Source organism: Salvelinus namaycush, chromosome 40 (genome assembly GCF_016432855.1).
Source record: "Salvelinus namaycush isolate Seneca chromosome 40, SaNama_1.0, whole genome shotgun sequence".
Lineage (NCBI taxonomy): Eukaryota > Metazoa > Chordata > Actinopteri > Salmoniformes > Salmonidae > Salvelinus > Salvelinus namaycush.
The window spans coordinates 12,090-133,985 of record NC_052346.1 but is presented as its reverse complement, the minus strand read 5'-3'; the positions used below and the strand labels follow the sequence as shown (position 1 = coordinate 133,985).

At 42.4% G+C, this 121,896-nt stretch overlaps 3 protein-coding genes across 7 annotated transcripts; 1 reads left to right on the top strand and 2 right to left on the bottom strand.

Moving 5' to 3' along the window:
• Window positions 1-4,855: 4,855 nt before the first annotated feature.
• LOC120033413 (cytochrome c) lies at window positions 4,856-8,762 on the bottom strand. Its single transcript, XM_038979766.1, has 3 exons — window positions 8,659-8,762; window positions 7,635-7,809; window positions 4,856-5,432 (listed from the first exon to the last, which is right to left on the bottom strand). The coding sequence occupies exons 2-3, from the start codon at window positions 7,801-7,803 to the stop codon at window positions 5,287-5,289; spliced, it is 315 nt and encodes a 104-aa protein (XP_038835694.1). The 5' UTR covers window positions 7,804-7,809; window positions 8,659-8,762; the 3' UTR covers window positions 4,856-5,286.
• Window positions 8,763-29,242: 20,480 nt separating this feature from the next.
• Window positions 29,243-62,752, top strand: LOC120033367 (RNA-binding protein 45-like). 5 transcript variants are annotated; one of them, XR_005473949.1, is made up of 12 exons: window positions 29,243-29,553; window positions 33,597-33,719; window positions 33,945-34,071; window positions 34,199-34,324; window positions 34,431-34,604; window positions 34,919-35,048; window positions 45,749-45,848; window positions 46,082-46,239; window positions 48,626-48,838; window positions 56,012-56,091; window positions 62,125-62,311; window positions 62,654-62,752. XR_005473949.1 is itself a non-coding variant. In XM_038979682.1 (10 exons), the coding sequence occupies exons 1-9, from the start codon at window positions 29,278-29,280 to the stop codon at window positions 48,825-48,827; spliced, it is 1,416 nt and encodes a 471-aa protein (XP_038835610.1). In that variant the 5' UTR covers window positions 29,243-29,277; the 3' UTR covers window positions 48,828-48,838; window positions 51,654-51,940. The 5 variants fall into 5 exon arrangements, 2 of the variants coding, with proteins under 2 accessions (XP_038835610.1, XP_038835609.1); XR_005473948.1 differs by having other exon boundaries at window positions 48,626-48,847; XR_005473950.1 differs by lacking the exon at window positions 56,012-56,091 and having other exon boundaries at window positions 48,626-48,847.
• Window positions 62,753-76,075: 13,323 nt separating this feature from the next.
• Window positions 76,076-101,409, bottom strand: LOC120033429 (zinc finger CCCH domain-containing protein 15-like). The gene is made up of 10 exons (XM_038979787.1): window positions 101,213-101,409; window positions 100,485-100,580; window positions 91,693-91,798; window positions 89,251-89,403; window positions 89,052-89,152; window positions 87,277-87,459; window positions 86,799-86,945; window positions 86,565-86,666; window positions 84,413-84,545; window positions 76,076-76,333 (listed from the first exon to the last, which is right to left on the bottom strand). The coding sequence occupies exons 1-10, from the start codon at window positions 101,288-101,290 to the stop codon at window positions 76,164-76,166; spliced, it is 1,269 nt and encodes a 422-aa protein (XP_038835715.1). The 5' UTR covers window positions 101,291-101,409; the 3' UTR covers window positions 76,076-76,163.
• Between the last annotated feature and the right edge of the window lie 20,487 nt (window positions 101,410-121,896).

Genomic DNA, 121,896 nt, shown 5'->3' with positions numbered 1-121,896 from the left:
CCAGTTGTCTATGAAGTTTTCATAGTTCCGAGTTAACAGTTGTTTTGTGTGCGGCACAAATCATGCTTCATTGACAGCATGGCCAATGTTGAACGTTTATCATTTTAAACTTGGAAAAGAGCCCCAGATTTGGGACCACACCCACTGTCACTGATTCCTTTCAAACTACTTGTTGAATTTGCGATTTCCAACTTGTGTAATGTTTATGTCCAATGGACGATTTTATCTATAATTTCTCTTCATTATTTCTCTTCCTATGACAAGGATTAAAAAAGATTTGCCAGAAGATTGTCCCCAAAAGTGACAGAACATTGAGCCAATCATGGCGCAACGCTCCGTATTTTCTGCTGGCTTGCCCCACCACCACAGAAAGCACTGAGCTAGGCTGAAATACCTGCATTTTGGAGCTGCCTTACTCAATAAAACAAAAACGAGACCATGTTTGTATGTGGCTTCATTAACTCAATGATATATTATTTTTAACATTGTTTGCAAACTGATATGTGACACGTATTAATGCCAAAATAACATGCAAAAAAGGCAAGCCCCAAGAAAATATAATAATGTAAAAAATATGGGGCTCTGCCCAACCTGCCCTGAATAACAGGTCACCACTGGAAGTAGGGCATCCTTCTAACAGTAAATCAACTTTGTTAGACCTCACCTTAATGGCCCTTATGCAACTAGGTGAGATATGTTTTCATTGTTTTGGGGCAGAATTATGTGAGGTGTTTTTGGAGGTGCATCTTGGTCAGTTTAGCTCGGAAAATGCCGCCCTCGTCTCACCCTCTGCCACCTAATAGCCGATTTAAACCGATTTATGCTTGATCCGAAAATGCGGCCAGAGGCGCAGTACGGAGGGTGTAACGCAATTGCGAAGCCTCTGGAGACTTGCGGAGGCCAAATCGAGCACTGTACGGCGATGCCGTGCGCCTCCTACATTCTGTAACAATGCGGAGGCTCCCGTATAGCTCCACATTAACATGATTGGTCGTAGATATATATCTTTTTTTCACCTTTATTTAACCAGGTAGGCCAGTTGAGAACAAGTTCTCATTTACAACTGCGACCTGGCCAAGATAAAGCAAAGCAGTGAGACAAAAACAACAGAGTTACACATGGGATAAACAAACGTACAGTCAATAACACAATAGAAAAATAATAAATAAATAGGCCAATAGTGGTGAAGTAATTACAATTTAGCGATATATGTGCAGATGAGGATGTGCAAGTAGATATACTGGTGTGCAAAAGAGCAGAAAAACAAAAACAAATATGGGGATGAGGTAGGTAGTTGGTTGGATGGGCTATTTACAGATGGGCTGTGTACAGCTGGTGTAACGATTGTCGTCGGGAGGAGAGGAGGACCAAAGTGCAGCGTGGTACGTATCCATAATATTTTTAATAAAGATGAACATGCGAACAAAAACAACAAAACGACCAACGAACAGTTCTGAAAGGTGCAACAAACACTAAACAGAAGATAACCACCCACCAACACAGGTGGGAACAGGCTACCTAAGTATGGTTCTCAATCAGAGACAACGACAGATAGCTGCCTCTGATTGGGAACCATACCAGGACAAACACATAGAAATACAAAACAAGGACAACATAGAAGACCAGACATAAATTGCCCACCCAAACTCACGCCCTGACCAACCAAAATAGAGACATAAAAAGGATCTCTACGGTCAGGGCATGACAGCTGGTAGTATGTGGTAGTGGAGTAGGGGCCTGAGGGCACACACTGAGGGCACACAGTGTGTTGTGAAATCGGTAATGAATGTATTGTAATGTTTTTAAAATTGTATAACTGTCTTAATTTTGCCGGACCCCAAGAAGAGTAGCTTCGGGGATCCATAATAAATAAATAAACGGGGATCCATAATAAATACAACTATTGGTTGACGGTAGGGGGCAACATTCTTCACAAGAGCTCTGTATAGTATCTTTCATGCAAAAAATACACCTTATATTGAATTTGAAAGATAATTTTTCTTAGTTTATGCATATGAGCACGCACCGTCTGATTAGAAAACGTGTTGCGCAACCCACTTTTCCCCCCACTCGGACGCACACAAGAACCATATTTGTCCTTGAGCGTGCACATTTTTTCACATATTTTTACTGTTGAACCAGGGTCGTTACACTATTATTACTCACCCAGTTTATTTTTATAAGTATGTCCATTGTCGCTAGTTTGCCTTACTTTGACATTAGCTTCATATTAAATTCTATAAACTAGTCTATCGATAATCTACATTGAGTTCATGACGATTGTGTGAAATCAAGCTGCAGTCCAGTGCACCATTCTGAACTGAAGTATTTTTGCTGAGGTCATATGAGGACAAAACCGGGTCTGATCTTTGAACACAAATTACATTAAGACTGACAATCAGGCTAATTTAACAGTGGTAATTTAGAGACTCTAAACTTTTACTTCCAGATTGGTTGTTAATCATTCACCCGACCCCTTGTAAGAAATGCATTTGTGGCAAAAGACCATAAAACATAAATTAAGGCAGCGAAGAAGAGGTGAAGCGAGGCTCTACTCCCGTCAAAAACTATCCACTCAAGAATACAGCGAAAGCAGACCAAGGGCTCTATTCAATCCGTATCGCTGAAGTCCACGTTGGAGCATGATTGAAATTAAGGCTGCATTCACGATAGATGCTGCATATGTCGGCTCAATCGGAAATGACCTTTACATTTCTCTCTCGCAGCGCTTTAGTGATACAGACTGAATAGAGCCCCAAGTGTGGATTTTTTTGTATTGGGGTCTGTGAGAGTGTGAGGGATTTTGTAAAAAAATGGTCTTGTATGAAATTTGAAATTAATTCTCCAATCGCGCATCATCAGGCAAATTATGTTTACAGGGTGGAATCCAAAATTGAATGTATAAAGTGATAAAACAAATGCAGGTAGTTGTGCAAGACATTTTGAGATAAAAAGATAAGTAGCATATCATTTTTAAATGTGTGCATGCTTTTCTCCTCCAACAATACAACAGCAGATTCAAAGGATGTGTGGTAGGCAGAAATCAAAACTCTTCCGCAGTAGGATGCACTTGTGTTTCCTTGCCAAAAGGATGCTATTGAGGAGGCGAGGACAGTCTTCCGCTTGCCTACTAACGAACTGACACACTCATTGGTTTCTGGGTCACGGAGGACGGAGGACAAACTTTTGACCAAATGAGAACTCCAATAACTCCCATTGTTAGGACGGAGACAACACCATCTCGTCATTATATTGAGCAGTGTTTCCCAACCCTGGTACTAGAGTACCCCCAACAGTACACATTTTCATTGCAGCCCTGGACAAGCACACCTGATTCAGACTGTAAACTAATCATCAAATGCTCAATTAGTTAAATGAGGTGTGATTGTCCAGGGCTACAACGAAAATGTATACTATTGGGGGTACTCGAGGACCAGGGTTGGGAAACACTGATATAGAGTACCTTTGATTAAGGACTATCTTGCTTAGCCATCTTTATATTGTATTTCCAGGTACAGACCTCAGGTACTAGAAGTATAATATATAAATAGATATAATACACTGAGCAAAAATATAAGCACAAACGTTTCATGAGCTAAAATAAAAAATCCCTGAAACGTTCCAGATGCACAAAAAGCTTATTTCTCTCAAATTGTGTGCACAAATTTGTTTGCATCCCTGTTAGTGAGCATTTCTCCTTTGTCAAGATAATCCATCCACCTGGCAGGTGTGTCATATAAAGAAACTGATTAAACAGCATGATCATTACACCTTGTGCTGGGGACAATAAAAGGTCATTTTAAAATGTGCAGGTTTGTCACACAACGCCACAGATGTCTCAAGTTGAGTGGGAGTGGGCAATTGCCATGCTGACTGCAGGAATGTCCACCAGAGCAGTTAACAGAAACTGTAATGTTCATTTCTCTACCATAAGCTGTCTCCAATGCCGTTTTAGAGAATTTGGCAATACGTCCAACCTGCCTCACAACCGCAGACCACGTGTAACCACGCCAGCCCAGGACCAACACATCCAGCTTTTTCACCTGCGGGGATCATCTGGGGGGAGGGGGGGGGGGGGGTATTTCTGTCTGTCTGTAATAAAGCCCTTTTGTGGAGACAAAAAGGGCTTTATTACACCCACAATTGGGTGGGCCTATGCCCTCCCAGGCCCTGCCCAGTCATGTGAAATCAATAGATTAGGTCCTAATGAATGTATTTAAATTCACTGATTTCCTTATATGAACTGTACCACAGTAAAATCTTTGACATTTTTGCATGTTGCATTTATATTTTTGTTCAGTGTCTTTAATCCCAAGTAATTGGTTGATCCATGAAAACTCAGGGCTAGCACTTAAATATGCCACTGAATCTGAACACAATTTTCTGTCTACATGCCAACATTCCATTTAAACAATGCAACCATACACTGTCTGAAATCAGTTGATAGGACTTAGACAAGCTGTAAATGCAACAAGTACTGATAATGTATCATATAATAATTTTGCCAAGAAAAAACATTTTAGAGGCTATTTATACAGAACATTGGTATAAGACCAATATAAACTATTTATATGATAATAATTCTATTACATAATTGCTGATATGTCTTATTTTCCTGCTGAAAGTATAATCAGGATTATACCTCTGCCATTCATTCCAATTAGACTGGTTTGGATTTCTCCCTGACCAATATGGCTGCCATTTTCAAACCATTCTGGAACTTAGAAATTTAATGACTTATCCTATTAAAATTAAAGGACCTCTCAATGTACCTAACCCTATTTCCTTGTTGAATATCAATCCTATGTTATTTATGCAAAGACAAAAATCCACACAAAAAATAAGCATTACATGCTCAAATTTCAGCACTTTATTGATCAATTCCTTCAGGTACATAACCATAGTGCATATAGCCACTTCACAATTACCAACAGCATTCTGGAATACTTATAACTTTCATTACAGTAAAATAACTTACACTTTCAACAGCTCCTGTGAAACCAGGGAATATATTGTCATTCCTTCAGGAGGGAGAGAAACCAGGGACCTTCAGTAACCACCAGCTGATCAACCATGACTGATATCTCAGCATTAAATCAAGTAATATTGGATTCTGTTCACAAGTAAGATGGGTCTGGCATAGGAAGTATTCCATGACAACACAAAGATTGATGAGTCCTGGCCATTAAATAGTGATTTTGTGTCATTGAAGTACAGATCAAAAAAGGGACAACAAACTCAGATTAAAAACACTTAACTTAAATATTTATCTTCAAATATAATGTTTTATGATGTCGCAGACTTCAAATATGCAACAAGGTCTTGGCGCTCGCCCTTCTTCTTGATGCCAGCAAAGATCATCTTTGTTCCTGGAATGTATTTCTTAGGGTTTTCCAAGTACTCCATCAGGGTGGCTTCACCCCAAGTAATGCCTACAAGAGAATAATACAATCCCTTAGCTAAGGCAAGGAACTCTGTACATCAAGACAATATTCAGTTAATTATCTGACATTTAATTCATGACCTGCAAGTTTGGGGACAGCTATACATTTCCTCACTTGACTAGAAATGTAAATTGACTCATGCAGCACTAACTAGTTCATGGCTAGAAGGGATCCAGCTTTTGTCAAATTGCGACTTTTTTCAGCAAACTAGGCACATGTCACACATCAGCACTTCACAGGAGTAATTTGAACCTAAATATTTATTCTTTACCAAAACACCTTTTTGGTGGCAGAAATGCCTTCTGGAACATGTGAACTTTCATTTGCCTTAATAACAAACTTGTATGCCATCTGTAAATACAAATTAAATTACGAGCCTAGCTGGTTTAGCCACGGAAAAAGTCAGGAACCTTCCCGCTAGGCATAATTTGCTGAGATAATGGATGGGCTGGAAATCCCGAGAGATGAATTTGACTTAGACTGCCATGTAGCATGCATCGGTCTATAACATGAGCTGCTCAGTATGTGTAGGTAATCCATTCTAACACAGCTTTTTTTGAAAGATGTCACAAACTGCAAAAGTGTTGCTAATGCTCTCCACTTTCTGGAGAACGATCGTGCCATGCTGACTGATTCATTTTCAGACGATGAGGAAATCCCTGATTTAGGTTAAAACATTTTAATTGAACCAGACATTGTAATCATCTGAAACGGCAATCAAGAGTGTTGTTGTCACAGAAGAAGTTGACAAGAGTTTTGAAATCAGTGAAATGCCTGGTGGAAGCAGAGTATGATACCTAAGAAAATTCTGCCGAAGGCTGTTGTATGAAATCACCTGCCTCCAGATTACATCTTCAAACTAAGGGCAATCATGGCATCCATGACAGAGGGAGAAGCGTTAATCCATGCATGTGTAAGAGTCTATCTAGCTAGCTACATTTTCAGATATTATACATTCATAATTTTGTTCGAAAGTTGCTTTAATTGCAAGTTAAAGCATACTGTTAGCTAGCTAACATTACATGTATGATCTGTACAGTAAAAATTGTTGCATCTCAGAAATCCATTTGCATCGCTAGTTATAGCCTAATGTTAGCTATCTAGCTAACACTGAAACCAGTTGGTTAGCTTTGGCTACCTGCAGAATCATGTATGGTAGTAACATGAGTTGGTATTATGGTGAATGGTTTAGCTAGCTAGCTACATGTCTAAACAAAAGACTCCACTATGCAGGTAACCATTTCATTATGCCATTTATACCTTCTGTATCCTGTACATGTGACAAATAAACTTAGATTTTTGATATAGTGTGTTTACCAGGTAGAATGCCCTTTTTTTATTCCGTCACACTCACAAACGTAAGCAATTTTCTGCAATTAGCTGTGTTGTGAGTTTATTAACCTGTAATATTTTTTTTTTAAATGTGCTAAAGTTCAATCAGTCAGCTATGATATGGTCATTAATTGAACTGGCTACTCAGCTAACTTAACGTTAGCTAGCTAACAAGTTAGAAATGAACCAAAACATTGTTTAGAAAGTTGCTTTTAGTTGCCTCGTTTGCTAAATTTAGATATACTAAATTCATTTTTTTAAACGGATGGGTTCATTGGTGTTAAAATATACCAGTTCTGCTATTTTGGAACACCAGGCTGCTGATGTCATGCAGCTTGTCATTTTTAGGTTTATACTTTTTCATAACGACAAGTTTGATGTCAGATGACAATAGAATGTTCATGATGTCACTGCGACAACTGTCTACAGACATGACAATAGACATAGTATAAACAAGTCTTTAGTCTTGGAATCTTTGGATGTTTAGCACATTACCATACTCACTCCATTTAGCACATGTAAATCCCTAAAGAGATGCGTGGGGCTAAGGTTTAAGAGGGTGTAAACAATGCTGAATGGGTGTAGACAATGAAGAGCTCTCTAGTAGGTGTACCAAAACATTCAAAGGGCCATTTTCTCAAAAGTGGGGTTACAAGTTGATCAACTTTCAAAGCCGAATTACTTTCCCCATTGTTCCTCAACTGTAGTGTATGATATACCATTTTCTAGCCCTGAGTCTCTACTCCGAATCGAGATGATTTGACTTTCGTAGCAGGTTAGGAAAATGTTGTTAATTTGACAATCTGGATCCCTTCTAGCCATTTCCCACTAACTAGGAGGACAGGTGAAAAGGCCTACCTTTGCTCTTGTTGGCATCCGTGTAGGAGTAGCCCTCAGCCTGACCAGTCTTACGTCCGAACAGACCCCAAAGGTTTGGACCCACTTTGTGCTTCCCACCGTCTTCGACAGTGTGGCACTGGGCGCATTTCTGAACGAAGGCCTTCTTTCCCTTCGCAATGTCACCCATAGTAACCTAGTGGAAGATACAGAACACGTTAGGTTAGCTACACTCTGGTTTATCACCTAACGTTATACAGGACTTGGTCTGGATTAGTCTGGGCAATATTCAGTTGACTAACAGCAAGCAACTGGGCCACCTCCCCGATGAAGGTGATTCTACCATCGAAAGGTCATTTGAGATGACGTGATCTAGCTACCAAATCAGCAACTTTTTGCTCAGAAAAATATAACTTCACGTGCCAAATTAGCCACACTGCCCTGAGTTAGTTCAGCCAGCTAAAGTTAGCTAACTAGCTAACCATCAATTGAGCATTGCAGCCGACATCGCGGGCTCGTAACTACAACAATCTGTCGATTTAGCGAACCAAAACGTAATTTAGTTAAAACAAAAACGAGTTAGCTAATTGTAATTGGGTTTCTTACTACGACAACACATTTTTCCATAGAAGAAAGCTGACAGGTGAGTTTGCTAGTCAGATGGGTAGTGCTGCTAGTTTGGCCAAGTTAGTAATTTGCCGCTATTATTGACAAGGAGCTGTCAGTGATGCTGAGTTAGCTAGCTATATATAGCAAGCTAAGAAGAGGTCAATGATCTGCAATATATATCTAACTACCTATAAAATCATACACTTTAATCAAATCCATTATAAATGAAAGACAATCTAAAAGGGCATGGATGGAGGGGCACAGCTTTAGTCAATTGTTTCCGAATTGCAGGTTAGGTTTACGCAATTCCTATTCTTCAAAGCCCAGGACACGCTGTCCTACTCACGTTAAATTTACCGGTATATCATAATTTTAGTAGAATACCAGCAGCAGTGATACGGTCACAAGGTAAAACAAAATGAGTCACGATTATTACCTTTGAATAATATCTTTTTAAACCTGCCAAGGAATTGTCATCTATCGGTTGCCTATGGAATGGTCCTACTGTGGAGGTCACATCATTTTAGAGGCGCCGGCATTTGACGTCACAATCAGGCAGTACTTCAGTCACGTGCTAGCTTTCGACGAATATGTAGTGGTACTGTCACCGGGCACGCTATTTTGTTTTGGTCCTTCCACACCAGACGCGATCAGGATAAGCAGGTTGAAATATCAAAACGGACTCTGAACCAACTATATTAATTTGGGGACAGGTCGAAACATACATTTAGCTAGTTAGTTTGCAGTTGCTAGCTAATTTGTCCTGGGGTGTAAACATCGGGTTGATGTTTTACCGGAAATGCACAAGGTCCTCTTTATCCTTGATCTTTGTAGAATTATGATCCATTTTGAGTCACACAAAATCCTGTGTTCTCTACTCCGACAATTAATCTACAGATAAAAGGGAAAACCTAGTTGGTTTCTAGTAATCTTGACTCTTTTGGTCTTCCTCTATGTTCTTTATTGGTTGGAATCCAACTTAAAGGTGCACTACCACCACCTGGACTGGAGTGTGGACCTCAGTTTAGCCACAGATAGACGAATGAGACAGATATTTCACTGGATGTATACATGTGAATCATCCGCTTGGCGTTTCCACTCACTACAATGCATGGTAGTGAGAGGAAGCCCAGTTGCCAGCAGTGGGAGAAGATGGATCTAGATGGATTTTGGCCTACATTCTGCTAATTTTCTCATCGATGAAACATTTGATCTATATACAATTTTCCGTTCCCAAAACTCATGTTACAAACAGAGTTGACTTTTGCAGACTTCACTAATTAAGTTTTTAAAAATGTAGTTGTTTAGGAGTGCAAAGGCATATTGAGTTATTGCACATACACACTTCACAATGTAGGCGTTCCCTAACGGCAAAATGCGCAGGCATGCTAGAACGCGCCAATAGATTCTCGCTAGCTCGTGCTTGGCTCTGCCCACCTTCATGCTTGTGCTGTTCACTATAACTAATTTGTTCCCATTTGAAACGACAGGCTGTGGTCTCTTGGTTTAGTTACAAAACGATTTGGTTCAGCATTCAGTTACCCACATGGGTAAATGCTCTTAAAAACCAATGAGGAGATGAGAGGCCGGACTTGCAGCTTGTTAAGCATACAAAAATATACGTTTTATTTTAGCGCCTGGCTACGCAGACGCTCATTGACGGGCGCAAACAGTTTGGATGAAATTATCGAATAACATGTACAGTAAATTTGGAAAGTGTTCAAACCCCTTGACTTTTTCCACTTTGTTACAGTACCGCCTTATTCTAAAATGGATTAAATAGTTTCCCCCCCACCAATCTACACACAATATCCCATAATGACAAAGCAAAAACAGAGACTTGTCCCGAAGCCACTCCGGCGTTGTCTTAGCTGTGTGCTTAGGGTCGTTGTCCTGTTGGAAGGTGAACCTTTGCCCCAGTCTGAGGGTTCTGGAGCAGGTTTTCATCAAGGATCTCTGTACTTTGCTCCGTTCATCTTTCCCTCGATCCTGACTAGTCTTCCAGTTCCTGCCGCTGAAAAACATCCCTACAACATGATGCTACCACCACCATGCTTCACCGTAGGGATGGTATTGGCCAGGTGATGGGCGGTGCCTGGTTTCCTCCAGACGTGACGCTTGGCATTCAGGCCAAAGAGTTCAATCTTGGTTTCATCAGACCAGATAATCTTGTTCCTCATGGTCTGAGAGTCCTTTTGGTGCCTTTTGACAAACTCCAAGCAGGCTGCCATGTGCATTTTACTGAGGAGTGGCTTCCGTCTGGTCACTCTACCATAAAGGCCTGAGTGCTGTAGAGATGGTTGTCCTTCTGGAAGGTTCTGACCAAGGCCCTTCTCCCCCGATTGTTCAGTTTGGCCAGGCGGCCAGCTCTAGGAAGAGTCTTGTTGGTTCCAAACTTATTCCATTTAAGAATGATGGAGGCTCCTGTGTTCTTGGGAACCTTCAATGCTGCAGACATTTTTTGGTACCATTCCCCAGATCTGTGCTTTGAGACAATCCTGTCTCGGAGCTCCACAGACAATTCCTTCGACCTCATGGCTGGGTTTTTGCTCTGACATGCACTGTCAACTGGGACAGGTGTGTGTGTGCCTTTCCAAATCATGTCCAATCAATAGAATTTACCACAGGTGGACTCCAATCAAGTTGTAGAAACATCTCAAGGATGATCAATGGAAACAGGATGCACCTGAGCTCAATTTCTAATAGCAAAGGGTTTGAATACCTATGTAAATAAGGCATTTCTGTTTTTTATTTTTAATACACTTGTAAAAAGTTTGCTTTGTCATTATGGGGTATTGTGTGTAGATTGATTAGGAAAACAATGAATTTAATACATTTTAGAATAAGGCTGTAACGTAACAAAATATGGAAAAAGTGAAGGGGTCTCTACGAATGCACTGTACAGTATGTGTAAATGTATTTTGCAACGCTCACGCGTTGACTAGAGCCCGTCGTTGTACAATGGATCAAACTTATCATAGTTGCCAGAACAAGCAAGGAAGTGGGCAGAGGCAAGCAAGAGCTAGTGAGATCCTATCTGTGCGTTCTAGCATTTATTTGCATATTTCTATTAGGGAACACCTAATCTAAAGTGCGCTTGTGCAATAACTCAATTTGCCCTTGCACTCCTAAGCAACGCAATTGTTTTGTAACTTTGGCAAAGGTAAAGTCTACAAAAACGCAGTCCACTCTGTTAGTTACAGATTGTACTTTTGCAAAAAGAAAACTATATAGATCAAATGTTTCATCTATGAGAAAATTAGCAGAATGTCGGCCAAAATCCACCTCACTCGATATTCTCCCACTGGGCTTCCTCACATCCCCATATTTGGTAGTGAGTGGAAACGCCAACCGGACGCTTCACATTTATACATCTGGTGAAATATCTGGCACATTGTTTTATCTGTGGCGGTATCACAGATTATATAGTGGCCGCCCTAACAATTAAAATAAATGTCTTAAAAAATGGAAGGCAGTCAGGTGGAGGCAAGATCAGGTGGGACGATTCTAGCCAATTAGAGGGGAGATGTGTGTGTGAACCAAGGGTCCAGGGTTCACACTAGAGCAGGGTTTCCCAAACTCAATCCTCGGGACCCCAATGGGTGCACGTTTTGTTTTTTGCCCTAGAACTACACAACTGATTAAAATAATCAACTGATCATCAAGCTTTGATCATTTGAATTAGCTGTGTAGTGTTAGGGCAAAAACCAAAACGTGCACCGAGTTTGGGAAACGCTGCGCTAGAGTTATTCACGGATCCGCCTGTTCCCAAATATCCGAGACCGGATCCAGAATTCTAAATAATGTCATGGGTCTGATCTGATATGATTATCACTGGTCACTGTATGTGTAATTTTAACTGACTTGTCCGGAAAGACCCGAACAGATCCAAATGCGACTACTACAGTAGAGAGAGAGAGACATTTTATAATTTATTCTGCTTCTCTTGCTTTTCACAAGAGTGGATTGTGGCACGTGGAGCTTGTTGTTGTTGACCAGTCATAAGTCATCAAAGCGACAATAAGCTACAGTCATAGAGCCTCCTCGTGTGGCAAAAGTTAGGATCAAATCAAGCTTTATTTATACAGATCAAATCAAATCAAGCTTTCTGTATACAGCGCTTTTCAGACATGGAATGCAACACAATGTGATTCACAGGGAAATAAAAATAACAATGAAAATAAATATTTACTACATAACAAACATAAGAGGATAAAAAAATAAAGAATAACAACAAAAACTGAATGACTAAAAGCACCCTAAGGAAAAGCAAAGATTAAAAAGGTGTGTTTTAAAATCTCTTTTAACAATGTCAACGGTTTCGGCCCCCCTTAGGTTCTTTGACAGTCTATTCCAGAGGCTGGGGGCATGGTAATTGACGGTTGCTTCTCCATGCCTCTTGGTCCTCGGCTTTGGGATAGTTAAAAGACCAATGCCAGAGGACATGAGGGACCTACTGGGTACATAACTTAAATGCATGTCTGACATGTATTGGGGTGCACAAACATGGATTGATTTAAAAACCAATAGAAGAATCTTCAAATGAATTCTAAAACTCACAGGCAGACAGTGCAGAGACCTTAAAACCGGTCTAATGTGTGCTCTCCGTCTTGTATTAGTCAGTACCCATCCTGCAGAATTCTGTATGTTTTGCAGTTGACCAATGGCTTTCTTGGGTAGACCAGACAGGAGAGCATTACAGTAGTCAAGCCTGCTTGTAATAAAAGCATGGATGAGTTTCTCTGTATAAGTCTGAGAGAGAAACGGACGCACCTTGGCAATGTTCCTCAGGTGGTAAAAAGCTATTTTGGTCACATTCCTAATGTGTGATTCGAAATTGAGTTGAGAATATAAATGTAACCTTTATTTAACTAGGCAAGTCAGTTAAGAACAAATTCTTATTTACAATGACAGCCTACCCCGGACGACGCTGGGACAATTGTGCGCCTCCCTATGGAACTCCCAATGACAGCCGGTTGTGATACAGCCTGGAATCAAACCAGGGTCTGTAGTGACACCTCTAGCACTGAGATGCATTGCCTTACACCGCTGCGCCACTCGGAAGCCTAAAACAACACCTAGGTTTTTTAACTGGTGTTTTATCTTTATTGCCCATGAATTAAAATGTGCTGCCAGATTCTCTCATTGTGCTGTGGCTCCAAAAGTAAGTACCTCAGTCTTGTCTTGATTTAGCTGGAGGAAGTTGTGAGCCATCCTAGTATATAAATCACTAATACAGTCTAATAATTTATCCACTGAGCTAAAATCCTCTGGTGACACAGAAATGTAAAGGTGTGCATCATCTGTGTAGCAGTGAAAATCAATGCTGTGCTTTCTGGTAACGCTGCCAAGGGGTAACATATATAAACTGAACAGTACCGGACCCAAAATGTATCCTTGTGGAATGCCACGTGTTATGTATTTTCTCTGAGTTATGTTCACCAAGGGTGCCAAAAAACTCTTGACCGTTTAAAAAGGTCCTAAACCAATTTAGAACTGGACAGGACAGACTACTCCAGCCTGTCCAGAAGGACATCATGGTCAACAGTGTCGAATGCAACACTTAAATCCGCGAGTACAAGAACAGAGAGATATTTGGCATCTGTGTTGGCTCTAAGATCATTTACAATTTTAACTAAGGCTGTCTCTGTGCTGTAGTGGGCCCGAAAACCAGATTGGAAAATAACATTGGCAATTAAAATATAATTTAGCTGTTTGAAAACCAATTTCTCCAGAATTTTGCTTAAGAATGGAAGGATGGAGATTGGCCGAAAATCGCTAAGAGCTGAAGAATCTAGATACATTTTCTTCAGAAGGGGTTTCACCATAGCAGTTTTTAGTGCAGTGGGGAAAGTGGCTGTGAACAGGGAGTGTTTAGCATTAGTTTGCACTTCTTCAGATATGCAATTAAGAACTGTTTTGAAAAAGGTGGTGGGGATAGGATTGAGAAGGCAGGTAGAAGGCTTAAGTTGGGATATAATTTTCCTGAGCATGTCTGTGTCAACCAGGGAAAATAAATTAATTGTTACTTTGCGTGGTAGGCTAGAGCACATATCAAACTTCTCATCAGATCTTTATTGACTGATACCCAGCTTTATCTCTGAAATATGCCGCAAATTCATCACATTTAGATGCAGAGGAAAATTTGCATGAGGTAGGTTTGAGGGGGTAGGATTTATCAGGCCATCAATGATCAAAAAGAGCACTCTCAAATTATTCTGATTATTAGTGATCAAGTTAGAAAAATGAGCCCGTCTGGCATTTCTATTTGCCTTGTTATATGCCAAGTTGCTCTCACAGAATATCAGAATGGACCTGCAACATTGACTTTCTCCGCTTCCGCTCTGCCTTTCTGCATTTCTCTTTAATTTATTAGTTTCCTCACTCATCCAAGGGGAGTACTCCGTTTGGATGTGGCCTTTTTCAACTTTACTGGAGCTATGGCATCAATGGTTGCCCTTAGTTTGCTATTAAAGTTATTAACTAAATCATCACAAGAGGAAGGCAGAATAGGTGATGGAGTATTGTTTATACAGAAAAAGTCCTTACAGCTGAGAGCATTTCTGAGTATGAAAAGCTGTAGTCTGGGGGAGGTTTCAATAAGAGCAGCACTACAGGCTGAAGACAGCCATGCTTCAGTGAGAAACATGCAATCAACAAGAAAAGTTACTAGTGTACTAGTGATTGCGCTAACATTTAAAAGTGCCATATCAATGTGTGTGCCACTCTGCCCCTGGGGCATCTGCGTAGAGGTAACCAATGAAGTAACAACCAAATGATTAATGTTACAACCAAGTTTTCTGACAGTCTCCAATCAAAAGGTAAAGGAGAATGATAGGCTACAACGACAAAGAGCTGCTACTGGCTACTTAATATTCTTAATGGAGTTTTTGTTATTTGTAACTGTGGGATGAGAAAGCATATGCACTGCAGCCTCAATTAGCCTGGCTAGCTAAATTTGGCTTATCTTCACTGTCCTTCTTTTTTTATATCATGTTATATATATATATATATATATATATATATATATATATATATATATATATATATTAGTATTGTGGCTTTGGCTATGGATATTCAAGATAATTTATTATTCACGCCTGCTCCCGCTCTTCCACCCTGGCACTCAAGGGCGCCAGGCTTCCCTGCATTACGCACTCCTGCCACCATCATTTACGCACACCTGCCTTCCCTCGTCACGCGCATCAGCGATATTGGACTCACCTGGACTCACTCAATCACCTGTTTATTACCTCCCCTATATTTGTCAGTTCCCCAGCTCTGTTCCCCGCTGCTGCATTGTTTGTCATCTGTCTTTGTGTTTCCCAGTTCTGACGCTGTTCCTGTCCTGTTGCATGTCCGTTCCTAATTAAATGTCAACTCCCTGTACCTGCTTCTAATCTCTAGCGTCATTCCTTACAGAATGCAGCAGCCTACATACAAAGCTTCGGGGAGTACTGGCGTTCCGGTTTGTAGTGACATCGGTCCTGGGTCGCCGCCGATGGAACCGGGGGTGCTTAGCCAGCTCGTCGGACTTCCACGCCCTAGCTGGCTCGAGAGGTTTCCTTGCCCCGGTTGGCTCGGAAGGCGCCCATCCCACGTCGGGCCTCAGCCGGATCGTCAGGTCTTGTTTGCCCAGCCGGCCAGGACTTTTCTTGTTTTGTTGGTGACGTCGGGCTTGGATTCCGCCGCCGATGGAACCGGGGGTGCCTAAGCCAGCTCGTCGGGCTTCCACGTCCTCCCTGTCTCGAGAGGTTTCCTTGCCTCGGTTGGCTCGGCAGGTTCCCATCCCACGTCATGCTCCACCGGATCATCGGGCTTCCACGCCGCAGCGGGATCGACAGGTGTTCATGCCTCAGCCGGCTCGCCAGGCTCCCACTCCTCTGCCGGTTCGTGAAGAGTTTACCCCAGCCGGCTTGCCCAGCGCCCATGTCTCGGCCGGCTCGCCCAGGTGGGACGCCGGGTGGCGCCCCTAGAGGGGGGGTACTGTCACACCTGCTCCCGCTCCCGCTCTCTCAGCCTGGCACTCAAGGGCGCCAGGCTGCCCTGCATTATTCACTCTTGCCACCATCATTTACACACAACTGCCTTCCCTCGTCATGTGCATCTGTGATATTGGACTCATCTGGACTCACTCAATCACCTGTTTATTACCTCCCCTTTATTTGTCAGTTCCCCAGCTCTGTTCCCCGCTGCTGCATTGTCTGTTTTTGTGTTTCCCATTTCTAACGCTGTTCCTATCCTGCTGCATGTCCGTTCCTAATTAACTCCCCGTACCTGCTTCTATACTACAGCGTCATTCCTTACACATATAGGCCTATGCGCTAGGCTACATGAGGTGTGAGACTATTATTGGAAAAAGTCACACAAAAAAAGGCATGCGCTGTTTCTTGCGTTACTGCACAAGCTGGGCATCATTCACAAGTGGCTTAAGTGCCAGCCAGGTAGGCTAAACTCCTATTGTAAAACAAAGCAATGTGCTTAATATTAGGAAAGTTGAGAAATAAATATAGTAGACTGTGAGTGATTTGCGTCAATTCAAATCTGGTATCAGGACAAAATGTGATTCAGAGTTACCGAATATACTTTAAGTATTTGAATTAAACTCAAGCGATAAATGGTAAATGCAATTTTCGTATATACGGGTTCACTGTATCACCGCGCAGGGTTGAACAGGGAACTGGCAGGAAGTAAGTAAACAGCTGTTCTTATACCGTGACAGACGTATTTCCAACCCGTCTGTTGGCCTATCACAGTAGAGGCTGAGCGTGGTTTAAACTTTGCTCAGCCTATCGCTGGCACTCAGACTGGTCCCAGTCTCTTGGTGCTCTCAGCTGTCCGCATCTGGTCGTTGGGTAGATTAGATCCGTCTTGTGCCTCACCCCAGATTCTACACTCAAACAGTTCCTTATATGGTATTGTCCAGTGTCCTACCCTCCCTGGTTGGCCTGGAGATATGCACCCCTCCCCTCTCCAGATTGACCACAGCTTTTGCATCAAGGCACTCTGTTGCTCAATCTTTACACACATACACACACACAAACAATGCAGATGTAACAAAACAATATTCATCTTCAAACAATATGATAGCGGGCCATAATGCATAAACATAAATCCTAACAAGACTTAGTCTATAGAAAGCTGATGGCCTTTAATAGAAGCCATCAAAACTCTCACGCGATTGCATCCTATAGAAATGTTGTGCAACATGAGCTCATGGGCTCTCATGAATTGTGTTTGATTTCATTTTCGATTACATTTGCATTGATGTCAGAGTGATTAGAGGGACAATAGAGTACTGAGTACCAGGTAGTTAGCAAGTTTGGTAGGCTACTAATGACCATCAGCAGTATCAGAGCTTGGAGAAGCCTAGTTACCGTTTGGGCTCCCGAGTGGCACAGTGGTCTAAGACACTGCATCTCAGTGCAAGAGGTGTCACTGCAGTACCTGGTTTGAATCCAAGCTGCATCACATCCGGCCGTGATTGGGAGTCCCATAGGGTGGCGCACAATTGGCCCAGCGTTGTCCGGATTTGGCCAGGGTAGGCTGTCATTGTAAATAATAATTTGTTCTTAACTGACTTGCCTAGTTAAATAAAGGTTAAATAAAACATGAAGTGGTTACCGTAACAGTCCTAATCATAGCATAATGCTGAAAAAACATTGATGTTATGGATTAACATGCTCTGTACAGTTATCATGCATGTACAGTTAGTTACCTATCCAATAGATCACAAAGGGTTGTCTTTGATGGAAGCCTCTCTAATGCAAATTCGGTTGTGTGGTGTACCACACTGTTTACTGTTTACTAACGACCTTCCACTGACCTTGAAAAAAGCCTGTCTAATTGACACCTTTAGCATAGAGCTCCAGTCAGTTTAATTTTGTGAAAACTAATGGGCAAATCTCAGGTTTATATCATATGAGCATGGCTATGCTGAATCCTTACAATCAAGTTGCTGAATATTGGCGGGAACTGGAACACGCTGTCGTACCCGTCGATCCAGAGCATCCCAAACATGCTCAATGGGTATCATAACTGTGAGTATGCAGGCAATGGAAGAGCTGGGCCATTTTCAGCTTCCAGGAATTGTGTACAGATCCTTGCAACATGGGGCCGTGCATTATCATGCTGAAACATGAGGTGCCTGCCCATACTATAACCCCACCATGGGGCACTCTGTTCACAACGTTGACATCAGCAAACCACTCACCCACACAATGTAATCTGCCCGGTACAGTTGAAACCGGGATTTATCCTCACTTTGAAGGTGAGTATTTTCCCACTGAAGTCGGTTATGACGCCGAACTGCAGTCAGGTCAAGACCCTGGTGAGGACAACGAGCATGCAGATGAGCTTCACTAAGATGGTTTCTGACAGTTTGTGCAGAAATTCTTCGGTTGTGCCAACCCACAGTTTCATCAGCTGTCCGGGTGGCTGGTCTCAGACGAGCCCGCATGTGAAGAAGCTGGATGTGAAGTTCCTGGGCTGGAGTGGTTACACATGGTCTGCGGTTGTGAGGCCAGTTGGACATACTGCCAAATTCTCTAAAATGACATTGGAGGCGGCTTAAGGTAGAGAAATGAACATTAAATTATCTGGTAAAAGCTCTGGTGGACATCCCTCAAAACTTGAGACATCTGTGGCATTGTGTTGTGTGACAAAACAGCAGAGTGGCCTTTTATTGTCCCCAGCACACGGTGCACCTGTGTATTATATTATGCCGTTTAATCAGCTTCTTGATATGCCACACCTATTAGGTGGATGGATTATCTTGGCTAAGAAGAAATACTCACTAACAGGGATGTGAACACATTTGTGCACGCTTTTTGTGCTTATGGAATATTTCTGGGATATTTTATTTCATGAAACATGGGACCAACACTTTACATGTTGCATTTATATTTTTGTTCAGTGTAGAAATTGACTATTGATTGAAACTACTGTTGATATAAGCATTAATGGTATAATGGTTAACAATTACTGATAAGAGTTCATTATAAGGGTCTCTATATAAAATCTCAATGGTGCCCCACCTTTGATTAAATTGGATAGGATAACCAAATGAATTACAATGAATTAGATCAAAGCGGGAGCAGGTGTGACAGTACCTCCGCCCCTCTAGGGGCGCCACTCGGCGTCCCACCTGGGCGAGCCCACCTGTCGATCCCGCTGCGACGTGGAAGCCCGATGATCCGACAGAGACGTGACAGAGCCGGCTGAGGCCCAACGGCGGAAAGGCGGCCTCATTTGGCCGCCTTTCCTTCCAGTTCTCTGCTGCCTGCGACTGGAACGAATTGCAAAAATCTCTGAAGTTGGAGACTTTTATCTCCCTCAACAACTTTAAACATCTGCTATCTGAGCAGCTAACCGATCGCTGCAGCTGTACATAGTCCATCGGTATATAGCCCACCCAATTTACCTACCTCATCCCCATACTGTTTTCATTTATTTACTTTTCTGCTCTTTTGCACACCAGTATCTCTATTTGCACATGATCATCTGATGATTTATCACCCCAGTGTTAATCTGCTAAATTGTAATTATTCGCTCCTACGGCCTATTTATTGCCTACCTCCTCATGCCTTTTGCACACATTGTATATAGATTCTCTTTTTTTTTCTTTTTTCCCCCTACTATGTTATTGACTTGTTTATTGTTTACTCCATGTGCAACTCTGTGTTGTTGTCTGTTCACACTGCTATGCTTTATCTTGGCCAGGTCGCAGTTGCAAATGAGAACTTGTTCTCAACTAGCCTACCTGGTTAAATAAAGGTGAAATAAAAAAATAAAAAACGTGAGATGGGCGCCTTCCAAGCCAACCTCTCGAGCAAGGGAACCTCTCGAGCCAGCTAGGGCGTGGAAGCCCGAGGAGCTGGCTAGGCGACCCAGAACCGACTTCCCCACCAACCGGAACACCAGTACTGGCTTTGGGATTCTGCAAGGACCTGACGCCGGAGATGAGAAGCAGGTACGGGAGTCAAACATTTATTCAGGAACAGACATAGACCACGACAGGAACAGCGTCAGCACACGGGAAAACAAGGACATATGACAAACAATCCCGAAGCAGGGAACAGAGCTAGGAAACAGACAGATATAGGGAAGGAAATTAAACAAGTAATTGAGTCCACGTGAGTCCAATGAGCACTGATACACGTGATGGGGAAAGGCAGGTGTGCGTACTGAAGGTGGCTTGATTGCGTAATGTTGGGGAGTCTGAGGGAGGAAGAGCAGGAGCAGGCGTGACAATTTGTTTTCATAAGGCTTTTATCACAACTGAAGTGGCCAAATATCTTCGTAAAATTAAGCACATTAATCCACTTTACAACCGGTGTAGAGCCTAACTGGCATACATTGGGCGGCGCGTGACTTTCAAGTTTCGTGAAGATAATTTTCACCATAAAAATGCACCTTTATAATAAAGTATTACATGCATAATCACATTCGTGGTCACTTTTGAGAACAGTGTTTTTCCACTAATTGATTGCATTTTGGAACATTCGTGGTTATAGCCTACTGCTGTGTGAATATTGCTGCGCTTATAATATGAAGAAATAGCTTAATTGTTTATCAACATTTGATAAACAAGAGGTCTGTTCTGTTGAATCAGCCTCTTTGCTTTTAAAAGTTTTTTTGATGCGAGTGGTTGTATTAATTTGGGATCTATCGCGTCCCACAACTGTCCCAGACTATGTTTGGAAAAAAAAAATGTCGCACAGAAACCCAAAATGTTTTACCAATAGAATAGGTCAACTTTTGTACTATGGGGGATAGTAGATTGACATAGTTTAGAGCATTTGCTGTTCGTTAGGCCTACTCATCTTTTTGGCTGATGAAAAGTAAATATGGACAGTTCTTTTACCATCTTCAATATGCACCTCAGCATTCGATAAGGACTCACGCAGTTGTGTCCCGATGTGTCGGTCTTCACTTGTAGCCTACTTTGGAGCTGAGATGCTTGTGAGAAGGTCATGATCAGTTAACTGCATTGGCTAATATGAATTGAGATCTGAGAGAGCTATGTGAGTGAGAGGTGCTTCGGGGCACGGCCGGGAGAAAGGAATTGTAATTATTATATTCAGCCCATGGGCACAATGGCCACTTTTGCCGCAAAAGGCATGGATTTTTTAGGGGGTATTAGGGCCACACAAGAGGGATGCCGTGGTGAAATTCGAGTGCTTGTCAAATTGTGAATGAAAGACTGATGAAGTGTGTGCAGCCTGCACAAGAAACAAAGCAGAGCTCATGCCTTTTGATGCAACTTTTTTCAAATCATCATTAGAGTCGCATCATGTAGCCTTAGAATGTATTAAAAATCTAAATGTATAGCCCAACGTTTGTATTACAACTAAAGTTGTGCAAATAACTCTAAATTAAGCATATAGGAGGACCTGTTTCTTTGTTAACCTTTGTTTCTTTGCTCAACACAGAAATAATATAAAATAATGTGCACTCCCTCGGAAATCGTTTGGAGAAAATATATTTTATATTTGTTTAATTGTATTCTTCATACTATAAAATAATGCCATGGAGTTCTAAGCAAATCTTGTTTACTAAATTAATTAGTGTAGCACACAGCCATATGGCGTTGCCAGATTAGGACCTAACATAATGACAACTCAGAGTATGTTATTTTGTTCTTCTGAAATAGACTACATTTTCTTCATATCATGTTTCTTTAGACCTGTCTAAATAAATCCTGGATTTATTGTGATAGTGTAGGCTATATTAAATGGATTTATTAGACTTTATAAAATGTAGATGTTCCAAAGGTCTGCATCAGTGGCTTGTAGGCTATGCGTGGAAGCAACTGTTAATTAACGTTCAATTACCGCGAGACAGGCAGTTATTTGCTTGACAATCGCCGGTTGACAAAATTTCATGACCGCCACAGCCCTAGTTATGATCAATGATATCAAAGGCTGAACTGGCTACACTGAAATCTTGTAGACTAGTGTAGCCCTTGTGACCTCGACAAGAGGTGTAATAGCTAAGGTGTTGGTTTGACAGTCTGGACCCGGGTTCATGTCCCAGGCCTACCCCAAAGTCTCTACAATGGTGTCAGAAATGGGATGGCGGCCATGAGGCCGTCAGAGAGGTATATACACGTAATTGGCTTGGCATAGAGAATTATGGGGACATGCTCTGCCGAAGGAAGGGCGTAGTGTAGTGACCTTAATCAAGAGTTAGCGACCTTGTCAAGAGTTTAGGATCTCTTGGCAAAATGGCTAAGGTGTTGACAGTCGCTGGACCCAGGTAAGTCCCGGTCAGGGCTACTCCTGAATATGCTTCAGTATTATGCTGCATGAAGAATCATGAAAGTCGGACGAATCCGAATGTCAGTGTTCTCAATAAGACAACAGCGGCAAATTCTTGTTTGAGACTAGTCCTAGGGACTAAAACTAAGTGATTTTGCAATGTTCGAGTCTAGCTAAGGAGTTGAGGTTCGAAGTGCTGTATTTATTCTGTTTGGAATTTTGGACTTTAGCTCGCATGTTTTTCAAACGAGCTGGCTCACAAGCTTTCATGCCAGAGTCTGAAATTCTTATGCAGCGTCAAACACTTACCGAACATTTTCTATTTTTTTATACCCTCAAACACGAAGTTTATCAAGGCAAAAGGCGAGACCCAGATGCAGATGCAGTTGGAGTCTTGCAATGTTTATTAATCCAAAGGGGTAGGCAAGAGAGTGGTCGTGGACAGGCAAAAAGGTCAAAGTCCAATAGGTACCGAAGGGCAGGCAGAATCAAGGTCAGGGCAGGCAGGATGATCAGGCAAGCAGGAAAGTAGTCCAAAGACAGGCAGGGGTCAGAACCGGGAGGAATATAAGAATAGAACAGGAAAGGAGTATGGGAAAAACACACTGGTTGACTTGTCTAAACATACAAGACGAACTGGCATCGAGAGACAGGAAACGCAGGGATAAATACACTGGGGAAAATAAGCGACACCTGGAGGGGGTGGAGACAATCACAGGAACACGTGAAACAGATCAGGGCGTGACAAAGTTAGGCATACCGAATCTTCACTGTCAATTGTAAATTATTGTTCTTCACGTTTTACTGGTGAAACTGGTATTTGATTGATCTCAACCAGTTGCATGGGAATATACTATACATTTCAATCTTCATTAATTACTTTTTGTGAGTGAATTAGAGCAGATGGAGTTAACGAGTTTCTTGTATTTTGTTTCAATCAAAGCATATCCTGCCTTGTGGCACGCTGTCACGCCCTGACCATAGTTTGCTTTGTATGTTTTATGTTTTGGTTGGTCAGGGTGTGATCTGTGTGGGCATTCTATGTTGTATGTCTGGTTTGTCTATTTCTATGTGTTTGGCCTGATATGGTTCTCAATCAGAGACAGGTGTTTTGCGTTGTCTCTGATTGGGAATCATATTTAGGTAGCCTGTTTTGTATTGTGGGTTGTGGGTTATTGTCTATGTGTAGTGTTTGTGTTAGCACTAGTTTTCATTAGCTTCACGTTCGTCGTTTATTGTTTTGTATTAGTTTGTCAAGTGTTCTTAATTTTCGTCTTCGTTTAATAAATCAAGTATGTATTCATTTCACGCTGCGCCTTGGTCCTCCTCTCTTCAACGTTATGACGAGCGTGACACACGCTCTGAGTTTTGGTGCATTTTTGGGTGACTATTCAGCTTCTGCTAACCATCCTGAAATCTCATAAGAAATGAGGCGGTGTTTTTGGTGTAACAGTAATGTCATAGGCCTACTATGCTATGTTATTTCTTTATATTTGGTTCTGTTATGTAAAATACAAATTCATCTATAATGTGATCTTGCAAGACATTGATTCAGCTTTGATTGAACTTTACCTCTTCTCACAATGGTGCTCATTTAGTAATCTTCTATTTGTAATAATAATAAGTGATGAGTAAGACTATTAGGCGTAGGCAACAGATCTTGATTGTAACGGCTATCGTCATATTCCTCCTCCTCGGACGAGGAGAGGCGAGAAGGATCGGACCAATACGCGGAGTGGTTAGTGTTCATGATGAATGATTTATTATAACGGAAAAACTGAACACCGAAAATACAAAACAAATAAACGAAGTGCAGAAAACAGATACAGTACCGTGTGGTGAAAAACACAAACACGGAAACAAACACCCACAAAACACACGTGAAACCCAGGCTGCCTAAGTATGATTCTCAATCAGGGACAACGATTGACAGCTGCCTCTGATTGAGAATCATACCAGGCCGAACACAAAAATCCCAACATGGAAAGTCAACCATAGACAAACCCACCCAACTCACGCCCTGACCAACTAAAATAAATACAAGACAAAGGAAAACAGGTCAGGAACGTGACATTGATGAGTGTTATTTTAAATGTTTGGAGTGCCCTTCATGGCTCTGAAAGGATAGCACCAGGATTGTGCAATGATGTTAAATAAGTTGAACCAACTTATGGTGCTGAATGATAGCTCTGCCATTTGGCCAGTTCAGGAAAAATAAATAATAATGTGCAGTACAGCCTAATAGGCGTACAACTATTTCGTATAGCTAGATGTAGGCTATAGCCTCATGTAAATACAAATACATATCGCTTAATTTCATTGCACTGTTTGTAGGAGAGCTTAAGTTGCGAGTAGGCATGTAATTGCATTGTGTAGCTTACACTACACTGTATCATAAATTAATATTGATTTCATTTGTTGAACGCATGGTTACAATATACCCTATTAGAGAATAAAAGAAAACAGAGGTGAACTATCAATTAATATAATTTATTTGCATAGATTGAAACATGCTATCAAATTTTTTATTTATTTATTTCACCTTTATTTAACCAGGTAGGCAAATTGAGAACACGTTCTCATTTACAATTGCGACCTGGCCAAGATAAAGCAAAGCAGTTCGACACATACAACAACACATAGTTACACATGGAGTAAAACAAACATACAGTCAATAATACAGTGAAAAATAAGTCTATATACAATATGAGCAAGTGAGGTGAGATAAGGGAGGTGAAGGCAAACAAAATATATATATAAATAAATAAAAATATAAAAAGGCCATGGTGGCGAAGTAAATACAATATAGCAAGTAAAAAAAAGAAAAAAAAGTAGAGATAGTAGAGATAGAAAAAAGTAGAGATAGAAATAATGGGGTGCAAAGGAGCAAAATAAATAAATAAATAAATACAGTAGGTAAAGAGGTAGTTGTTTGGGCTAAATTATAGATGGGCTATGTACAGGTGCAGTAATCTATGAGCTGCTCTGACAGCTGGTGCTTAAAGCTAGTGAGGGAGATAAGTGTTTCCAGTTGACCAAATCAATTGACCAAGTAGTTAACACATCCTTAATACATTTAATTGCAGGAAATATGCTTTAAAACAGCCATAAAATCTTTATTGTGGTGTATTCACGCATCTCAATAAACTATAACCTAAATGTATTATTACCTCCAATTCACATTTCCAATTTTCCACGCTGACATACCAAGCTAGAATGGGGCCCTGAGTCTCAACCAATTGCCAATATAGGCTAAATATCTCAAGCAGGGCTACAGCAACTTCCAGAGTGGGTCAGGCTCTTGGGCTTTGCGGTGGCCGTTCTGGTTTGGTTGTCCTCAGCAGAACGGTGTCGCCATAACAAAGATGTTACATATCGTTCTGGGTTCCACTGTGCAAGAGGGAGTCTGGAGTTTTATAAACATCAAGGCAGGCACAAGGTGCACACACATAGTTCTTCATCATTCTCACCACCACCAGAGAGAAGAAAGGCAAATTGTGGTTTCTTCTATTTGGTTTGTCAGTCTATCGTTTTTCATGCAATTTTTTGTAGTAATTAAATATAATTTATTTTTCCAGAAATAGTTTTACCAACTCTGTGTATTCTCAAATTGAAAAAGTGAGGCGCGCTGCTCCCCCGCGCTCCATCAGCACTACAACCCTGGTAAGCAGGTGGACTAATGCATGCAAAAGCTTTTGATAAAAACACTTTATCTGCCTTCACAATGAAAAGTTAATGAAAAATTCAACCATATATTTTATGCAAAAGATATGTATGTTTCTGAACAGGGATAATGCTACTTTGTTGACAACATAACAAGCTTTGCAGCACAGGAGGTTGGTGGCACCTTCATTGGGTTGGATGGACTTGTGGTAATGGTTGGAGCGGAATGGGTAGAAAAATATCAAATACATCAAACACATAGTTTGATGCCATTCCATTTGTTCCGTTCCATACATTATTGTGAGCCGTCCTCCCCTCAGCAGCCTCAACTGCTTTGCAGATTTCTGTTTGATTTGAGCAGGGTGCTCCTCACTCGAGGCTTCACTAGTCACGTTTAGGGCCATAGGCTGGTTCAACCCCAGCCAGCATAATACAACAGAATGACTGTGTAACTTGGATATCCGCTGTCACACTAAGGCCATCAGTGCAAGATGAGCTGTCATGGTGGGGGGAACAGTTACAGACTGACTGTCTCCACACGATCTCATGCAGGCTCAGTTAAAGGATGCAGCTGTATGGAGAATCTTGGAACTGAAAAGTCAAAGGACTAAGCCTAAACCAACAAGAATCATATAAAGTCAAAAAGTTACTGCAAGAGTGGGAAAGGCTCAATGTCTCACCAGATGGATTATTACAAAGGAAAACAGCAAAAAGGACACAAGTTGTGGTACCAAGTCTGTATAGTACACTGATTTACAAGTACTTACACACACGCTGAAATGGCCCATCTAGGAACAGAAAGAGTGTTGAACTTAGCATGAGAAGGCTTTTATTGGCCACGCATGCAACATGACATTGAACACTATCACTAAAGTGTGTAAGTGTATCAAACAAAAGAAACCCAGTGTAATAACTAGGGCCCCAATGCAACATGTACGAGCTACAGCTCCTTTCGAGATTATTTCAATTGACTGTGCATTTGGAGAAAAGCAGAGGGGGCTACGAGTATATTTTAGTTAGTTTAGATAACTACAAAATTTGCACAAGCCTACCCCACCAGAAATAAGTCAGAAAACTGCAGTAAAAAAAAGATTTAAGATTTTTTCCCCCCAAAGTTTGGCTTTGTCAAAAATTCATCATGATCAGAGAAGAGAGTTTGAAAATCAGTTATTCAGAGTCTTGCAGAACTGTACGGGAATAGCCAATTCCAGAACCTCTCCATATCATCCACAGGGGAATCCGGTGGAGAGATTTAACTGTACACTGTTATCAATGTTGCGCACACTAGATGAAGAGAAAAAGGCCAACTGGGGTGATTATCTGAACAAGGTCATTCATGCATATAACTGTACCACCAGTGATGCTACTGGGTTCTCATCATATTTCCTGCTATTTGGAAGGGCTTCACTGCTACCTGTTGACCTTGTCTTTGGGTTACAGGTAAAGGAACAGGAGAAATCATACCAGGATTATGCTAAGAAGTGGTAGCAACAGATGGCGGAAGCCTATGACATCGCCATTAGAAACATGGAGTAATCAACAGCAAAGGGAAACACCTACTACGATCAGAAGAAAATTAGTTTGGTTCTGGTCTCAGGGGATCGTGTACTGGTAAGGAACATGTCAGAACGTGGTTTGCCGGGAAAGCTAAGATCACACTGGGAGGACCAAGTACATGTGGTGGTACAGCCCTGTCTATGAGGTCAAACCCGAGAGGGGTACAGGCAGGGCCTGGGTTCTGCTTCGCAATATGCTTATGTCATGTAATTCCCTACCATTTGAGGAACCTGTTGAAACACCCAGTATAGGTCTGTGGAGAAGGGAACCACCCCTTCTCCACAAGGGGAAGCAGAAAAATGGGGAGCGTGCTGAGTCTGAGAGCTCAGATGAGGATTCTTATCCAGTTTTCATCAATAGGTCACATAGGGATGAAGAGAGCAGACAGAGTAGCACACAGCTAGTATCAGATAATAGTGAGGAACGGGGTCAGACTGATAAACTTCACTGTGAAGGAGTGCCAGCCAGTCCTCAGAGAGAGCAAGGAGAGGACAGGGGTAAATATGGAAACAACTGAGGGCTCAGACTCAATCATCTCATGATGAAGTGGACACTGATTCATTGGGGTCACCAATGACCTTGCCCTGCCGTTCAGCCCGGCAGAGGAGGCCCAGAGACATTCTAACCTATAACACTTTAGGGCTGCCCAGCTCTTATCAGGATACCAACTAGAGTGTGTGTGTATATATTTTCTTGTTTACCTTTCCTAATCACAGTGTGATAATGTTTGGTAGGGGTTGCGTCTTTGCCCATAAAGGTAGACTGGACATGTCTAGATAGTTATATGGCTGTTAGGCCAATTTTCTAATTTGTTCTCATGACCAGTAGTTACATCCTCTGTTTGTTTTGAGGCCAGTGAAATGTTTGGGACAACATTTCGTTTTTGCAGGGGGTGTTGTAAAGCTTAATACAGTTGTATTCCAGCCACTAGGGGGTACTCTGGTGAAGCCCATGGGAAATAAAGAAATATAGTTTAAGTGAATTGGGTAGAGGAAGAATAAGAAACAAAAAAAAGGGCTGTAAACTGCTAAACATGCTGACATGAAGTAAACCATACCTTTCGTGTTGTAGTTTATATTATAAGCTCATAGAAAAGGTAACACAAACAAACTCACAAATGATTGGTTGACAATAGAGCCTCCCACAATGCAGGATGAAGTTGGTGAAGAGGAACTGCAGAAATTTGCAGTCAAAGCTTAATGACCTTTGATCACAAAAGTTAATGCAGTCAACGAAAGTCTGTGTATTCTCATAATGAAAGGTGACAAAAGTTAAATGCTTTCAAGACTACGCTGAAACTGCAAGTAAAAATGTGCCTACATTTTTGCATAGATTCCTATTGATTTGTTCTGATACTGTACTTTCCAAGTGGAACACTCGGAGAAACGCTGTGGTCGCGTGCTACCTGAACGTAGCGAGTTAAAACGAACGTAGGTTATTTACGTAGAGATTCCTATTGGTTGATTCTGGTACTTTCAAATGGGAAACTCAGAGACCATGTTCCCGAGTTGACTTGAACAAAGCATCAAACATGTACTATGTGACGCACACAACGTCATTTCTTGATAACCAAAATGGAGGACTACTCATCCAAGCAATCAGTTGAAAATCTTGACAATCCTCCTAACAGTCGGTTGTTTCTCGTAACAAGTCGATCAGTTTCAGATGATGTTATTCGAGAGAAATTTTCTGTATTTGGAGAGGTCCAAGGTGTATGGGTCGTTAAGGACAAACAGACGAAAGAATCGAAGGGGATCTCCTATGTTAAATTCGCGAAGTCTTCGGAAGCATGCACCGCCATGGAGGACATGCATGGAAAATGCCTGTTAGACGGAACGAAGCCCATTAAGGTTTGCATGCACATACATCTAAACTTAATATATGACCTCATCCTACAAGTTTCTAACATTCACTATTTATTTCCTTAAGTATTTAAAAAAATGATTCCATGCTGGGCCCAGTTCACCGATAGCGATGGAATATAGTTTTACCCGTGTTTTAACAATGCACGTTTCCTGCAACTGCCCGAAACATCAAGCAGAGAAAATGGTCGCCACAGTGCTTCGTCGACGGTCAATACATATAGTATGGGAAGAAAGGGAGCGCTGTTCTCGGATCAGCTTTCTCCGTTCAAATCTTTCCTCGAAGGTGCATCATGCAGAAATCGCTCCGCCATTTCCTGGTTGCATCTAATAGTTCGCAAACAATGTATGTCTAGAGAATCCATTGTACCATCTAAACCGCTGTGACATATTTTCAATAACCAGGGCCGGATGCAATTCCACAATACTTACATGATAGACATTAACTGAATCTTTTTTTAATACCACAAATGACCGAAATGAGTGGCTAATCTGACACGGAGAAATTGAGATAAATCTGGTCTTGAATTCAAACAAACAATAGCTCAGGAAAATGACGCAACACAGATTGTACAATAGTAGGAAGGAAGGTTTGTGTGTGTGTGTGTGTACCAGTCAAAAGTTTGGACACCTACGCATTCTAGGGTAATTTTTAAAATATTTATTTTACTATTTTTTACATTGTAAAATAGGAGTGAAGACAACTGATATAACACATATGGAATATGTAGTAACCCAAAAACATTTACACAAATCAAAAGATATTTTATATTTGAAATTCTTCAAAGTTAACACTCTTTGCCTTCACAGCTTTGCACAGTCTTGGCATTCTCTCAACCAGCTTCATGAGGTAGTCACCTGGAATGCATTTCAATTAACAGCTGTGCCTTAAGTTCATTTGTGGAATTTCTTTCCTACTTAATACCTGCATGGAGGCGCTACCAGGAGACAGGCCAGTACATCAGGAGACGTGGAGGAGGCTGTAGGAGGGCAACAACCCAGCAGCAGGACCGCTACCTCCGCCTTTGTGCAAAGAGGAGCACTGCCAGAGCCCTGCAAAATGACCTTCAGCAGGCCACAAATGTGCATGTGTCTGCTCAAACGGTCAGAAACAGACACATGCACATTTGTGGCCTGCTGGAGGTCATTTTGCAGGGCTCTGGCAGTGCTCCTCCTTGCACAAAGGCGGAGGTAGCGGTCCTGCTGCTGGGTTGTTGACCTCCTACGGCCTCCTCCACGTCTCCTGATGTACTGGCCTGTCTCCTGGTAGCGCCTCCATGCTCTGGACACTACGCTGACAGACACAGCAAACCTTCTTGCCACAGCTCGCATTGATGTGCCATCCTGGATGAGCTGCACTACCTGAGCTACTTGTGTGGGTTGTAGACTCCGGCTCATGCTACCACTAGAGTGAAAGCACCGCCAGCATTCAAAAGTGACCAAAACATCAGCCAGGAAGCATAGGAACTGAGAAGTGGTCTGTGGTCACCACCTGCAGAACCACTCCTTTATTGGGGGTGTCTTGCGAATTGCCTATAATTTCCACCTGTTGTCTATTCCATTTGCACAACAGCATGTGAAATTTATTGTCAATCAGTGTTGCTTCCTAAGTGGACAGTTTGATTTCACAGAAGTGTGATTGACTTGGAGTTACATTGTGTTGTTTAAGTGTTCCCTTTATTTTTTTGAGCAGTGTATATATATATATATATATATATATATATACACACATATATATATATAATTTTTTTTAGATCCCCCCTCATTGTTAAAGGTGTTAGTTCACCCAAATAACAAAATTACATTGCTTACAGGGTAATGAAAGTCTATGGACATGGTATGACAGCAACCCATGCTTGGCCACTGTTTCAAATGCTAATATAGGTTCCATTGACATGCATTAGGTTTGTCCCACAAATGCTAAAAAAGTTTGCATTTAAATCAGTGGCCAGATAAACAAACATTGGTTCCTGTCGTACCTTGTCCATGGACTACATACAGGGTAAGGAAACCAATATATGTATTATGGATCCCCATTAGCTGCTGCCAAAGCAGCAGCTACTCTTCCTGGGGTCCAGCAAAATTAAGGCAGTTTATACAATTTTAAAACATTACAATACATTCACAGCTTTCACAACACACTGTGGGCCCTCAGGCCCCTACTCCACCACTACCACATATCTACATTACTAAATCCATGTGTATGTATGTTATCGTGTGTATGCATGTGTCTGTGCCAATGTTTGTTGCTTCAGTCTCCACTGTTCCATAAGGTGTTGTGTCAGTTACTTGGTGGAAAAGAGTTCCATGGTGTCATAGCTCTATGTAGTACTATGTGTCTCCCATAGTCTGTTCTGGACTTGGGACTGTGAAGAGATCTCTGGTGGTTTGTCTTGTGGGGTATGCATGGGTGTCTGAGCTGTGTGCCAGTAGTTTAGACAGACAGCTTGGGGCATTCACCGGGTGAGCTATACCTTTTTAAAGTAAAGATTCACCCATTTTGAATGTAATATTGTTTTTGTACATCTCTGAATGTCGTTCTATCGATTCCCTGGGTCACTTCATGTTTTTATCTATACCTTAGCTATTGCCATTCGAGCAGGCAGAAATTTGGCCAGTGTGACGTAGCATTGCAATAAATCCGCTCTCTCCACACTGGAAGTTAATAGGATTTATTTAAATGTGTAATAGTTAAAAAAAAAAATAATACATACCTTATTTACATAATTATTCAGACCCTTTGCTATGAGACTTGAAATTGAGCTCAGGTGCACCCTGTTTCCATTTATCATCCTTGAGATGTTTCTGCAACTTGATCGTGGTCCACCTGTTGATTTAGACATGATTTGGAAAGGCACACACCTGTCTATACAAGGTCTCACAGTTGCCAGTGCATGTCAGAGCAAAAACCAAGCCATGAGGTCGAAGGAATTGACCGTAGAGCACCAAGACAGGATTATGTCAAGGAACAGATCTGGGGAAGGATACAAATTCTGCAGCATTGAAGGTCCCCAAAAACACAGTTTGGAACTACCAAGACTCATCCTAGAGCTGGCAGAAATGATCAATCGAGGGAGAAGGGAGGTGACCAAGAACCCGATGGTCATTCTGACATAGCTGCTGATGGGAGAACCTTCCAGAAGGACAACCATCTCTGCAGCACTCCACCAATCTAATTGGGCCTTTATGGTAGAGTGGCCAGACGGAAGCCACTCCTCAGTAAAAGGCACAACAGGCCGCTTGGAGTTTGCCAAAAGGCACCTAAAGGACAATGACCATGAGAAACAAGATTCTATGGTCCGATGAAACCAAGATTGAATTCTTTGGCCTGAATGCCAAGCATCACATCTGGAGGAAAACTGGCACCATCCCTACGGTGATTCGTGGTGTTGGCAGCATCATGCTGTGGGGATGTTTTTCAGCAGCAAAGACTGGGAGATTAATCAGGATTGAGGCAACTGGCGCTAAGTTTAGAGAGCCTTGAAGAAAACCTGCTCTCTAGCGCTCAGGACCTCAGACTGGGGCGAAGGTTCACCTTCCAACAGGACAACGACCATAATCACACAGCCAACACAACGCAGAAGTGGCTTTGGGACAAGTCTCCGGCTTGAACCCGATCGAGCATCTCTAGAGAGTCCTGAAAATAGCTTTGCAGCGACACTCCCCATCCAACCTGACAGAGCTTGAGAAGATCTGCAGAGAAGAATGGGAGAAACTCCACTAATACAGGTGTGCAAAGCTTGTAGCGTCATACCCAAGAAGACATTAAGGCGGTAATCTCTGCCAAAGGTGCTTCAACAAAATACTGAGTAAAGGGTCTGAATATTTTTTCTAATATTGCAAAAATGTCAAACTGTTTTTGCTTTGTCATTATGGGGTGTTGTGTGTAGATTGAGGGGAAAAAACAATTGAATCCATTTTAGAGTAAGGCTGTAATGTAAGAAATTGTGGAAAAAGTCAAGGGGTCTGAATACTTCCAAATGCACTATATACAGGTTATGCATTTTGACTGAATATGACCACTGTTTCAGGTGTTCATTGCCCAGTCAAGGTCCTCCGGTAGACACAGAGATGTGGAGGATGAAGAGCTCACCAGAATATTTGTAAAGATTCCCAAAACGTTCACAGAAGAAGATCTGAAAGACACGTTCAAGGTACGAGGTCCATTGCATGCATTTTATCACTTGGTGAAATATTTCTGGCCAAAGTGACCACCCTTACATTTGAATAATTTAGCAGATGCTTGCTCAAGGGCAAATTGACACACATTGTCGGCTCGGGGATTTGAACCAGTAAACTTTCCGTTACTGGCTCAATGCTCTAAACACCTGCAGACCAATATAGACAATGCTCTTTTTAAAATATTTTTTTGCTTGTAGGAGTATGGGGACATAGAATACTGTGTGATCATAAAGAATAAAACCACGGGGGAGAGCAAAGGCTTGGGATATGTGAGGTATCATAAGCCATCACAAGCAGCCATTGCCATTGAGAACTGTGATAGAGGTAAGCAGGCATCAGCCCTTTCATTGAAGCCTCAGAACGGATAAACTCAAGTTAAAACACTTTCCCTTTCAATGATTTCACTGTAGAATTTAATTTGTATCAATGTAACCCTTGTCTGTGCAACCAGCCTACAGGGCTGTTCTTGCTGAGCCCCGAAGCAAGAACTCATCTGCAGATAATGACTATCACAACAGTGGCAGAGCAGAGCACATGTCAAGTGACCTGGGAATGAACCCCTATTCCTTTGGAGTGTGTATGTGAAGTACTTAATTCTGATTCAGAATGTCACCTTTGCTTTCATTTGCATTTGCTTTAATCTAGCTGTGGTCTGACATCTGTCTGTGATCCCTACCTGACAGCCGACCCTGGCAGTTATGCCGTAACTGACTACCGATCCAGTGACCTCATCACCAGGTGCCTAATGGTTTCCTCGAGAGCTAATGTTACTCAGGAGCAGATTTATGGCCTCTTTGACCTCATACCAGGGATGGATTACTGTGAGATGCAGCGGGATCATTGTGGGCTCAACAAAGGTATTATACATTGATAATTATGTATTTAATAAGGGAAGATGTGGTTAAATAAAACTTGAGTCACACATTGATTTATCAAGAGTAACACTTTAGACATTATTATAAAGACATCTATAAACTATGTTCATAATGCTTATAAGACATTCTAGAATAAGCCTACTCATTATTTTTGTTAATATACATATTTTTTTAACATTCTTATGTAGTGTAACCATCAAAGATTAACGCTCCTAATTTTGTATTTAAATTGTTCACATTAATGTTGTTTATGATGTTGCTCATGATGCATGTAAAACATTTTAACGCCCCCCCAGGACATACTGTGATTCGCTACAACAACCTGGGCTCTGCAGTCTATGCCAAAGAGAAGCTGAATGGCTTTGAGTATCCCCCTGGAAACCGCCTCATCGTGGCCCACATAGAGGATGGAGAAGACAGGACCAGGTACAGACTTATCATGTGATGATACACTTAAAATGTGTCAAATGTCTTGATTTTTGTCTATCAATAATGATAATCGATTTATTTGAAAGTAATAAGCTTTAAAGCATGATCTTTAGGTTAAGTTGATCTTGATATTATTTGATTCATTGCTAAAGACCTACTCCAGCCATCCACTCACCCAATTTATGACATGATTTACCTGAGACTGGAAACTTTCGACGTCAGTTACTGGGCCATAGTTAGTTGTGTTTAGTTGTCGCCGATGTTGTCGAAAGATGGTGTAAGTTAGTTTAGTTTATTAGGATCCCCATTAGCTACTGCACATGCAGCAGCTACTCTTCCTGGGGTCCACAAACAAATACACAACAAAGTACAGTACAGTTATAGACAAGATATTACATAAAGTTATATCTGTACATGTATGTATATATGAAAGACACCAAGAGACAACAAAACACAATTTACACTACATTTTAAGTTTGATCTCATTTAGTCGACTGGTTGATTGTTTGGTTGACTGATCTCTTTAGTCGAGCAATCGCAATTAAAAAACATTTTTCATAGTGCACAAGACACCTATCTGATTCGCGCCTGTTTCAGTGGACTTATCCATTGCGAAGGCCACGGGGATGGCACAGTCCATCACTCTAAGACATACAATTGTATATGGTTATATTATGTAAAAATAATGGTGCAACACTAATATGCCTAGTTAAATAAAGGTAAAATATATATATATATATATATATATATATATATAATTTATAACATGCGCTTTCTCCCGCGTTAGATACTTTCGCTGTCTGTTGGTTCTAAAACATAATCTTCAGTGCACAGTTGAATTGGTGCCTTTCCCTATGTTGCTACGTGCATAATAACAAAGTTAACCAGCATATTAGGTTTGAGAACAATGCGGTGGAGGCGGCAGAGACGAGGAAACAGCCCTTGCCTTAGTCTAATTGTCTAAGAAAATTGAGGAGAGAGGAAACTCCAAATGAGTTAGGCTATTGATTATAGACCTAACTGTTAAATATGCCTGGCTTTATGAATCATCCATATACCGGTACAGTGCATTTGGCAAGTATTCCGACCCCTTTATTTTTTCCACATTTTTGTTAAGTTACAGCCTTATTTTAAAATGGTTTACATGGATCAATCTACACACAATGTCCCATAATGACAAAGCAAAAACAGGTGTTTAGATTATTTTTGCAAATGTATAATTTTTTAAAAACAGATACCTTATTTACCAAAGGATTCAGACCCTTTGCTATGAAACTTGAAATTGAGCTCAGGTGCATCCTGTTTCCATTGCTCATCCTTGATGTTTCTACAACTTGAACGGAGTCCACCTGTGGTAAGTTCAATTGATTGGACGGGATTTGGAAAGGTCAGGGAGGTGACTAAGAACCGGGTGGTCACTCTTACAGAGCTCCAGAGTTCCTCTGAGATGGGAGAACCTTCCAGAAGGACAACTATCTCTGCAGCACTCCACCAATTAGGCCTTTATGGTAGAGTGGCCAGACGGAAGCCACTCCTCATTAAAAGGCACATGACAGCCCGCTTGGAGTTTGCCAAAAGGCACCTAAAGACTCAGACCATGAGAAACAAGATTCTCTGGTCTGATAAAACCAAGATTGAATTCTTGGTCCTGAATGCCAAGCGTTATGTCTGGAGGAAACCTAGCAGCATCCCTACAGTGAAGCATGGCAGTATCATGCTGTGGGGATGTTTTTCAGCGACAGGGACTGGGTGACTGCTCCGTTCTCTCGACCCTGAATAAAGTACAGAGATCCTTGATGAAAACCTGCTCTGGAGACCTGAAAAATAGCTGTGCAGCGACGCTCCCCATCCAACCTGACAGAGCTTGAGAAGAATGGGAGAAACTCCCCAAATACAGGTGTGCCAAACTTGTAGCGTCATACCCAAGAAGACTCGTGGCTGTAATCGCTGCCAAAAGTGCTTCAACAAAGTACTGAGTAAAGGGTCTGAATACTTACGTAAATTTGATAATGATTAAAAAAAAAAAATCTTTATACATTTGCATATTTCTTAACCTATTTTTGCTTTGTCATTATGGGATGTTGTGTGTAGATTGAGGGATAAAAAAAATCTTTAATACATTTTAGAATAAGGCTGTAACCTAACAATGTGGAAAAAGTCAAGGGGTCTGAATACTTTCAAAGGCACTGTATAAGTATAATATTGCAATTGACAGAGAGAGGGGACACCTTTGGCCATTAGTTTTATATATATTTTTTAGGGGGCAGTTTTTTTTCGGCCATTTGTTTTTGAGTTGTTCATATGCAAAATATTCGCATTTCAATGAGCCTAGTTAAACTGTGTGTAGTGGGTCCATTCTGTCTTTCCCGCTTTTTATCTGTCCCCCCTTTCCATTGTCTACCAAGCTGTCATATCGGTTTAGTCCACTAGGGACTTTTCGTTGCAGTATGTTGTAATCTATGTCTAACCAATTCTGTTTGTGTTGATGTAATTGTGTGGTTAGTAAATAAGTAATTAAGCCAATTTGTATATCACTGATTCAGAATTTATGCTAGGGTTCATGCAGATTTCCAAGGAATTTGCGACATTCAGAATGAGACTGATAGAAGGTAAATATCAATTAATAACCAATTGATTGACTGAAATGTAACAGCAATATATATCTTTAAGAGTTCATTTGGAAAACGAACTTGTCAAAAACTTTTCCCGTGGTGCCCCAAGATTGCTGACGAGTTAATTGTTAAATGAGTAATTTAATCATCGTAGTAGTTAAACAGTTAATCAATTTGATAAAACAATCGTCATCACATTAATGATAGCCAAGACACAACATAATTGATGCCCTGTGTGAGGAATCTAGGAGAATTCAGTTTATATGAAATTTGAAAAGCAAATTAAATGATACACCCAGATTATGTTATAAACCATAGGAGTTGTAGACAGGATTTGTCGACGTGTGTGTGTTGCCATTTGAACAAGATACATCTGGAGGTTGCCTCCATGTTGTTTCTCTGACATAGTCAGTGTAGTGATAAAATTTCTAGCGCTAGAATCCAATTATAGAAAGAGCCAAACGTGCTATTTCTGTTTCTCATGTTTTAGGAGCGAGTGATTCGGTCAGTATTCATTTCTAGAGCGAGGGCATAGATCCAGCAATGTTAGAAATTTGAGGATCGATCTGTTGATCGGGCCGGAGTATTATTTATCTGTCAATCGCGCTTAGACAGCGTGGATAGTCCACAGGCGTCTCTCTTTATGTTACCGCGCGTTCCGGTAATATAGTGCTAGCAAAGAAGAATGCCGACTGGGTTGAATGTGAGACATCACTAGTAAACCCCCTTCCCGTAGTGTAAAGGATCCTATGTTGGTTGTGCTTGAAAGTGAACAAAGTAGGATTAGCTTGCATGAGATGCTAAAGCTATCAAAGGGAGAGCAGACATTTTGTTTTTCCCCTTTATTCACACAGCAACATCGTATGCCTTAGAAAACGGAAGTTCCGCCGAATCGGGACTTCCGTTTGAATACAGCTTTCTGCGATCAGTGACCCCTGGGGGTGAAGAATCGCCAGTCATTAAAAAAATATATAATAATTTATGTGTCACCCACACGTTGTCTTACGTTTGTAACAAGGGGTCACACTTATGATATCCAGCCAATATTTACTGATTGGATATCGTTGTCTTCTTCAATTTAACTAAGAAACTAAAATTGTCAGATTTATATTTTCAGGTGGATTATTTGGATAAGGTCCAAACGGATTACTTCCAAAGAGACTATTTAAACGTTCCACATTAACCTAGTGACAGCATTGCTTTCAGGTTACAGTTAATTCCCAAATAGCCTATGATTAATTAATGATGATTAGTCAATTACATTTTCTTTTGGAAATTCATTCACGTTCAACTCCCACATTACTGATCCAGTATTGATGGTTCATTAACGCATTTAAATAGATTAACATAGTCTTTGCAGTTTCCACCGTCTCAAAAAACGTACTTTATAAACATTATTTGAACATGTTTTTTTTATGTGCAAGCTATCAGAGGTGGTTCCCAGTCTCCCGCTAATTAGTGAACCCTCACCGATTGATCACTGACTTCAGCAGCGATACAAACTCTAACTATGCTATTAGTGGAAAGACAGCAGAAATTGCGAAAAACACTCCATAATCAATCATCGGACGCAGGCATTGTAAAGGTTCGCTCCACTTTAGCCTTTATGTATCGCCATCAAAGATTGGCATCGGTCTAGTTCCCCAGTGCTTAGCAGAAGCATGTGCAAAATATGGCTGATATGAAGGGACAGGTGGAGAGAACCGAGCAACTATCGACAAAAGCAGGAAATGAAAACATTCTGCTAGCTGAGGACCTGTGTTTTGAAAACTGAACAATTTAAAAGTAATTATTAATACTTGACGATGAACAAGCACAAACTGTAAAACAAAATCAAAAGTTTTCTACAGGAACAATTCGATTTAAATACGACGAAGTCCACGCTAAACTAGAGAAATCTGTCGTTATCTACAAACAGGAGCGCGCAATTTGATAACATGCAGGCAGTTTTGATGAACGTTACTCAAAGCAATAATGTTCTAGTCCAAATGCTGCAAACCAAAGTTAACCATCAGTTTAAACTTCTTTGGGATAGGGGGCGGTATTTTGACGTCCGGATGAAAAGCGTGTCCAAAGTAAACTGCCTGCAACTCAGGTCCAGAAGCTAAGATATGCATATCATTAGTAGATTTGGATAGTTTTAGAAACGTCAGTGTTTTCTGTTTGAATCATGTCTGTGAGTATAACAGAACTTATTTGGCCCTGAGGACAAACCATTCAGATTTTTGTTATTTAAGTCACTCTCTTTTCAATGAGTTTCATTGGGAATCCAGATTTCGAAGGGACTTTCTTGCAGTTCTCATCGCTTCCACTGGATGTCAACAGTCTTTAGAAATTGGTTGAGGTTTTTCCTTTGAGAAATGAGGAAGTAGCACTGTTTAGAACGAGGGTAGAGGGAAGTGTACTCTTTGTTAGAGGCGCGTGACCTGAAAGCTCGCTACACTTTGTTTTCCTCCATTATTGAACACAGTATATCCCGTCTTAAATTGTATCAATTATTTACGTTAAAAAAATGCCAAAAGTTGTATTAGGAAAGTAGTTTGAAATGTCTGGACAAAGATTACAGGTAATATTTTGTAGTCATGTTGTGCGAGTTGGAACCGGTGTTTTTCTGGATCAAACGCGCCAAATAAATGGACATTTTGGATATATATCGACGGAATTAATCGAACAAAAGGACCATTTGTGATGTTTATGGGACATATTGGAGTGCCAACAGAAGAAGCTTGTCAAAGGTAAGGCATGAATTATATCTTTATTTCTGCGTTTTGTGTCGCGCCTGGAGGGTTGAAATATGATTGTCTGTGTTTGTTTGCTGGGGTGCTGTCCTCAGATAATAGCATCGTTTGCTTTCGCCGTAAAGCTTTTTTGAAATCTGACACGTTGGCTGGATTCACAACAAGTGTAGCTTTAATTTGGTATATTGAATGTGTGATTTTCATGAAAGTTTAATTTTTATAGTAATTTATTTGAATTTGGCGCTCTGCATATTCACTGGATTTTAGCCAGGTGGGCTAGCGCCCCACATATCCCAGAGAGGTTAATGAACACAGTGACTAAGTTGGATGCCAAATCAGCAGAACTCATTGAAGTCGCTGATCAAATGAATGATGAGAGAACTCAGGTGATGAAGATGGAAATATTGATTTCTAAACAAGCGGAGGAAATCTCATCACTGAATCTCTCGCTCCGTACTCAAGGCCTCCATCTGCAAACAATGACGCATAAGTATGAGGCCAAGCGGAGCAAGTGCGACACTCAGGTGTCTGAAATCAGTACTCTAAGCAATCAAGTGTACTCTGCTATGCAGCAGAATTCCACCCTCTTAGGTACCATCTGGTGGAATTTCAGAACGGTCATGCGCTACAGTGTGACTACCCAACCAAGCAACCGGAGCTCGGTACTCAATGGAGTAAAGATGATAGGTTTCAGACTTTGCCTCCCTCGTGTGTCCCTTAGTCTTCTCCTCTTGGCCATTCAGGTAAAGAGTAATATGGCGCTTCTTCGCCAACAAAGCCAAAGCTTGGCTTCTCCTTTTGGCCTTTCGGCCCCAATTTCCCCACAGGATGAAGCTAACCCTCTCCGCCCGCTTGGCATGGAACGCCTTGACAAACTCGTCTAAAACTTTCCCACCTTTGACCCAGTTCCAGGTCAGCCAAACAACACTGAGACGTTCCTAGCTGACATAGAGGACGCTACCTGAACGCTACGGTTTCTGACAGGCTTTACCTGTTGAAGCGAACATCAAAAAGACACGTGACGAGGTTAATTCATGTACAACAGCAACACGTGCAAAATGATTACACTAAACTTGCCACAGCTTTGAAATTAGAATTCAGTGGTTCTGTGACTCACAAACACGATAGCTCCCTGGCTAACACTGTCAAATAAGCTCGGAATGAACACCCACAAGCTTACTATCATAGGCTTCATTCAGCTTACTTTGGTCTACTCCCTGAAACAGGAATGGAAGAGCTGTTACCATTCAAACAAATGTTTGTCGAACATGTATCCCACCTATATTACCTACTTGGGCCGTACAGCCCACGTTGGCTTGCCAATCTTACAACTCAGAGAGCTTGCAAGCACAGCTTTTGAGGCATCAAAAGCACGCAATGCTAAGAGCTCTGACATCTTGGTTTTAGAGTTTGACCATGAGCACACACACTCCAATTAGAGGGTGCATTATCAGATATTGGAGCGTCGAGAGATGCTGCACAACAACGGTTTCTGCCACGATACCAATACCCACCGTGGTCGAAATAACTAAAGTATGTCGCTATCAAAACGACTACCGCTACAATCGACCTGATCGCTACGTTCCTGCACCCAACCCACACAGTGTCAGAGCACACGGGTAACAAAAGGTTTGAGTATGACCAAAACGTGACGAATGTTCCCTAGAAGTTCTACTATGTGAAGAACCTAAAGCGAGACACATTTTGGAAAAGGGGAAAAAGATCAGACAAGGGCTAGACAGGGAATTGCCAGACAACAGGTCCACAGGAATTAACACCCTTAGCAAGGACGTTAAAAATCGTATTTCTCCCTCTCTCACTCGAGACCCTATCCAGGGCTCGTTCGATCAAGAAACAAGCCCACAGGCTTTGTCTATAGACTCTGACACAAAGGATGCGAAGAAAGAGGTCAAAAGCCAAGCCCACTCAAATCCGAGAAGTCAATTTGCTTTCACCATGAACAGAAACGGAACATCACGTCATTGAGAATATGTCCATTAAATGCAACTGAAAACGGCCATACCTGGAAACAGTCCTGAAGGACTGCTTAACCTGTCATGCGCTAATTGATTTGGGCTCGACAATAGCTCATCATAGAACAATGTTTGAGAGATCTCTAAAGGGCTTTGAAGCCAACTAAACATTGGTTATAAAGGGAACGATGCGACAATACACTTCGAGGTTTCACTCAGACTATCTCGCCTCTCACATTGATAGTCATGCTAAAACTACACTTCCAGGACGTATCGCTCATTCAACCTGTGTATGTTACCAGCCTTGAATCGGAACCCCTACTACTCGGTGCACACTTGATGGATTGTTTACTCCCACTGATGGATTGGAAAACCAACCACGTATGGTCACAGGTCAGTGCCTTCTCCACTGACCACACTGTCTTCCCCTAACGCTAGCTGCAACACAGTCATCCACGAGAGGGGTATCTGTCAAAAGCACCTCTTGGGAAAAAGACCTTTCGAAACCTCTTGGTGCAGAATCCGATCCAAGGAGATATTACCAGGTCTCGACACATTCCATCAGCAAACCTGATTGACCATTATTTTCGTGAATGAGCAACTTCCCCCCTCGAAGTCGTGCAAAACTGTAGTTGAGATCCACTTCTCTCGCCCTTCAGACACTTCCGCAAGCACTGCGGCCGTCTCAGCAAGAAAAACATCGATGAGCGGAGTGTACTCTGCTTCCGAGGATACATCTTCCGCTTTGTGGGGGACTGTCACCCCTTACAATGACACTAATGGTCTCAGTCCCGCAACTGACCCGATGACTCCCACTGGTGAAACACGATCACAGACAGATTTCCTCGTCTCAGTTCGCAGGTACTGAAGAGGTTGCCACATGCGGACGCTGTGGTGACTGAGGGGCCTCGACAGCCACTGAGCTTTTTGAAGCACAAACACCAGGGGATTTGGTTGGAAGCTTACAGCCAATTTAATAACGCGGTCGCTGACAACTCGTCCAATCTTTTCGTTTGTGCCTCAGATACCAACACCAACCGCTGGTGGGGAGCTCCCGAGACACAAAGGGGGTAATACTAGCCCAGACCCATGATGAGTTTCATCGAGGCTGCTGGCGGGGTCGAGACTACGTGCAACACTGTGCGAGGCCGCCAGAGCAGAAATCAAACCTAGTTTTAAACTTCCCCATTTGAACAGAGAGGAGCGGACAAGCCTCTCGACGGGGATAACCTTAGAACACATCTAAGATATCACTGAGGTGTACCACACTGGTCATAAAAGAAGTCCAAAGGACTTTCCACCTCCAACAAAAATAACCATTCCTTGCCATGTGTAGGTTCAACTACAATGCAACTAGTAAAATGTTCTAATCATGTGTTCCTGTAGGATAAAATTTCAGAATAAATTGGTAGGATAACTGGTCCTCTTGAGTACAAGTACCAATGCCAGCACAGTCAGTCCAGCCCCAATCAGTAAGAGGGTTAGAGACCTCTTAAGAGAATTATGTTCTCAATGTTCATAAACTGAACTTCAATTAACTACTCAGTCTGCAACCCAGAATTTGTAAGATACTGGTTGAAATGAAAACAGACACAGGCCCAGCCTACAATAGTGAAATGTTTATTCAGAAGAACGTTCTGAAGTCCACAATACAAAGACATCCATTTTATAGCGGCGCACATACTTCCACACAAACAGTAGATATCATACGCACATACATACATAAGAACAGTAGGTATCCTACGCACATACTTTATCAATACCCAGCCGACAACGATTAGGGACCGTGAGAAGTACTCCCTGACCTTTCCCAAATCTCTGTGGCCCCTAACCAAGGTCTGTGTTTAAGATAATATAGAGACATATTGGACAGGTATATTGTTTTACCCTAATTCTGACTAAAACTACACACATTTATTATAATTTTACTGACTAAGACTACACACATCATTAATAATAATTTATGATTCTAATCAATTAAATTTATGATTCTAATCAATTAAATTTATGATTCTAATCAATTTCATACAATTATATGGTTTCAGGGTGGAATATTCTAATCATTCATTTAAACATATAAATTCCATTCACACCTCCCAAAACAATTTGCTATTGATAACAGTGACAGAGGAGTTGGTAGTAACTCAGATTGCAACACATGTAAGGGAATTTCCAGAACACTCTTCTGATGGTTAACTCACATGCCACTAATAAATAGAACCCTCCATTCAGGAGGAAAGCTATTAGAAGTCATGAACCATGATCACACCGCATACGACTGGGTTCGGTGCTTATAGAGTACTTCCATCGTGAGGTTAGCTCCTCCGTGGATAAAATAGGTATGAGGGAGTCTATTTTATAGCTATCACCACTACAATGGTGTAAGACACATTGTGTAGTAAAACTACTACAGGTCCCCTTAACACATGTCTTGAGGTCGACATCAAGTCTTACAGACCTCCAGGCATTGACTTGGAAAGTATCTGATGACGTCAGACTCATTCTGAACAGGTTGCAGCCTACCCGGATACTTGGTTCCTTCCCTTGGATGCATTGGAGTCAAAATAGGCCAGCATCCCTGTGGAATGCTTTCGACACCTTGTGGAGTCAATTCCCAGACTAATTGAGGCTATCCTGGGGGCAAAAGGGGGGGTGCAACTCAATATTAGGAAGGTGTTCCTAATGTTTTGTACACTCAGTGTATAATAACCGATTGGCCATATTAGCTAGCTACTAGTATCTCCCCGTGTCCCCTCCACTGAGCTTTATAGTCCCCTCCCGCAAAGTCCTCGCAAACATTGTCTGTTCTTCTTCTGTGGGGTCTTACACTGGCTGTTGTTGCCGGTACGGCCTTAACACTATCATACAGCTAGCATGCCCGAAACACATTACCAAAAACCTGCCCACTGTGTTTGACAATCAATACAGGTTGAAAACGATATGAGGAAAATTAAATGGCAAAATGAAGCATTGCTTTTGATTTATCGAATTTGAAGTTGAATTTTGACAGTCTTGAACAGTGGCTGTCAGTGGCTGACAAAACACAGTTGGTCTCATTTTGTCTGTCTCGTTTTTATTTATTTTATTGCACTCACTGCATTGTTTTTCAATGAAAAGCATGTTTTAAATTATTGTTAATAGTATTAACTACAATTGGATACACGCAGCTTAATTTCTCTCAGAACCAGTTTCCCTAGACGTAGCAGTACTCACAAGAATAAGTGTTTTTATCGATAGAATGAATGCATCAAATTGGATGTCTACTTTATGTGGTTGTCACTGTCTCTACCCGTCCTTTCGAGAAATGCTGAAAGATATTAAAAACAACTCTAGTGGGTCACCATTGTAAGAATATTGTCATGTCCTTTTGTTAGTCCTGTCGGGAAGATGGCAATGCAGCTGGTTGCTGCTCAGATGATGTCAATGGTGTGGAATGGTCCTACCACCAGCCAGCAACTGATGAAGATGAATACAGTAAGTAACAGTGTTTGTTTCATAATGGAAACAGTGTTTGAATGTACTTGCACTTAGCAGTTATTCTAGTATCAAGATTGGCATAGATCGCCAGAGGAGCTCACAACCTTTCCAAATAAACTTTTCATGGATTAACAATTTTTTTTCTAGATCGTAGATGTTCAATTATTTGCTTTTAGGATGTTGGTGTGCGCATGGGTACTCTGTTAATCTCTTGATGTGATGTGTCTCAGGGTTACCGCACAGCCTCTCCGATGCCCCGCGTCCAGACAGATGTATCACTTCCCTCTCTGAAGAACCTGGCACCCCCAGATAGCCGGGTTAAGGAGCGTCTCTTTGTGGTCTTCAGCCCTGCACCTCTTCCCATGGACGTCCTGGAAGATGTCTTCTGGTATGGACGAACTTAAAATAGCTAAACTGAGTCCTTCAGTTCACAATCCCAATGAGTCCTTGTTCTGATAACACATTAATTGAAGGTCTTATAAATTGCTGCTTATCAACATTATTTTAATATTTGTAAACCTTCAAGTTAATCAAATAAAATGTACAGTACATTCGGAAAATATTCAGACCACTTGACTTTTTCCACATTGTTACGCTACAGCATTATTTTAAAATGGATATAAAATTTTAAAAATCCTCATCAATCTACACACAATACCCCATAATAAGAAGCGAAAACAAGGTTCTCTGGTCTGATGAAACCACGATTGAACTCTTTGGCCTGAATGCCAAGCGTCACGTCTGGAGGAAACCTGGCACCATCCCTACGGTGAAGCACGGTGGTGGCAGCATCATGCTGTGGGGATGTTTTTCAGCAGCAGGGACTGGGAGACTAGTCAGGATCGAGGGAAAGATGAATGGCGCAAAGTACAGAAAGCTCCTTGATGAAAACCTGCTCTAGAGCGCTCAGGACCTCAGACTGTGGCAAATGTTCACCTTCCAACAGGACAACAACCCTAAGCACACAGCTTAGGAGTGGCTTCAGGACAAGTCTGAATGTCCTTGAGTGGCCCAGCCAGTGCACGGAATTGAACCCAAATGAACATCTCTAGAGAGACCTGAAAATAGCTTAGCAGTGATGCACCCAATCCAACCTGACAGAGCTTGAGAGGATCTACAGAGAAGAATGGGAGAAACTCCCCAAATACAGGTGTGCCAAACTTGTAGTGTAATACTCAAGGATGTAATCGCTGCCAAAGGTGCTTCAACAACGTACTGAGTAAAGGGTCTGAATACTTATGTAAATGTGATATACATTTTTCTATTTTTAATACTTTTGAAAAACACTCAACCTGCTTTTGCTTTGCCATTATGGGGAAAAGGTCAAGTGGTCTGAATACTTTCCTAATAAAGGGAGGTTTCTTTTTTTGCTGATATGTATTTTTCAGGACCCTGTCTTTCAAAGATAATTCGTAACAATCCAAATAACTTCACAGATCTTCATTTGTAAATGGTTTAAACACTGTTTTCCATGCTTGTTCAATGAACCATAAACAATTAATGAACATGCACCTGTGGAACGGTCAATAAGACACTAACAGATTACAGACGGTAGGCAATTAAGGTCACAGTTATGAAAAATTAGGACACTAAAGAGGCCTTTCTACTGACTCTGAAAAACACCAAAAGAATGATGCCCAGGGTCCCTGCTCATCAGCGTCAACGTGCCTTAGGCATGCTGCAAGGAGGTATGAGGACTGCAGATGTGGCCAGGGTAATAAATTGCAATGTCCGTACTGTGAGACGCCTAAGACAACGCTACAGGGAGACAGGACAGACAGCGGCTCGTCCTCGTAGTGGCAGACCACGTGTAACAGCACCTGCACAGGATCGGTACATCCGAACATCACACATACGGGACAGGTACAGGATGGCAACAACTGCCCGAGTTACACCAGGACCACACAATCCCTCCATCAGTGCTCAGACTGTCCGCAATAGGCTGAGAGCGACTGGACTGAGGGCTTGTAGGCCTGTTGTCTGGTGAGGACCTGCCTTACATCACCGGCAACAACGTCGCCTATGGGCACAAACCCACCGTTGCTGGACCAGACAGGACTGGCAAAAAGTGCTCTTCACTGACGAGTCAGAGTTTTGTCTCACCAAGGGTGATGGTCGGATTAAGTTTATCGTCGAAGGAATGAGCATTACACTGAGGCCTGTACTCTGGAGTGGGATCAATTTTGGAGGTGGAGGGTCCGTCATGGTCTGGGGTGGTGATTCAACAACTGAGCCAAACTGAACAAGTTCCACAGACATGTGACTAACAGAAATGGAATAAGGTGTCCCTGAACAAAGTGGGGGTGGGTGGGGAGGGGGGGGGGGGGTCAAAATCTAAAGTAAATCAGTATCAGGCACTGAGCATTAAGGAGATGGATTGGGGGTAATTTGGGGTAAGGCCCTGCGACAGACTATTGTCCTGTCCAGGGCGTGTAATTGTACGTCAAGCTGCTTCACGCTACAGGGCTTAGGCTCCTGTCTCTATGGGCCGTTCTGGCTCGGTCAAGGCTTACTTTAGGAGGCTCTCACCTAGACTTTGGAACCTTGATCCCTTAGTCGCAGAGAATCACACACTGTTTCCAGGCTCTGGAGGCGGTAGAAATTAATCTGGGGACGAGGTCACGACTGTACATGGTTTAAACATACACGCACACACACACTGACTAATGTTCATAAATTCATACAATATTTAGTTACCTGACGGTTAACAAACTATTTCATGTTTTCTAAGCAATCAGGCCTAATGAAGTGCTTACTGATGGTTCTTTCTGCAGTCGATTTGGTTCCCTTGTGGAGGTGCACCTCGTGCCTGGGAGGAACGTAGGCTACATGAAGTACGCAGAGAAAGAGAGTGCGGGCGACGCTATGGCTGCCTTGCATGGTAAAATGGTGAACGGAGTGAGGATGAAGGTGATGCTGGCTGACCCGCCCAGGGAACCAAGGGAGGAGTCCCACAAGCGCCCGCGGACATACTAGCCAATTCCTAGGTAAAAGAGGTAAGTCAGTTTCAAAGTTAAGATTAATGTATTTTGTTAATGCTAAATTAACATTGTTAACCCTAACCTTTAATTTCTTAATTTTGTAAACCTTTTCAATTATATTTTTCTTAAGAATGCATGTGTATGTATTCCACTCTGACTAATACTGTGAAAATTATGATAATGTACTTTTAGTGTAAGCTATTTGAAACGACCGCCTGAAATTTCAGCCTATAAAGGTGGGATGGAGTTTTGGCCTTCCTGGTGACATCATCCAAACCTCTCTACCAATAACATCTATTTTTCTGTTTCCCACTCCCTATTCAGACCATTCACACAGTCCTAGAATAAAAATGATTGTCGCTAGTGAAAATGCTCTTTTTGCTAAGAAGCTATTTTAGTTCAATCAAAATGGTCAAAAATAATCACATTTAAGATGCTTAAATTGTTATCCAGAAATTATTTAATATTGAGAGAAAAAATGGCTGCATTGGACCTTTTTTTTAAAGGAATAGTTCACTATTTTACTACCAACTCAACATTTTTCATGTAAATTTGTGCAACGATTGTGCTTTTTTCGCGAATGCGTTTTTGTTAAATCAACCCCCGTTTGGCAAAGTAGGCTGTGATTCGATGATAAATTAACAGGCACCGCATTGATTATATGCAAACTCAGGACAAGCTAGCCTGTCTCGGACTTTGGTTCCTAGCCAACAGCCAATGAAATTGCAGGGCGTCAAATACAAATCAACAGAAATCTCATAAATCAAATTTCTCAAACATACAAGTATTATGCACCATTTTAAAGATAAAATTCTCGTTAATCGAGCCACAGTGTCTGGTTTCAAAAATGCTTTACAACGAAAGCTCCACAAGCGATTATGTTAGGTCACCACCAAGTCACAGAAAAACCCTGCCGTTTTTCCCACCAAAGAGAGGAGTCACAAGAAGCACAAATAGAGATAAAATGAATCACTAACCTTTGATCTTCATCAGATGACACTCATAGTACTTCATGTTACACAATACATGTATGTTTTGTTCGGTAAAGTTCATATTTATATCCAAAAATCTCATTTTACATTGGCGTGTTACGTTCAGTAGTTCCAAAACATGCAGTGATTTTGCAGATAGCCACATGAATTTACAGAAATACTCATTATAAATGTTGATGAAAATACATGTTATACATGGAAATATAGATAAACTTCTCCTTAATGCAACCGCTGTGTTAGATTTAAAAAAAAACTTAACGCAAAAAGCATAATCTGAGTATGGCGCTCAGACCCCAAAACAGCCAAAAGAAATATCCGCCGTGTTGCGCCGTCAACATTAGTCAGAAATAGCATTATAAATATTCACTTTTGATGATCTTCATCAGAATGCACTCCGAGGAATCCCAGTTCGACAATAAATGTTTGATTTGTTCCATAAAGTCCATCAATTATGTCCAAATAGCTTCTTTTGTTAGGGCGTTTGGTAAACAAATCCAAACGCGGGTTCAGGTCCAGTCGGACGAAAAGTTGTATTACAGGTCGTAGAAACTTGTCGAACTAAGTATAGAATCAATCTTTAGGATGTTTTTATCATTAATGTTCCAACCAGAGAATTCCATTGTCTGTAGAAAAGCAATGGAACGAGAGCTACCTCATGTGAAATGCGCGTGACTGAGAACGAGGCTACTGCCAGACCCCTTAGTCAAACAGCTCTCATCCGGCCCCCCTTCACGGTAGAAGCCTGAAACAACGTTCTAAAGACGGTTGACATCTAGTGGAAGCCTTAGGAAGTGCAAAATAACCCATATCCCACTGTGTATTCGATAGGGGCTGAGTTCAAAAACTACAAACCTCAGATTTCCCACTTCCTGTTTGGATTTTTGAATGGTGGATTCTGAATGGTTTGTCCTCAGGTTTTTGCCTGCCATATGAGTTCTGTTACTCACAGACATCATTCAAACAGTTTCAGAAACTTAAGAGCGTTTCCTATCCAATACTAATAATAATATGCATATATTAGCATCTGGGACTGAGTAGGAGGCAGTTTACTCTGGGCATGCTATTCATCCAAAAGTGAAAATGCTGCCCCATATCCCAAAGAAGTTAACCTAGTAATATCATCAACCATGTGTAGTTAACTAGTGAAGATTGATTGTTTTTTATAAGATACGTTTAATGCTAGCTAGCAACTTACCTTGGCTCCTTGCTGCACTTGCGTAACGTGGTCAGCCTGCCACGCAGTTTCCTCGTGGAATGCAATGTAATCGGAGTCCAAAAATGCTGATTGCGATTGTTATGAAAACTTGAAATCGGTCCTAATTAATCGATCGGCCTCGAGTACACATGAAATTGTGTAACTACGAACATTTTCCGCAACGTTATATTCCATTTTGTACGACTCGAGGGGTTTCCCCTAAGAAATCGCTCTATTCCTTGCAAAATCAAACGCCACTGGCGGTTCTAGTATTAACTTAACCAACTGGTTATGTTTACACTGGTCTCATAGCACCATCAACTAATAGACACGCAAGCATTTCGCTATACCTACAATAACATCTGCTAAATATGTGTATGTGACCAATAAAATTATCTGAATTTGATTGTGACAGTGATTAATTACAGCGTAATTACACACTTCCAAAAGGTAGTATTTTCTCACGGAGCGTGTGGCGTGGCCTGAGTCTGGTGAGACTACCCACAAGTTTACTCCCTCAGTCCAGATCAGATTGATGGCGGCTGGTAGTCACAGTTTGAATTGAGTGACAATGCCAGGGAAGGCTTTAGAAGCCACATGTCTCACTGAATCCTGAATGTTTTTGTTTCTGCAGAGGTGACCACGGACATGACCACGGACATGACTGGACATGACAACGGACATGACTGGACATACTGAGACGATGACACGACCAACTACTACAGACATTGATTTCTGTACCTTTTTGTGACATTGCCACTAGCATCAAACTTGCAAGACATTTCTTTTCATAATGTGAGGTATGATATCAGTTAGGACTTACAGTAGTGTAGTCACAGTTAATACTACTTACGATATATACTCAAGCTTGTTCACCATGTATGTACCCTGAATTGCTCAATAAACAAAAGGATAAGTTTGTCTGGTCTGTTAATCATTGATTGCATTTCACAAACACCATAATATCTCTATACAACGGGTGGGTCTAATCCTAAATGCTAGTTGGTTAAAACCGCATTCTAGCTGGTGTCTATTCCAGAAGTTAACACCGGCTAAATCTATGATGTTAAAATGCCTATTTACTCTGTTCAATCTGACTGCAATCCACTGACTCATCAGCGCAGCCAGGCAATTTATAAACTTGATCTCCACTATAAAAAGCATCTAGACATTCTCACATTCTTTTAGACTAACATTTCGTTTCAGCAGCGGAGATATGTATAAACCTTGCTGTCTCCAACGTGCAACAGCTCCCCCATAGTAATGAACGTGTCGGAACGAGACAGGCAGCGTTTTTCAGCCAGTCGAAATCGGCTAGCATCATTTTTTTGTATATATATATATATATATATATATATATATATATATATACAAAGACGTAAATTTGAAAAAAGGTCAAACGAAATGAAGTGCAGCTAGTTTGCTGTCTTGCCAGCTTCAGTTTGAAGTGATTGTGTTAGCTAGGTTGTTGGCTCTCTGAACAACCGTGTCCTGACGTGAGAGCACATTTTCTATGCCAGGTGAAATCGCGCCTCATTAGCTCATTGTTAAATACATAAATGTTACTAGAAAACAGCATATGCATTTTCAGCTACTTTTTGGTTATTCTGGCTGCACTGTTTGACCTGACTGTAAATTAACTGTAGTTGGCTGGCTAGCAAGCAAGGGATAAGACTTTTGCCAGCCAGTATGGCAATGGAACATTTAGAACGAATGACTGGGTGACGTGTCTATAGATACAGAACAAAAAGACTGAGCGACTGGGTCGCGTCTCTGACAACCAAACCGATAGAACGACCAGCTGGCTTGGGTAGCAAACCTAAATTTGTGTCAAGACTATATATCCTTTTCGGGCATTATCACTTAATGATAATAGGCTAAGCATTCTAAGCTACGGGAGGGACTACTCGTACAATTTTGGGCCGATTGTTCTTCATTTTATGCTCAAAAGAAGTGCGTCATCCTCTTACATCCATTAGGGTACTTTATATCCTGCTGTATTTTATTTTTGTTGACAAGTCAAAGCCTATTAAAGTGCTTGTCTAGCTACTCAGGTATAACAATCATCACTCCCAGATGAAGATGATTCACTTCTCGCCCAGTCCGTAGGAGATGTAGAGCCATTTGGACCGTGAGGCGAAAGAGGAGAGTTGACAGGAGGAGACGTTGGGGCCCTTGCTAGTGGTTAGATGAGTGTCATTTGGGCTGCAAAGCTCACTGGTCAAAAGGCTTCTAAATACAAACTTCGGCTATTAACTAAGATGACTCTTGTTATTATTAGATGATTATTAGTTTATTTTCTTGGTTTTTGTGTTTGGAATGGCACTGTTACTACGGGATATGATGCTGTTATAAAGCATTTGATGTAAGCGTTGGACGGCCAAGTCTATAGAATGACTAGGCCTTATTACCCCAAATGTTCATTGACTGGATATTCCATATTACCATGGCAATTATGCGTCAACATAGTAATGTAAAAAAAAAAAAAAAAATCCAATCCACCTTGGTCTTACGTCGGCGCGTCGATTCCGCCTCCACTGATTGAGAAACGAGAGCCGTGGAACTGATTGAGAAACTGATTGAGAAACGAGAGCCGTGGAGGAGTGACGCTGTCTGACATGAGACAATGGCAATCCACAGTACAGTATCAACTGTGCTGCTGCGCTTATAGTCAGGGTGGGCCCTTGTGCAAAATCTTCAACAGCCTCTGCCATGTTTTCCCCAACTCTTAAACTAACCCTCAAATGCAAGGTATATAATGTGCCACCAAACTACTGTGATCCACAGAAGATTATAGATCAACTTTTCAAAGTGTGCACAAGATGAAAATACATGCACGCCACACATGCATACTTGCTGAGCTCTTGCAAATGTTTACATGTTTAAGGTGATAGAAATCTGAACTCACTACCAGTGCTTAGATAAGGTTATTTACTGATACTTTCCTGTGGATATATTGTCTCATTCCAAGCGTCAAAAGGACCAACCGCACGGACGAACAGTAAAGTAAAAACTATAATTGTATTCAACATTCTTTGTGGAAATTTTACAAACAAATGTATGGCATTAATCTCAAGACTGTGAACCAAAGGTATCACAGTGTCAGGCAAGGGAAAATCCAATAACAGTGAAACCCTTTTGTATTTTTTATGTATTGTGGTGGCAGCATCATTTTATGGGGATGCTTGTCACTGGCAGGGACAGTGTTGTGTTCATGAGTGGTCCAGTCTCAGTCCTGACTCCAAACCAAATTTACGGATCCTGACCAATTTTGACAAAAACAATAGATATACAGGTAGCTGCCAAAATAAAGGAAAAACTTGAGTAAATGTATAGCCAATTCAAAAGTCGAACAGGCGCGAGCAAGATGAAACGTCATTGCGTGAGTAAAAACGAGTCGAAAGAGAAGAAATGTAGTCGAGCAGAGGACGGGTTCACATGAGCGCAGGCCAGCGTGGTGCGCACAAATTTAACTTGAGAGCTTGCAAGTGTGACTTTAAGCGAGCAGAACCACATTTCCATATGCAGTAAATTATTTAGAGGCCAGAGGCTTTTGTTTCCTTGAAGAAATACTTCAAGACATCCCCACAGATCTCCTCACCAATTTTTCTGTTTGCTCTCCAAAATCAATTTTGCTCTCGCAACTGCTTACTATCTTTTTATACCAGGAAAGTTCTAGCCAATGAACATAGCCTGTAGCAGTCTACTGAAACGCAAATGGTCAGGTTTTTGGGCGTGTCATGACTTGAGTGATCTCTTACCACTTTTTTGACCACAGAAGATGAAAGGGGATGGTGAATGATGGCTGATGATGTAAGTTCGATTCGTTTTTCACTAGAGAAACCAACCAGCTAGCTAATCAACTATGATTTCAAAATTGAAGGTAGTTATTTTGTCTTTTGTTATTAAAGCAGGCTATTGATGAGCCAAGCTAGGTTAATGTCAGTTAGCTAGAAAGCGAACTAGCTAATTTTAGTCAGCTAACATTTAACCCTGTGGTTTAACCAAAGGTAGTTTCGTTTTCTATAGTCTCTGGTTTAACTAAGAGCATTGTAGATATGTCGAGGAAGGGTTTAATAGAGGAGGAGGACTTGGAAGACCAGCATGACTGAGAGGGGGGAGCAAGGGGCCCCAGGATCTTGTTTCCTTTGAGTTTATAGGTTTGGTTGACTCACGTTACTGAGAAATGTGATTATCATTACGACTTGACGCGTATGTTTCTTTAATTGAAATGTATGTAAAAAAAACAAAACAAAAAACATTTCATGGTGTGTCTAAGTTGTTACAGTATGTCTGATATGTCTCAAACATTGTTTCCCCCTGCTGGTGTCAAGGTCGGACCAGGTCTCATGAGATTTTATCTCAATGAGACTAACTTGAATAAATAAAGGTATACAGTTTTGCTTTGGTACTGCAGTTCAGCTGATGCCTGGCCCAGAAATAATAATTTCTATTGGCGGCCAGATTTGAAAATTTCTTACACACTTTAGTCATCACCTTTTTGCACAAAACACCCATTGAATTATTCAGTTAATTGTTGCAGAGGCCAAAAGTATTATTATAATTTTTTTAAATCACACAGACTAAGTTATTTTATATTCATCCAATGTCTGTCATGTTTTCATTGCTGCTTGCGCTGAGTGCTAGTGCGCATGGTTCGTATAAACTGGATGCAACCTGGAATCGGCGTGAGTAGATTACCTTGAAAACAACAGTCAGAGATCTTGTACACAGTCTTGAGTTCTTATTATACCTCATTGGGGGGGCAGAATGAGTACATACAGGGACGACCCTCACTGGGGAAGAGGGCCGTGATTGAGGGGGAGCCAAAAGGGTCAGGCTCCGAACCAAATAATAGGGAATATTTATAACCGCTTACCGCATACTTTGAGATTGAAATAAAGATTTAATAACTTTTACCCTTGTCAGTTTTTGTGCAATAAATGAGAATGACCTCAAATCATTTCTCTCTCCATCCCTCTTTCCATGCAGGTCCATTGTCACTATGTGATGTTGAAGTTTGTCTCTGCTCAGCTGACAGACAGGAGATACAGGAATCCATTCTGTTCCAAGTAGGTTACCTTGGCTCTCCTCTATACACAGCACTCTGGGGACTACTACAAGTATTGGTACTTCATTAGGATCCCCATTTATCTGTTGCAAAAGTAGCAGCTACTCTTCCTTGGGTCCACACAAAACATAATACAGAACATCATTGGACAAGGACCGAACTACATACATTTTTTAAAAGGCACACATATACAACTATCTAGGTCAAATAGGGGAGAGGCGTTGTGCCGTGAGGTGTTGCTTTCTGTTATTGAAACCAGGTTTTCTGTTTATTTGAGCAATATGAGATGGAAGGAAGTTCCATGCAATAAGGGCTCTATATAATACTGTATGTTTTTTTGAATTTGTTCTGGATTTGGGGATTACGAATGGCAATCCATTAAAGAAAATACTTTTGAGTTCTATTTGCCATATCGTGGATTCAGTGCTGAGGTTGAAGCACTAAAGTTCTCAATAACAGGTTATGGTCAATAATATCAAAGGCTGCACTGAAATCTAACAGTACAGCTCCCACAATCTTCTTATTATCAATTTCTTTCAAACAATCATCAGTCATTTGTGTTAGTGTACATGTTGAGTGCCCTTCTCTATAAGCATGCTGAAAATGTGTTAATTTGTTTACAGAGAAATAGCATTGTTGTTACGAATCCCTTTTGCCCGACAGTCTAGGGGGGATGGAAATGGGACCCGTAACATAACTCATGCAAATTATAGTAGTGACAAAGTAAGAGTGAGAACAAAATAACCACGACAACTAATATCTACCGTCAAACACTCAGGGTTTATTTCTAAACACACAGTAAAGGGGGGAGCAGGAAAAGGGTCTGAGCTGGACCCAAGGAAAGAAATAATAAGTATCCACAAACACCCCTAAGCAAGACTAGCCTACTTCACCAACAGCTAACTAACCAAAAATACAGTGGGTGGTCCGCCCAGTTCTAACTAGTGTATTTAACAAAGTTTACCTACGGGTAGTGTATGCCCACGGGCGACCTGTCTGGTTACCCCCTTTTCCCACTATCAAAGAAACACTCAAACACCATAACAAAACCAATACTCACAGATGGGGACAAAGTGACATGTAGTTGCAAACCAAACAAGAGATCTATAGACAGATGGCATTGACAGAGAGATTGAGCTCTAGAGAACACAACTGACAGGGTTTTTAAACCAAGGGAAAGGGACTGTGATTGGGTAGGAGAAAAGGAGCAGGTGTCTTCTGATTAGCGACTGATTGATGACTGATTGGGGAATGATGATGGTCACCTGTGAGTAGGGAAGAAGGAGAGAAAAGAAATACACACAGGATACACGCAGAATACTTGTATCAGTAACAATTGTATTTGGTCAAACACCATTTTTTTCAACAGTTTGCTAAGAGCTGGCAGCAAGCTTTATAAATCTGCTGTTAGAACCAGTAAAGGCCGCTTTACCACTTGGGTAGCGGGATTACTTTGGTTTCCCTCCATGCCTGAGGACAAAGACTTTCCTCTATGCTCAGATTGCTTTCCATCTAAGTTGTCAATGCCAGGAGGTTTGTCATTATTGATCGTTAACAATAATTTTTCCACCTCTCCCATGCTAACTTTACAAAATTCAAATTTGCACTGCTTTTATTTCATTATTTGTTTTTTTAATGCATGAATATAATTGCTCACTGTTTGTCATGGGCATTTCCTGCCTAAGTTTGCCAACTGTGCCAATGAAATAATCATTAAAATAATTAATTTTGTGATGAATAAGACATCTGATTCGATTTAAGATGGAGTTGAATTTGTCTTTCTGCCCATAATTTCATTTAACCTCTTTTAGATCAGTGTCCCACTAGCATTCCACCACGACAACATCCGGTGAAATTGCAGAGCGCGAAATACAAAAATTGTAATATTAAACATTCATGAAAATACAAGTGTCATACATCATTTCAAAGCTTAACTTCTTGTTAATCCAACAGCGTTGGCAGATTTTAAAAAAGGCCTTACGGCGAAAGCATAGCATTTGATCTTCTGAGGACAGCGCCCCACGCCAAAATACTTTTCCAAACCAGCACAGGCATAAAAAAATCCCAAATAGCGATAAAATAAATCACTTAACTTTGAAGATCTTCCTCTGTTTGCAATCCCAAGTGTCCCAGCTACACAATGAATGATCATTGTGTTCGATAAAGTCGTTCTTTATATTCCAAAAATGTCAGTTTAGTTGGCGCGCTTGATTCAGTAATCCACTCGTTCAACATGCATACAAACGAATCCAAAAAGTTACCGGTAAAGTTCGCCCAAACAAGACAAACGATGTTTCTAAATAATCCTCAGGTATTCTAATATCTAAATATAATATATATATATACATATTTAAGACAGAGAATAGTATGTTCAATAGGGAAGATAAATAACGAAGAGCCCGCTCTCTTTCACGTGCGCAACAAGACTATTTTTCCAATGGGGGACACCTTGGAAAAACTACAAATACTTGTTCATTTTTCAAAAAAAAAGCCTGAAACCCTTTCTGAAGACTGACATCTAGTGGAAGCCATAGGAACTGCAATCTGAGAGGTATTATTTTGAATTTCCTATAGGCTGGCATTGAAATGGCCTGTGATCTCACCCAAAAATATTTAGGGTGGATTCTCCTCGGGTTTTCGCCTGCTATATCAGTTCTGTTATACTCAGACATTATTTTAACAGTTTTAGAAACGTCAGAGGGTTTTCTATCCAATGCTACCAATTATATGCATATCCTAGCTTTTGAGCCTGAGTAACAGGCAGTTTACTTTTTGCACGTCAGTCATCTGAAATTCCGAACAAAAACCAGTCTCCCGAAGAAGTTAAAGTACTCACATTTTTCAATTCCTCATCAATCCACGGAGCCTTAACAGTTCTAACAGTCTCTTAACAGGTGCATGTTTATCAATAATTGGATGAAGCAATTTCATAAATTCATCAAGTGCAGTGTCTGGATGCTCCTCATTAATCACATCAGACCAACAAATATTCCACATAAGTCACAGCAAAATCTTTTGTATGATCTCTTATATACTATTTTAGGCCCAGCTGTTGGACCTTTAGCTTTCCTGGATATAGCCACTACATTGTGATCACTGCATCCAATGTGTATGGATATAGCTTCAGAACAAAGTTCTACAGCATTAGTAAAAATGTGATTGATACATGTGGATGATCTTGTTCCTGTAGTGTTTGTAAACACTCTGGTAGATTGATTAATAACCTGAACCAGATTACAGGCACTGGTTACAGTAGGAAGCTTCCTCTTCAGTGGACAGCTTGATGAAAACCAGTCAATATTCAGGTCCCCAAGAACCTGCAACCACAACACTTCAATAACACTTGACATTAGATCTTCTCTAAGCATTACAGGGTTATGGTTCTGAATATATATATATATATATATATACTGCTCAAAAAAATAAAGGGAACACTTAAACAACACAATGTAACTCCAAGTCAATCACACTTCTGTGAAATCAAACTGTCCACTTAGGAAGCAACACTGATTGACAATAAATTTCACATGCTGTTGTGCAAATGGAATAGACAACAGGTGGAAATTATAGGCAATTAGCAAGACACCCCCAATAAAGGAGTGGTTCTGCAGGTGGTGACCACAGACCACTTCTCAGTTCCTATGCTTCCTGGCTGATGTTTTGGTCACTTTTGAATGCTGGCGGTGCTTTCACTCTAGTGGTAGCATGAGACGGAGTCTACAACCCACACAAGTGGCTCAGGTAGTGCAGCTCATCCAGGATGGCACATCAATGCGAGCTGTGGCAAGAAGGTTTGCTGTGTCTGTCAGCGTAGTGTCCAGAGCATGGAGGCGCTACCAGGAGACAGGCCAGTACATCAGGAGACGTGGAGGAGGCCGTAGGAGGGCAACAACCCAGCAGCAGGACCGCTACCTCCGCCTTTGAGCAGGAGGAGCACTGCCAGAGCCCTGCAAAATGACCTCCAGCAGGCCACAAATGTGCATGTGTCTGCTCAAACGGTCAGAAACAGACCCCATGAGGGTGGTATGAGGGCCCGACGTCCACAGGTGTGGGTTGTGCTTACAGCCCAACACCGTGCAGGACGTTTGGCATTTGCCAGAGAACACCAAGATTGGCAAATTCGCCACTGGCGCCCTGTGCTCTTCACAGATGAAAGCAGGTTCACACTGAGCACGTGACAGACGTGACAGAGTCTGGAGACGCCGTGGAGAACGTTCTGCTGCCTGCAACATCCTCCAGCATGACCGGTTTGGTGGTGGGTCAGTCATGGTGTGGGGTGGCATTTCTTTGGGGGGCCGCACAGCCCTCCATGTGCTCGCCAGAGGTAGCCTGACTGCCATTAGGTACCGAGATGAGATCCTCAGACCCCTTGTGAGACCATATGCTGGTGCGGTTGGCCCTGGGTTCCTCCTAATGCTAGACCTCATGTGGCTGGAGTGTGTCAGCAGTTCCTGCAAGAGGAAGGCATTGATGCTATGGACTGGCCCGCCCGTTCCCCAGACCTGAATCCAATTGAGCACATCTGGGACATCATGTCTCGCTCCATCCACCAACGCCACTTTGCACCACAGACTGTGCAGGAGTTGGCGGATGCTTTAGTCCAGGTCTGGGAGGAGATGCCTCAGGAGACCATCCGCCACCTCATCAGGAGCATGCCCAGGCGTTGTAGGGAGGTCATACAGGCACGTGGAGGCCACACACACTACTGAGCCTCATTTTGACTTGTTTTAAGGACATTACATCAAAGTTGGATCAGCCTGTAGTGTGGTTTTACACTTTAATTTTGAGTGTGACTCCAAATCCAGACCTCCATGGGTTGATAAATTTGATTTCCATTGATCATTTTTGTGTGATTTTGTTGTCAGCACATTCAACTGTGTAAAGAAAAAAGTATTTAATAAGAATATTTCATTCATTCAGATCTAGGATGTGTTATTTTAGTGTTCCCTTTATTTTTTTGAGCAGTGTACATACATACATACATACATACAGTTGAAGTCGGAAGTTTAAATACACTTAGGTTGGAGTCATTGAAACTAGTTTTTCAACCACTCCACACATTTCTTGTTAACAAACTATAGTTTTGGCTAGTCGTTTAGGACATCTACTCTGCATGACACGAGTCATTTTTCCAACAATGTTTTACAGACAGATTATTTTACTTATAATTCACTGTATCACAATTCCAGTGGGTCAGAAATGTACATACACTAAGTTGACTGTGTATGTGTAGTGCTGCAGAGATGGTTGTCCTTCTGGAAGGTTCTCCCATCTCAACAGAGGAACTCTAGAGCTCTGTCAGTGACCATCGGGTTCTTGGTCACCCCCCGATTGCTCAGTCTGGCCCTAGGAAGAGTCTTGGAAGTTCCAAACTTCTTCCATTTAAGAATTTTTGAAGCCACTGTGTTTTTGGGACCTTCAATGCTCCAGAAATGTTTTGGTACCCTTCCCCGGATCTGTACCTCGACACAATCCTGTCTCGAAGCCCTATGGACAATTCCTTTGACCTCAACACTTGGCATTTGCTCTGACATGCACTGTCAACTGTGGAACTTTATATAGACAGGTCTTTCCAAATCATGTCCAATCAATTTAATTTACCACAGGTGGACTCCAAGTTGTAGAAACATCTCAATGATGATCAATGGAAACCGGTTGCACCTGAGCTCAATTTTGAGTCTCATAGCAAAGGGTTTGAATACTTATGTAAATAAGGTGTTTCTGTTTATTTATAATACATTTGCTAAAATTTCTAAACCTGTTTTCACTTTGTCAGTATGGGGTATTGTGTGTGGATTGATGAGGGGGGAAAAAATATTTAATACATTTTAGAATAAGGCTGTAACGTAACAATTTGTGGAAAAAGTCAAGGGGTCTGAATATTTCCCGAATGCACTGTATGTATCCCTCCACATTCCTCAAACTCCAGTTTTTGGTTACCTTTTTACCAATGTCTATGGATTGTACAAGGACTTTAAGTTTGAACTCCTACTAAATCTATAATATCTCCTGTATTGTTCTGCTCTCTTTATAGATTATGCTGATGCCGTTGTAAGAACCTGGAGATCTTCACTGGTTCTGAGGGAGGTGACGTTGCTACAAACAATGCCTGGGACAGCTTCCAGCGCTACTGTTATCTGGAGAACAGCCAGAGAGTGGTCAAGACATCTGCCACAACTTCATCTTTAGTGTGTCAGCTCTGCTGCACCTGGGTGCTAAAGGTATGGCACCGCACTCCCAACAGTTGTGAATGCTTAAACATACATGTATGCTCATTTGTGTTTCTTAAAGTGGCAATTAGCAGTTGAAACAATAACAAAGCAAACTCCCCGCTGCCATGTTGGTGAAAAGCTGAGGGATGGGGCTGGAGAAATGTAACCAACTTCATAGACAGAGCTATTGATGGACCATTGCGCCTCCTAAAACACCATTGGAGGAGACGACCCGTCTCCTCGCCTCAGACCTCCAATGGGTTTTGAGAAGGATGCAAGTGAGGAGTTGAGCAGAGATTAATTGTATCTGTTTGCACTTATATCTTTGTTCTGCTTGTGCTCTTTCAACAGATTGATCTGGCTTGCTGATAACGTCTGATCTGATGAGACTCCCGATGTGATTTGACTCCTGTATTAATGACTTCAATAAAACTTCCAATGCCAAATTGAGATTGGTATTCAAATCAAATCAAATTTTATTTGTCACATACACATGGTTAGCAGATGTTAATGCGAAATGCTTGTGCTTCTAGTTCCGACAATGCATTAATAACCAACGAGTAATCTAACCTAACAATTCCACAACTACTACCTTATACACACAAGTGTAAAGGGATAAAGAATATGTACATAAAGATATGAATGAGTGATGGTACAGAATGGCATAGGCAAGATGCAGTAGATGGTATCGAGTACAGTATATACACATGAGATGAGTAATGTAGGGTATGTAAACATAAAAGTACATAGTTTAAATTGGCTAGTGATACATGTATTATATAAAGATGGCATAGAGTACAGTATATTAAGTGGCATTGTTTAAAGTGGCTAGTGATACATTTTTGATCAATTTCCATTATTAAAGTGAGCTGGAGTTGAGTCAGTATGTTGGCAGCAGCCACTCGATGTTAGTGGTGGCTGTTTAACAGTCTGATGGCCTTGAGATAGAAGCTGTTTTTCAGTCTCTCGGTCCCTGCTTTGATGCACCTGTACTGACCTCGCCTTCTGGATGATAGCGGGGTGAACAGGCAGTGGCTCAGGTGGTTGTTGTCCTTGATTATCTTTATGGCCTTCCTGTGACATCGGGTGGTGTAGGTGTCCTGGAGGGCAGGTAGTTTGCCCCCAGTGATGCGTTGTGCAGACCTCACTACCCTCTGGAGAGCCTTACGGTTGTGGGCGAAGCAGTTGCCGTACCAGGCGGTGATACAGCCCGACAGGATGCTCTCGATTGTGCATCTGTAGAAGTTTGTGAGTGCTTTTGGTGACAAGCCGAATTTCTTCAGCCTCCTGAGGTTGAAGAGGCGCTGCTGCGCCTTCTTCACAACGCTGTCTGTGTGGGTGGACCAATTCAGTTTGTCCGTGATGTGTACGCCGAGGAACTTAAAACTTACTACCCTCTCCACTACTGTCCCGTCGATGTGGATAGGGGGGTGCTCCCTCTGCTGTTTCCTGAAGTCCCCAATCATCTCCTTTGTTTTGTTAACGTTGAGTGTGAGGTTATTTTCCTGACACCACACTCCGAGGGCCCTCACCTCCTCCCTGTAGGCCGTCTTCGTCGTTGTTGGTAATCAAGCCTACCACTGTAGTGTCGTCCGCAAACTTGATGATTGAGTTGGAGGCGTGCATGGCCACGCAGTCGTGGGTGAACAGGGAGTACAGGAGAGGGCTCAGAATGCACCCTTGTGGGGCCCCAGTGTTGAGGATAAGCGAGGGTGGAGATGTTGTTACCTACCCTCACCACCTGGGGACGGCCCGTCAGGATGTCCAGTACCCAGTTGCACAGGGCGGGGTCGAGACCCAGGGTCTCGAGCTTGATGACGAGTTTGGAGGTTACTATGGTGTTAAATGCTGAGCTGTAGTCGATGAACAGCATTCTCACATAGGTATTCCTCTTGTCCAGATGGGTTAGGGCAGTGTGCAGTGTGGTTGCGTCGTCTGTGGACCTATTGGGGCGGTAAGCAAATTGGAGTGGGTCTAGGGTGTCAGGTAGGGTGGAGGTGATATGGTCCTTGACTAGTCTCTCAAAGCACTTCATGATGACGGAAGTGAGTGCTACGGGGCGGTAGTCGTTTAGCTCAGTTACCTTAGCTTTCTTGGGAACAGGAACAATGGTGGCCCTCTTGAAGCATGTGGGAACAGCAGACTGGGATAAGGATTGATTAAATATGTCCGTAAACACACCAGCCAGCTGGTCTGCGCATGCTCTGAGGATGCGGCTGGGGATGCAGCCTTGCAAGGGTTAACACGTTTAAATGTTTTACTCACGTCGGCTGCAGTGAAGGAGAGTCCGCAGGTTTTGGTAGCGGGCCGTGTCAGTGGCACTGTATTGTCCTCAAAGCGAGCAAGGAAGTTATTTAGTCTGTCTGGGAGCAAGACATCCTGGTCCGCGACGGGGCTGGTTTTCTTTTTGTAATCCGTGATTGACTGTAGACCCTGCCACATACCTCTTGTGTCTGAGCCGTTGAATTGCAACTCTACTTTGTCTCTATACTGACGCTTAGCTTGTTTGATTGCCTTGCGGAGGGAATAGCTACACTGTTTGTATTTGGTCATGTTTCCGGTCACCTTGCCCTGGTTAAAAGCAGTAGTTCGCGCGTTCAGTTTCGTGCGAATGCTGCCATCAATCCACGGTTTCTGGTTTGGGAATGTTTTAATTGTTGTGGGTACGACATCGCCGATGCACTTTCTAATGAACTCGCTCACCGAATCAGCGTATTCGTCAATGTTGTTGTTGGACGCAATGCGGAACATATTCCAATCCACGTGATCGAAGCAGTCTTGAAGCGTGGAATCAGATTGGTCGGACCAGCGTTGAACAGGCCTGAGCGCGGGAGCTTCTTGTTTTAGTTTCTGTCTAGGCTGGAAGCAACAAAATGGAGTCGTGGTCAGCTTTTCCGAAAGGAGGGCGGGGGAGGGCCTTATATGCGTCGCGGAAGTTAGAATAACAATGATCCAGGGTTTTACCAGCCCTGGTTGCGCAATCGATATGCTGATAGAATTTAGGGAGTCTTGTTTTCAGATTAGCCTTGTTAAAATCCCCAGCTACAATGAATGCAGCCTCAGGATATGTGGTTTCCAGTTTACATAGTCAAATAAAGTTCGTTCAGGGCCATCAATGTGTCTGCTTGGGGAATATATACGGCTGTGATTATAATCGAAGAGATTTCCCTTAGATAGATAATGCGGTCAACATTTGAATGTGAGGAATTCTAAGTCAGGTGAGCAGAAGGACTTGAGTTCCTGTATGTTGTTATGATCACACCACGTCTCGTTAATCATAAGGCATACCCCCCCGCCCCTCTTCTTACCAGAAAGATGCTTGTTTCTGTCGGCGCGATGCGTGAAGAAACCAGCTGGCTGCACCGACTCCGATAGCGTCTCTCGGGTGAGCCATGTTTCCGTGAAGCAAAGAACGTTAGTCTCATGTCTCTCTGGAAGGCAACTCTTGCTCTCTTGTTGTCAAGAGACTGGACATTGGCGAGTAGTATGCTAGGGAGTGGTGCGCGATGTGACCGTCTCCGGAGCATGACCAGAAGACCGCTTCGTTTGCCCCTTTTACGGCGACGTTGTTTAGGTTCGCCGGCTGGGATCAGATCCATTGTCCTGGGTGGAAGGCAAAACACAGGATCCGCTTCGGGAAAGTCATATTCCTGGTCGTAATGATGGTGAGTTGACGTTGCTATTATATTCAGTAGTTCCTCCCGACTATGTAATAAAACCTAAGATTACCTGGGGTGCAATTGATAAACAATGGTAGTTCACCGTGAGACAATTACTATAAAACAAATCTGTTTTCCTCAGTGAATGCATGGTGTTTTGTCCTCAGTCCTCCTTTTGAATGTTGTATGTACTGATTCAGTTGTAAACGACCGTCGAATCCATCCTCACATCCTCGATCACCGCAACGGAGTGTCTGGTCTTCTGAGAGGTTCCTTGGCTGCCCCCTGCCCTCCATCGAGGTCCTGCAGGGCATGGAAGCGTGCAGGAAAGATCATCGCCGACCCCTCTTCCAAAGGCTCCCCTCTGGCAAATGGTTCAGGTCAATCACGACCAAAACCTCCCGCCACCTGAACAGTTTCTTCCCCAGCGCCGTGGCCCTCACCAACTGGCCACCTGGTCCACGGATCATCCTCTCATCCACAGACTATGTACCTTGCACTATCATCCCAGAACTGCACATTGCTCTTCGCATCTCTTACATGCATCATTTATGTATTGTAGCTTAACGTTTTTAGTTTAGTGTTCATTGTATGTACACTGTGGATCTACATCTATATTTGGTCTGCCAGCACCATTTCAGAGTCACATTCCTGTACATGCAAATGTATTTGTCGAAATAAAGCTGATTCTGACATGTTAACCTGAGTTTAGCTGATTTAGTATTCATGTCATTCATGTCATGCTATACACCAAGTCACTTGGCTCTGTCATATCCTCACATGGTCTCTCCTATCATTGCTATGCAGACGACACACAATTAATCTTCTCCTTTCCCCCCTCTGATAACCAGGTGGCGAATCGCATCTCTGCATGTCTGGCAGACATATCAGTGTGGATGACGGATCACCACCTCAAGCTGAACCTCGGCAAGACGGAGCTGCTCTTCCTCCCGGGGAAGGACTGCCCGTTCCATGATCTCGCCATCACGGTTGACAACTCCATTGTGTCCTCCTCCCAGAGTGCTAAGAACCTTGGCGTGATCCTGGACAACACCCTGTCGTTCTCAACTCACATCAAGGCGGTGACCCGTTCCTGTAGGTTCATGCTCTACAACATTCGCAGAGTACGACCCTGCCTCACACAGGAAGCGGCGCAGGTCCTAATCCAGGCACTTGTCATCTCCCGTCTGGATTACTGCAACTCGCTGTTGGCTGGGCTCCCTGCCTGTGCTATTAAACCCCTACAACTCATCCAGAACGCCGCAGCCCGTCTGGTGTTCAACCTTCCCAAGTTCTCTCACGTCACCCCGCTCCTCCGCTCTCTCCACTGGCTTCCAGTTGAAGCTCGCATCCGCTACAAGACCATGGTGCTTGCCTACGGAGCTGTGAGGGGAACGGCACCTCCGTACCTTCAGGCTCTGATCAGGCCCTACACCCAAACAAGGGCACTGCGTTCATCCACCTCTGGCCTGCTCGCCTCCCTACCTCTGAGGAAGTACAGCTCCCGCTCAGCCCAGTCAAAACTGTTCGCTGCTCTGGCACCCCAATGGTGGAACAAACTCCCTCACGACGCCAGGTCAGCGGAGTCAATCACCACCTTCCGGAGACACCTGAAACCCCACCTCTTTAAGGAATACCTAGGATAGGATAAAGTAATCCTTCTACCCCCCCCTCCCCCTTAAAAGAGTTAGATGCACTATTGTAAAGTGGTTGTTCCACTGGATATCATAAGGTGAATGCACCAATTTGTAAGTCGCTCTGGATAAGAGCGTCTGCTAAATGACTTAAATGTAAATGTAAATGTCAGTTTACATTCTATTATTTGGGACTGGTTATGTATTGTATGAACTGTAGCAGGTTGCAGATTCTCCCCTTTGTGTCTTCATATTCAAATTCCCCATGTGCTGAGTGTCTCCCCTTGGGATTAATACCCTAAATATTGGATCCTGCCTTCAATTAGTGGACTTGTTTTATGGTGTTTGCTAGAGCTGATTGCTTTTCGTTTTACAGATTAATGTTGGCTAACCAGTAATTAGCTAGCTAACTTTAACAAGTATATTCCACTCAAGGTATCTATGTATTTATTTTAAATTCCTTCCTGTGTGTACCTAGTAGTTCGGTGCTTACTGTTCAAGTCTGCTAGCAAGCTAAACAGACAGCTCTGTAGTGCATCATTTTGAAGGCACGCAAACGGAAGGCTCTTTATAGCCAATCACAACACTGGACTGGCCAACGGCAGGAATTTGAATCACGGTTCTTTGCTTACAGCTCTATATGTATTGTTTAAGGGTGCAATATGCAGAAATTGCTCTGCCATTTCCTGGTTGTTAAAATTATATTTTGCCTAATTTAAGTTTGACAAAACGAACAATGTAGAGAATCATACCATCCAAACTGCTGGGAAATATCTTTCCAATAACCCCAAATATTGTATTTTCAGCTGGTGTACAAAACCAGAAATGATACACTGAAGTAGTGCATGAGAAGCATAGAAATAGCGCACATAAAACAGATATACTGCTTCTTAGGCTTGCTGTCAATGAGAATGACAGATCTATAACTCACATTTCTATGTGAATTTGGTTGGGTTGCCCAAAAGTTACATATTGCTGCTTTGAGACTATCTGAGCAATGGAGGAAACAGAACAGCTGGGTAATTTGTCATTTTTAATGATTGTTTTGAGCTAAGTCTAATAGTACATTTTATAGATTATATAATAAACAAATTGTATTTTAAGATTAATGTTTTTGATCACTTAAAAGTTTTCCTTTGCTCTCACATTCCACTGTTTTGGTTCAGTGATGTTAGAAAGCGCTATATGCATCACTGGTGTTTAAAATGAAAAGGCACCTGCAAAATAAAATATCAAATCAAATTTTATCATAAAGCCCTTCTTACATCAGCTGTCACAAAGTGCTGTACAGAAACCCAGCCTAAAACCCCAAACAGCAACCAATGCAGGTATAGAAGCACGGTGGCTAGGAAAAACTCCCTAGAAAGGCCAGAACCTAGGAAGAAACCTAGAGAGGAACCAGGCTATGAGGGGTGGTCAGTCCTCTTCTGGCTGTCCCTGGTGGAGATTATAACAGAACATGGCCAAGATGTTCAAATGTTCATAGATGACCAGCAGGGTCAAATAATAATAATCACAGTAGTTGTCGAGGGTGCAACAGGTCAGCACCTCAGGAGTAGATGTCAGTTGGATTTTCATAGCCGATCATTCAGAGTTTCTCTATATCTATTGTGTTGTGCTGTTACATTTGTATTGTTGACCAATGGTGTTTCATATAATTTGAGCTGCGTTCACCACGAGCGAATTCATCATTTCGCCTTGCCATGGTGCACACGGGCATTTCTGATAAGGCTTTGCTGTAGCCTACCTAAGGTTGCACCAAACTGCATGTCCTGTAGCTCACAGGCTGTCAATGACTAGCACCCAAGTAGATTGTGAGAAATAATCAGTAGGCCTAATATTACGTGATTAAATCTGAAATAATTATCCTCCCCAAGCTGCTTATAGGCATTTACCACCGTTCTGCATTTGCCATTTTTTTTCCCCAAATCACATTCTTAAAATGTCATAATTAATTTACAAAAGTAACAGTCCTGGTTGAGCCCAATATGTGCTTTACAGTTACAATTTAGCCAAGCTGTGTCTATGCGCCTATGGACCTTGCAATGTGTCATTTGCCTGCAGCTCCAAATCAAATTTTATTGGTCACATACACATGGTTAGCAGATGTTAATGCGAGTGTAGCGAAATGCTCCACTATCTCACTCTCTATTCCAGCACAGTCAGGGGTTCAGAGATGGTACAGGAAAGGGGTTCTCAATTAAGTTAAAATATCCTTGAATCTTGACTCAAACTCCAACTCTTCCAACACATGCACAAATGCATCATAGCTAAAATGTTGCAGTGTGTCTGGTTTAGATGTGGTGACTGCTCTTAATTTTGGGAAATGAACAAACTGTCAGGTATGAACCGTGTGATTTTATTTTGAAATGCTGTGACCACACAGCATTTTCCCCAGAGTTTTAGCTCTCCCTATGAGCTGGAGATTCACCGTGTTCAGGTGGCAGGTGATGTCAGTTAAAAATTCCAGCTTTAATATACACTGTGGATCATTCAGCTCTGGCTCCTCTCACCTTACTTGCAACAAATTCACAGATTTCTGGGAGAGCGAGAGAAATCTTTCCAAATCTCTGCCACGAGACAGCTCTCACCTCACTGTGAAATATCAAGTCGCCGTATTCTTTCTGGTATTTCTCCAGCAACTCGCGGAATTGCCGGTGATCCAGTGCCCTCCTAATAATGTTCACCACGCACACGACTTGCTGCATCACATTCTGTAAGTCATAGTCTTAGAGTTTAGCTACAAGTGCTTCCTGATGAATGATACAATGAAATGTAACACATTTGGGAATATTATCTCTCAGGCCTATGAGTCCCTTCTCCTTCCCTCGCATCTTTTATTTATTTAACCAGGTAGGCTAGTTGAGAACAAGTTCTCATTTGCAACTGCGACCTGGCCAAGATAAAGCACAGCAATTCGACACATACAACACAGAGTTACACATGGAATAAACACAACATACAGTCAATAATACAGTAGGTCTATGTACAATGTGAGCAAATGAGGTGAGATAACGAAGGCAAAAAAGGCCACAGTGGTGAGGTAAATACAATATAGCAAGTAAAACACTGGAATGGTTGATTTGCAGTGGAAGAATGTGCAAAGTAGAAATAATGGGGTGCATAGGAGCTAAATAAAGTAGGGAAAGAGGTAGTTGTTTGGGCTAAATTATAGATGGCAGTAATCTGTGAGCTGCTCTGACAGCTGGTGCTTAAAACTAGTGAGGGAGATAAGCGTTTCCAGCTTCAGAGATTTTTGCAGTTCGTTCCAGTCATTGGCAGCAGAGAACTGGAAGGAAAGACAACCAAAGGAGGAATTGGCTTTGGGGGTGGCCAGTGAGATATACCTGCTGGAGCGCGTGCTACGAGTAGGTGCTGCTATGGTGACCAGTGAGCTGAGATAAGGCGGGGCTTTACCTAGCAGAGACTTGTAGATAACCTGTAGCCAATGGGGTCTTGCAAGCCTCCCCCTTTCTCCCCTTAACATGATGGTCATTATGGCCAATCAGTTCTATTTTTGTTTCATCAGACCAGAGGTCATTTCTCCAAAAAGTACAATCTTTGTCCCCATGTGTAGTTGCAAACCGTAGTCTTGCTTTTTTATGGCGGTTTTGGAGCAGTGGCTTCTTCCTTGCTGAGCGGTCTTTCGGGTTATGTCGATATAGGACTCGTTTTACTGTGGATATAGATACTTTTGTACCTGTTTCCTCCAGCATCTTCACAAGGTCCATTGCTGTTGTTCTGGGATTGATTTGAACTTTTCGCACCAAGTACGCTCATCTCTAGGAGACAGAACGCGTCTCCTTCCTGAGCGGTATGACGGCTGCGTGGTCCCATGGTGTTTATACTTGCGTACTATTGTTTGTACAGATGAACGTGGTACCTTCAAGGCGTTCGGAAATTTCTCCCAAGGATGAACCAGACTTGTGGAGGTCTACAATTTTTTTCCTGAGGTCTTGGCTGATTTCTTTTGATTTTCCCATGATGTCAAGCAAAGAGACACTGAGTTTGAAGGTAGACCTTGAAATACATCCACAGGTACACCTCCAATTGACTCAAATTATGTCAATTAGCCTATCAGAAGCTTCTAAAGCAATGACATCATTTTCTGGAATTTTCTAAGCTGTTTAAAGGCACAGTCAACTTAGTGTATGTAAACTTCTGACCCACTGGAATTGTGATACAGTGAATTATAAGTGAAATAATCTGTCTGTAAACAATTGTTGGAAAAATGACTTGTGTCATGCACAAAGTAGATTTTGGCAAGTCCTAACCCACTTGCCAAAACTATAGTTTGTTAACAAGAAATTTGTGGAGTGGTTGAAAAACGAGTTTTAATGACTCCAACCTAAGTGTATTTAAACTTCCGACTTCAACTATGTCACCCAAGGCTGCGCCCCTGCCCAGTTATGTGAAATCCATAGATTAGGATCGAATTAATTAATTTCAATTCACTGATTTACAGTGTAAAAAAGACACAAGCCACAGTTTTAAAATCTCACAGTATCAACTTTGCTTTAGCTTTCCTTTATGCCTGCTATGTTACTGTAGACACAGTAATCTGAGCCATCCGATTGGCCAGTGGTAGGCCTATAGTGCAGTTAATTTTCTCTCCAGGCCCATCGGGAAGGCAGAGTTTATACCACATGAAACGGTTCAAAATGGGAACACTTCGCCTACTAGGGGCGCAGGTCAGCTGAATCGGGTGCACCTACCACCAACAGTGCAAGACAAATTAAATAGGAACGCAAGGCTTTATCGTTGGGTTTTTTACACAAATGTTTGTCGATCGCAATCAACGGGTTGGTGACCACTGGTCTAAGCTCTGAAACACAGCCCTAACAGGGAGGTCAGTGACCTGGTAGTGTGGTGCCTGGACAACCTCTCCATCAACGTCAGTAAGACCAAGGAGGTGATTGTGGATGACAGGAAAGAAATCCACATCGGCAGGGCTTCAGTGGATCGTTCCTTGGTATCCAAATCACTAAGGACTTAACTTCTTGCGGATCATTTGGACGCTACCGTCCCACCTGGCCAACATCCGGTGAAATTGCAGAGCGCGAAATTCAAATGACAAAAATCGTAATATTAAACATTCATGAAAATACAAATGTTAAACATCAGTTAAAAGCTTAACTTCTTGTTAATCCAGCCGCTGCCAGATTGTCAGATTTCAAAAAGGCTTTACGGCGAAAGCACACCATGTGATTATCTGAGGACAGCGCCCCGCACACAAAAGCATTGCATACATTTCCAACCAATCAGAGGCATCACAAAAGTCAGAAATAGCGATAAAATAAATAACTTTGAAGATCTTCATCTGGTTGTAATCACAAGGGTCCCCAGCTACATAACAAATTGTCCTTTTGTTCGATAAAGTCCTTTATATCCCAAAAAAGTCAGTTTCAGTAATCCACCGGTTTCCCTCGTTCAAAATGCATACAAATGAATCCAGTAAGTTACCAATAAACTTCTTCCAAACATATCAAACAACGTTCCTAATCAATCCTCAGGTACCCTAATATGTAAATACAATTTAAGACGGAGAATACCGGAGACCATTACCAGAGATTAATAACGAAGTGCACGCCCTCACCGGAACGCGCAACAAACACTACAGCCAAAATGGGAGCCACAACAAAAAGGTCATCCAATTGTTAAAAGGATTTGAAGAAATAGCCTACCTGCGTGTGGTCAACTATTTCAGCACCCTTTCGCGCTGCTCTGAGACAAGAATGGGGACTGGTCTTGATAAAATCAATGACATTTTTACTTTCACTGAATCTCCGTTTGGGAACTGGTAAGCCTACAATTAGGGTGTGGAAATGTTAGGATCATTTTGCTCTTCACTCGCAGTCACTTAGTAGCCTCCTCCCAATCGGTCACATTGTACAGCACCATGTTTTCCTAACGGAAACACTGAGGGTTTCATTTTTCGTTCTTCTTGGAATTGAAACACCATAATATTAATCAAATTAATTCAGCAAATTTTCTTAAAATCAATACCATATACTATGTTCTTACAAAAAAAGGTTTTAAATTCTCTAGTACAGCCAATATTAAAAACAGTCAAATGCTTCTCAAAGATGCCCTCTGGTGGTCAAACTAGCACTAGCTAGCATTAATGGCAACAATGGCTGACACTTAAATAATGTGCCATAGAATTATGCGACAGCCCACAAGCTGTGCTAGGGTAGGTTTTAATAATCAGAGTGGGTACGACATCTCCAATGCACTTATTTATAAAACGCACTCACCGAGTCAGTGTATAGGTCGATGTTCTCTGAGGCTGATCGGAACATATTCCAGTCCGCGTGATCAAAACAATCTTGAAGCGTGGTTTCCGACTGGTTGGACCAGTATTGAATGGTTCTCGTCACTGGTACATCCTGTTTGATTTTCCGCCTATAAGACGGTAGGAACAAGATGGCGCCGTGGTCGGATTTTCCGAACGGAGGGCAGGGGAGGGCTTTGTATGCATCGTGGAAGTTAGAGTAGCTGTGGTCGAGGATATTGCCGATGCGCGTAGCGCAATTGTTATGCTGGTAGGATTTAGGTAGCCTTGTCCTCATATTTGCTTTGTTAAAATCCTGAGCTACAATAAATGCAGCCTCGGGATATATGGTTTCCAGTTTGCATATAGTCCAGTGAAGTTCCTTGATGGCCATTTTGGTGTCTGCTTGAAGAGGAATGTACACAGCTGACTATAACTGACGAGAATTATCTTGGTAGGTAAAATGGCCGGCATTTGACTAAGGAATTCTAGGTTGGATGAGCAGGACTTGAGTTCCTGTTTGCGGTTATGATTACACCATGAGTCGTTAATCATGAAGCATACACCCCCCGCCCTTCCTCTTCCCAGAGAGGTGATTCTGTCGGCGCGATGCATGGAGAAGTCCGGTGGCTGAACCGATTCCGACAACATATCCCGGGAGAGCCATGTTTCTGTGAAACAGAGAAAGTTACAATCTCTGATGTCTCTCTGGAAGGCAACCCCTTGCTCGAATTTCGTCTTCCTTGTTGTCAAGAGACTGGACATTGGCTAGTAGTACACTCGGGAGCGGTAGGCAATGTGCACGTCTAAGGAGCCTGACCAGGTGGCCGCTTCATCTGCCCATTCTGCGGCGCCGTTGTGAGACTAGTCAGGATCGGGTTAAAAATGAACTGGTCAAAGTACAGAGATCCTTGATGAAAAGTCAGGACCTCAGACTGAGGTGAAAATACACCTTCACAGGCAAGACAACGCAGGAGTGGCTTCGGGATAAGTCTCTGAATGTCCTTGAGTGGCTCAGCCAGAGGCCGGACTTGAACCCGTTTGAACATCTCTGGAGACCTGAAAATAGCTATGCAGCGACGCTCTCCATCCAACCTGACAGAGCTTGAGAGGAGCTGCAGATAATGGGAAAACTCCCCAAATACAGGTGTACAAAGCTTGTAGCGTCATACCCAAGAAGGCTCAAGGCTGTATCGTTGCCAAAGATGCTTCAACAAAGTACTGAGTAAAGGGTCTGAATACTTATGTAAAAGTTTATTTAATACATTTGCTAAAATAAAAAATGTTGCTTTGTCATTATGGAGTATTGTGTGTAGATTGAGGTAAAAAAAACGACTTAATCCATTTTAGAATAAGACTAACAAAATGTGGAACAAGTTCAGGGGTCTGAATACTTTGTCATGTTCATTCAACAGAGTTCTATTTTGCTTATTGTAGGCTACTGTCTGTAATTGCCTAAATATTTAATGTGTGCAAAGTTCTAATTCTTGATTTAGTGCATTATAGGGTAAGCATTAGAGTAAGCTACTTTAATATTTGCAGCCATTGGTAAGATCTTTCTAGTGGCTGATCCGTTGTCAATATTGTGGAATAATTCTAATGTTAAGGTAAATTTTGAATGGAAAAAACCGACCCGAGAGCAGCGTTTGCCTTTCTTTCGCTCCTATCAAGATCGACACATGCCTCAACGACACACGTTCTCTTTGTGTGGTGCTTTGGGAAACCATATTACATTGTCGGCCGTTGTAGGAAAGACGCATTGTTAAAAACACTCATAAGCCTAAATTCCATCGCTGTCGGGAAACCGGGCCCAGGATGTATTCCCCAAGGTCTCAACGTCATGGGTCATTATTCTGTAAAACTCAATATATGCAGATTACAAAAGTGTAAAATAATTGCATGAATATGGAATTGTACTTAATTCAATCAGGGGTTTTTACACTAGAACCCACCTCCCCCTTGTACATGCTCGAAAGGAGTTGCATTATTAGACCATACCATGTCAGATTGTGCAAGTCAGGAGGATGCTCATACGATAGAACCCAACATCAATATACAGGATTCAGGACAGCCAGAAAGAACTGGTGATTTCACATGAACCAGTTTCAAGACCATACAGTTCGAGATGTACCCCCTCTCAAATCCTTTTCACTCTCTTAGCAATCAGGACCACTGAGGGGGAAAAGAAACTGCAGCAGTAACAAGATGTGAGCGTCAGGATGTTTTATTGTGAATCTGTTTTAGTCATCTTATTCATAGTCCATGAGGCACTGTTCTACTAGAAGTCATCATTGTCAGTCATCCAGGTCCAGTGTGTTGAGTTCCTCATCCAGTTCGTCCAGGTCCTCGCCAGTGAAAAGGTTCTCGTCAACAGGCACGGGCTCGGCTTCCTTTTCGTCGAGAGTCTCGTCTTCCCCATCGTGACCGTTCTCCACACCTCCACAAGCCCCGTTCAGCTGGTCATCTGGGAGAGGGCGCAAGGCACAGGTTCAGAACATCACATCTGCTCAGTCAAAGGCATCAGATATATACGCAGAATCTGTGCTGTGACCCATAAATGAAATTGCAATGGTAGGTGACGTGGCAAGGGAGTCATTCAACTTTGTTCAAGGGGCATCCGGGATTAGAATGGACATTTTTGGACTTAAAAATACTTTTATATAGCCATTTATTCCTGAAGAATATAACTTATACCCCATCAGAACCCAAAATACCCCATCAGAACCCAAAATATAAGCTTGTTTTACTCCATTGTTTACAATTACATTGCTTTCAAACAAACACTATACGCTTAACTTCTTTGGGGTAGGGGGCAGTATTTTCACGTTCGGATGAAAAGCGTGCCCAGAGTAAACGGCCTGCTACTCAGCCATAAAAGCTAGAATATGCATATTATTAGTAGATTTGGATAGAAAACACTGAAGTTTCTAAAACTGTTTAAATGATGTCTGAGTATAACAGAACTCATATGGCAGGCAAAAACCTGAGAGAAAATCCAACCAGGAAGTGGGAAATCTGAGGTTGGTCGATTTTCAACTCAGCTCCTATTGAAGATACAGTGGGATATTGGTAATGTTGCACTTCCTAAGGCTTCTACTAGATGTCAACAGTCTTTAGAACACAGTAGAAGCATCAGACAAGGAAGTGGGGCCGAAGGAGAGGGGTTTGAGTAAGGTCTGCCATGAGCTGAACATGCGCTGACCATGCGCGTTCATGTGAGAGCGAGCACTGTTCCATCACACTTCTGAAGACAATGGAATTCTCCAGTTGGAACATTATTGAAGAATTATGTTAAAAACATCCTAAAGATTGATTCAATACTTCGTTTGTCATGTTTTTACAGACCGTAACATCACTTTTTAAACTTTGTCCGTACTTTCCGCTGGACTTGCCTGGAAAGTGTACTGAACGCTAGAACAGGAGGAATTGAAATAAATGGACATTATTGATCAAAACAAACATTTATTGTGGAACTGGGATTCCTGGGAGTGCATTCTGATGAAGATCATCAAAGGTAAGTGAATGTTTATGTTATTTCTGACTTCTGTTGACTGCACAATATGGCGGATATATTTTTGTCTTGATTGTGCTCGGAGCGCCGACCTCAGATTATTGCATGGTTTGCTTTTTCCGTAAAGCTGTTTTGAAATCTGACACAGCGGTTGCATTAAGGGGAGGTATATCTATAAGTCCATGTGTAGAACTTGTATAACCATGCAATAATCTGAGACGGCGCTCAGAACAATAGTCAAATTAGCCGCCATGTTGGAGTCAACAGAAACCAGAAATTACATGATAAATGTTTCCTTACCTTTGATGATCTTCATCAGAATGCACTCCCAGGAATCCCAGGTCCACAATAAATGCTTGATTTGTTCGATAATGTCCGTTATTTATGTACAATTAGCTACTTTTGTTAGCGCATTTGGTAAACAATTCCAAAGTCACGAAGCGCATTCCCTAAAAGCTGACGAAATGTCCAAAAGTTCAGTAACAGTCAGTAGAAACATGTCAAACGATGTATTGAATCAATCTTTAGAATGTTGTTAACATAAATCTTGAATAACGTTCCAACCGGAGAATTACATTGACTTCAGATTGGCGTTGGAACAGAGCTCCCTCTTATGTGAATGTGCATGGTCAGGTCATGGCAGACTTGACTAATTCCTCTCTCATTCGGCCCCCCTTCACAGTAGAGGCATCAGACAAAGTTCTAGACTGTTGACATCTAGTGGAAGCCGTAGGAAGTGAAAACTCATTCATATCTCGCTGTGATTTCAATGGGATCTTGGTTGAAAATCGACCAGCCTAATAATTTCCACTTCCTGTTTGGATTTTTTCTCAGGTTTTTGCCTGCCATATGAGTTCTGTTATACTCACAGACATAATTCAAACAGTTTCAGAAACTTCAGAGTGATATAATAATAATAATAATAAGCATATATTAGCAACTATGACTGAGGAGCAGGCCGTTTACTCTGTGCACCTTTCAACCAAGCTACTCAATACTGCCCCTGCAGCCACAAGAAGTTAAAGGGGAAATCCTCAGTTGAAACAAAGCATTCTCCCTGCCCATTTCAGCAAAAAGCTATGGGATGGGGCTAGAATTCACTCAAATTCATAAACAGAGCTATGGATGCAAGGACTGACCGTCCATGATATCAAAATGATAGTTTTAAAACGGGTTGGAACCGCTTCAGGGAACAGAAATATTTAATTGTGTAACAGAATTGGAACCGGGAACAAAAGTGATCCATACTCCGGAACAGAACTGTTATTTTAAAAAGCATGGAAATCAGTTAACCTGTTGAGGACAGAGGGCGCTGTTTTCACTTTGGGGGAAAATCGTGCCCAATTTAAACGGCCTCGTACTCAATTCTTGCTCGTACAATATGCATATTATTATTACTATTGGATAGAAAACACTCTAGTTTCTAAAACCGTTTGAATTATATCTGTGAGTAAAACAGAACTCCTTTTGCAGCAAACTTCCTGACAGGAAGTGGAAAATCTGAAATCGATGCTCTGTTCTAGGGCATGCCTATAAATGTCCTTGATATTTATTAGTATACATGCACTTCATACGTCTTCCACTAGATGTCGACAGGCAGTGAGAGAAGAAATGGAGTGTATAACTTGATCTGGGGTCGAATAAAATCTCTTGGCATGACGTGTCACCAGTTTCCTGTTTTCTGGAGCGCGCGTGAAGGGACCTGGTTTTGCCTTCTGAAAAGCTGTCGTTATAGACGACTAATATCTCCGGCTTTGATTTTATTTGATACATGTGACAATATCATCGTAAAGTATGTTTTTTCAATATAGTTTTATTAGATTATTGAAATTTATTCGGGATGTTAGGCGTGTTGCGTTGTGTGCCTTTGTTCAGGAAGGAGAGCTTCGCGCTACTTTGCTAGCTTTCCGTGCTAATTGACTGGAGAAGAGGACATTCTAAAACCAAACAACGATTGTTCTGGACAAAGGACCCCTTGTACAACATTCTGATGGAAGATCATCAAAAGTAGGACCCATTTTATGATGCTATTTCATATATCTGTCGAACATGTGAAATAGTAGTTTGTGCCCAGATTTTGGGTACTCTCTCGCTATAACTAAGCTGGATGTCGTAATGAAGTTATTTTTAGAATTCTAACACGGCGATTGCATTAACAACTAGTGTATCTATCATTTCCTAAACAACATGTATTTTCTAGTAACGTTTATGAATAGTTATTTGGTCAGAATAGTTGAGTGTCATAAAAATATCCGCACATTCTGGGAAAAAGATGCTACGTTAGCACAATGTATAACCACTGATTTCAGCTCTAAATATGCACATTTTCGAACAAAACATAAGTGTATGTATAACCTGATGTTATAGGACTGTCATCTGATGAAGGTTTATGAAGGTTAGTGAAAATTAATATATTTTGCTGGTTTATTTGCTATCGCTAACGTGCCTATTGCTATCGCTAACGTGCCTTGATGAATGAATGCGGTAGTGTGGTAGGCTATTGTAGTAAGCTAATATAATGCTATATTGTGTTTTCGCTGTAAAACACTTAAAAAATCGGAAATATTGGCTGGATTCACAAGATGTTTTTCTTTAATTTGCTGTACACCATCGATTTTTCAGAAATGTTTTATGATGAGTATTTAGGTATTTGACGTTGGTGTCTGTAATTACTCTGGCTGCTTCGGTGCTATTTCTGACGGTAGCTGTGATGGTAGCTGCAATGTAAAACTGATTTATGCCTCAAATATGCACATTTTTCGAACAAAACAGATTTATTGTATAACATGTTATAAGACTGTCATCTGATGAAGTTGTTTCTTGGTTAGTTTGGTTGGTTCTTGGTTAGTTAGGTTGGCTTTGTGCATGCTACCTGTGCTGTGAAAAATGTCTGTCCTTTTTTGTATTTGGTGGTGAGCTAACATAAATATATGTGGTGTTTTCGCTGTAAAACATTTTAAAAATCGGACATGTTGACTGGATTCACAAGATGTGTATCTTTCATTTGCTGTATTGGACGTGTTAATGTGTGAAAGTTAAATATTTCTCAAAAATATTTTTTGAATTTCGCGCTCTGCCTTTTCAGTGGAATGTGGGAGGAGTTGCCAGACAGGTTAACATTATTTTACGTTCCAGGCATTTTTTTCTTGTCCCACAAGCTGAAAATATTTGTCATTGTGCAGGCTCCCTGCCCTTCCCCCTCCAAAGTATAGGCTACTGTACTGATGTTAAAACCGTGAGAAGATCGTTTTTTTATTAGCTAGAAAATAATGGATTAACTTTTTGAATGCTACTTAAAGATTACTATAGGCCTAGTTATTACATTTCACATTGGATTTATTCATTACAAAAAAGGCGAGACGTGTTTTTAGTTCTGGTGCCGCTGTACACACACACGCTTGTAAGCTAGCTCAAAGGACATTCAAAGTTCCTTCATAGAAGCTGCTCCTCCTAGGTATAATTCTGTGGATCTAATTGAGATAATGCATGTCATAACAAGATGCCTAGTGCTTCAAACCTGCTCTTCCACCCTCTCTTCACGCTCTACCCATCTGTAAAATGTCAGTCACATCTTGTGCCATTTTAACCATGTTTTACTTCGCTTACAAACATAGGAGTAAGACAAGCTTATATTTTGGATTCTGATGGGGTACGACAGCTGAACTAAGCTCATGTGGCATTTATAAGTATTATTCTTCAGAAGTCAACGGGTACATATCATTCATTTATAAGTCTGAAAGTAGATGTACCAACTACAGATTGTCCCTTAAACTATAATTTTGATCTCATGGATGGTCAGTAGTTGTATCATTAGGTCTGTCTACGAATTTGAGAGTTTACCGGCTTTTTACAGAAACAAGTGAATCTCAGATAGCCCTCAGCCTTAAAAGGGGCAAATTGTATGATAGAAAGAGGTTTAAAGTCATACAGTACTGTGCAAAAGTTTTAGGCAGGTGTGAAAAAAATGCTTTAAAGTAAGAATGCTTTGAAAAATAGACATGTTACTAGATTATATTTATCAATTAACTAAATGCAAAGTGAGTGAACAGAAGAAATATCTTAATCAAATCCATATTAGGTGTGACCACCCCTTTACTTCAAAACAGCATCAATTCTTGTAGGTACGCTTGCACAAAGTCAGGGATTTTGTAGGCATATAATCAGGTGTATGATTAAACAATTATACCAAACAGGTGCCAATGATCATCAATTCAATATGTAGGTTGAAACGGTCATTAACTTAAACAGCTGTGTAGGTGGAATAAAACTGGGTGAGGAACAGCCAAACTCAGCTACAAGGTGAGGTTGGTGAAGACAGTTCACTGTCAAATGTCATACACCATGGCAAGACTGAGCACAGCAACAAGACACAGGGTGGTTATACTGCATCAGCAAGGTCACTCCCAGGCAGAATTGTCAAGGCAGACAGGGATTTCCAGACGTGCTGTCCAAGCTCTTTTGAAGAAGCACAAAGAAAAGGGCAACGTTGAGGACTGTACAGTCTTGGCAGAAAGTCTTGAGAATGACACAAATATTAATTTTCACAAAGTCTGCTGCCTCATTTTGTATGATGGCAATTTGCATATACTCCAGAATGTTATGAAGAGTGATCAGATGAATTGCAAAGTCCCACTTTGCCATGCAAATGAACTGAATCCCCAAAAAATATTTCCACTGCATTTCAGCCCTGCCACAAAAGGACCAGCTGACATCATATCAGTGATTCTCTCGTTAACACAGGTGTGAGTGTTGACGAGAACAAGGCTGGAGATCACTCTGTCATGTTGATTGAGCTCAAACAGACTGGAAGCTTCAAAAGGAGGGTGGTGCTTGGAATCATTGTTCTTCCTCTGTCAACCATGGTTACCCGCAAGGAAACACGTGCCGTCATCATTGCTTTGCAAAAAAAAGGGCTTCACAGGCAAGGATATTGCTGCCAGTAAGATTGCACCTAAATCAACCATTTATCGGATCATCAAGAACTTCAAGGAGAGCGGTTCAACTGTTGTGAAGAAGGCTTCAGGGCGCCCAGCAAGCACCAGGACCGTCTCCTAAAGTTGATTCAGGGGAACGACCAGTACAGAGCTTGCTCAGGAATGGCAGCAGGCAGGTGTGAGTGCATCTGCACGCACAGTGAGGCGAAGACTTTTGGAGGATGGCCTGGTGTCAAGAAGGGCAGCAAAGAAGCCACTTCTCTCCAGGAAAAACATCAGGGACAGACTAATATTCTGCAAAAGGTACAGGGATCGGACTGCTGAGGACTGGGGTAAAGTCATTTTCTCTGATGAATCCCCTTTCCGATTGTTTGGGGCATCCGGAAAAAAAGCTTGTCCGGAGAAGACAAGGTGAGCGCTACCATCAGTCCTGTGTCATGCCAACAGTAAAGCATCCGGAGACCATTCATGTGTGTGGTTGCTTCTCAGCCAAGGGAATAGGCTCTCTCACAATTTTGCCTAAGAACACAGCCATGAATAATGAATGGTACCAACACATCCTCAGAGAGCAACTTCTCCCAACCATCCAGGAACAGTTTGGTGACGAACAATGCATTTTCCAGCATGATGGAGCACCTTGCCATAAGGCAAAAGTGACAACTAAGTGGCTCGGGGAACAAAACATATTTTGGGTCCATGGCCAGGAAACTCCCCAGAACTTGTGGTCAAGAGGCTGGTGGACAAACAAAAACCCACAAATTCTGACAAACTCCAAGCATTGATTATGTAAGAATGGGCTGCCATCAGTCAGGATGTGGCCCAGAAGTTAATTGACAGCATGCCAGGGCGGATTGCAAAGGTCTTGAAAAAGGGTCAACACGGCAAATATTGACTCTTTGCATCAACTTCATGTAATTGTCAATAAAAGCCTTTGACACTTACGAAATGCTTGTAATTATACTTCAGTATTCCATAGTAACATCTGACAAAAATATCTAAAGACACTGAAGCAGCAAACTTTATGGAAATTAATATTTGTGTCATTCTCAAAACTTTTGCCCACGACTGTAGACGCAGTGGTCGGCCAAGGAACCGTACTGCAGCAGATGAAAGACACATCATGCTTACTTCACTTGGCACCAGCAGTGCCATCAGCTCAGAACTTGCAGAAAACAGTGGGACCCAGGTACACCCATCTATTGTCCCGAGAAGTCTGGTCAGAAGCGGCCTTCATGAAAGACATGCAGCCTTCATGGAAGACCTGCGGACAAAAGCCATTCCCCCGACGTGGAAACAAGGCCAAGCGACTCAAATATTCCTGAAAACACAGGAACTGGGGTGCAGAAAAATGGCAGCAGGTGCTCTGGACTGATGAGTCAAAATTTGAAATATTTGGCTGTAGCAGAAGGCAGTTTGTTCGCCGAAGGGCTGAGGAGTGGTACACGAATGAGTGTCTTGCAAGTTTGGGGCTTCATTTCTGCAAATGGAGTAGGGGATTTGGTCAGAATGAATGGTCTCCTCAATGCTGAGAAGTACAGGCAGATACTTATCCATCATGCAATACCATCAGGGAGGCATCCGATTGGCCCCAAATTTATTCTGCAGCATGACAACGATCCCAAACATACAACGAAAGAAGAACAAAGAGTCCTGGAAGTGATATTATGGCCCCCACAGAGCCCAGATCGACATCATCGAGTCTGTCTGGGATTACATGGAGAGCGAGAAGCACCGGAGGCTGCCTAAATCCACAGAAGAACTGTGGTTAGTTCCAAGATGTTTGGGCCAACCTACCTGCCGAGTTCCTTCAAAAACTGTGTGAGAGTGAACCCAGAAAAATTTATACTGTTAAGGCAAAGGGTGGTCACACCAAATATTAACGTAATGTAATTGATAAATATAATCTATTAACATGTCTATTTTTGAAAGCATTCTTACTTTAAAGCATTTTTTCACACCTGCCTAAAACTTTTGCGCAGTACTGTACATGTTATGGAAAACACATTTGGGATAGAAAGATAAATGCTTTAAAAAAATAGAGATCAAGGATAATGTGGCTTCCATTCATTTTATTGGCAGAATAATTTCAAACACTCACCATTAATTTCCTTTGTTGGCTTCGATTTGGCTGTGAATCTGTCAACTGCAGCAACAGTTATCCCGGTGTTATCAACTTCCTTTGGAACAAACCTGGCTAGATCAATGTCCTGGAACTCCTGAACATCTTCAACCTGTGGGGAGGAATAACCAGTATCAGAGGTCTGAATGGCCGATTAAATTAGGGCCGATTTCAAGTTTTCATAACAAATCGGTAAATCGGCATTTTTGGACACTGATTGTGGCCGATAATTATTATATATTTTTTTTTACCTTTATTTAACAAGGCAAGTCAATTAAGAACACATTCTTATTTTCAATGACGGCCTAGGAACGGTGGGTTAGCTGCCTTGTTCAGGGGCAGAACGACAGATTTTTACCTTGTCAGCTCGGGGATTTGATCTTGCAACCTTCCGGTTACTAGTCCAACGCTCTAACCACCTGCCTTACATTGCACTCCACGAGGAGCCTGCATGGCAGGCTGACTACCTGTTACGCGAGTGCAGCAAGAAGCCAAGGTAAGTTGCTAACTAGCATTAAACTTATCTGATCAAAAACAATCAATCTTAACATAATCACTAGTTAACTACACATGGTTGATGATATTACTAGTTTATCTAGCATGTCCTGCGTTGCATATAATCGATGCGGTGCCTGTTAATTTCTCATCGAATCACAGCCTACTTCGCCAAACGGGTGATGATTTAACAAGCGCATTCGCTAAAAAAGCACTGTCGTTGCACCAGTGTGTACCTAACCATAAACATCAATGCTTTCCTTTAAAATCAATACAAGTATATATTTTTAAACCTGCATATTTAGTTAATATTGCCTGCTAACATTAATTTATTTTAACTAGAGAAATTGTGTCACTTCTCTTGCGTTCCGTGCAAGCAGTCAGGATATATGCAGCAGTTTGGGCCGCCTGGCTCGTTGCGAACTGTGTGTAGACCATTTATATCTAACGAAGACCGTAATTAATTTGCCAGAATTGTACATAATTATGACATAACATTGAAGGTTGTACAATGTAACAGCAATATTTAGGACTTAGGGATGCCATCCGTTAGGTAAAATACAGAACGGTTCCGTATTTCACTGAAAGAATAAACGTTTCGTTTTCGAAATTATAGTTTCCGTATTTGACCATATAAATGACCTAAGGCACGTATTTCTGTGTGTTATTATGTTATAATTAAGTTTAGGATTTGATAGAGCAGTCTAACTGAGTGGTGGTAGGCAGCAGCAGGCTTGTAAGCATTCATTCAAACAGCACTTTCGTGCGTTTGCCAGCAGTTCTTCAATGTGCTTCAAGCATTGAGCTGTTTATGACTTCAAGCCTATCAACTCCAGAGATTAGGCTGGTGTGACCGATGTGAAATGGCTAGCTAGTTAGCGGGGTGCGCACTAATAGCGTTTAAATCGGTGACGTCACTCGCTCTGAGACCTTGAAGTAGTTGTTCCCCTTGCTCTGTGGAGCGATGCGTAACGATGCTTCGAGGGTGGCTATTGTCGATGTGTTCCTGGTTCGAGCCCAGGTAGGGCGAGGAGAGGGACGGAAGCTATACTGTTACACTATGAAATACAAATGGTAGAGAGAAATAGTCCTATAATAACTACAACCTAAAACTTCTTACCAGGGAATATTGAAGACTCATGTTAAAAGGAACCACCAGCTTTCATATGTTCTCATGTTCTGAGCAAGGAACTTAAACGTTAGCTTTTTTACATGGCACATATTGCACTTTTACTTTCTTCTCCAACACTTTGTTTTTGCATTATTTAAACCAAATTTAACATATTTCATTATTTATTTGAGGCAAAATTTATTTTATTGATGTATTATATTAAGTTAAAATAAGTGTTCATTCTGTATTGTTGTAATTGTCATTATTACAAATAAATAAATACATTTTTTTTTTTTTATTGTCAGATTAAATCGGTATTGGCTTTTTTTGGTCCTCCAATAAATCGGTATCGGTGTTGAAAAATCATAATCGTTCAACCTCTAGTATCAATGTTATACATATGTATCACTTCATGATAATGAAATCTGGTGTAGCGCCAACACGTCCTCAAGTTACTTCAGTAAAGATTTCCTGAGTATCCCCAGAGATACATGCCTATTGAAAAATATGCTTTATCAGGCTTACCTCAAAGTCATCATCGTCCTCAACATATTTTATGTCATCAGCCTCCTCATCGTCATCATCAGCCAGATCAGGGCAAAACTCAAATACTTGACGGCCGCTAACCTACACAACAACAATTCGTGTTAGTATTAAAATGTTTTCAACTTATCTGTAAGATGTGATACTGCAATCAAAATAAATGATTATTTCGAGCTTTGGCGACATCCTCTGGTAGAAAACAAAATCAAAGCTCACCCCAAAGGACCTGCCAGCTTTGAAATCAGCTTTCTTTTTCTCTATGTCTTGCTCTGCCTTGGCCACTTTCTCTTGCCTTTTCCTCTTTTTCCAGGCCAAGAAGGTCTCCAGAGTTATTCGGGTGACATTTGGTCCGAGGGCAGATCGCTGATAGACAAAGTAATTGTTTGGTAACATTTCTTAAACAGTAAAAGTCCACGGAAACTTCACAGGATCTCAATCTCAGCACTACGTTATTGAATAAGTCCCAAGTTAGATAAAAAAAAAAAAAAGTATGTTGGTCACAGAGTGATCGCAAACTTTAACAGAGTTAACAGCCAGTCCTGGCATCCATAGCTCTTTATGCATTTCAGAGTGGATAAAGTAGCGAGGCTGCCGATTGAAACAAACATTGTGGCTTTAACTGTAATACTAACAACAACAACTGAAATATCTCAAGTAGGAACTTGTATTTTCGTGAAAAAGTGTTCATATCTACCTCATTCTCTATCAACTCTTCCATTGAGATTTCATCTTCCTTTTCATCCTTCTTCTTGTCTTTCTTTAGCACAAACCCAGCAGGCAATGCATGGCGGTACATACAAGTGTCAGCTCCACTAGGACATACCCAAAACCAACCATATTTGTTGTTTTCAATGGCATCAAGGAAATGCTTGCAAACCTACATGACGATAAAAGCAGAAGTCAGTCTAAAGTCAATGTATCCTAATATACAGTGCATTTGGAAAGTATTTAGACCCCTTGACTTTTCCCACATTGTTACTTTACAGCCTTATTCTAAAATAGATTCAATCGTTTTCCACACTCAATTTACACACAATACCCAATAATTACAAAGCAAAAAGAGATTTAGACATTTTTGCAAACTGATGGAAAATAAACTGAAATATTACATTTCCATAAGTATTAAGACCCTTTACTCAGTACTTTGTTGAAGCACCTTCGACAGCGATTACAGCCTAGTCTTATTGGGTATGACGCTACAAGCTTGGCACGTCTGAATTTCTCCTATTCTTCTCTGCAGATCATCAAAGCTGTGTCAGGTTGGATGGGGAGCGTCGCCACACATATCTTTAGGTCTCTCCAGAGATGTTCGATCGAGTTCAAATCAGGACTCTGCCTGGGCCACTCAAGGACATTGAGACGTGTCCCGAAGCCACTCGTCTTGGCTGTGTGCTTAGGGTCAGTGTCCTGTTGGAAGGTGAACCTTCACCCCAGTCTGAGGTCCTGCGTGCTCTGGAGCAGGTTTTCATCAAGGATCTCTGTACTTTGCTCCGTTCATCTTTCCCTCGATCCTGACTAGTCTCCCAGTCCCTGCCGCTGAAAAAGATCCCGACAGCATGATGCTGCCACCACCATGTTTCATCGTAGGGATGCTGCCAGATTTACTCCAGATGTGACACTTGGCATTCAGGCCAAAGAGTTCAAACTTCATCAGACCAGGGAAATCGTGTTTTTAGTGTCTTTCCTTTAGTGTCTTTTGGCAAACTACAAGCGGACTGCCATGTGCCTTTTACTGAGGAGTGGCTTCCGTCTGGCCTCTCTACAATAAAAGGCCTGATTGGTGGAGTGATGCAGAGATGGTTGTCCCATCTCCACAGAGGAACTCTGGTGCTCTGTCAGAGAGACCATCAGGTTCTTGGTCACCTTGACCAAGGCCCTTCTCGCCCAATTGCTTAGTTTGGCCCGGGCAGCCAGCTCTAGGAAGAGTCTTGGTGGTTCCAAACTTCTTCCATGTAAGAATGATGGAGGCCGCTGTGTTCTTGGGGACATTCAATGCTGCAGAAATGTTTTGGTACCCTTCCCCAGATCTGTGCCGACACAATCCTGTCTCTGAAGTCTACGGACAATTCCTTCGTCCTCATGGCTTGGTTTTTGATCCGACATGCACTGTCAACTGTGGGACATTATATAGACAGGTGTGTGCCTTTCATGTCCAATCAATATTTTTTTTCACAGGTGGACTCCAAGTTGTAGAATCATTTTAAGGATGATCAATGGAAACAGGATGCACCCGAGCTCAATTGAGTCTCACAGCAAGGGGTCTGAATACTTATGTAAAATTGAAAAACCTGTTTTTGCTTTGTTATTATGGGGTATTGAGTGTAGATTGATGAAGATTTTTTAAATTTAATCCATTTTAGAATAAGGCTGTAACAAAATGTGGAAAAAGGGAAGGGGTCTGAACATTTTCCGAATGCACTGTATAGTAGTGATGAATCTTAGCTCTTAGAGGGATGTGCCAAAACATACAATTTGAGTTTTTGAGCTTTGAGCTTTTTTCTTTTCAGCTTCTCCGTGCTTCTGGTTCACAACCTCCTCCAACTTCTTCTCATCCCAATTATCCATGGTGTCTATACAAAACAGGATAAATAGTCAGCTCTACAAAACCCAGCAGAGATATCAGCTGTCTCTTCACTGCTGACAACACTAATGGTTAGAAGACACTAACCTTTCTCAAGCTCGTCATCTCTCTTGTCGACGTAGAGGCTCCGTTTTTCACACTTCCTCTCGAGTGTCAAATCGTGGGAGAACTTGCACTTGTCTCCTTTGGTGCATTGGCCTTGCTTGAAGAAGGCACAGAGAACTGACTTTGGGTCCACCCCTGCAGAATTAAGAGGAAAATATAATAAGTACTGAATGTTTCTTCTTGCGCTCATTACCTCAGGGTCTTTCCTGCCACTTGCCAGTTAGGTGGATTTAATAGAATAACTACACATTAAGAAAAAATTATTCTCTTTTGTTATTGTAACCCAACACAGGGTAACAATATTGGGTAATGATTTAAATTATGTACAGTACCAGTCAAAAGTTTGGACACCTACTCATTCAAGGGTTTCTTTATTTTCTACATTTTAGAATAATAGAAAATAAATCAAAACTATGAAATAACACATGGAATCATGGGTTAAATCAAATCAAAATATATTTTAGATTCTTCAAAGTAGCCACCCTTTGCCTTCATGACAGCTTTGCACTCAACATTCCCTCAACCAGCTTCACCTCAAATGCTTTTCCAAACGTCTTGAAGGAGTTCCCACATATGCTGAGCACTTGTTGGCTGCTTTTCCTTCACTCTGCGGTCCAACTCATCCCAAACCATCTCAATTGGGTTGAGGTTGGGTTATTGGGAGGCCAGATCTGATGCAGCACTCCATCACTCTCCTTCTTGGTCAAATAACCCTTAAACAACCTGGAGATGTGTTGGGTCATTGTCCTGTTGAAAAACAAATGATAGTGGGACTAAGCCCAAACCAGACGGGATGCCGTATCGCTGCAGAATGCTGTGGTAGCCATGCTGGTTAAGTGTGCCTTGAATTATAAATAAATCACCGACAGTGTCACCAGCAAAGCATCCCCACACCACCACCTCCACACTTCAGTGGGAACCACACATGCGGAAATCATCCGTTCAACTACTCTGCATCTGATAAAGACAATGCGGTTGGAACCAAGAATCTCACATTTTGACTCATCAGACCAAAGGACAGATTTCCACTGGTCTAATGTCCATTGCTTGTGTTTCTTGGCTAAAGCAAGTCTTTTCTTCTTATTGGTGTCCTTTAGTAGTGGTTTGCAGAAATTCGACCATGAATTACTGATTCACACAGCCTCCCCTGAACAGTTGATGTTGAGATGTGTCTGTTACTTGAACTCAAGCATTTATTTGGGCTGCAATTTCTGAGGCTGGTAAATTTGATGAACTTATCCTCTGTAGCAGAGGTAACTCTGGTGCTTCCTTTCCTGTGGCGGTCCTCATGAGAGCCAGTTTCATCATAGCGTTTGATGGTTTCTGCGACTGCACTTGAAGAACCTTTCAAAGTTCTTATTTAAGCTGTTCACACCATAATATGGACTTGGTCTTTTACCAAATAGGGCTATATTCTGTATACCACCCCTAACATGTCACAACACAACTGATTTCCACAAATGCATTACGGAGAAAAGAAATTCCACAAATTAACTATTACCAAGGCACACCTGTTAATTGAAATGCATTCCATGTGACATGAAGGTGATTGAGAGAATGCAAAGAGGGTACATAGCTGTCATCAGGGCAAAGGGTGGCTACTTTGAAGAATCTAAAATATATTCTGATTTGTTTAACACTTTTTTAGTTACTACATGATTCCATGTGTTATTTCATAGTTTTGATGTCTTCACTATTATTCTACAACTTAGAAACTAGTCAAAATAAAGAAAAACCCTTGAATGAGAAGGTGTGTCCAAACTTTTGACTGGTACTGTACAACATAAACATTAACATTCATTACAAACATGCCATACAATCTGTAAGAACTTCATTAACATAACAGTAAACATCTAATTTGTTAAAGGTGTTACAAATGCTTTTACATGTTAGTGTTAATCTTGTAATTTGATGCATTGCAATAAACTTTTCTTTTGAGACAACTTAGAGCAAACATTGCAAATTGTGTTAATTGAAACCTGATATAACCCTCCAGAGACAACTATCCACTAATGGAATGAATCATTTAGAATTGTAACATCCGTCATTGTAAATAAGAACTTAAAATAAAATATGTTAGTATCTCCGACACAAAACCTCAATGATGCAACTCTATGCACACTTGATGGCTTTTCTAGATTGAGGATAAACACAGTAGTTTGCGTGGTGCACAAAGATTGTCTGAAATTGCTCAGTTTATATCATAATAACTTTTTGCACCTTTGCCCTGTTCTAATTCTTGACAAACAGTAGTGGGTAGTCCACATAGGCCTAATCAGTGATTAAGCCTGACAATAGGAGTTTGCTAAGCATTCAATAGGGTAAGGTTGCAAAATGTCCTTTTATATTAACCAGAGCATTTTTCAGAATATATGTACCAGGGGAAACTTTGTAGCTGAATATAGACAACATTTCCATCCTCACCTTTAGCGACCTTCTGAGCAGCCACCACTGGCTTGAAAAGCTCGTTCAGCTCATCTAACTCTTTCTTCTTGTCACCCTTTCTGTTCTTGTCCCCTTCAGCAGCAACCTAGGAAAACAGGATCTAGTTAGTCACAAGTCCACAACAGGAACCAGGTTTGCCGGTCTCCTGACCTAATAGCAAGCTATAGCTTATAGCTTAAACTTACCTCAATTAGCCCGACTAACCGGTGCCTGTATATAGCCTAGCTACTGTATATAGCCTCACTACTGTTATTTTTCACTGTTGTTTTTTTATTTATTTACTTATCTATTGTTCACCTAATACCTATTTTTACTTAAAAATTGCACTGTTGGTTAGGGCCTGTAAATAAGCATTTCACTGTAATGTCTACACCTGTTGTATTCGGCGCACATGACAAACTGATTTGATTAGGTCAGCTTTACAAACATTTACATTTTCCAGAAGGTGCCTGTTATGGGATTTTTATGAATACTGACTAAATAATGTATACATTTAACTAGAAATATAACAGAATTATATCCTGTCTGATGAAGAATGTTTGTCCATAAGAAAGAGGGACTGTTAGTAGGCAAGGAACTGTGGCAGACAACTTGTGACCACTATGGAACTGACCACTGTGAAACGGATAACAGAGAAGGAAGTCTCCCCACCTAGGCAGGGGAGAAACCTTAGGCTTGTAGTAGATTGTATAACAGGTGGCAGGCAATGTATGAGAAGGACTTGTGAACTATATTGTCATTGTATTAGAGGGACATTTATGACGAAATGAGGTAAATAAACCAATGTACATGTAATGATTGGCAGAGCACTCTCGTAAATACATTTTCTGACTATTGTGGCGGGGCCTCCGTCTGATTCATTTCAACCAGTTTCTTACAAATTCTGGGTTTCAGGCTGAGTAATTAATTCAATTGGGTATTATGAACAACTGAGAACAAAATTCTCGTAACAGTGCCTTGTTTTGCCTTGTGTGGCCAGAATGTTGAATGAACTGTCATTTGGACTTACTCTGCCAATTGTCCACTTTGTTGGTCCTATGCCATTGGACATTTTTGACAAAATATCCACAGGAAAGTATTACCAAACCGACTTTTTAAAATGCTGGCGGAGGAATAAAAATAGCATCAATACGAAAGTATACCAGTTTCATTTGAGGACCAGGATGTTGACAACTGTGCCATACAGATTGCGAAATAGTTGGGAAAAGATTTTTGATGTACCGATTCCATGGTAAGCCTACACCAATACAATACACCAATACAAAGGACTCATGTAAAAGTCAGGATGGACATACAATTTTCATAAACCCTTAAAACATTGGAAATAACTTCAAAACAACTATTATTTTGCGTGGGTTGTATTACCAACAAATGATCACACACACATAATAATATAACAAATAATGAGCTCTGGTGCCTCCAGAAAAGTCCTGTACCTCGGGCCTAATAGAGTTCTGCCCGGTAAAGGAGTTCAAGGAACTCAAGTGACCTTAGTCACGCAATGTTTGTTCGTTCATACAAGTGTAGCGTAAACCCAGTATCAATCATACAATCAAAATAACACTTATTTTACCACACAACCATAAAGCGTATCAAATCTTAATAAGTCCTCAACTACAACTAACCACATAATTCATCACGGTATACGTCACACCAAAACAAATGAAATACCGTATACAAAAAGATTGTAGTCAGTTGGTCAGACATACAATCCGATCCGCCAACAGATCTCCAGCGGAGAAAGGCCACGAAGAACACTTGCAATTAGGCTACAAAGCACACTTAAATACAACAAAACGGAAGCGAGAAGCTTCGGAACTGAGGGTTGAACACATCCTTGTTCACGTCTCCATCACAACCTCACTTTTGTGCAGCTGAGGCTGGCTATTTAATTGGTAATTAAAGGGGAAGCGCCCTATTGGAAGGAGAAGCACTTCCAAGAGACTGAAAAACAGCTTCTATCTCAAGTCCATCAGACTGTTAAATAGCAATCACTAGCACATTAGAGGCTGCTGCCCTATATACAGACTTGAAATCACTGGCCACTTTAATGGTTTACATATTTTGCATTACCCATCTCATATGTATATACTGTACTCTATTGTACTGTATCCTAGTCTATGTAGGGCTGACATTGCTCGTCCGAATATTTATACACTGCTCAAAAAAATAAAGGGAACACTAAAATAACACATCCTAGATCTGAATGAATGAAATATTCTTATTAAATACTTTTTTCTTTACATAGTTGAATGTGCTGACAACAAAATCACACAAAAATTATAAATGGAAATCAAATTTATCAACCCATAGAGGTCTGGATTTGGAGTCACACTCAAAATTAAAGTGGAAAACCACACTACAGGCTGATCCAACTTTGATGTAATGTCCTTAAAACAAGTCAAAATGAGGCTCAGTAGTGTGTGTGGCCTCCACGTGCCTGTATGACCTCCCTACAACGCCTGGGCATGCTCCTGATGAGGTGGCGGATGGTCTCCTGAGGCATCTCCTCCCAGACCTGGACTAAAGCATCCGCCAACTCCTGGACAGTCTGTGGTGCAACGTGGCGTTGGTGGATGGAGCGAGACATGATGTCCCATATGTGCTCAATTGGATTCAGGTCTGGGGAACGGGCGGGCCAGTCCATAGCATCAATGCCTTCCTCTTGCAGGAACTGCTGACACACTCCAGCCACATGAGGTCTAGCATTAGGAGGAACCCAGGGCCAACCACACCAGCATATGGTCTCACAAGGGGTCTGAGGATCTCATCTCGGTACCTAATGGCAGTCAGGCTACCTCTGGCGAGCACATGGAGGGCTGTGCGGCCCCCCAAAGAAATGCCACCCCACACCATGACTGACCCACCGCCAAACCGGTCATGCTGGAGGATGTTGCAGGCAGCAGAACGTTCTCCACGGCGTCTCCAGACTCTGTCACGTGCTCAGTGTGAACCTACTTTCATCTGTGAAGAGCACAGGGCGCCAGTGGGAAATTTTGCCAAACGTCCTGCACGGTGTTGGGCTGTAAGCACAACCCCCACCTGTGGACGTCGGGCCCTCATACCACCCTCATGGAGTCTGTTTCTGACCGTTTGAGCAGACACATGCACATTTGTGGCCTGCTGGAGGTCATTTTGCAGGGCTCTGGCAGTGCTCCTCCCGCTCCTCCTTGCACAAAGGCAGAGGTAGCGGTCCTGCTGCTGGGTTGTTGCCCTCCTACGGCCTCCTCCACATCTCCTGATGTACTGGCCTGTCTCCTGGTAGCGCCTCCATGCTCTGGACACTACGCTGACAGACACAGCAAACCTTCTTGCCACAGCTCGCATTGATGTTCCATCCTGGATGAGCTGCACTACCTGAGCCACTTGTATGGGTTGTAGTCTCCGTCTCATGCTTCCACTAGAGTGAAAGCACCGCCAGCATTCAAAAGTGACGAAAACATCAGCCAGGAAGCATAGGAACTGAGAAGTGGTCTGTGGTCACCACCTGCAGAACCACTCCTTTATTGGGGGTGTCTTGCTAATTGTCTATAATTTCCACCTGTTGTCTATTCCATTTGCACAACAGCATGTGAAATGTATTGTCAATCAGTGTTGCTTCCTAAGTGGACAGTTTGATTTCACAGAAGTGTGATTGACTTGGAGTTACATTGTGTTGTTTAAGTGTTCCCTTTATTTTTTTGAGCAGTGTATATTCTTAATTCCATTCCTTTACTTAGATGTGTGTATTGTTGTGAAAGTTAGATATTACTGCACTGTTGGAGTTAGAGAAACAAGCATTTCGCTACACCCGCAATGACATCTGCTAAACACGTGTATGTGACCAATAACATTTGATTTGACCACCTCTGATGTATAACATTGCAACATTACAACCAAATAGGTTTTACCTCTTGAAATAATGATCTCATTCAATATATCAAATGGCTATGGTAGGTTACAAATATGGTTGCAAAGGTTTGGAAACTTTCCAGTAAATTTCCAGAATTTTTCTGGAAATTTTCCATGGGAAGTTAGCTCATAACAGTGAACTTTTTTTGTGGGATATACATAAGGCAATACTAGGTCTTATGGCATATTTGGGTTAAACTATCCCCAATTTAATGGAATTGCAATCCTCTGCATGCACATGTGCAGCTGATTCTCACAGTACTACACTGTCTGAGCCAAGGACTTCATGCCTTCTGGTAAAGTTTTGATTGCAATACTGGGTGGGGTGAATATATTTTATATGACAAACATGATTTTTGTTAACTAGTAAATAATAGCCTACAGAAAAGTGTGTTTAATTCATTTCTAACTTGTTAACAATTTCTGATAGTTGGTAGCAAAAACTATGTGGGTTTTAGCTTGCTTGAGCCTGCTAACTGAGGAGTGTTAATTCACCTGTTTCCATACATGTTTCATTTTAAAACATTTATCTTACAAAGGAGTTGTTTAATCTAACTGCTAAACTATTTATCTGTACATGGAATTGTATTTGTTTGTTTTTTTACTCATTTTTTGCAGTCGTGCCAACATATCTCATCAGCCACCTGGTGGAAGGCACTGTGTATCTGAGGCTCTTTCCCCTGTTGCCTCCATCATCCTCCAAATCGCACCAACATCAGCCGCCTCAGAGAGCAACTGGTCCTTGTTTGGGAACACACACACCAAAGCACGCAACAGACTGACCAATACAAGGGTTGAAAAATTGGTGGCCATCCAGGCAAATTTGCGTTTTTGAGCCTGACAAAGAGCCATCCTCAAAAAGGTTAGAAAGTGACAGTGAAGATGAGGCCTCAGAGTCTGATGTTCAAGAGGTGGACATTGAGGAGGTCCAGGGAGAAGACATGGAAGCCTGAGTGGAAGAGAACCAAAACTTTAGTTTCTAGACTATAATTTTACAGATGCATGTTGAAAATGTTTTTGGGAGATGCGATAGATCATTGGGGATCATTCAATATTCTCTTTTGTTGTTCAGTGAAATCATCCCATGTGAAGAGTCAACTAATTTAATTCAAGTTAAATTCGTAACTACATTTATTTATTTCTATTGGAAGGATTTAATAATTTGCAATTATGTCTACTTATGATAAGGTAAAAGGTTTATGTCTCCATATTATATGGTAAATATTTACAATGCAAAAAACATCTACATTTAAATGGTATTAATATTAATTTGCATATATTCCGTTAATTCCCATATATTCCCTTTAATTCCCATGGAAAGTGCCACCTCTAAATATTCCCCAAAATTTGCAACCCTAGTTACAAATATTTTTATTCAACTGAAGCAAGCCCACAAATTCAGTAAATTAACATTTTCTAGTTTAGTCATTTATCTTAGCTGCCTTAGAAGTATTTACTTTGCAGGCTGACTAGCATCTAGAGATGCAATGTCCCAACATTGGATGATACAATTAAAATGGAGGTATCTACTAAACAAGTTGAAGCCACCTAAACCAAAAGCCTACAATTAATATGTTTTCCTAAAATTACAGTTCGCAGTTCCAATTATTTTGATTCACATAATTCGATTCACCACGATTTAACCAAATACCAACTAATACAATCATTTGTTTTGTTAAATCAACTTGTATAGCCATATTCGTGAGTGTAGGCAGTGGAAAGTTTTTAGGGAAATTACCAAAACATTAATACATGCTAATAATAGCTAGACAGTTACCTAGAGGGTACAATATATGTTTGAATTGGCTACTTAGTTATTAGTCTGTTCTTAATCCTATTTTATATGTTAGGCCTGCTTCTGCAATGTCCGACTGTCTCGCTCTCCTTGAGCAACGGCCCACTCGTCTTGCACAGATACAAGTGATGCCCACAAACACGCTAAAGTGACATTCCGATCCTGGCTGATATGTAGATTTTTAATTGATTGATAAAATATTTTTTTAAACGGCCTAAATAAATTACATTAACCTGTTTGGGATAGGGGGTAGTATTTTCACGTTTGGATGAAAAGCATGCCCAGAGTAAACTGCCTGCTACTCAGTCCCAGTTGCTAATATATGCATATTTTTAGTAGATTTGGATAGAAAACACTCTGAAGTTTCTAAAACTGTTTGAATGATGTCTGTGAGTATAACAGAACTCATATGGCAGGTGAAAAATTTAGAAAAATCCAACCAGGCAGTTGGAAATCTGAGGTTTGTAGTTTTTCAACTCTTTGCCTATCGAATATACAGTCTCTATGAGGCCAAATTGCACTTCCTAAGGCTTCCACTAGATGTCAACAGTCTTCAGAACCTTGTTTGATGCATCTACTGTAAAGGAGGGGGGAATGAGAGGGGATTGAGTCAGTGGTCTGGCAGAGTGCCATGAGCTGACCACGCGCGTTCACGTGAGAGTTAGCTTGAGTTCCATTGCATTTCTGAAGACAAAGGAATTCTTCGGTTGGAACATTATTGATGATTTATGATAAAACACCCTAAAGATTGATTCTATACTTCGTTTGACATGTTTCTACGAACTGTAATATGACTTTTTTGACTTTGTCTTAACTAAGCGATCGCGTATTGAGCATTTGGATTACTGGGCTAAACGTGAACAAAAAGGAGGTATTTGGACAAATTATGGACGTTATCGAACAAATCAAACATTTATTGTGGAACTGGGATTCCTGGGAGTGCATTCTGATGAAGATCATCAAAGGTAAGTGAATATTTGTAATGCTATTTCTGACTTCTGTTGAGTCCACAACATGGCGGGTATATGTTTGGCTTGTTTTGGTTTCTGAGCTCCGTACTCAGATTATTGCATGGTTTGCTTTTTCCGTAAAGCTTTATTGAAATCTGACAAAGCGGTTGCATTAAGATGCTAGATCCAGGCAAAAATTAGGCTAGATGTGTCAAAGTAAATTAGCAAGAAAACATCTATAGATTGATGTAGCCATAAGAACCTGACTTATGTAAATTTCTTCTCTAGTTGGAACAGAGCTATGCCAGAACGTGGACAGCACGGAATATGGCTAGGAAAATGTACCTCAATCCAGGGATAGAATATGTCGCTGTACTCTGTAATTTCCCCAAAATGATAAATGTTTAATCAATAAGATTGAAATATTGCCCATTTTTTATCAAACTGCCTTTTTCGTCAGCCTGATATCCTAGCAAATGCTATAGCAGTCCATTGAATCCCAAGAAAATGCAATGCTTAGCATTGAGGTGAGTAGTAGCTACCTTAAGTGTTGTAAAATCCCAACGGGTTGCTTTAACATTAGCTGTCCACATTCTGGCATAACACACTGTTCTGACTAGCTCTCAAAAACTCTAGGGAGCATTTTGCCTTCTCCTTACAGTTTTCAGCGTCACCCACAACTGGCTCGTGTGACCTACAATCCCGACTGTTTTGAAGTTTAGAAACGTAAATAATCGTTGCTTGCGATACAGCTTTCGAAACATTTAGTACTTAGTTAGAAAGAATCATTCAAATAAAAAATATACAATTACTGAAGCAGTGTTGCACAGATCTATACAGCTATGGGTGGCTCCATCCGACCTAGCTACACCTCCTGAGTTCCATTTGTTAAACACAAATGTTTGGAGCACGCTAGATAGCTAATTAGCACAGGCGGTAACTTCTGTGGTTGCGGTTCAAACACTTAAAAGACCCACCCTATCCCCTCAGCCCTCAAATTAAGTGAACACTTCTGATGACGTATCATGACGTCTGATGAGTATACACTTGCAGGGCAAGGGAGGAAGGAATTAATTTTAAAATGGACCAGCCTTGGTCAGAAATTCGTCACTCCATCCCTCGATGATTGTGTTTTCAGCCACCAGTGGGTGGCTGTGTGGGTTATTTATATGCCCTACAGTCAATTATGAGTGCATGTCTACTTAAATTAAATATATAATTATTAATATACACTTACTGTATGATAGTTAGCAAATTAATTAGCTAACTAACGTTAGACTGCCTAGCTAGAACTTCTGCTGGAAAATGTTTTACTTCTACAATTTCCAAAAGATCACCAAACAAAAACATATTTACTTTTTACGAGATGTGTTTGTGCTGTCATGTGCATTAGTAGCACAATTTCTAACTTATTTGCATTCGTTTTGACTTACTTGTATGTTGACTTCTCCATTGATGTTTAAGTTTTCGCAGACTTCTTATCGGATGTATAATTGTCACAAATTGAATTATGGGGAGTTTCGGGCCCCGGAGTGAACATAATTGTACACTAGCAAAGCCGACTAAAAACAAGGGCTGAGGGGCTTACGTTGCAAACTTCCCTTGCTTGGCTAATCATTTGGACACCCCTCCAAGATGGCAACGGGGATTTCCCCAAGGGCATAAGGTGAGGGTAAGTGGACGAGGGTGTGTCTTTTAAGTGTTTGGACAGAAGCCTGTCTTCAATAAACAAGCGCTGTAACATGGAGAAATGGCTGTGTGGGAACACTAACCATATAAAAAGTGTGTATTTTTTCAACATTTAGTTTATTTTTCTTTGCTGATATACAGGATATGTTCCTTATGTTTCCAAAACAGTACCACAAGCGATGCGTGTTAATGTTTACTGCAAGCGTCGGGCTCTTAACAAAACTCCCCCTGTGACAAGATACTATTGTCAATAGGCGCTAAAGCAATTAATGTCTATGAATTGGGTACATTCTAACTAGAGAGAAGACATGAACAAAAGCCGGGTTATTATGGCTATAGGTTGATGATGTTCTAATGGCAACCATCTCTTTACAAGTCAAGCCAGTGGTCATTAGGACAATTAATTGAGAAACAATAAGACTGTAGGCCTAGCTGCGCAATCTTACCTTACTACCAGGAACTTGCTTGACTTGCTGAGAGACATTCTTGATAAATTTCTGTTGTTTTCCACCCTTTTTGTTCTTCAAACCAAATGTCTTGTCCTATATAGATAAACAAATTGAATACCAGCAATTTAATAAAGGACATAACGTTAATGTTAGTTGGCAGGCTACCTATTAGAAACCTCAACGACAAAATAATGTTTCTGGCGCTAGCTATCTAAGTAGATTTATAGTAGCTGACTAACTAGCCTGGGTTACTTTACCGACAAATATTAGAGATGATAACTAGCTAGCCAACCTTTCATCTGTGTTACAACTACTAACTAAGCAGTTCATTCAAGCCGTGGACAGACGATCACACAACTTAGCTACACTTGACATTAATTCGAATAAATACGATTGTAACCTTTGCTAGCTACTGTCTGCAGCTAACAAGCTACATCATGCAAGCACAAGTTAGCTACCAGTAGCTACCACGTTCTTAAAAAGGGGTTAGCATAAGAACGCTAACGTTCGTTAGGTTGGTACCTAGCAAATATAACGGTTGGAAAGTGTTCTGCTTTCAACAATACGTGGTATAACTAGCTAGCATCTAACGTTATCTGTCTAACTTACTAGCTTCACAAAATAACATTTGAACGTTACTGTAACTTAGCTAGCTACCGGTAGCTAGCAAACTAGCTTAGCATTATCCCATGTAATTTGGATCTCGTGCGCATAAGGGATTTCACCTCAATGATCTTTTCTTTCTTCTTTTCTTGCGTTTTTTTACTACCCGCGGCAGCTTGAACTGGTTTCTTCGGAGGCATAGTGAATGATGTAACTATATTTTTGAATTATTCTATTACGATAGCCACCGCTACATGCAGTACTAACAGGCCACTCCGTGACAACTTGTTACCAAGTTGACGCTGAATGATGTCAGTGGTAATTCTTTTTCTTCCTAGGTGTTTTTTGGGGGCGGTTGGCATCCAACATAATGGTGCATTACCGACACCTACTGTGCTGGAGAGTTTTGACCATCGTTTAACGTCCTCGTTCCTCAACGGTTGTCACTCTATACCACAGCCACAAAGTCAAAATCGTGGCTACATCGTACATATTCATGAAATGTACAAAAGTACACTAGAGGACGAACAAAAACACGTCTGCACTGCTACGCCATCTTGGATTGAGGTATCTAGCTTAGATTGTAGGACGGCCGGGGTGTTAAGCATATCCCAATTTATGTCACCTAGCAGTACGAACTCTGACAATAGATGGGGGGCAATCAATTCACATATGGTGTTCAGGGCACAGCTGGGAGCTGAGGGGGGTCTATAACAAGAGGCAACAGTGAGTGACTTATTTCAGGGGAGATGGATATTTAAAAGTAGAAGCTTGAACTGTTTGGGCATAGACCTGGATAGTATGAAAGACCTCTGCAGGCTATCTCTACAGTAGATTGCAATTCTGCTGCTTTTAGCAGTTCTGTCTTGACAGAAATGTAATTGGGGATGGAAATTTCAGAATTTTTGGTGGCCTTCCTAAGCCAGGATTCAGACACGGCTAGGACATCAGGGTTGGCGGAGTGTGCTAAAGCAGTGAATAAAGCAAACTTAGGGAGGAGGCTTCTGATGTTAACATGCATGAACCCAAGGCTTTTACGGTTGCAGAAGTCAACAAATGAGAGCGCCTGGGGACACACAGGGCCTGGGTTAACCTCTACATCACCAGAGGAAACGAGGAGGATGCCACGATCGTTTGTATAGACGGACCAAGGCACAGTGTATGTTGAGTTCCACATAATATTTAATAGTGAAACTTTGCAAAAACAAACAGTGACAACAGAGGTGCTACATACACTTACTCCAAACAATATCCCATAGCACACAGGTGGAAAAATGCTACTTAAGTATGATCCCCAATTAGAGACAACGATAGCCAGCTGTCTCTAATTGGGAATCATACCAACACACCAACATAGAAAAAACAAACTAGAACCCCACATAGAAAATATAAACTAGACTAAATCCCTAGTCACGCCCTGACCTACTCTACCATAGAAAATAAAGGCTTCCTATGGTCAGGATGTGACAGAGGAGTAGGATGAGGGTATGCTAAAGGCTATAAGAACTGGTCGTCTAGTGCTTTGGGAACAGAGAATAAAAGGAGCACATTTCTGGGCGTGGTAGGGTAGATTCTAGGCATAGTGTATAGACAATGGTATGGTAGGGTGCGTGTACAGTGGGGGTAAACCTAGGCATTGAGCGATGATGAGAGAGGTTACATCTCTGGAGGCGCCAGTTAAGTTAGGTGCGGTCTCCGCATGTGTGGGGGGTGGGACAAGGGGGCTATCTGAGGCATGTTGAGCAGGACTAGGGGCTCTCCAGTAAAATAAAACAATGAGCGCTGCCCTAAACAACAGTATACATATTGACATTAGAGAAAGGCATAAGGTTTTGATTGGAAGAGCTAAGACAACAACGGGTGAGACAACAACGGGTAAACAGCTTGGAAAACAACAACAACGGGTAAATGGCGATGAATGGGCAGAGAGGGTCAGTTAGCTACACACAGGGCCGGCCTGAGTTCGAGGCTGGGGCCGACAGATAAACAAAATGAAGTACCGTGTTAATGAACAGTATTTCATTTTTTTGTGTGCTATTTCTTACATTATCAGCCCAGGAAATGTTTTGTGTTATTACATACAGCCAGAAATAACTTTTTTATATCAGAGCGGTGGTAACTAACCAGCATTACGACCGGGAATACGGCTTTCCCGAATTGGTTCCTTTGTTCGTACCCCGCAGGGCAATTTAACTGATTCCAGAGCCTGATCCAAAACATTGCAGGCTGAGAAGAGGTATTCGGAGTGGACTACTAGTCCGACTCAGGAGGCGCGCATACCATCCACTGCTTCCGAGTATATTACTCGCTAACGTTCAGTCTCTGGATAATAAAGTAGACAAGCTCAGGGCAAGAATCTCCTTCCAGAGAGACATCAGGTCTCTCTTGGAACATACTGTCTTTGTCCATACAGCCAGCTGGATTCTCAGTATATTGCGCAGACAGGAATAAAGAACTCTCCGGGAAGAAGAAAGGTGGGGGTGCTTGTTTCACGATTAACCACTCATGGTGTGATTGTGATAACATACAGAAACTCAAGTCCTTTTGTTCACCCGACCTAGAGTACCTCACAATCAAATGCTGACCGTATTACCTCCCAAGAGAAATATCTTCGGTTATAGTCACAGCCATGTATATTCCCCTTCAAGCCGATACCACGACAGCCCTCAAAGAACTTCCACTGGACTTTATACAAACTGGAAACCACATATCCTGAGGCCACATTTACCCACTACCCATTTACTATGTTTGGACTCCCGAGTGGCGCAGCGGTCTAAGGCACTGCATCTCAGTGCTAGAGGCATCACTACAGACACCCTGTTTCGAATCCAGGCTGTATCACAACCGGCCGTGATTGGGAGTCCCATAGGGCGGCGCCCAATTTGGCCAGTGTCATCTGGGTTTGGCCGGTGTAGGACGTCATTGTAAATAATACTTTTTTCTTAACTGACTTGCCTAGTTAAATAAATAAAATAGAGGCGAAAGAAACGCACACCTATTTAGGCGAGGTGCTGGCTAGCGCTTGAAGTACACTTGAAAAATTATACCCTGATGTAGACAGCTTGTCTGTCGAAACGTTGGTAATTAAATTATTGCATCTGAGCTCCTAGAGGGCTCTCCTTAAAAAAAAGATAAATAAAATAAACACACATCTAAGTAAAGGAATTTAATTAGAATATATAAATATATGGTCGGGCAATGTCAGAGCGGCAGTAGAATAGAATACAGTATATACATATGACATGAGTAAAGCAAAATATGTAAACATTATTAAAGTAACTGGTGTTCCATTAATTTAAGTGGCCAGTGATAAAAAAAAAACACACTTCAGTGGAACCCACAGGGCAAGACAGGAAGGAAGACATGGAGAAGGACTAATGAAGAGGAGATGAAGAAGACCGGAATCATCTCGAATTAAGTGAAGCAAACGGCCCAGAACAGGGTTCAGCAGAGATGCACTGTTGACACTCTATGCTTAATTTAGGAGCTCAAAGGAATGTCAACTCATATAGGGAGGGATTTCACCGCCACCTGCTGGACCAGAAGTAATGTTGCCAACACTGCTTAAAATCCTTAGGCGCTATAAGGAGTCAGTCAACTAACTGGTCAGTCAACTCATATATGGAGGGATTTCATTTCCACCTGCTGGATCAGAAGAAATGTTGCCAACACTGGCCTTACATTTTTTAGGAGTTATAAGGAATAACTCTACTCATCATTCAAGCCACGTAGGGAGGGATTTAACACCACCTGCTGGATGAGAAGTGTGGCCACAGGTGCAATTTTCACAAGTATATGGTAAAAAAAACTACAACAACAGATCATCAAACAGGCAGTGGTTTCAAAACTCTAAACACATTTTCAAGTAGAGTACACCAAATCATAGTTACTTTTTCATCTACAAATACATGCTTCACATTGCAATACATGTTCTTATAAAGTCATTGATTTCCACAATGCAATGCTCACATTACATTTGTTATGATATTATTTTTCATTTGTTAAAATGTATTTCACTATTACTTAATCCGACTGCTCTAAATTCATAATCACTTAACCGTTTGGTGTTAACCTACAGATTTGTCTAACGCAGGATTGGAACACTACATCATGAAATTGTCTGTTCGTGAAGTATTAAATGAGGGTAACTTAAATTGTACTACTTTATAAAAAACGGATTGCAACTTTTCTCTCTAACCTAGTGCATTATTTATCTGTAGGCTCCCCTACTGGTATATGTACACTGCTCAAAAAAATAAAGGGAACACTAAAATAACACATCTTAGATCTGAATGAATGAAATATTCTTATTAAATACTTTTTTCTTTACATAGTTGAATGTGCTAACAACAAAATCACACAAAAATTATCAATGGAAATCAAATTTATCAACCCATGGAGGTCTGGATTTGGAGTCACACTCAAAATTAAAGTGGAAAACCACACTACAGGCTGATCCAACTTTGATGTCATGTCCTTAAAACAAGTCCGAATGAGGCTCAGTAGTGTGTGTGGCCTCCACGTGCCTGTATGACCTCCCTACAACGCCTGGGCATGCTCCTGATGAGGTGGCGGATGGTCTCCTGAGGGATCTCCTCCCAGACCTGGACTAAAGCATCCGCCAACTCCTGGACAGTCTGTGGTGCAACGTGGCGTTGGTGGATGGAGCGAGACATGATGTCCCAGATGTGCTCAATTGGATTCAGGTCTGGGGAACGGGCGGGCCAGTCCATAGCATCAATGCCTTCCTCTTGCAGGAACTGCTGACACACTCCAGCCACATGAGGTCTAGCATTGTCTTGCATTAGGAGGAACCCAGGGCCAACCACACCAGCATATGGTCTCACAAGGGGTCTGAGGATCTCATCTCGGTACCTAATGGCAGTCAGGCTACCTCTGGCGAGCACATGGAGGGCTGTGCGGCCCCCCAAAGAAATGCCACCCCACACCATGACTGACCCACCACCAAACCGGTCATGCTGGAGGATGTTGCAGGCAGCAGAACGTTCTCCACGGCGTCTCCAGACTCTGTCACGTCTGTCACATGTGCTCAGTGTGAACCTACTTTCATCTGTGAAGAGCACAGGGCGCCAGTGGCGAATTTGCCAATCTTGGTGTTCTCTGGCAAATGCCAAACGTCCTGCACGGTGTTGGGCTGTAAGCACAATCCCCACCTGTGGACGTCGGGCCCTCATACCACCCTCATGGAGTCTGTTTCTGACCGTTTGAGCAGACACATGCACATTTGTGGCTTGCTGGAGGTCATTTTGCAGGGCTCTGGCAGTTCTCCTCCTTGCACAAAGGCGGAGGTAGCGGTCCTGCTGCTGGGTTGTTGCCCTCCTACGGCCTCCTCCACGTCTCCTGATGTACTGGCCTGTCTCCTGGTAGCGCCTCCATGCTCTGGACACTACGCTGACAGACACAGCAAACCTTCTTGCCACAGCTCGCATTGATGTGCCATCCTGGATGAGCTGCACTACCTGAGCCACTTGTGTGGGTTGTAGACTCCGTCTCATGCTACCACTAGAGTGAAAGCACCGCCAGCATTCAAAAGTGACCAAAACATCAGCCAGGAAGCATAGGAACTGAGAAGTGGTCTGTGGTCACCACCTGTAGAACCACTCCTTTATTGGGGGTGTCTTGCTAATTGCCTATAATTTACACCTGTTGTCTATTCCATTTGCGCAACAGCATGTGAAATTTATTGTCAATCAGTGTTGCTTCCTAAGTGGACAGTTTGATTTCACAGAAGTGTGATTGACTTGGAGTTACATTGTGTTGTTTAAGAGTTCCCTTTATTTTTTTGAGCAGTGTATATTAAAACACTTTCTAGATGCCATTACATTATATAGCCTGTATATAACTTTTTTTCAGTGACTACATATTCCATGAAAGCACCTCAAATAGTTTTATTGCAGTGACTTAAAAAGTTGAGATGAGACAGATGACCTTATTTTCTGAGCAAGACTGGGGGCATCCAGGGAAAGTGTTGGAAAAAACCATTCCCGACATAGTGGTTTCTGTGAGAATTACAGGAGGGGGGTTATATAGATTCTGGGGGTCTATTGGATGAGGGGTGTACTGAACTGTGCCTATAGCATGTCAGCACCACGGAGCTCCGCTATTACCTGTCTCATGAGTGGAGATGCAGCAGAAGCGCGCTCTCCATTTAATGGTGCTGAATACAGCAATGCATGCGCAGAGTCTTCCTTTCTACTTCCTGATTTTGCCAATTGTTTGGTTCCACTTTTTTGGTCTGCCATGCGTCTTTGACTATTGTAGATAATCCCTTTGGATTGATGCCTTTTATTTCAACGGGTTATGTCTTTTTGACCGCTGTTTTGTCCTGCGTAGTTTGCATTCGCCAGGTGGTTTATGCCCCAATAGTTCTTTGATGTTGGCATTTAACCTGCAGGCTGTATTTAGGGCCTTTAATGTCTTTTCATTTTGTGAAGCGGTTTCGATTTATGAGCAATTCTTCTTTCATGTAGTGATTTATCAACACTGTAAAAAAATGTTTTTGCTGCCTAGTAGATTTTGTCAACAAAAAAATTAAATAATAATATTAAACTGTTTTCTATATCTGTGCACTAATGATTTGGACGTGAGCTGGGTGGGAATTCTATGTTGTGTGTCTAGTTTGTCTGTTTCTGTGTCCAGCCTAATATGGTTCTCAATCAGAGGCAGCTGTCAATCGTTGTCCCTGATTGAGAATCATACATAGGAGGCTTGTTTTGTGTTGGGATTTTGTGGGTGATTGTTTCCGGTCTCTTGTTTTGTCTGCACCAGATAGGTCTGTCTCGGTTTTCACATTTGTTATTTTGTTACTTGTATTAGTGTTACTGTTTATTCGTCTATTAAACATGTTGAAAACTAGCCGCGCTGCATTTTGGTCCTCTCCTTCATCCCAGGAAGAAAACCGTGACAGTGTACTCAATGGGAGTCATTAGGATCTAATATTCTCCACTGTGAAGTTGTCATATGCTGAGGCAGTAAAGAAATTAGAGGAAGATGGGATAAGGGGGAGGGATCCTGAGAGGAGTAGGGTGACTAGTTGATCTGTACCAGTACAGAGGGATAGGCCAACAAGTGACATATGTTTCAGTAAGACTGGATATTTTTGCATTTATAGCAATGGTTATCAACTGTACTACAGGGATGGAACGTAAATCACAGAAAATTGAGGTGGTGGTGACAGCTGCAGAGTGGTATTTGGGTGTGCGAGACTTGACATCAGAAGAGTTACAGGGTATTTTAAGTGGTGGTGTCCCATATTTTCACGTTGTTGGCCTGAGGTAAGACTAAATAGATTTAAATATGACACGCCCTGATCTGTTTCACCTGTCCTTGTGCTTGTCTCCACCCCCCTCCAGGTGTCACCCATCTTTCCCATTATCCCCTGGTGTAACGATCATCTGTGGTGGTAGAAGGATCGGACCAAAGCGCAGCGTGGTAAGTGTTCATGATGAAGTATTTTAATTAACTCAGAACACTAAACAAAACAATAAACAAAGTGAACAAACGAAACAGTACCGTGTGGCGACAAACACTGACACGGAAGACAAACACCCACAAACCAAAAGACAAAACAGGCTACCTAAATATGGTTCTCAATCAGGGACAACGATTGACAGCTGCCTCTGATTGAGAACCATATCAGGCCAAACACAGAAACGGGAAAACTAGACACACAACATAGAATGCCCACTCAGCTCACGTCCTGACCAACACTAAAACAAAGAAAACACAAAAGAACTATGGTCAGAACGTGACAGTACCCCCCCCCAAGGTGCGGACTCCCTTGGACAACCTTGGACTGGCAACCCTACTAAAGGGCCCCACTGGACTGAGGAGCGCCTCTGGACTGAGGGGCATCTCCGGACTGAGGGGCAGCTCCGGACTGAGGGGCAGCTCCGGACTGAAGGGCGGCTCTGGCGGCTCCTGACTGGTGGGCGGCTCTGGCGGCTCCTGACTGGCGGGCGGCTCTGGCGGCTCATGACTGGCGGGCGGCTCTGGCGGCTCCTGACTGGCGGGCGGCTCTGGCGGCTCATGACTGGTGGGCGGCTCTGGCGGCTCCTGACTGACGGGCGGCTCTGGCGGCTCCTGACAGACGGGCGGCTCTGGCGGCGCCGGACAGACGGGTGGCTCAGGCGGCACCGGACAGACGGGAGACTCAGTCGGCGCCGGACAGACGGGCGGCTCAGGCGGCGCCGGACAGACGGGAGACTCTGGCGGCGCCGGACAGACGGGAGACTCTGGTGGCGCTGGACAGACGGGCGGCTCAGGCGGCGCCGGACAGACGGGAGACTCTGGCGGCGCCGGACAGACGGGAGACTCTGGCGGCGCTGGACAGACGGGAGACTCTGGCAGCGCTGAGCAGGCGGGAGCACCTGTAGTGAGGAGACAGAGAGACAGCCTGGTGCGGTGGGCTGCCACCAGAGGGCTGGTGCGTGGAGGTGGCACCGGATAGACCGGACCATGGAGGCGCACTGCAGGTCTTGAGCACCGAACCTGCCCAACACTACCTGGCTGAATGCTCCCCGTAGCCAAGCCAGTGCGGCGAGGTGGAATAGGCCGCACTGGGCTGTGCTGGCGAACCGGGGACACCATGCGTAGGGCTGGTGCCATGTACCCCGGTCCGAGGAGACGCACTGGAGACCAGATGCATTGAGCCGGCTTCATGGCACCTGGCTCGATGCCCACTCTAGCCCGGCCGATACGAGGCGCTGCTATGTACCGCACCGGGCTATGCCTGCTCACCGGGGACACCGTGCGCCTCACGGCATAACACGGTGCCTGCCCGGTCCCTCTCTCTCTAAGGTAAGCACGGGGAGTTGGCTCAGGTCTCCTACCTGGCTTAGCCACACTCCCCGTGTGCCACCCCCTAGAAATGTTTGGGGCTGCCTCTCTGGCTTCCAGCCGCGCTTACGTGCAGCCTCCTCATACCACCGCCTCTCCGGTTTCGCTGCCTCCAGCTCAGCTTTGGGGCGGCGATACTCTCCAGCCTGTGCACAGGGTCCCTTGCCGTCCAGAATCTCCTCCCAGGTCCAAGAGTCCTGCGATCGCTGCTGCTGCTGCTTTTTCCCGTTACCACGCTGCTTGGTCCTTTGTTGGTGGGTGGTTCTGTAACGATCTTCGTCTGGAGAAAGAGAGGAGGACCAAAGCGCAGCGTGGTAAGTGTTCATGATGAATCTTTAATAGAACAAACTGAACACTGAAATACAAAACAATAAATTTAACTAACGAAAACCCGAAACAGTTCCGTGTGGAACACACAGTCACGGAACACAACCACCCACAAAACACAACAGAAAACAGGCTCCCTAAATTTGGTTCCCAATCAGAGACATTGACTAACACCTGCCTCTGATTGAGAACCATATCAGGCCAAACGAAAAACCCAACATAGAAACACAAACATAGATAACCCACCCAACTCACGCCCTGACCATTGTCGTGTCTTTGACTATGCCAGATTAATTGCTATGACATGCTATTCTATAAAATAATTTCTCCGTAATTAATATTACCTGATTGAACTAATCATGTAAATATGAATTAACTAGAGAGGGACACCACGAAAGAATATTTATAGAGCTGTTATCTTTCGAATAAACTCTTAAAGATTTAGTAAGATTTTACATCCATAACAGTGACATTAATCGTTATTTTATTCAGTCTCATCTGAAAGTTGTAAGTCCTTGGTTATCTGCAAGAATCCTGGCTAACAAGTTGAATCAGCAATACAAAATTGGGTTTAATTATTTATTTACTAAATACCTAACTAATCACACAGAATCACACATATACAATTAACTCATAACTTGATCACAAATTACGTCACACAGAAAAACGTCCCTAGCGGGCGGAATAGATATGACAGCTTGTTACACAAAGGAAAGGGGGGGCTGAGTCCTAGTGAAAGAGCGGGAGACTTGAACATAGGCGAGCTGTACTATCGTAAATACAGTATCTTATGCATTCTAAATTACCGCCCATTTGAAGAGGAAAATGCAATACATATTTACTCTGAGCTGCGCTTCAGTAGGTTGGTGGTAGATGGCCCGTGTCGCCAACCCGAGTCCTCTGTCCTTTGAAGAATGTCTCTGGTAGTCACGGGATACGTTGTGTGTATTAGACGGGATACTTGGACTGTCCTTCCGAACCTGCGTTTAGCTGTTGCTAACTCAAAGGCTAGGAGATATCACTTCTGTAGTGAATACGAGTTCAAAGTTCATACCATTCACAATCAAAGTCCATGCTGATGTTGGCTTCATCTATAGTGATTATCTGAACCATTCTGACACTGGATCGTCATCCTAGCGTACCCGGAACAGGAAGTTATATTCTTGTTCATGTGGCTTTTATAGTGGAGGGAGAGGGGTGTGTCTGAAAAGTTTATAACCCATGCCTCTTCACAGGGGCGGACCACTGTGAGCAGAGGAAAACTTATGAAAGCACAGATCTCTCATTTGGAAGCTAAAATTACATTTCACCTCTTCACAAATAATGTCATATTCAAACATTTGAATTAAACAATTCCATGTGAATCCGATACCTCTGACGTTTAGACTTTCCACAGTAGAGTTTATGTCATTCTATCATTGATGAGAATGTGTCAGAGGGCAACCGAACTGACATAATATACCTTAAGTACCACCGCATATGTTCAGTTGGTCGGGTTACCAGAATATAGTTCATTTCCCCCAACTTCTGATGTTACCCAGAATATCTATGTTAACCAAGGGGTTTTCTTATGTCACATCAGTTATAGTAGGGAGAGAGAAAAAGGGGGAAAGAGGTATTTATGACTGTCATAAACCTACCCCCAACCCAACGTCATGACAGTCCCCCCATGTTGGGTTCAATCTTGCGATTAACCTGCATGTTGCAAACCAACATACAAATGACCGTGGGTTGTCCTGGTTGTGGACCATCGTTGTGGTCCCCATCTGGTGGTCGACCCGGGTAGGGTTTCTGCGAATGAAGAAGTCTACTCCATGGCTGGACAGCAGATGTCCAGTTGGTGATCGCTGTGGCAGTCCCCCCTCTGGTGTGGTCGACCCGGGTAGGGTGTCTGCAAATGAAGAAGTCTGCTTCATGGCTGGACAGCAGATGTCCAGTTGGTGATCGCTGTTGCAGTCCCCCCTCTGGTGTGGTCGACCCGGTAGGGTGTCTGCAAATGAAGAAGTCTGCTCCATGGCTGGGAAGCGGGGGTCCGGATTGGGATCGCTGTTGCAGTCCCCCCTCTGGTGTGGTCGACCCGGGTAGGGTGTCTGCAAATGAAGAAGTCTGCTCCATGGCTGGGCAGCGGAGGTCCGGATTGGGATCGCCGTTCCGGACCCGTCGTCTGGTCGTCCAGACTGGAAGATCTGGGCAGTAACTTAGGCAGATGTTAACAACGCACACACACTCATGAAATGTATCATTACATTTCCTCCCAAATGAGCGGCGTTGTGGCACTAACTGATGGTTGTATGGGGAAGTTGTTTATGGCTATCACTTTCTACATGCCGAAGAAAATGAAACAAAATGAATGAAAGCATAAACAAAACAAAACAAAATATAGTTATTGGCAGAAAATGACAAAATGACCCTATCATGGCATTGTCTAATGTCATATCTAGGGCTCTTCTAATTTGCGGGGTGTTGGTTAAGGTACTATCCTAAGTTGATAACTATGTGATACGTCTACAGCTGTAAGGCACTAGTTTTGGGCAGTCTACAGGGATGACCTATGGACTTCTGAGAAGAAAACTGGTGAGTGCTGTAGCTGTAGAGTTAAAGGCCTCAAAATAAATGTTCAACTTTACTAAGGCTGGTATTTTGCTCGGACCCTTAAGTGATCCTAGCATAAATCCTAATTGGATGTTCCGTTGTACATGTGCGTTTATGCTTACGCAAGCACACATGCCAAGGGAAGGAAACCAAGTATTCTGGCAGATTACAACTTGTTCAGAATGAGTCTGACGTAGTCAGGTAATTTTCAGGTCAATGCCTGGAGGTTAGTCAGAATTGGTGTCGAGGGAGTCTGTAGTGGTTTTACTACCAGTCACTGTCTTCCACTATTGTAGTGGCAGTAGGTACGAAGAAATATACTTCATAGCTATGTTATCCACGGAGGAGCTAACCTCATGACGGAAGTACTGTAAGTATTAGACCAGTCGTACGTGGTGTGATCGTGGTTCCTGACTTCTAATAACTTTTTCTCCTGTACGGAGGATTCTATTTATTAGTGGCGTGTGTAACCATTGGAAGAGTGCAATGGAGATTCCCTTCCCCGTGCTGCACTCTGAGTGACTCCTATGTTGCTATTATCAATAGCAATTTAACTTGTGAGGTTACTAATCCTCTTACTGAGTGTTGCTGGACTGACTGTGGTATTGGTACTGGTACTCAAGGGGTCCAGTTGTCCTACCGATTTATTCTGAAATGTTATCCTACAGGAATACATGATTAGAGCATTTTACTAGTTGTCTTGTAGTGACTACTACACAAGGCAAGGAATGATTATTGTTGCCATTTGTTTTGGAGGTGGACAAGTCCACTGGACTTCCTTTACGACCAGTGTGGTACACCTCAGTACTATCTTAGATGTGTTCTAAGAGGCCCCTAGACAGGGATTATGTCTGCTCCTCACTGTTCTCAAAGGGGAGTTTACAACTAGATTTGATTTATGCTCTGGCGGCCTCGTACGGTGTTGTCCGTAGTCTCGACCCCCCCACCGGCCTCGATAAGGCTCATCATGGGTCTGGGCTCCTATTCCCCCCCTTTGTGTCTCGGGACCCCCCCACCAGCATGTGGTGTTGGTATCCGAGGCGCAAACGAAAGGTTCGGACCCTATGTACGAGTTGTCAGTGGCCGCGTTATTATGAGAATGGCTGCAACCTTTCAACCAAATCTCCTGGTGTTTGTGTTTCAACACCCTCAGTGGCTGTCGAGGTCTGTCAGTCATCACCGCGTCCGCGCGTGGCAACCTCTTCAGTACCTGCGAACTGAGACGAGGATATCGGTCTGTGATATCGCAAAGTGTTTCACCAGTGGGAATCATCGGGTCAGTTGCTAGACTACCGCCATTAGTGTCATTGTAAGGGTTGACAGTCCCCAACAAAGCGGAAGGTGTATCATCGGAAGCAGAGTATACTCTGCGCATCGATGTTTTTCTTGCTGAGACGGCCGCAGTGCTTGCGGAAATGTCTGAAGGGCAAGAGGAGTTCATCTCAACTACCGTATTGCACGACTGCACGGAGGAGGGAAGTTGCTTATTAACAGAGACAGCTGGCTCGAAATCCTGAAAAGAATGGTCAATCAGGTTGGCTGATGGAATGTGTTGCGATATCGTAATATCTCCTTGGATCGGATTCTGCCCCAAGAGGGTTTTAAACGTCTTTTTCCCAAGGGGTGCTTTTGACAGATATCCCTCGTGACTGACTGTGTTGCAGCTAGCGTTAGGGGAAGACATTGTGGTCAGTGGAGAAGGCACTGTGGCCTGTGACCATACCTGGTTGGTTTTCCAATCCATCAATGGGAGTAACCGATCCATCAAGTCTGCTCCAAGTAGCAGGGGTACAGTTTCGAGGCTAGTGACATACACAGGGTGGACGAGCGATATGTCCTTGAAGTGTAGTTTCAGCATGACTCTCAATGTGAGAGGCGAGGTAGTCTGAGTGACCCCTCGAAGTGTAGTGTCGCATCGTTCCACTTTTAACCAACGTTTGGTTGGCTTCAAAGCCCTTTTTAGATCATCAAACAATGTTTGAGAGATGACTGATATTGTCGCACCCGAATCAATTAGCGCATGACAAGTTAAGCAGTCCTCCAGGACTGTTTCCAGGTATGGTCGTTTCGATTCGTGTTTAGTGGACATGTTCCCCACAAAGTGGAGTGGTCTTTCGCAACAACGTGATGTGTCAATTCTGTTCAAGGTGGAAGCAGATTGACTTTTACGATTTTGAGTGGGCTTGGCTTTAACGAAGCGTTTGACCTTTTTCTTCGCAACCTTTGTATCAGAGTTTATAGACGAAGCCCGTGGGCTTGTTTCTTGGTCAATCGGGCCCTGGATAGGGTCTCGAGTGAAAGCAGGAGGGATTTGAATTTTAACGTCCTTGCTATGGGTGTTAATTCCTGCGGACCTGGAGTCCGGTAATTCCCTGTCTAGTCCTTGTGACTTATCTTTTACCCTTTTCTCAAATGTTTCTCGCTTTAGTTCTTCACCTAGTGGAACTTCTGGAGAACATTGGTCTACTTTTTGATCATCCTTCAACCCTTTGTTACCCTTGTGCTCTGACACTTTGTGTGGGTTGGGTGCAGGAACGTAGTGAACAGGTCGATTGTAGCGGTAGTCGTTTTGATGGCGACGTGCTTTACAGTTATTTCGACCGCGGAGGTTATTGGAATCATGGTTTCGTGGTAGAAACTGTTGTTCTGCGTCATCTCTTAACGCTCCAATACCTGATAATGCACCCTCTGACTGGAGTGAGTGCTCCTGGTCAAACTTCAAAACCGAGTGGTCAGGGCTCTTGGCGTTGCGAGCTTTTGATGCCTCAAAAGCTGTGCTTGCAAGCTCTCTGAGTTGTAAGATAGGCAACCCAATGTGGGCTGCAGTGCCCAAGTAGGTAATGAAGGTGGGATACATGTTCGACAGGAACATTTGTTTAAATGGTAACAGGTCTTCCATGCCTGTTTCAGTGAGTAGGCCAAAGTAAGCTGAACGAAGCCTATGATAGTAAGCTTGTGGGTGTTCATTCCGAGCTTGTTTGACCGTGTTAGCCAGTGAGCTATCGTGTTTGCGAGTTGCAGAACCACTGAATTCTAATTTCAAAGCTGTGGCAAGTTTAGCGTAGTCATTTAGCACGTGTTTCTGTTGTAGGCGAATGAACCTTGTCACGTGTCTATTCGACGTTCGCTTCAACAGGTAAACCCTGTCAGAACCCGTAGCGTTCGGGTAGCCATCCAACACGTCCTCTATGTCAGCTAGGAACGTCTCAGTATCGTTTGGCTGACCTGGAACGGGGTCAAAGGTGGGGAAATACTTGACGAGTTTGTCAAGGTATTTCGCGTCAAGAGGGCGGAGAGGGTGGGCTTTATCCTGTGGGGAAAGTGGGGCAAAAGGCCAAGAGGAGAAGCCAAGCTTTGGCTTTCTTGGCCAAGAGGCGCCATATTTGTAAGCCATCGGGCTACATGCACTGCATACGTCTTCCTCTAGATGTCAGTAAGCGGGGAGAATTTGAATGGAGTGGATTGCGCAATCTGGGACCTTATATAAGACCCTGGAGCGGAAGTACCGTCCTTTTCAACGTTGCGCCTGGCGCAGTAGGGACATCAGAGTGGCCTCCTGCCAAGCTTTCGTTTTGCCAGTTCTATATCTCCGGTCATGTTTTTATTCGTTATAGTTGTTAAAGACATCATAAGGTAGTTAATTTAAACCGACTTATAGCAATTTATATCAGTTTATTGCGATTTTCTGGCATTTCTTTGTGACGCGCTTTCAAGAGTTGGACACCTTTCCGGCACATGCCGAACGTTAGCGGCTATTTCGACAGGACAAGAGGACAGCTTTCAACCAAAAGACGATTGTTCTGGACAAAGGACACCTTTCCCAAGATTCTGATGGGAGATCATCAAAAAGTAAGAACTATTTATGCTGATAAATCGTTGTTCTGTTGAAAAATGTTAAATGCATAAGCCGCCATTAATTTCAGTGTAGCCTTGCTTTAGCGCACGATGTATTGCGCAATAACCTTAATTTAAAAAATGTTACAAAGCGATTGCATTAAGAACTAATTTGTCTTTCATTTGCTGTCCACCCTGTATTTTTTAGTCAAGTTTATGATTATTTATTGATTAGAATAGGTGACTCTCCAAGATGGCGCCCGACATTTTCTGGGCAGCTTGGCAACTTTTCTCATTGTATAACCACGATTTGTGCCGCTAAATATGCACATTTTCGAACAAACTCTATATGCATTGTGTAATATGATGTTACAGGACTGTCATCTGAAGAATTCTGAGAAGGTTAGTGAAAAAATTAATATATTTTGGTGGTGAATACGTTATCGCTATGTTTGGCTGGAATCAATGCTGTTGTGTGGTTTGCTACTGTGCTAAGCTAATATAACGCTATATTGTGTTTTCGCTGTAAAACACTTAGAAAATCTGAAATATTGTCTGGATTAACAAGATCTGTGTCTTTCAATTGCTGTACGCTGTGTATTTTTAAGAAATGTTTTATGATGAGTAATTAGGTAATACACGTTGCTCTCTGTAGTTATTCTAGTCGAGTTGTGATGGTGGCTGCAATGGTAAACTATGATTTATACCTGAAATATGCACATTTTTCTAACAAAACATATGCTATACAATAAATATGTTATCAGACTGTCATCTGATGAATTTGTTTCTTGGTTAGTGGCTATTTATATCTTTATTTGGTCGAATTTGTGATAGCTACTGATGGAGTAAAAAACTGGTGGAGTAAAAAAAATGGTGTCTTTTGCTAACGTGGTTAGCTAATAGATTTACATATTGTGTCTTCCCTGTAAAACATTTTAAAAATCAGAAATGATGTCTGGATTCACAAGATGTGTATCTTTCATCTGATGTCTTGGACTTGTGATTTAATGATATTTAGATGCTAGTATTTACTTGTGACGCTATGCTAGGCTATGCTAGTCAGCTTTTTTACTGGTGGGGGTGCTCCCGGATCCGGGTTTCCAATACAGCATATGAAAGGTACACATCTTGTGAATCCAGCCAACATGTCCGATTTTTAAAATGTTTTACAGGGAAGACACAATATGTAAATCTATTAGCTAACCACGTTAGCAAAAGACACCACTTTTTTTACTCCATCAGTTTTTTACTCCATCAGTAGCTATCACAAATTCGACCAAATAAAGATATAAATAGCCACTAACCAAGAAACAACTTCATCAGATGACAGTCTGATAACATATTTATTGTATAGCATATGTTTTGTTAGAAAAATGTGCATATTTCAGGTATAAATCATAGTTTACATTGCAGCTACAGTCAGAAATTGCACCGAAAGCAGCCATAATAATTACAGGCACCAACGTCAAATACCTAATTACTCATCATAAAACATTTCTGAAAAATACATAGTGTACAGCAAATGAAAGACAGGCATCTTGTGATTCCAGCCAATATTTCCGATTTATTAAGTGTTTTACAGCGAAAAACAAATGTAGTGTTATATTAGCTTAGCACAATAGCCAGAAACACTTGGGCGCCGGCGACTACGACAGATATATGAAATAACATCATAAAATGGGTCTTACTTTTGCTGATCTTTCATCAGAATGTTGGACAAGGTGTCCTTTGTCCAGAACAGTCGTTGTTTGGATTCAGAACGGCAACTTTCCCTCTTCATTTAGCAAGCGCGCTAGCCGGGTGGCACGACACTCTCCATGTCAACAAACGGAAGAGAACGGAACACGGCAAAACTCCCGAAAAAATTTCAATAATCTGATGAAACTATATTGAAAAAACATACTTTACGATGATATGGTGACATGTATCAAATAAAATCAAAGCCGGAGATTGTAGTCACCTATTACGGCAGCTAAACAAAAGGCAACCCCACTGTCCAGCTCGCGCTCTTCAGAGTACCGAAAATGGTGGACACGTCATTCCAAGATGATGTGTTCCATCTCAGACCAAGATAATCACCTCATTTCTTCTCTCACAGCCTCTTGACACCCAGAGGAAGGTGTATGACGTGCATGTATACTAATAGGTCTTGTGCCCATTTATAGGCAGGAAGAAGAACAGAGCATCGATTTCAGACATTCCACTTCCTGGTCAGGAAATGTGCTGCAGAATGAGTTCTGTTTCACTCAGAGAAATAATTCAAACGGTTTTAGAAACTAGAGAGTGTTTTCTATCCAATAGTAATAATAATATGCATATTGTACGAGCAAGAATTGAGTACGAGGCCGTTTGAAATGGACACATTTTATCTGGCTACTCAATACTGCCCCTTGCAGCCCAAACAAGTTAAGAACTAATGTATCTTTCATTTGCTGTCCAACCTGTATTTTTTTGTCAAGTTTATGATTAGTTATTGATTAGATTAGGTGCCTCTCCCAAGATTTCTCCCGACATTTTCTTTGCAGCTTGGCTACTATTCTCATTGTATAACCACGATTTGTGCCGCTAAATATGCACATTTTCGAACAAACAATATATGTATTGTGTAATATGATGTTATAGGACTGTCATCTGATGAAGTTTTGAGAACGTTAGTGAAAAATGTAATATCTTTTGCTGGTTTATTCGCTATCGCTAACGTGCATGAATCAATGCTGCTGTGTGGTTGGCTATTGTAGTAAGCTAATATAATGCTAAATTGTGTTTTCGCTGTAAAACACTTAAAGAATCTGAAGTATTGGCTGGATTCAGAAGATCCTTGTCTTTCATTTGCTGTACGCTGTGTATTTTTCATAAATGTTTTATGATGAGTATTTAGGTAATTCACGTTGCTCTCTGTAGTTATTCTAGTTGCTTTGGTGAGAGTTGTGATGGTGGCTGCAATGTAAAACTATGATTTATACCTGAAATATGCAAATTCTTCGAACAAAACATATGCTATACAATAAATATGTTATCAGACTGTCATCTGATGAAGTTGTTTCTTGGTTAGTGACTATTTATATCTTTATTTGGTCGAATTTGTGATAGCTACCTATGCAGGAAAAAAATGGTGGGAAAAAAAAGTGGTGTCTTTTGCTATGGTGGTTAGCTAATAGAAATACATATTGTGTCTTCCCTGTAAAAACATTTTAAAAATCAGAAATGATGGCTGGATTCACAAGATGTGTATCTTTCATTTGGAGTCTTGGACTTGTGATTTCATGAACATTTTATTATATGATATCCCTGTGGCTTTAGGCTAGGCTATGCTAGTCAGCTTTTTTGATGGGGGGGATCCCGGATCCGGGTTTGTGACTCGTTAGAGGTTAAAGATTCATCATGAACACTTACCACGCTGTGCTTTGGTCCTCCTCTCTTTCTCCCAAAGAAGATTGTTACAGAACCACCCACCAACAAAGGACCAAGCAGCGTGGTAACGGGCAAAAGCAGCAGCAGCAGCGATCGCAGGACTCTTGGACCTGGGAGGAAATTCTGGACGGCAAGGGACCCTGGGCACAGGCTGGAGAGTATCGCCGCCCCAAGGCTGAGCTGGAGGCAGCGAAAGCAGAGAGGCGGTGGTATGAGGAGGCTGCACGTAAGCGCGGCTGGAAGCCAGAGAGGCAGCCCCAAAACTTTCTTGGGGGGGGGGGAACACAGGGAGTGTGGCTAAGCCAGGTAGGAGACCTGAGCCAACTCCTCGTGCTTACCGTGGAGAGCGAGCGTACGGGCAGACACCGTGTTATGCGGAAGAGCGCACGGTGTCTCCAGTATGTGTGCATAGCCCGGTGCGGTACATAGCAGTGCCTCGTATCGGCCGGGCTAGAGTGGGCATCGAGCCAGGTGCCATGAAGCCGGCTCTACGCATCTGGTCTCCAGATCCGGTGCCTTCTCCACGCACCAGTCCTCCTGTGGCAGCCCCACGTACCAGCTCTCCTGTGGCAGCCCCACGTACCAGCTCTCCTGTGGCAGCCCCTCGCACCAGCCCTCCGGTGACGGCACCACGTACCAGGCCTCCAGTTCCAGCACCCCGCACTCGCCCTGAGGTGTGTGTTCCCAGCCCGGTACCACCAGTTCCGGCACCACGCACCAGGCCTACTGTGCGCCTCCAGAGTCCAGTATGCCCTGTTCCTACTCCCCGCACTCGCCCTGAGGTGCGTGTTCCCAGCCCGGTACCACCAGTTCCGGCACCACGCACCAGGCCTACTGTGCGCCTCGGCAGGCCTGAGTCTCCCTCCTGTCCAGCGCCGCCTGAGTCTCCCTCCTGTCCAGCGCCGCCTGAGTCTCCCTCCTGTCCAGCGCCGCCTGAGCCGTCCGTCTGTCCAGCGCCGCCTGAGCCGCCCGTCTGTCCAGCGCCGTCTGAGCCGCCCGTCTGTCCAGCACCGTCTGAGCCGCTCATCTGTCCAGCGCCGTCTGAGCCGCCCGTCTGTCCTGAGCCGCTAGAGCCGTCCGTCAGTCAGGAGCCGCCAGAGCCGTCCGTCAGTCAGGAGCCGCCAGAGCCGTCCGTCAGTCAGGAGCCGCCAGAGCCGCCCGTCAGTCAGGAGCCGCCAGAGCCGCCCGCCAGTCAGGAGCCGCCAGAGCCGCCCGCCAGTCCGGAGCCGCCAGAGCCGCCCGCCAGTAAGGAGTCGCCAGAGCCGCCCGTCAGTCCGGAGCCGCCCGTCAGTCCGGAGCCGCCCGTCAGTCCGGAGCCGCCCCTCAGTCCTGAGCCGCCCCTCAGTCCTGAGCCGCCCCTCAGTCCTGAGCCGCCCCTCAGTCCTGAGCCGCCCTTCAGTCCGGAGCCGCCCTTCAGTCCGGAGCCGCCCCTCAGTCCTGAGCCGTCCCTCAGTCCGGAGCTGCCCCTCAGTCCGGAGCTACCCCTCAGTCCGGAGCTGCCCTTCAGTCCGGAGCTGCCCTTCAGTCCGGAGCTGCCCCTCCGTCCGGAGCTACCCCTCAGTCCAGAGGCGATTACTCAGTGCCGAATGGCCAAGCGGAGAAGACTGGGGGACACCTGACGGAGGCAATGTCTGAAACCTATCGTCTTCACTCCTTTGAGTACCGGGCTCCGGTTGCTTGGATGGATAGTCACGCTGTAGAGCGTGACCCTTCTGGACTTCCTCTGGACTTCCTCCAGATGGTACCTAAAGGTGGTATTCTGCTGCATTGCAGAGTCCACTTG

Bases quoted from the DNA above. Each gene is read 5' to 3' on its own strand.
- LOC120033367 (XM_038979682.1), top strand. From the start codon at position 29,278: ATGGAGGACTACTCATCCAAGCAATCAGTTGAAAATCTTGACAATCCT. The intron at 29,554-33,596 runs GTTTGCATGCAC...CCACTGTTTCAG, and splicing joins ACGGAACGAAGCCCATTAAG to GTGTTCATTGCCCAGTCAAG. The intron at 35,049-45,748 runs GTACAGACTTAT...TCCTTTTGTTAG, and splicing joins GATGGAGAAGACAGGACCAG to TCCTGTCGGGAAGATGGCAA.
- LOC120033413 (XM_038979766.1), bottom strand. From the start codon at position 7,803: ATGGGTGACATTGCGAAGGGAAAGAAGGCCTTCGTTCAGAAATGCGCC. The intron at 5,433-7,634 runs GTAGGCCTTTTC...ATTCTCTTGTAG, and splicing joins GGATGCCAACAAGAGCAAAG to GCATTACTTGGGGTGAAGCC.
- LOC120033429 (XM_038979787.1), bottom strand. From the start codon at position 101,290: ATGCCTCCGAAGAAACCAGTTCAAGCTGCCGCGGGTAGTAAAAAAACG. The intron at 91,799-100,484 runs GTAAGATTGCGC...CTGTTTTCCTAG, and splicing joins AGCAAGTTCCTGGTAGTAAG to GTTGCTGCTGAAGGGGACAA. The intron at 87,460-89,051 runs GTATGTTTTGGC...ATCGTCATGTAG, and splicing joins AAAGCTCAAAAACTCAAATT to GTTTGCAAGCATTTCCTTGA.